Here is a 128683-nt window from a genome sequence, read left to right as displayed (position 1 = left end):
AATTTATCGATTGGCTGAATGATCTGTTGGCTGATTTTCAGCAAACTTACGTCAGGAAAAGCACATTAAATTGTATAATTTGTATTGGTGATTCTACAGAAGTGGTTCAAATTGCTGTCCCCAATCAAAGTACTATTTTAAAAAACAGATACATTTCAAAATAAATAAATCAACGTTTGAAGATGTATTTATATCATAATATATTCTAATTAATTCCAAGTCAATTACAAACATTGTTAAATGAATATAGTACAAAGTCATTGTTTAAATACCCATTCCTATTGAGAGGTGGCTGCCCCACACCCTCCTAAAATTCATGTTTGAAAATAAAGCAATTAAAGATTTTTGTAACACTTTTATCAAATCTTGAGTTAGTTAGTATTATTACATTGAAAGATACTGATCTAATTAGTACACTCTTAGAAAAAAGGGTTCCAAAGAGGTTATTTGCGGAGGGACATGGTTGTACCAAGAACCATTTACATCTGAAGAACTCTTTTTGGAAGACATGGGTTCTTTATAAGGCAAAAGGTTCTACCTAGAACCTTTTTCATCCTAAGAACCGCTTTTCGAAAGAAAGGGTTCTTTAATGATTTTTTGGTAGGAAAAGGATTCTTTGGAAGGCAAGAGGGTTCTACTGTACATAGAACCCTTCTGAACTGAATAAGCTTTTCACTAATGCTTAGGCACTATTTTTTACCTCAGTGTTTAAACTTTAACATCAGGAGTTTGAGTCATCCGATAGGGGTGGGAATGTTTTAAACTGTACCTACAGTATACTCCCATTCGGTATTAGATAGAATGTCGCGGCCCCACCTGCTTTGGGGGAAAATGACCCGTGGTTACCCCATTGTCTCACAACAAAAACACCACCTTTTTGCTACCGACCAGAACATTAAGCTAGCCAAGACCAACTAACCCAAACAAACTGACTATATGAAACAAGTTAAATGCTTTACCTGTGATTAAATGTTTTCCACACACATAGCTACGTGTAGACTACTTGGACACTGAGTTCTCACATTTTCCTACTCTCCCACACTGAATAGCCTGAAGCCACAGCGCTCTTCTCGCAGGATCTATTTCCCTACATGGGAGCATTACGAATTGTAGGTTGTGATTTTTGACAAGTTACATGTACAACAACACATCATCTTTTCGGCATGTTTTGTTATTTCTGTAGAACAGAAAATAAATGTTTTTACATGGGGGTCAACGGGAATGAATGTTTGTTTCCCCCAATTTGTGGGTGTGGTCGAGGGGAATGACTTCTTATGGCGTGAATATCGACCATCGTGTATATGGGAATATTTGTACATGTATCTGGTATTCCTGATGTGTCTGGGATTCCTGTGTGTCAGGTAGTTTTTAAACCAATTACACGCAGCGTGATCCAGGCCTATGACCAGGTCTAAAGCCAGATTGAAGAACATTTACAATACATTTCTTAGATAAGAAAGTTCTTAGTTGAGAGTTAGGCAGGTAACTCCAAGAGTTACCGGTCTAACAGAACACAGAGGGTGTTCTTTAATAGTAGCCTCTCCAACAAAATCCAAGTAGAATCAGACATTCCCCAGGGCAGCAGTCTAGGCCCCTTAATTTTTACTAATGCCCTGCCACTGGCTGAGTAAAGCCTGTGTCTTCATATATGCGGATGACTCAACACTATACACGTCGGCAAGTTAAAACACTGCAACACTTAAAGAGCTGCAGTCAGTTTCAGAATGGGTAGCAAGTAATAAGCTAGTCCTAAACATTTCAAAAACTAAAAGCATTGTATTTGGGACGAATCATTCACTAACCCTCAACTAAATCTTGCAATGAATAATGTGGAAATTGAGCAAGTCGAGGAGACTAAACTGCTTGGAGTGACCCTGAATTGTAATCTTGTGGTCAAAACATATTGATGCAGCAGTAGCTAAGATGGGGAGAGGTCTGTCAATAATAAAGCGCTGCTCTGCCTTCTTCACAACAATATCAACAGGGCAGGTCCTACAGGCCCTAGTTTTGTCACACCTGGACTACTGCCCAGTCGTGTGATCAGGTGCCACAAAGAGGGACTTGGCATAATTACAACTGGCCCAGAACAGGGCAGCACGGCTGGCCCTTAAATGTACACGTAGAGCTAACATTAATAATATGCATGTGAATCTCTCATGACTCAAAATAGAGGAGAGATTGACTTCATCACTACTTGTTTTATTTACTCAAGCAGTAAAATCAGATTTTAAAAACAGTGGGGACTGAAGAATCACATACAGGTACAAACACAAATACAAACACATAACATACACACTATACACACACGTAAACTTGGATTGTGTACTGTAGTAGAGTAGGGGCCAGAAGGCACACAATGTATTGCCAGCAGCAACTCATGCCACACGGTCCCCCTCAAAAAGTAAACATTTGGTTAGTAGAGACCCTACTGAGTATTTTCCATATACATTGTATTGCATTTGGGGCTATGGAGGGGTGGAGTGAAAGGCCAGCAGCAGGCCGTGCAACACAGTCCCCCTCAAAAACTAAGGGAATGCAGGCGACAAGTTTAGATCTGCATATTATGCCCATTGAAACGCATTGGGCTTATTCAGGACAGATTTTGGTGACAGTGTGCCCTCTCGCCTTGCCTCTCCCTCTTTGCTGAAACTAGTGAGCGAAACAGCGCTGCTCTGTGTTACTATATGTAGCCCTTGTATCTGAAGCTGTCTGACCAGAAACATTATGACATGCCATACTCCTTATGTCCAGACAGCATCAGATACATGGTCTACACATACGGAGACAGAGGGGGGATGTTTCGCTCACTCGGATGCTTTACCTGAGATCATAAATCCGGCCCTAGCTATTTGGTTGCACAAGTGGGGACACTTCAGGTTGAGGATAAGTTTCACACATCCCCATGTGCTACATTCATCCCTGAAATGTACCCAAAAGCGACCCCACTGCAATAGCAGAACGAAGTCACCTAAGCACCACAGACAGATGCTGGCACTAAGACCGCACTCAGTCAGCTGTATTAGGAAATAAGCAAACAGGAAACCACTCACCCAGAGGTGTCGCTCCTAGTGGCCGGAGACTTTAATGCAGGGAAACTTAAATCAGTTCTACCAAATTTCTATCAACATGTTAAATGTGCAACCAGAGGAAAAACAAATCTGGATCACCTGTACTCCACACACAGACACGCGTACAAAGCTCTCCATCGTCCTCCATTTGGTAAATCTGAATCAATTCTATCCTCCGGATTCCTGCTTACAAGCTAAAATTAAAGCAGGAGCACCAGTGACTCGGTCTATAAAAAAGTGGTCAGATGAAGCAGATGCTAAACTACAGGACTGTTTTACTATCACAGACTGGAACATGTTCCGGGATTCTTCCGATGGTATTGAGGAGTACACCACATCAGTCACTGGCTTTATCGATAAGTGCATCGAGGACGTCGTCCCCACAGTGACTGTACATACATACCCCAACCAGAAGCCATGGATTACAGGCAACATTCGCACAGAGCTAAAGGGTAGAGCTGCCGCTTTCAAGGTGAGGGACTCCAATCCGGAAGCTTACAAGAAATGCTATGCCCTGCGACGAACCATCAAACAGGCAAAGTGTCAATACAGGGCTAAGATTGAATCACACTACACCGGCTCCGACGCTCGTCTTATGTGGCAGGGCTTGCAAACTATTACAGACTACAATGGGAAGCACAGCCACGAGCTGCCCAGTGACACAAGCCTACCAGACGAGCTAAATCACTTCTATGCTCGCTTCGAGGCGAGCAACACTGAAGCATGCATGAGAGCTGTTCCGGACGACTGTGTGATCACGCTCTCCGTAGCTGACGCGGGTAAGACCTTTAAACAAGTCAACATACACAAGGCTGCAGGGCGAGACGGATTACCAGGACCTGTGCTCCGGGCATATGCTGATCAACAGGCAGGTGTCTTCACTGACATTTTCAACATGTCCCTGATTGAAAACAACGTTTTCATCTTTTGAGCTTCTAGTCATGAAATCTATGCAGCCTACTCAATCACTTTTTATAGCTACTGTTTACAGGCCTCCTGGGCCATATTCAGCGTTCATCGACTCAGTGGAGTTTGTCCAACATGTCTCTGGACCTACTCACTGCCACAGTCATACTCTGGACCTAGTTTTGTCCCATGGAATAAATGTTGTGGATCTTAATGTTTTTCCTCATAATCCTGGACTATCGGACCACCATTTTATTACTTTTGCAATCGCAACAAATAATCTGCTCAGACCCCAACCAAGGAGCATCAAAAGTCGTGCTATAAATTCTCAGACAACCCAAAGATTCCTTGATGCCCTTCCAGACTCCCTCTGCCTACCCAAGGATGTCAGAAGACAAAAATCAGTCAACCACCTAACTGAGGAACTCAATTGAACCTTTTGCAACCTTGCAGTTGCACCCCTAAAAACTAAAAACATTTGTCTTAAGAAACTAGCTCCCTGCTATACCGAAAATACCCGATCTCTGAAGCAAGCTTCCAGAAAATTGGAGCCCAAATGGCGTCACACCAAACTGGAAGTCTTCAGACTAGCTTGGAAAGACAGTACCATGCAGTATCGAAGAGCCCTCACTGCTGCTCAATCATTCGAGTATTCCAACTTAATTTAAGAAAATAAGAACAATCCAAAATGTATTTTTGATACTGTCGCAAAGCTAACTAAAAAGCAGCATTCACCAAGAGAGGATGGCTTTCACTTCAGCAGTAATAAATTCATGAACTTCTTTGAGGAAAAGATCATGATCATTAGAAAGCAAATTACGGACTCCTCTTTAAATCTGCGAATTCCTCCAAAGCTCAGTTGTCCTTAGTCTGCACAACTCTGCCAGGACCTAGGGTCAAGGGAGACACTCAAGTGTTTTAGTACTATATCTCTTGACACACTGATGAAAATAATCATGGCCTCTAAACCTTCAAGCTGCATACTGGACCCTATTCCAACTAAACTACTGAAAGAGCGGCTTCCTGTGCTTGACCCTCCAATGAACATAATAAACGGCTCTCTATCCACCAGATGTGTACCAAACTCACTTAAAGTGGCAGTAATAAAGCCTCTCTTGAAAAAGCCAAACCTTGTCCCAGAAAATATTAAAAACTATCGGCCTATATCGAATCTTCCATTCCTCTGAAAATGTTTAGAAAAAGCTGTTGCGCAGCAACTCACTGCCTTCCTGAAGACAAACAATGTATACGAAATGCTTCAGTCTAGTTTAGACCCCATCATAGCACTAAGACTGCACTTGTGAAGGTGGTAAATTACCTTTTAATGGCGTCAGACCGATGCTCTGCATCTGTCCTCGTGCTCCTAGACCTTAGTGCTGCTTTTGATACCATCGATCACCACATTCTTTTGGAGAGATTTGGAAACCCAAATTGGTCTACACGGACAAGTTTTGGCCTGGTTTAGATCTTATCTGTCGGAAGGATATCAGTTTGTCTCTGTGAATGGTTTGTCCTCTGACAAATCAACTGTAAATATCAGTGTTCCTCAAGGTTCCGTTTTAGGACCACTATTGTTTTCACTATATATTTTACCTCCTGGGGATGTCATTCGAAATAATAATGTTAACTTTCACTGCTATGCGGATGACACACAGCTGTACATTTCAATGAAACAGGGTGAAGCCCCACAATTGCCTTCGCTAGAAGCCTGTGTTTCAGAAATAAGGAAGTGGATGGCTGAAAACTTTCTACTTTTAAACGCGGACAAAACAGAGATGCTTGTTCTAGGTCCCTGTTGAATCTGACAATTAATCTTGATGGTTGTACAGTCATCTCAAATAAAACTGTGAAGGACCTCGGCGTTACTCTGGACTATGATCTCTCTTTTTTAATTTTTTAATTTTTATTTAATTTTACCCCCTTTTCTCCCCAATTTCGTGGTATCTAATTGTTAGTAATTACTATCTTGTCTCATCGCTACAGCTCCCGTACGAGCTCTGGAGAGACGAAGGTCGAAAGCCATGCGTCCTCCGAAACACAACCCAACCAAGCCGCACTGCTTCTTAACACAGCGCGCCTCCAACCCGGAAGCCAGCCGCACCAATGTGTCGGAGGAAACACCGTGCACCTGGCTACCTTGGTTAGCACGCACTGCGCCCAGCCCGCCACAGGAGTCGCTGGTGCGTGATGAGACAAGGATATCCCTACCGGCCAAACCCTCCCTAACCCGGACGACGCTAGCCCAATTGTACGTCGCCCCACGGACCTCTCGGTTGCGGCTGGCTGCGAAAGAGCCTGGGTGCGATCCCAGAGTCTCTGGTGGCACAGCACTGACATGGTCTTCCTGTCTGGGTTGGCACCCCCCTTGGATTGTGCCGTGGCGGAGATTTTTGTGGGCTATAGTCTGCCTTGTCTCAGGATGGTAAGTTGGTGGTTGAAGGTATCCCTCTAGTGCTTTGGAAAAGTGGATGGGGTTAGATCCTGCCTGTTTGGCCCTGTCTGGGGGTATCATCGGATGGGGCCACAGTGTCTCCTGACACCTCCTGTCTCAGCCTCCACTATTTATGCTGCAGTAGTTTATGTGTCGGGGGGCTAGGGTCAGTCTGTTGTATCTGGAGTATTTCTCCTGTCTTATCCAGGATAGGATAAGTATTCCCTCTCACCCCCCCCCCCTTTAAGATTTAGATGCACTATTGTAAAGTGACTGTTCCACTGGATGTCATAAGGTGAATGCACCAATTTGTAAGTCGCTCTGGATAAGAGCGTCTGCTAAATGACTTAAATGTAAATGTAATGTAAATGTTATCCGGTGTCCTGTGTGAATTTAGGTATGCTCTCTCGAATTCTATCTTGATCTCTTTCTTTCTCTTTCTCGGGGGACCTGAGCCCTAGGACCATGCCTCAGGACTACCTGGCATGATGAATTCTTGCTGTCCCCAGTCCACCTGGCCGTGCTGCTGCTCCAGTTTCAACTGTTCTGCCTGTGGCTATGGAACCCTGACCTGTTCACCGGACGTGCTACCTGTCCCAGACCTGCTGTTTTCAGCAGGAGTGGTAGAGATACTCTCAGTGGTCGGCAATGAAAAGCCAACTGACATTTACTCCTGAGGTGCTGACTCGACAACTACTGTGATTATTATTATTTGACCATGCTGGTCATTTATGAACATTTCTGTTCTGTTAGAATCTCCACCCGGCACAGCCAGAAGAGGACTGGCCACCCCTCATAGCCTGGTTCCTCTCTAGGTTTCTTCCTAGGGTTTGGCATTTCTAGGGAGTTTTTCCTAGCCACTGTGCTTCTACACCTGCATTGCTTGCTGTTTGGGGTTTTAGGCTGGGTTTCTGTACAGCACTTTGATATTTCAGCTGATGTAAGAAGGGCTATATAAATACATTTGATTGATGAGCCTACCAGATGAGCTAAATAACTTCTATGCTTGCTTCAAGGCAAGAAACACTGAAGCACGCATGAGAGCATCAGCTGTTCCGGATGACTGTGTGATCACGCTCTCCACAGCCGATGTGAGTAAGACCTTTAAACTGGTCAACAGATCTTTAAACCAGGACATGTACTCCGAGCATGCGCTGACCAACTGACAAGTGTCTTCACTGACATTTTCACTCTGTCCCTGGCCGAGTCTGTAATACCAACATGTTTCAAGCAGACCACCATAGTCCCTGTGCCCAAGAACACCAAGGTAACCTGCCTAAATGGCTAGTGACCCGTAGCACTCACGTCTCTAGCCATGAAGTTCTTTGAAAGGCTGGTCATGGCTCACATCAACACCATTATCCCAGAAACCCTAGACCCACTCTAATTTGCATACCTCCCCAACAGATTCACAGATGATGCTATCTCTACTGCACTCCACACGGCCCTTTCCCACCTGCTAAAAAGGAACACCTATGTGAGAATGCTATTCATTGACTACAGCTCAGCGTTCAACACCATAGTGCCCTCAAAGCTCATCACTAAGCAAAGGACCCTAGGACTAAACACCTCCCTCTGCAACTGGATCCTGGACTTCCTGTCGGGCCACCTCCAGGTGGTAAGGGTAGGTAACAACACATCTGCCACACTGATCCTCAACACGGGAGCTCATCAGGGGTGCATGCTCAGTCCTCTCCTGTACTCCCTGTTCACCCATGACTGCATGGCCAAGCAAGACTCCAACACCATCATTACGTTTGCAGACGACACAACAGTGATAGGCCTGATCACCGACAGCGATGAGACAACCTATAGGGAGGAGGTCAGAGACCTGGCAGTGTGGTGCCAGGATAACAACATGATCAAGACAAAGGAGATGAGTGTGGACTACAGGAAGAGGAGGACCGAGCACGTCCTCATTCTCATCAGCGGGACTGTAGTGGAGCAGGTTGAAAGCTTCAAGTTCCTTGGTGTCCACATCACCAACAAACTATCATGGTCCAAACACACTAAGATAACATCTATTCCCCCTCAGGAGACTGAAAAGAGCATCCTGACTGGCTGCATCACTGCCTGGTATGGCAACTGCTCGGCCTCCGACTGCAAGGCACCACAGAGGGTAGTGCGTATGGCCCAGTACATCACTGGGGCCAAGCTTCCTGCCATCCAGGACCTCTATACCAGGCGGTCAGTGGAAGTCCCTAAAAATTGCCAACGACTCCAGCCACCCTGGTCATAGACTGTTCTCTCTGCTACCACACGGCAAGCAGTACTGAAGCGCCAAGCCTAGGTCCAAAATGCTTCTTAACAGCTTCTACCCCCAAGCCATAAGACTCCTGAACAGCTAATCAAATGGTTACCCAGACTATTTGCATTGCCCCCCCTCTTTTACACTGCTGCTACTCTCTGTTTATTATCTATGCATAGTCACGTTAACTCTACCTACAGTACATGTACATATTATCTCAATTACCTCGACTAACCTGTGCCCCCGCACAATGACTCTGTTCCGGTACCAACTGTAATATAGCCTTGCTATTGTTATTTTACGGCTGCTGTTTAATTATTTGTTACTTTAATTTTTAATTTTTTACTTAACACTTTTTTTTCTTAAAACTGCATTGCTGGTGACTGGATTGGTAAGCATTTCACTGTAAGGTCTACACCCGCTTTTAACTAATACAATTTGATTTGATCACTCGGCTCTCAGCTGCTCAACATGCAGTAAGTCATTGTTTTGCAGGCCAGGAGTGTCTGTATAGTCCCTCCCCGCTAACTATTGGTTTAATTTAAACAACATTATTCCATAATGTTACAGTATTAGTTAAACCTGTTCAGTTTACTGGTAGTATGCAAATGTTTGGTGGCACCAACTGAAAGGAAAATGTGTGTCTGGTAAAATAATCTGTAGTATTGTGTAGGCTGTAGCAATATCTTATTAGTTAGCCATGATTTGAAGTAGGTGTATCTAGCTGTTTTATTTTGTATTTGTTCAATGCCTCAATTGATTTCAGAAGTTATATTGGATATACCGTTTGTCTGAGTAGAGCTGACAAATCAGAACTGAGTAGGATTGCTAGGGAGGAGCACCTGATACTGCACTGACTTCTCTGTTCTGGATGCTCTCCTGTTTCCCCACCTCTGAACCCCCTTACCCCAAATAGAGTTGCCCCTGATCCTAGATCTAAGATCATTGCCAATTTTAACTCCCTCTCTTTGTCGCTCTCTCCCCATTAAATTAGTGTTTCAATGATGTTCTTATTTGATTAACTGTTGTTACTTATATTGTCAATTCAGTTGTTTATTTTTTTTTTTACCACTTCGAATACATGCATTTTATCTACAAATGTATTGTTTTTCTAACATTTAGATTTCCGAGATAATTTCAGTGTACATTTACAGCATTATCCTGGCACCAGAATTGCAAGCTTAATACTGTAATTATGCTTTGCAGCAGAGATTATGTAAAATATTTCACAGTAATATTTTCCTTACTATAAAACATTACAGCATCCCTCTAAATTTACAGCAGGGATTCTGTAATATGTTTTACAATAAGGAAAATAGTACTGTAAAATATATTACAGCATCTCTGCTGTAAACAAAATTACAGTATTAAGCTTGCAACTCTGGTGGCAGTATAATGCTGTAAATTTACAAGGAAAAGTTTTACGGTGTAACTCACAAATAAACCATGACTTGTAAATATGTAAAAGATATTTCACAAATATTGACCATGTGTTACTTAAGCAATAAGGCACAAGGGGTTGTGGTATATGGCCAATATACCACGGCTAAGGGCTGTTCCTATGCATGACGCATCGCGGAGTGAGGTGCCTTACTGTTATTAATTATATACTGGTTACCAACGTAATTAGAGCAGTAAAAATACACGTTTTGTCATACCCGTGGTATACGGTCTGATATACCACGTCTGTCAGCCAATCAGCATTCAGGGCTGGAATCACCCAGTTTATAAAAATAAATATATGATCTGCAAATACACTGCTCAAAAAAATAAAGGGAACACTAAAATAACACATCCTAGATCTGAATGAATGAAATATTCTTATTAAATACTTTTTTCTTTACATAGTTGAATGTGCTGACAACAAAATCACACAAATTATTATTATTATTATTATTATTATTATTATTAATGTATATCAAATTTATCAACCCATGGAGGTCTGGATTTGGAGTCACACTCAAAATTAAAGTGGAAAATCACACTACAGGCTGAACCAACTTTGATGTAATGTCCAAAAAAAAAGTCTAAATGAGGCTCAGTAGTGTGTGTGGCCTCCACGTGCCTGTATGACCTCCCTACAACGCCTGGGCATGCTCCTGGTGAGGTGGCGGATGGTCTCCTGAGGGATCTCCTCCCAGACCTGGACGAAGGCATCCGCCAACTCCTGGACAGTCTGTGGTGCAACATGGCGTTGGTGGATGGAGCGAAACACGATGTCCCAGATGTGCTCAATTGGATTCAGGTCTGGGGAACAGGCGGGCCAGTCCATAGCATCAATGCCTTCCTCTTGCAGGAACTGCTGACACACTCCAGCCACATGAGGTCTAGCATTGTCTTGCATTAGGAGGAACCCAGGGCCAACCGCACCAGCATTTGGACTCACAAGGGGTCTGAGGATCTCATCTCGGTACCTAATGGCAGTCAGGCTACCTCTGGCGAGCACATGGAGGGCTGTGCGGCCCCGCAAAGAAATGCAACCCCACACCATGACTGACCCACCGCCAAACCGGTCATAGTGGAGGATGTTGCAGGCAGCAGAAGGTTCTCCACGGCGTCTCCAGACTCTATCACGTCTGTCACTTGCTCAGTGTGAACCTGCTTTCATCTGTGAAGAGCACAGGGCGCCAGTGGCGAATTTGCCAATCTTGGTGTTCTCTGGCAAATGCCAAACGTCCTACACGGTGTTGGGCTGTAAGCACAACCCCCACCTGTGGACGTCGGGCCCTCATACCACCCTCATGGAGTCTGTTTCTGACCGTTTGAGCAGACACTTGCACATTTGTGGCCTGCTGGAGGTCATTTTGCAGGGCTCTGGCAATGCTCCTCCTTGCACAAAGGCGGAGGTAGCGGTCCTGCTGCTGGGTTGTTGCCCTCCTACGTCCTCCTCCATGTCTCCTGATGTACTGGCTGTCTCCTGGTAGCGCCTCCATGCTCTGGACACTACGCTGACAGACACAGCAAACCTTCTTCCCACAGCTCCATTGATGTGCCATCCTGGATGATCTGCACTACCTGAGCCACTTGTGTGGGTTGTAGACTCCGTCTCATGCTACCACTAGAGTGAAAACACCGTCAACAGTCAAAAGTGACCAAAACATCAGCCAGGAAGCATAGGAACTGAGAAGTGGTCTGTGGTCACCGCCTGCAGAACCACTCCTTTATTGAGGGTGTCTTGCTAATTGCCTATAATTTCCACCTGTTGTCTATTCCATTTGCACAACAGCATGTGAAATGTATTGTCAATCAGTGTTGCTTCCTAAGTGGACAGTTTGATTTCACAGAAGTGTGATTGACTTGGAGTTACATTGTGTTGTTTAAGTGTTCCCTTTATTTTTTTTGAGCAGTATATATTCAACATAGATCACACATAAAACTACAATTTGAACAAATGTAGAACGATTTGTGAGCAGGGGTTCAGAAATCCCTAACATGTAAATATGTGGAATGCACATTTGCACATTGAAAAAGTGCTTGTGGATCTGTATTCTGTGTTTACAGAATTTTGAGATTTTCTCCCTCACCTGTCCATGTACTGCAATCCACAAATGTAGTTTCAGATGAGAGTCGGCTATCTCTATTCATTGGATAATCCTTGTCACGTGACGAGCAATGATGAATTTTCATCACGACTGTGCACTTCTTGTTCTTCGCTAGAAGAAAGAACAGCTTCATGAAATGTGAGTATAACGTTTATTTATTCAACAAATTATGTTAAAATGTTCAACAAAGGACTTTCGTATGAATATTACATTTGACCATTGGGTGCATGCAATGCCGAGTGTGTGTATCGACAGCTAGCAGGCGATCTCGTCACCTGTTCCGACAAACCACCTAAATTAGCAGTGGTTGAAAAAGCACCCAATTGTCATACTTGATTAAAAGTAAAGATACCTTAATAGAAAATGAGTCAAGTAAAAGTCATTCAGTAAAACACTACTTGAGTAAAAGTCTAAAATATTTGTTTTGAAATATACTTAAATATCCAAAGTAAATGTAATTGCTAAAATATACATATGTATCGAAAGTAAAACTAATTTTAAATTGCTTCTGTTAATAAACGGCACCATTTAAAAAAATGTATTTACGGAAAGCCAGAGGTATACTCAAACACTCAGACATAATTTAATGAAAATGAATTAAACATTTTTGTTGAATGAGTCCATCATATCAGATGCAGTAGCGATGACCAGGGATGTTCTCTTGGTAAGTGTGTGAATTGGACCATTTTTATGTTGCTAAGCATTCAAAATGTAACGAGTACTTTTAGGTTTCAGGGAAAATGTATGGAGTAAAAAGTATATTTTCTTTAGGAATGTAGTCAAGTAAAACTTGTCAAGTACAGAAACCCCAAAACACTACTTTAATAGTACTTTAAAGTATTTTTACTTAAGTACTTTACAACACTGCTTAATAGTTCATTGTTAATTCAGGAATGTGTCAATTATGAAGAACTACTCAGTAAAAAAAAATCTGAGTTGGTGATCTGGCTAGCAAGCTAAATTGAAATGTTGCAAATCATCTTTGTCAATCTGTCTTTCAGGGACTTAACAGGGCAATTGATGCTTTGGCAGGACAAATCACTCTTTCTCGACTGGTGTCGAAAGAGCTACTGTTGTTTTCTGCTCCGTTTAGGCTTGCTAGCCAAGTCATTTGTTGTGCATCCTTAGATAAATGTATTAATGTTGTTTCCTAGTCAATACATACATTCTGTGTCTGAGTACTGTAAATACATCTCTGTATTGTGTTGCATCGTTGAGGGGCTGGGCAATGTTGCCTGTTCAATAAAAGGCAAAGTTGTAAAAAATATTAACCTGACAATAACGCTTGACCAGCTGCTTTTGGACCCTACTGCAACTCCCTACTAGTCAATCTCCCATTTATTTCAAACCTTTCCTTAGTTGTTTGATCTGACAGCTGACTCGCCCAAAGACTCACAGCAGCGTTTCCCAAAAACTGTCCTGGGGACCTAAAGAGGTGGACTTTTTGAGGGCAGGGCAGGGCAGGCTTGCTTGCTATTGATGTGATTTGAGGATGTGCGCTTTGCTTGTTATGTAACTTTACTATTGCTATTTTTACAGATCCACATGCACTTTTTGAATACGCAAATACACTTTCCACAGTTGTAAATGTTAGGGATTTCTGAATATTTGCGCATAAATCTTTGTACATTTGTTCAAATTGTAGTTTTATTTGTGAGCTATGTTGAATATATTTACAGATCATATTTATTTATTGATTTATGGTTAATATTTGTGAAATATTTATACAGTTTCACAGATTATGGTTTAATTTGTAAAATGTATATACATATTTCTGGACTATAGTTTTATTTTAATATATTCACACATCAAAGTTGTATTTGTGAGTTATGTTGAATATACGCACGGATCGTGGTAGACACATTTACAGAATAAAGAAACAAATCTCACTCCGTACGCAAATGGAACGAAACTGAACAGTTCGCGCAGGCGCGTTTCATTGTTTTGACTGAAAATGCCGTCGGTTTCGAAAACGGCGGCGAACGCTTCTCCTCAAACCGAGAAACCAACCCACTATACGTAAGTAAAGCAAACGTTAAATGGACAGGCTTATTCCTTAAAATATCGTGCATCTTTTATGTACAGAATATTGTTTTATAGTTGGACTGCTTGATATTTCTTCACTCGTAGTGCAGTAAAACATGGTGCTTTTCCTTTTGTAAAATCTTCCCAATGCACGCAGTTAGCCTAGCGCTATCTTGCTAGATACATATTCAAATTGATACAGTAACTGCATTTTAACAACTACGTGTGTATAATTGTATTGTGTGACCGTGAAAATGTTCCACATAAAAAAGAGGCGTAACATTAAAAAGCGGAATTCGCAGGAACTTGGTTGGTGGTTAACGTTAGCTAGCCAGTCAACGTGCTAGCGTGGACTGGGTAACGTTAGCGAAGTTGAATGGTTTGCCAGCCAGCAGTGTTATCCTTTTCCTCTTTCCACCTCGGCCTTATTTGCTGTCTGTCTACGCATATGTTTTGACGTACGTTCTGGTTGTTTGATAGAATGCAACGTCGAAAATCTTGCGTGGATTGTATGTGAATGGTCAAGGTAGATAACTACTCTAGCTATCACTACCAAGTAGTTTTATCAGTTCGAGTGATTGTAAAATTCAGCTACATAACTAGCTAGTGTCAATCAAATATTCGTTGTAGATGGTGTAAACGTTTATCTCCTTACCTTTTAGTATATATATTGTTTACTTTAAATTTCAAATAGCGAAACTGTAATATTTATATCAAGGTTAATGTGATATTTCCCTTGAGCTTTGGACTCCGATACTTTTTTACACGATGTCAGGTGGTGTCTTTCATTAACACCGCCTTTGTCTTTCCATTTCGCAGATATTTGAAGGAGTTTAGGACCGAACAGTGCCCTCTCTTCTTGCAGCACAAGTGCACACAACATAGACCTTTTACATGTTTTCATTGGCATTTCCTAAACCAGAGGCGACGACGACCGATTAGAAGAAGAGATGGAACTTTTAACTACAGCCCTGACGTTTATTGCACAAAATATGACGAGACAACGGGCATTTGCCCAGATGGAGAGGAGTAAGTGTGAAGCTTCAATTTATTTTCTTCTGTGAATTATTGTTGTCTGGTTAGATTGTTGCTACTGTATCATGCTTACCAATGTTGTGGCTGTTGTTCATTCCGGTTGAGAATTAACTCAATTTGTGCAGGTTGCCAGTTTAGTGAGTATACTTATAACGGTGTTGCTAATATTTTATGGATGCTGCATTGTTTCAGTAGGAAGTCAGATTAATGCGAATTCCTGAAATGAATGATTCTCGTTGCACAGAATTCAGCTCTCACTACGAGCTTGGTGATGACCTAGCTTGAACATGGTGTTGTTGACTTGTCTATTGTTCGAGCTAATGTCGATCCGCATGGCCTCCTATGGCCCCGGAGTGGGACGACAGACGTTCTCAATCATGCGGAACCAATTTAATGATTCAACCACATTCATTGTCATTTCATGGATGTTTTTTTTGTAATTCTCGCTGGACACGTCTGTTTTGAGCTGCAGAGTGGGGTTGAGCTTCTTCCTCCAGTTTGCGAGGAAACGATGAACACACCCCCTGTTTTCTTGCTCATGATTGAACCGCCTTTGCACATAGCCTTCTCCCATTGGTCGAACAAGCAATGTTTATTGTTCACGAGTCCGTTGAAAATGAGGTCGCTTTGAACGAGTTTCTGCTTTGTATTTGTATCCTTAATGTTGTCAAAAGTACTTAATACATGGACGTGTCTGGTTTTTACCACCTGCACTTATGTCATTATGTTAATTGAATCCTAAGAAGCATGAATTGATACTTTTCTGTGTGGTTTCATGCAAGTACAATTCAAGTATCAGCTCAGCCTAAGCATAACTACTATTTTATGGTAATTAATAGAGATACTGAGGGGTAGAAATGGAGTATGCAAGTCTTATATATATATATATATATATATATATATATAATATTCTTGCTCTATTATTTTATGGCTACTGCAGCATTTTTAGGCCCAACCCTCAAAGCATCAGCTAATTTCACTTAATCAGAGGAACATATTTTGAATGTTTGGGGTATGCCACTTCAGCTCATTCTTAGAACTGTAGTTTTCGTTACTGGTGTGACATCAATCTACTGAAAATGAAAGTAACAAAGAATAGGCCTTATGAGCCTACATATTGTGTCTTTACCAATCATGATAAATAGCATAAACAAATGGTAATAGCCTAAAATATTTGTGACATGATATAGCGTGTCAGGTTGGGCAGATACACTTTGCCACTTGAGATTACATATGAGAAGGCGTGTGGTGGTGCGGATAGACACCAAAGGAAGCATGAATTAAATTAATAAATTAGCAGTTCATCTGCATCTACCTAAAATAAAAGCTACAGTATTCAGTTACCAGGTGTAACAAAGTCACAGGGTTATTGTAGAAAAAAACACACACAAAACAGAATGCTACCCTGTAGTGAAGGGGGAACCTACATATCAGGATATTATTTTTGACGATATATCCTATTCACAATATATTATTTATGCTATAGTTGCCAGTACCTACACCAAATCTCCAGTATTTTTCCTTCATAGAGAACAAGCTATCTTCTTTTTGAATAGGGAGCCAATTGCAATTCTTATTGTATCAGCACTTATGTATTGAAATAGAATTGTGAAGTCCCAGGCATTTCCCAGCTCTACTAACCTGTCCTGAGTAATATTACAAAATGCCCATGCTTGGCCTACTGGAGCATTGGTGCTTGTTACTATACTTACTGACAGCCCTATCAGTTAAAATGGAAATGTTAATATTTTTATTTTATTTAACTAGGCAAGTCAAATTCTTATTTTCAATGATGGCCTAGGAACAGTGGGTTAACTGCCTTGTTCAGGGTCAGAACGACAGATTTTTACCTTGTCAGCTCAGGGATTTGTTCTTGCAACCTTTCACTTACTAGTCCAATGCTCTAACCGCTAGGCTACCGGCCACCAGATGTGTTGATTGGGGATTTTACAAGTCTCCCTACAAAATTAACAGAATTAAAGGTTCACTGAAAGGAAGCAAGCTATACAGCTAATAACCGTAGCCTATTTAATAAGACAGGATAGATGTTCTAGATTATATCTTGAGAAAGATGCTGTTCAACATTAAGAAGAACAGCTCTGAAACGTGATATTCAAGCCACTTCTATAATTTGGGCCTATTTGTGTCGGAGCACCATAAAGAAATTGAGTAACTCGAGACGTCTCACTCACTAGTTAAATGACAATCATGAATGGCACAGGTCTGGTTAAAGTGTGTTGGTCAGATCCACATTTTAGTCATATCTAGAGGTAGAGACTAGCTGTGATAAAAGTATTTGTGGCAAATGTGTAGCATACTGAATACTTTATAGTGGTTTATCATTGAGAGGTTGAGTTCCAGTTTCCTATATCAGTGTATTTGGAATTTCACAGCAGAAAGTAAACGATGTTCCTCAATTCAACCTGGTGTTATATTGAAAGTTCTATACAATATACATATATATACAATATTTAAACTCTGCCTGAAAGCGAGCACTTGCACTCTCTATTCCTCATTCTACCAGTGGCTGCTCTCTTCTCGTGACATCACATCCGTTGCCATGGTTACTGCTGCGGAGTAAGAAGCTTTTTGCTGTATTTGAGGAAATTATTTGTTTTCAATGTGAATTTGAGCACATTCATAGCGATGTATTATTTCTGTTCAATTCCTCACCATACATCAAAGCCTGTGAGAGCGCTGTATCTATAAAAGGCGTTGCATTCCTCTGACTCCCACTGTGGGCATTGGCAACATTTTTGTTTGTCTGATGTGCATATTAAGCACCAAGAAGAACGGTTGCCACTAATACAGGGAGGAAGACTGATATCTCTCATTATGCTCTGTAACTCATTCCTTTAGCCTCGGTCTGTTTCCTTTCAATTAAAATCTGTGGAATGACTTCTTAGGATAAGCACAGCATAGAATTCTAGAAACATAGGATAGAGCAATTTTTTTACATTTTTTTTTTTTTTTTAATGCAGATTGTATCTCTGTCACATCCAATCCTGATAATTTTAACAAGGAAGTCTGCATTTGTCTAATCATCGCTTCTTTTCCTGTCTAGCTGTCCTTATTTGCACCGGACCACTGGTGACACAGAGCGCAAGTACCATCTTCGCTATTACAAGACTGGTACCTGTATCCATGAAACTGATGCCCGCGGACACTGCGTGAAGAACGGCCTACACTGCGCCTTTGCCCATGGCCCACATGATCTCCGCCCCCCCTGTCTACGATATCAGGTGATCTATCATGCCTTTAGTAACAACTCTGTTCTCAAGGTGTCATACCATCAACAAACATGTGAATAGGCTTGTTAAGCCAGTTAGCTGACTACACAACGATAAATCATGCAAGGTCTAACCATCCACTGACAAAATGTACCAACTGATTCCATTCGTACATCATAGTTTTAATGAAGTTCTTAAATTTACCCGTAGACTATATTTTTGAAGCTGTCAACCCCTTCTCTACCATTGTTAGTGTTACTTTGATTCAACTTCGTACGTCTAGCTGTGTCCGCTGAAGTGATAATAGTCTGTATCCACTCCAGTACATGCCTATACATGGCAGTGGGAGAATGAAGCGTGTTCATCTATTTTCTTAGCTCAATTAGTCTGCCTGATGCCTCTCAAATTGGCTGGGGCTAAGAGCAGATGAAACCACAATTTTATCTTCATTGACATCGGTCATAGTGTACTTATTGCCAGGGTTGATGTTGGTTTTGTTGAGTACCATATACTGTGCAAACAATTAGTGTTAAATTAAAGTGTTATTGTTATTTCTTTAATGGGATGAAAGATTCAGTGGTATGTTTGAAGTAATATCCCCCACATCTCAGAGATGGATACAAAAAGTAGGCCAATATCTGTATAATGCAAGCAATGGACTTAAGCATAACATACATTTGCTATTTTACTATGAATCATGTGTTCACATTTTAAATACCCGTCACTGGAAAATAGCAATACCCTGTCCGACATCACATTAAGGAATGGGAGCTTGAATTAATTCAACAAAAACGACACTAAATGTGGTATCAGAGGCACGCTCAAGCGTTGCCTAGCAACTGTTGAGCAGAACAAGTCTAAGAGCAAGGTATTACCTGAATATTCTACATTTGTCTCTTCCTCTTTTTTGTTTGTTTTGTGTAGTAGCTCTCTCACTGATCTTCTTCATGTGCACAGAGAGATCCAGGCACAGGAAGCCCTCCAGAATGGCCAGTTGGGATCTGGAGAGGGTATCCCTGATCTACAGCCTGGAGTACTGGCCAGCCAAGCCATGATAGAGAAGACTCTTACAGAGGACCCCCCGGTGGCAAGGTGAGCAGCAGACACATTGAATCTAGTGGCAGTGTCACCCAGTGCCACATTATTTTTCTATTGATTGGATTTCCTTGACCTGTTGTGTTATATTTTGGCATTAGGTCAATAACAGAATGTCTTACACTGAGTATATTTATATGCACATTAATAAATCAATATTAAACTGATTATTGCAGAGTATGGCATTAGTCATATTAACACCTTACTCTGCTTATCTTAATTGGTGTAAGATCATAATGGAAGTAAGCATACGCCGATTAAAACACCTTTATTTTGGTGCACTCGTTCTCATTATTAGGACATGTAAATGCTTTAATCAGATTTCAGAGGTGTGCACAAGCTTCCTACTTTTGTCGAGTGAAGTGAGTGAGTATGCATATTAAAAATAGTTTTCACATACAAACTTTGTCTGGACTAAGAATCGAAATGTTTTCGCTGGTAGAGCATTTACTTGTATATATATTTTTAAAAAAAAAAAAAATTCTGCATTCATCAAAGTCCCGTCAGGTAACCTGATTTCAGATGTCCATGTAAACAGGATTATTAGGGAACTCTTTCTTGAAAAGCATGTACATTTTTAAAATCGAGATTATATTAATCTGACTATCCACAATAATTGTTTGTTGTGTACATGCAACATACTCATTGTGTGCTTTCCTTCCAGACACCAATTTTGTTTTAGCGAACTACAAAACAGAGCAGTGCACCAAGCCTCCACGCCTATGCAGACAGGGCTATGCCTGCCCTCACTACCACAATAGTAGAGACAGAAGACGAAATCCACGCAAGTTCAAATACAGGTAGGAGATTAGGACTGTCTAACAACAAAGAGAATGCATTTGACAACTGTGTAATAATTCTGTAATATGTAGTTAACCTCTTGAATGATGTGTCAGGTCAACTCCGTGTCCCAATGTGAAACATGGGGATGAGTGGGGCGAGCCATCGAAGTGTGACAGCGGAGACGGCTGTCAATACTGTCACTCACGCACTGAACAGCAGTTCCACCCAGAGGTAAGTGGGACATTTGACACTTTTTTTATAAATGCTTAGCACATTTTGTCTCTTGCAATGGGGAATCTGTCAAACCTTGTTTTGGAAAAATGCCACAGTTATGAGCAGAGAACCTGTCTTTCTCACTTCAGATCTACAAATCCACCAAATGCAATGACATGAGGCAAACTGGTTATTGTCCTAGAGGGCCATTCTGTGCGTTTGCGCATGTAGAAAGTAAGTGAAGCTCCTCAAAATAAGGCAACGCTGTCTTGCTTTTTGGCAACTTCTCAAACTTAAAACCTCCTGTCTGTGATTGTGTATTTTTTCAGGAATTCCCTCCACGGAAGAGACCATGAACTTGTTGCTAACAGCGATGCAGTCGGGCTCCCAGGCCAAGCTGGGCTCTCAGCAGTATTCAGAGTGTCCGGTCAGCGAGTGGGGCAGCAGTGCACACTCCATCAGCAGCATCAACAACGGCCAAGTGGGGAATGTATGTGATCTGTTACTACTCCCTCTCTGCTTCTCTCCACTGTCTTTTACAAAGGCATCTCAGTTTGAATGAAAAACATGCCGTCTATAGATTAGACCCTGAAAAGACATTTAAGCTGTTAACTTTCCTTATTTGTTACACCTTTGTTTTGTATATTCTTGTCATTTTATGTTTCCGTTCTTCTGTTTTCTGTACTTGCCTTGTATTTCACTAGTCTGTAACATCATTTTGTTTCTGGTAGTACTAGTGCACCAAGAAATATACAGCGTAATTCAAATTAATATAGGATTCAACAGAAACCAAACTTTAACAATTTAGTGTCATTTTCTCTGAAGCCAATATTCCATCTAAACATCTTCAGTTATCATCTGCTCTCTGGCCTCGTTAGGAAAGCTGGGCTTGTTTGGCTGGCTCTAAAACCCTATTAAGATCATGTGTACTTCTCTCCCTCAGGTTTCATATTCTAATAGTCCGACTGTAACGCCAAGCTCAGGAAGCAACAGTTCATTGTCCCCAATCGGACCCATCGGCAGGTCCAAATGCTTAACTAATGGTAGCTTATGTTCAGAGTCCACCACGTCAAGTGTGTCATCTCTGACGTCTAACTATCCCAAAGCGCCGGGCTTTGAACGCGAGGATCAGGTACTACAATAAGACTGCTCTCTCTCTTTCCCCGTCCTTATGGGAAGACCCCTGTACTCCGCTTAGTGTAGGGCCTGACCCACTGCTATATACACTTTGGTCATAGTTTCCATTATTTTGATTTATTTCTATATTCAATTATTTGTCAGTCACTTTTTTTATGTTGTCATTTTCTATAAATTTGTGACGACTTGGTGAATACTGAAATTAACAACCAAGGCAAAAATAAATAATAGTCTACCCATTCCAGGTCAAATTCAGTGTTGTGCTTAACATTTTATGAACCTAGATTAGACATTGTTTGGATATGTGACTTGTATTCATGTTATATATTAGTTATAAAACAAATGTCTGCTTATTTAGTTTTAGACTGTCTTAATGGGTTGTGGTGATGACATTTTCTCTTTTTTGATAGGGCTGCAGATGACTGATTTATTAACTGAATTTTCTTCACTTTTAAGAAAGGTGTTGGCTTTCTAAGACCCAGCCAATTGCTGGGTTTAAGTGTTGGGTCATGTGAATGTGCTGTCTGTTTTCAGATAAAGAACTATAAGGGACATATCGATCAAAAGATGATGGACCAAGACAAGCAGGTGAATAACTTAAGCATTTGTCATTGCCTTTGTATTTCTAGAGGCTAGTGACCGTGTTTCCCCTATATTAATTTATCGCCAGTCCAAAAAATATGATTTATGGAGAATCATTTTCATTTTAAGTGTAAACTTAAATGACAAAACCAGATATAAAGCATGTAGAAAAGATAATGGAGCTATATATTTCTTTAAATAAGATCATCTTTGAGAACTAATAATCACCAAAAATAAAAACTATACAGTCAGGGAGAGTATAAAATTCCAAAAATGGCATGGGACCCCCATTGATATGTTCATGTTTGAGTCACTGATAGCATAAGCCATGGCAAAATGTGTAGAATTGCAGGAACTTTCCCCTGTTTATTTTCAGCATAGGTGGCAAACACTGTTTGTGATATGTAGAACATGTTCTATTTAAAGGTATTCCTGTGGAGGCAAAGGGGTTTTGCTGTTATAATTTCAAAGTCATTGGGATCCGTCCAATCGACTTGATAAAAAGGCCTATTCATGATCTCCCATCTAAAGCATATGACCAGGCACGGTATCTGTGGCTTGTCCTCTTAACCGAGCACCAATGTAGTAAAGCTAAGTATTGCTCAAAATGACACTATTAATGAAACAATGCCTTGCTATGTACGCCTCTTTTACAGACACACAATAGTGTATTCTCTGGGATGAACCCATTGGCATCCAGCATTACCTCCAGTATAGAATCTAGCCTGGCCTCTAGTATTGGATCAGATAGTTCCTCACCCACCACCTTATCAACAATGAATGCAAAAGCAACCCCATTCTATCCTGGGAGCAATACTGTGGAGTCAGTTATAGGTAAGTGTACTTGTATTGTACAAACTTGTTTGAGGGGTGAATGTACCTCTTTATACAAGGAATACTTATTTTCCTAATAAAAAAAAGTTACTTGCCTTTTCTTTCAGGTTCTGCACTTGACCTGAATTTTTGTGACATCAATGTTGCCTCTCTTGATAAAGAGTTTGAGGAGCAAGAAAACAACAGTCTTGGTTTAAGTAAGCAAACCTTTTTTGAAATATTGAACACAATTGACTGAAGTGTGTTCTATAATTTTAAATTGCGAAGTTGATTTATGCTTCCCATTGCCCTCTAGGTCAAAGGATGCTGGGAGGATCTGCTCCGGTCAACATTCCTGGCTCCTTTGCACGGTCTTCTTCATTGAATTCCAACTCATCGCTCTCTGCCTCCCCTCTGAGCTCTCTCTCCCAGTCCCTGTCCCAGTGCCTGTTGTCAGGAATGGCTCCACAGCAGACTCAACCTCAGGGCCTGCTAACCAAACCTGAGCATGGCCTTCTGGGAACACCTACCTCCTCTCAGAACTCTCTGGGTAAGTTAACAATATAATATTTACTAGCAATCTTGACAAACATGCAAGAGTAAGCATTATTCTTTTACTTATGAGGCATCATCAACAATTTTATAAATGCAACACTTTTTTGTTTTTGTGCTTTGACATGAAACAATTGTCCTGATCCACCTTATAGGTTTGAATGGGGGAGCTAGCAGCATATGGGACTTTGTGAGTGGCAACTTCTCTCCCAGCCCATCACCAGTGTTCAGCAGCCTGGGCTCCACCACTGTGAGCAGCAGCGCTGATCTGAACCGGCTCTTCAGGGAGCTGGACGAGGCCAAGAGGAAGATCAAGCAATGGGAAGACGCGTGGCACCAGGTCAAGCAGGTCAGTCACTAGACCCATGCAAGAACTATGACATGAACTAAAGGCACTGTCTCCGTAAGCAATACATCCCGACCCTTGTTAAACCAATTATATATTTGACATGTCTGTCTGTTCCAGGCATGTGAGGCCTGGCAGAAAGACTCCCATGATGCAAAAGAACAAGCAAAGTCAGCCGAGGCGGAGCGGCAGCTGGCAGAGCAGACGCGAGAGGACACGGAGCGCAAGCTGAAGGAGCTCCAGGGGGACTTTGACGTGCTGTGTCGCTCCCCTGGCACACCCCTGCTTAGAAGCTATGGAGACCTGGACCAGCTCCCTCTACCAAAGCTCCACTCCATCCAGAGCCAGCTGCGCACTGATCTAGACCTTATAGACGGGGTAAGACGGGCCAGATACTAAGCACATTGTTATTTATAGTGATCAGGATATACATTATGGCAGACTATTTAGCCTAGTGAAGCATAAAAAAAAATATATATATATTTTTTTAAAGATCTTTCTAGGAATCATTGTATTGAGTTATGTTGCGAGTAGTTTCTGATACAACCTCTTCTCTTCCCAACACAGGTATTATATCAGCTTCAGTCAAAGAAATGTATAGTTTGCCAAACGCATGATCGTTGCATAGTCCTGCAGCCTTGCCAACATTATGTACTTTGTAAGAACTGTGCACCTAGTAAATCAGAATGTCCATACTGTAAGACAAAAATATTGAAGTGGTGATGTACAATTATTCAAGGTACTACTTAAGGAATTTGCCCTTTGAAGAACTACTAATACATGCTTACATTTTATAAATAGCATTTTGTTTCACTTTCATATAGTAATTCAATTAATAGTTTAATTTGAACTACATAAATGGTGTTTGTTAAATCAAGTACTTAAATGTAATGTTATTTTGTATTGTAAAGGATCACTTACATTTTCCAAAAAGTTTGGGCATCCATTTTTCAAGTGGGCCTAATTTGACTTTATCACTGAAACACATCAGTCAAACATTATTATTAGTTTTGCGATCATCTTTGTGAAGATTGATTTCTTGTAAAGCACTTTGTTGACCTGGGAATTTGTTAAAGGGTATTTTAGAAATTAGCTTTGAGCTGTTTTTGTTAGATTTATATATATTTTTTCTTAATATGCTAATGTGTCTCGCTTTTGTGTGTACTGTGAAACATACTAGAATATTTCATGTTTCCTATTGTTAAATCATGGTATAGTTCTATATATCTTGTTAGTTTTCATAGAAAAGTGCTAAACAATAGTTTCTACTTTTCATTCTTTAATTTATACCTTTCTGTCAAAGTACACACTTTTGAATGCATTTTAGGCATAACCAGCAGCTGTAATCTCAGTAAGGCACATTTATGCTAAAGCAGTTAGGAAATCAATTACTGTGTCTTTGTGATTACTGAATTGTTCATTATGTAGTTGTTAGAGGAGCATGTCTTGATGTACATAAGTCTGACATGGTGAATTTGATAGGATTCCTACTAGCTCTCAAACATGTCTAGAACTTATCTGATACTTGGCTTCTACTCTAGTCTCAAGTGCCTTGCCTTAGATGATAACCATGACCATCGATTCTTAGAGGATTGTTGTAAAAGCAGACACAGGTAGTCAAAGCCTCTGCACATATATCTACTTAATTTTGTTACTTTGCATCATGTGTATTGCCCAATCCTATGTCAAAGTATTTCCTCAGATTATAGTTGTATGAAGATATACATCTTGTCAGTGCCTGTGTCCTGACTTCACGCATATAAAACAATATATTTTCCTTGTCTACACAGGCAATGGTGCTTTTTGATGCGGCTTCAGTATAATTTCAAATGACCATTTTTGATTTAGTGTTTGGGAGTATGCAAGCAAGGAAACAACTCTGGTCTTGTTTGTAAACAAGATAAACAGGCTCCGCTATACATTTTAGACTGGTGTTTGTTGTAAGGTGCATCATTGGTGTTGAACCTGTAAGTTGTGTTTTCAAATATGACAGTGTAATGTGCTTAGCTAGGTTAATCTAATTGAAATGACCTTCTACTGTGTTCAAAATGTATTTTTCCTCACTCTATATCTTGGTCCTTTTAATATTTGCAGCAATTAGTATGTTCAGTAGAAAGAACCTTATATATTCCCAGGTACACGATTTGTAACTTAGTTTGAAAAATTGAGAAATACAATTGATTACATTTACATGGATGGTAATTCAGAGAAAAACAAAACTTGTGTTTCTCCTAAAATAAAAAAGGTATTGTGATCCCTCATGTTTATCAAGTTAAAATGGCAGGTGCAACAATTTTATTGCATGTCTTATAATTGTCATACGTTAACCAGCTACAAATCTAGATCACTGCCAGATATATTTGTATTGTCAGTCTAGCATACTGTAGAGTCGATCACTTCACTTTTGCAAGCTTTGTTGCTGCTGAAAGATGTATACATGTAGTTGTAATGAATTTAGATTCTTGAATGTTATTGTGCATATACAGTTCAGACATCTGTACGTCATTTTACTTATATACACACACACACACACAGTGGGGAGAACAAGTATTTGATGCTCTCCTCATATTATTTTGATATACTGCTGATTTTGCAGGTTTTCCCACTTACAAAGCATGTAGAGGTCTAATTTCTATCATGGGTACACTTCAACTGTGAGAGACCGAATCTAAAACAAAAATACAGAAAATCACATTGTATGATTAAGTAATTAATTTGCATTTTATTGCATGACAAGTATTTGATACATCAGAAAAGCAGAACTTAATATTTGGTACAGAAACTTGTTTGCAATTAGAGATCACATGTTTCCTGTAGTTCTTGACCAGGTTTGCACACACTGCAGCAGGGATTTTGGCCCACTTCTCCATACAGACCTTCTCCAGATCCTTCAGGTTTCGGGGCAGTCGCTGGGCAATACGGACTTTCAGCTCCCTCCAAAGATTTTCTATTGAGTTCAGGTCTGGAGACTGGCTAGGCCACTCCAGGACCTTGAGATGCTTCTTACGGGGCCACTCCTTTTTGGAGTTGCCATGGCTGTGTGTTTTGGGTCGTTGTAATGCTGGAAGACCCAGTCACGATCCATCTTCAATGTTCTTACTGAGGGAAGGAGGTTGTTGGCCAAGATCTTGCAATACATGGCCCCATCCACCCTCCCCTCCAATACGGTGCAGTCGTCCTGTCCCCTTTGCAGAAAAGCATCCCCAAAGAATGCTTCCACCTCCATGCTTCACGGTTGGGATGGTGTTCTTGGGGTTGTACTCATCCTTCTACCTATAAACACAGCGAGTGGAGTTTAGACCAAAAAGCTCTATTTTTGTCTCATCAGACCACATGACCTTCTCCCATTCCTCCTCTGGATCATCCAGATGGTCATTGGCAAACTTGCGACGGGCCTGGACATGCACTGGCTTGAGCAGGGGGACCTTGCGTGCGCTGCAGGATTTTAATCCATGATGGCGTAGTGTGTTACTAATGATTTTCATTGAGACTGTGGTCCTAGCTCTCTTCAGGTCATTGACCAGGTCCTGCCGTGTGGTTCTGGGCTGATCCCTCATCTTCCTCATGATCATTGATGCCCCACGAGGTGAGATCTTGCATGGAGCCCCAGACTGAGGGTGATTGACCGTTATCTTGAATTTCTTCCATTTTCGAATAATTGTGCAAACAGTTGTTTCCTTCTCACCAAGCTGCTTGCCTATTGTCCTGTAGCCCATCCCAGCCTTGTGCAGGTCTACACTTTTTTATCCCTGATGTCCTTACACAGTTCTCTGGTCTTGGCCATTGTGGAGAGGTTGGAGTCTGAGTGTGTGGACCGGTGTCTTTTTTACAGGTAACGAGTTCAAATAGGTGCAGCTAATACAAGTAATGAGTGGAGAACAGGGGGGCCTCTTAAAGAAAAACTAACAGGTCTGTGAGAGCTGGAATTCTTACTGGTTGGTAGGTGATCAAATACTTATGCCATGCAATACAATGTGATTTTCATTTTAGATTCTGTCTCTCACAGTTGAAGTGTACCTATGATAAAAAAAAGTCCAGACCTCTACATGCTTTGTAAGTAGGAAACACTGATTTTGCAGGTTATCAAATACTTGTTATCCCCAATGTGTGTGTGTGTGTGTGTAGATATATCTCTATCAAAATGGCGTCCTAACAATGACTCTTGTTACCTAACATTCAGAGACGTGTTATGGCGTCTAACATTTGGTATACCAAGTTTATAACTTCTATAATGTTATAGTTCAAGTAAAGTACCACTTAAACAAAGACTCATTAGATTAAAATGTTTTGATTTTTGTTTTAGTCAGTCACAAGTTTGGGTACTTTTGTGAATCTTTGAAACATTGTTACAGGCCAATCAATGTACTGCTATAGAATGTCTCGATTCTTAAATTGGTTGGAGAATCCTAATAAAGCTACTGGGCTACAGTAAATGCTCTCCCCAATTTTTAATATCACAGGTTTTTTGTATTTTTCCTGTCATGCCAACTAAGTTAATGTGAACTTGACTCAAATGAACCAAAGTGGTGTGGTAGTTTGTTCTTGTAGTTACTTTAAAAATATGTATTGAAATGTACAATTAGTATAACATTCTCTTCAATGGTTCAATGACAAAGAACTATGCCAACTGCTTTTGCTGACAACAATAGTAATGGACTTTACCAAAGACCTTTATTGCTATTATGTTTCCTTTTAATTTAAAAAAAACTTCATTTTAGTAATCTAAGCAAATTGTTAACCTAATTTGAAACAAACCAAACCTAACACCTAATATAGATTTGGTGTGCATTTACAGAAACTAATGGCATCACTGCTTTTTTGTAAAACAAATGACTGTGGTCAGCAGCATACACATCATTCTAATTGGCAGTTGTCTACAGTGAAGGAATTTCAGAAGTTAGTGACATGTTAATCTTAAGTGGCCATATAGATGAGTACCAGTGGAGGCTGCTGAGGGGAGGATGGCTCATAATATTGTCTGGAACGGAGTGAATGTAATGGTATTTGATACCATTTCACCGATTCCGCTCCAGCCATTACCACGAGCCTGTCCTCCCCAATTAAGGTGCCACTGTGATGAGTACTATTTTGAAGTATGTTTGTCTTTTCACTTTACAGCTAAAATCTCAATCAGTTTTAAATATTGATGGTTGTGCACTACTTGTATGCTGTCGCTGTCAGGAGTACAGATTATACTTTGACTGTAATGTGCTTTTGTTTTCACTTGACTGGTGTTTTTCTTTGTTTTAATTCACAATTTACTGCAGTCATTGGAAAGATGGCGATAGTGTATCATTTTGTTTATTGGTTAGATATTTGAGTGAGTCATTGACGGGTGAAATGACAACTTGATTTATTTAAACCAGCATCAATGGCAGATACAGATGTGAGTAAGTTTAAGGAGCAACTCTTATCACTCATGTGTTCTTGGTCCTTAAGCCCTCTTCAAAGTGGCATACTAAGTATACATCTCCCTTTTACACTGAATAAGAAAAAATGTAAGCTCATATTTCATAAATATGGCTCTAAATCATTCAATGTTATGGCTATATTAAACTAATGTTCTTTTACTATGGACCAATTTCGTTTTAAATTTTTTTATAAATCTGTGCCTTTTGATGTTAATGTCATATTTTACCTGGCATTTGAAGAGTATTGCTCTTTTAATGAGGGTAAATTGTTATTACATTAAAACTAAAAAATAATCAAAATTCTAGTGCCTTTAGATAATTGTATGTACCATAATCTCCCCAATTAAAATCTGTGCTGGATACATACCACTCAGATGATTAGCTTTTTCGATATTATCACTTAGCTTTGTCGCTCTGAAAAGTAAAGAATTCTGTGTAAAGAGCTTGCATTCATAAGTGATCAGAGAAGGGCCGTTTTGAACCTTAACCTTTGGGCAACCATAGAATGATGAATACTGCTTCTTCATCTCAGTCTGTATTTGCCATATCATATCACTCATAACATGCCACTATACCTACCACCAATAAATATGATTCTTTCTGTACTCATCTTTATTGGCACAAGAAAAAAAGACTTACTGTTAAAGAAAAGCACCAAGTAGGACTCATTGTTTTGTAAATTTAAATGTAATTGAGATGTAACAATGCTCTGCAGTGGATTAGCAATCTATTTTGCATTTTTGTGAAGTGTTTGTTTCCTTGTTTTATTAAATATTGTGATCATGGAACCTGAAGATTTTATGCAATCTTGTACGTACATAAATGTATGAAGCTGTTCCAATTTTAGTATGAAAAAAATTGCATATTGCAGCAGAACTTCTGTAAAAACATTTTAATTGTTCCCAATAGTTAATTTCAAAATGTTCATTTAACATAGAAACCCTGAAATATTGAATGTACCGTTCTAAATGAGAGATTTAATAGGTCACTGGAATGAAATGGAGAGCAGTTCATCCGTTAGCTATGATGAAGCATCTAGTTTTGTGAATTGCGATACAATGAAATAAATGTAAGACACATGCAGTTTTCCGGTCTCTGTATTTATCAGTGTAGTGATTTAAGGGGAGGGGGGAATACATTTGATTTTCTCAGGGTTTCAGTCACGACTGTAGGATAAAAGGTTTTTAATTGTGAACTGTAGTTCATAGATGTATTTACGTTGATGTCGATGGAAGTAGACATTTGTATTACGAATGAGAAACATGTCCCTTATTTTGTTACAAAGTATGGACAAATAGGACATTGTATATTGAATTAGTATTCAACTACTCCATAGAAATTATCAATGGGAGTTCCCCTGTGTTAAAGTTCATCCTCTTTATTGAATCAAAGAATGGCCTGATTTGGCTTTTTACAAAAAATTAAGTAGAAGGTATTGAATCTTTTGCTTAACTTGTTCAATTGTACTGCAACATTATGCAATGGTTTACATAATTCACAATTTGTATCTTGGGAATTAAAACCATTTTTGATCTTAAACGTGTTGAGTATTTGTTTCATGGATTTAAAACCAAGGTAGTAATAAAGGTATGTACTTCTAGTTCACTAAACTCCAACGATTAATGCCCCATGACAAGTATAATCTTGCAATAACTGAAACATGAACCAGCATTTATTTTATTCACATGAAAATAGCCTTTTTTTCTTTTGGGGGGGGGGTTACATAAGGTTTCTTACTACAACCAATTAAATAAATATTTTATTTTTACAGTATTGGAATGTATCAAATGGATTATAATCAAAGATTGGCACAGAATTCCAGAAAATAGGTTGGCCCTCTTGGTAATGCACTATAGAATTAAGGTTCACTCAGATTACTGTGGTCCAATGGCATGATGACTATCAGGAGACAGGACATCAAATAGATGGCACAGCAGCTGCAATGCCTAGAGCCAAAACAGATGAGATGTTCTCAGAGGTGCTTGTTATCAATGGTGCTTTCTTCATAGACATTCACCATAATCTGTTTTTAATCGAGGTCACTTGATCCTGTTAACTAAACATAAGGGTCAATTTTGCCACTATTTGGTACTACAACACAATGTTTTCGCAGTTAGAACAAGCTTACTTTTTTTCAGTGCTGGGATAAATTAGCATTTTCCCCACTTTGGCAAGGTTAGACCTCTATAAATACACTGCTCAAAAAAAAAACACAATGTAACTCCAAGTCAATCACACTTCTGTGAAATCAAACTGTCCACTTAGGAAGCAACACTGATTGACAATTTCACATGCTGTTGTACAAATGGAATAGACAACAGGTGGAAATTATAGGCAATTAGCAAGACACCCCCAATTGGGGAGAGGTGGGGACCACAGACCACTTCTCAGTTCCTATGCTTCCTGGCTGATGTTTTGGTCACTTTTGAATGCTGACGGTGCTTTCACTCTAGTGGTAGCATGAGACGGAGTCTACAACCCAGACAAGTGGCTCAGGTAGTGCAGATCATCCAGGATGGCACATCAATGCGAGCTGTGGCAAGAAGGTTTGCTGTGTCTCTCAGCGTAGTGTCCAGAGCATGGAGGCACTACCAGGAGACAGGCCAGTACATCAGGAGACGTGGAGGAGGCCGTAGGAGGGCAACAACCCAGTAGCAGGACTGCTACCTCCGCCTTTGTGCAAGGAGGAGCACTGCCAGAACCCTGCAAAATGAACTCCAGCAGGCCACAAATGTGCATGTGTCTGCTCAAACGGTCAGAAACAGACTCCATGAGGGTGGTATGAGGGCCCGACGTCCACAGGTGGGGGTTGTGCTTACAGTCTAACACCGTGCGGGACGTTTGGTATTTGCCAGATAACACCAAGATTGGCAAATTCGCCACTGGCGCCCTGTGCTCTTCACAGATGAAAGCAGGTTCACACTGAGCACATGTGACAGACGTGACAGAGTCTGGAGACGCTGTGGAGAACGTTCTGCTTTCTGCGGTGGGTCAGTCATGGTGTGGGGTGGCATTTCTTTGGGGGGCCGCACAGCCCTCCATGTGCTCGCCAGAGGTAGCCTGACTGCCATTAGGTACCGAGATGAGATCCTCAGACCCCTTGTGAGTCCAAATGCTGGTGCGGTTGGCCCTGGATTCCTCCTAATGCAAGACAATGCTAGACCTCATGTGGCTGGAGTGTGTCAGCAGTTCCTGCAAGAGGAAGGCATTGATGCTCTGGACTGGCCCGCCCGTTCCCCAGACCTGAATCCAATTGAGCACATCTGGGACATCATGTCTCGCTCCATCCACCAACGCCACGTTGCACCACAGACTGTCCAGGAGTTGGCGGATACTTTAGTCCAGGTCTGGGAGGAGATCCCTCAAGAGACCATCCGCCACCTCATCAGGAGCATGGCCAGGCGTTGTAGGGAGGTCATACAGGCATGTGGAGGCCACACACACTACTGAGCCTCATTTTGACTTGTTTTAAGGACATTACATCAAAGTTGATTCAGCCTGTCGTGTGGTTTTCCACTTTAATTTTGAGTGTGACTCCAAATCAAGATCTCTATGGGTTGATATATTTGATTTCCATTGATCATTTTTGTGTGATTTTGTTGTCAGCACATTCAACTATGTAAAGAAAAAAGTATTTAATAAGAATATTTCATTCATTCAGATCTAGGATGTGTTATTTTAGTGTTATTTTTTTGAGCAGTGTACTATAGTGCAAAAATAAATAAACCATAGCATATTAATCTATGCATTCCATTATGATGCAAAGAAGAATAAATGCAAAACACTAACCGGTACATGTTTGAGTAGCCTATTTCTTTACCTTTCAAGCATGGAGTCAAAGCAGGTCAGTGTTATCTTTCTGTAGAACAAAGTTAAGACAAGGGCCCTCAGGCCCTAGAGAGGAGAGAGGAGATAGTCAATGCCACAGGCAGAGTGTTACAGTGAGTGACCACTGCATGCTGCTATTGCGCAACTATCAAACTCCTTCGACATAGCAGATACCCACTCCTCACCTTCCCATCCCTCAGAGGGTAGCATCAGTGTCTCAGCTATGTGACATCTCTGGTTCTCGTCCAGGGCACTCATCCTCCCGGCCATCAGGTGCAGCCTGTCTTCAGCAGATGCTCAAGCAGGTCCAGGTGGATGGGGGCTGGGCCCAGTACACTGGAGGGCAGCAGCAGGCAGGTGGTTTGGCAGAGAGCACTGCGGATCGAGGGCCCTGCTGCCACCCACACACAAACGGCCACGTTTACAAAGTTCAATTGCTGTTGATACCACATCAACTAAACACAACAACAATTGCCCCAGACCAATCATAGGCAACGTCCCAATAAAAAGTCAATGATTAAGGGACCCGTTTTGTATCCACATAAAACTAGTAAATAAGCGATTCAACAACAAAGATTCAGCTAGGCTAAAACATTCAAAACTAGACCTCACCTCCATTCAGTCCAGAAGCCATAAGGTGTGATAAAGATGGCTTGTCTGACCATTTGGCCAGACAAGCCAAATGGTCTGAGTGTACACTGGGTAACTGTGATACAGAACAGTGAGTGACAACAGACACAAAATCAAATCAAATCAAATTTATTTATATAGCCCTTCGTACATCAGCTGATATCTCAAAGTGCTGTACAGAAACCCAGCCTAAAACCCCAAACAGCAAACAATGCAGGTGTAAAAGCACAAAATGTGTTCCTTATTTAACACATGGCATATGAGATGGCTATACATCTAGGAATAGTAAATCATGTCTATTGTAGCACTGTGATGTATCTGCTCCTGTCTCATGGTGTTGGTCTCTGTGCAGCATAGGCCCTGAGGGAACAGCCTCTTCACATCCTGAACAGCTATCTGATAGCTCCTCGATCCTACAACATAATATTATATCATTCATCATGAGCTACTAACATTACATCTGAAACATTAAAGCCTTGTTCCAAAGCCAGTCTCAGCCACTCTGTAACTGATTGATCTATGTTGTCTGGCAGGGCCTGGAAGGTGGCCCAATATCGTGCGGGGTCGAGGGGCACTGACTGACCATAGATGCCGCTGTGTAGATGGTCTGAGCTGTAACAGGCCCTCCAGAGGAATTGGTCCATTCAGCGGTCCTGGGCAGGGTCCTCAGGTCCCAGCACGTCCAGTAGCCTCTTCACAGCATTCTCCCTCTGCAGGCACAAAGCCAGGGAAGGCCCAGAGCTCAAGAACTGGACATAGACTTCTACAGCAGAGGGGTCCTAGAGGAAAACACAAGAGGAAAACTGAGCTGAGCCAATGCATTAAAAACTATATAACAATCAAATCAAATCAAATCAAATTTATTTATATAGCCCTTCGTACATCAGCTGATATCTCAAAGTGCTGTACAGAAACCCAGCCTAAAACCCCAAACAGCAAACAATGCAGGTGTAAAAGCACGGTGGCTAGGAAAAACTCCCTAGAAAGGCCAAAACCTAGGAAGAAACCTAGAGAGGAACCGGGCTATGTGGGGTGGCCAGTCCTCTTCTGGCTGTGCCGGGTAGAGATTATAACAGAACATGACCAAGATGTTCAAATGTTCATAAATGACCAGCATGGTCAAATAATAATAAGGCAGAACAGTTGAAACTGGAGCAGCAGCACAGTCAGGTGGACTGGGGACAGCAAGGAGCCATCATGTCAGGTAGTCCTGGGGCACGGTCCTAGGGCTCAGGTCCTCCGAGAGAGAGAAAGAAAGAGAGAATTAGAGAGAGCATATGTGGGGTGGCCAGTCCTCTTCTGGCTGTGCCGGGTGGAGATTATAACAGAACGTGGCCAAGATGTTCAAATGTTCATAAATGACCAGCATGGTTGAATAATAGTAAGGCAGAACAGTTTAAACTGGAGCAGGAGCATGGCCAGGTGGACTGGGGACAGCAAGGAGTCCTCATGTCAGGTAGTCCTGGGACATGGTCCTAGGGCCCAGGCCAGTTGAAACTGGAGCAGCAGCATGGCCAGGTGGACTGGGGACAGCAAGGAGTCATCATGTCAGGTAGTCCTGGGGCATGGTTCTAGGGCTCAGGTCCTCTGAGAGAGAGAAAGAAAGAGAGAAGGAGAGAATTAGAGAACGCACACTTAGATTGACACAGGACACCGAATAGGACAGGAGAAGTACTCCAGATAAACAAACTGACCCTAGCCCCCCCGACACATAAACTACTGCAGCATAAATACTGGAGGCTGAGACAATCTGTCCACTGGCCTGGTTTAGGTAGGTAGGAATAAGTGAGTTGCCTGATTCTCTGCAGCAGATGCCAGTGACACAGCTGTGGTATTGTCCAGAACCAGCACATGCAGGCCCACCACAGTAAAGCCACTCCGCTGGACTTTGCTGAGGATTTTCCCCAGAGCATGGCTCCACACTCCAGGCTTCAACAGGAACAGTTTGACCAGAAGCCGGACACCTGATGGAAACAGACAAGAGTGGCAAATAAGGTGCTTAAATATTTTCAACTTTTGTACATTTTTGTAACCATTGTTGAAGTAATCGACTTTGCAAGTAACCAATGTTTAATAAAACGTCCTACATTACATCATGTTATTTAAAAGGTCAAAGTTCATCCAAATAAACCCATTTCTAAACTCACCCTGCACCATGCAGTTTAACAATGACTCACGCTGGGAACCTGTAAGGAACATTAAACACAAGTCAGAAGGGAAGTGGGTGAGAGAGTCGTTTGAATGTGCTGATGACCAGGTGACACATACCAGCTATGTGAGGTGGGGGTAGGAACTTCAGTAATGGGCGCACACTGTGATCTGAAGATGAGAGAAAATCCACATAAATCCAGATATCCTTGACATGATTGCCCCAGATATAGGGTAGTAGTGAAATAGTACCTAGCTTGCACTGACTAGTTTTTTTTTACCAGGGATCATGTCTCCCAGGAAGAAGAAGAGGGATGCTTGTCTGAAGGCCAGTTCAGGAGTGGGAGACAACAGTATGTTCAGGTTCCCGGGGTAGTCCAGTGGCAGGAGCGAAGGCGTCCACCCTCCTCAGAGCACACACCAGGGCAGGGGAGGAAGCCAGGCCCACCATGCTGCTCTGCCACAGCCGGTCACCTACCTCATAGGGGCTCACCTCCCGCGCCTGCTGCCGAGATGTGGGCAGCCACTTCATGGCCAGCAGCTCGAATCCCTCCTCCCCGACATCGCCTGATGGAGAAACAAGGTAGAAAGGAGAGAAATGCAGAGCATATTAGGTAGGTGAGGAGTTCAGTGCTACAGCTGAATTGCAAGTACAATATTGGAATTATGAATAATATTATGCATTTGAAATATATTTAATTACATGGGCTGTGTTGTGGGAATGGTTCATGTGGGGTAAAGTATATGTTGTGTCCCCTGTCCAGAGCCTGTGTAGCAGGCTCAGGCCCTAACTGATGTCCCTTCCAGCCAGCGTAAGCACCACCACCTGCTCCAGCTCTGGGTTGGATGGACACCTGTGATTGGACAGCACCACATTGCAGGGGTTGGGTACGGCCCACATACGCCCACCTGAGAACCAAGCATGAACATAAACTCAATTAGACCAGGAAGCCAGGGAGGGGGTCATCATTGACAGACTGTGTTAACTCTTCCCTTACCAAAGCTATGGAGCAGGCTCTCTCTGTAGGGCAACATGTGAAAGCAGCTGCTCGGGTCCAGCTTTCCTTCATCTGACAGTCTGATGTGGATGCATCCCAACATCCTCTGTGTCTCCAACTCTTTCACAAGGGCTGACAAAAAGAGGAATCAGTGTCAATAAACTGAACATTGATGTCACAAGCTCAAATACCTCTAAAGTGCCTATCAGCATCAAATGGGAAGATATGTTCTTTATACACTGAGTGGACAAAAGATAAGGAACACCTAAACATGGAATAATCACAAATAGATGGGCATACTTGTAGAGGAGAGGATAGACACTGAGTGGACAAATCATTATGAACACCTGCTCTTTCCATGACATAGACTGACCTGGTGAATCTAGGTGAAAGCTGTGATCCCTTATTGATGTCACTGGTTAAATCCACTTCAATTAGTGAAGATGAAGGGGAGGAGACAGGTTAAAGAAGGATTTTTAAATCTTGAGACAATTGAGACATGAATTGTGTATGTGTGCCGTTCAGAGGGTGAATGGGCAAGACAAAAGATTTAAGTTCCTTTGAATGGGGTATGGTAGTAGGTGCCAGGCTTGAGTATGTCAAGTACTGCAACGCTGCTGGGTTTTTCACGTTTAACAGTTTCCCGTGTGTATCAATGGTCCACCACCCAAAGGACGTCCAGCCAACTTGACAAAACTGTGGGAAGCATTGGCGTAAACATCGGCCAGCATCCCTGTGGAACGCTTTCAACACCTTGTAGTCCATGCCCCAACGAACTGAGGCTGTTCTGAGGGCGAAAGGGCATGCAACTCAATACTAGGAAGGTGTTCCTAATGTTTTGTACACTCAGTGTACTTTTGAGGTGATATTAGCAGAGATATTAGGTATTATAGGTTAAGTGCTATACCTGCAGGCAGGCTGGCACAGTGACGCAGGCCACTCTCTCTCCTCAGAAGTAAGACCAGGCAGTGGGAAGACAGCTCAACCTTCTTCTCATCCACAGTAACAGTGGGCGGACTGTAGAACACTGACACCTTGTCAAAGAGAAAGACAAACTTTTAAGGGCATAGTCAACATTGATCTCGCCAGCTCCTCTTAGGCACTTTACTGTCAATTCAGTGTGGTGTGACTGATCTGGAGACAGTGTGTTGGAGGTGGGGTCGTTACCTGCTGTCTGGTGAGTCCCAGTGCCTGGGTTTGTTTGGTGGGGAGCTGCAGCCTCTGGAACCCCTCAGACTGAACCCTCTGCCCTCACACACAGACAGAACCCGGCTGTAGCAGCATGGCGCCACCGCTGGGGACACTATCAAGAACACGTCCACTATGAGGTGGGAAGGGAACGGTCAGATCCACAGTAAGACATTTTGAAACTTCCAACTACTGTACTTGGGATCTAGACTAGAGTAAAGCATTAAGCCTGACATCTCAAGTGTGTACTTGTTTCTGAGTTACCTTTAACAGTAGCACACAGGGTGGTAGAGAACCTGGTTAAATACAAGGGGCTGCTTCCCTCTCCATCACCAGGGGCAGAGCTGAGAGTGTTGGAAGAAAATCATGTTTTGTGTGAAATACTTTGACTACTGTTAGTGTTGTGTTGTGTGTATATATATATATATATATATAGCCCAAATATATATATAGCCCAAAAAGATTAAAACAAATGTATCAATCCGTATTTACTGAGTAAACCTTCAGTCTCTTGACCTTCCATCTACTCATGATGATTAATGATGTTGTTTTTTAAATTGCTTGTTTTTTTGTTGTTGTTGCTTTACAACGCTTTGAGATTCTTTATGTAAGGTATAGCGCTATAAAAGTTAAATAAATTATCATTATTAGTAGTAATATGGACTACAAACACACCTGTCAGTTGGAGCCTGGTCGGGGTTCTGGGAATTATTTCCTGGAACTCTCCCTGCGAACCACGTGATCAGTTGCCTGTGCACAAGGAAGTTCTTGATGTATTTGATGTACAGTATTTGATACTATTCCACTCCAGCCTTTAGCACGAGCCCGTCCTCCCCAATTAAGGTGCCACCAACCTCCTGTGTGAGCCACTGTGACTAAGATTCAAGATACAGTATCTGAGACAAAGTCTCCTAAAATGAATATCGTATCTACCTTTGTTTCTTTGGCTGCCCGGTAGTAGCACACTGCTGAATAGCAGGTGTTCTCTCAACTGGCAGCCAGTTGTGGACACGCTTCATTGTGGGAGATGTGGTTTGGTTGTCCACCTCTGGAAGCAGAGATGTTATCTCATTGTTAGCCTCAGGCAGCTTGTCCTTCAAGGCCACTCTTCTGGGGGTTCTGCATGTAGAATCCGCTGCAACTAGATCTTTCCTGTCCGGCTCTCTCCTGTTTCTGTTCGCCTCGCGTAACATTCTGAGTAATAGCCTCTTTCCAGTTACTTCCCTGGGAGAAGAAAAAACAACATGAACTCAGGAAGGAGTTAAACTGAATTCATAGTTCACAGCCACAGAGCCATTATAGTATATTTACAACCCTATGTAATAATGTTTAGAGCTTTACAATGGGTCAGTTATTCAAGGCAATATTTACTCTTTTCCATTCAGTAAACCAGACTGTATATTTCTGTCTGTTTTCTCATCAGATTGGTTTTTGTCGTGTAGGTTGAGGTTGGTCCGTTTCATGGATTGTGATGAAGTGCTGTTACATGGTCTGGTTGTGTTCGCGGGAGGCTCAGGGTTACGTAAATCAATATAAATGGTGGGGCACTTCCTGGCGGCTTGGCTTTAACTCAAATGCCATCCTTTTGAAAGACTTTCTCCATCCACCATTTTGTCTGGACAGTAAACAAAGCGTTCATGTTAATTAATTACATTTTTCATAATCATGTGAAACCCACACAACTTGATGATATATTTTTCCTGAAATTGGTAGGATGTTGGACAGGTGCTTTCTGAGGCACACCAGAGGTTTTATCTGGCGCAGTTTCTCTTTTCTCTTCAGCATCTCCACATGACTGTGTCCTACAGAAAGCAGCCCGCCTCTCCAATATAGTATCCTGTGACCTTACATTGTCTCCATCTGTGATCAAATTGAGAATGAATTGATGACATCATTATGATAATAGCATTGAGTGTGAATGACAAGCTAGGTGCACACTGGTTACTCTACATCTAATAGTTGTTCAGCAGTAGCTATATCAGTGATAACTTAAGAGTTACCCTATTGTCTACCTGGTTGTACTTCCATAGGTTCATCAGACACACTGCCTTCTAAAAAGAGTCCATCTGTTTGAAGAGTCAGAAGAATCTAGTCCAGATCCCAGTGCGCCAGTGGCTGGTAAAAACACAAAGGTACTGATTTGTAGGACATAAAACTTCATCAGTATCTATCTAACTGCAGAATAAAAATGTCCAGAGGTCAACAAATACATGAGTTATTATGTAGTACCTTCTCAATTTATAACAGGAAACGTAAACTCACCTCAAAAGACAAAACAGTTTGATTATCTTGTAGTGGCTTTTTCATAGAGCCATTTGGATCTGTTCTTTGTGTCTTTCACAAAGCATTGAGTGACAATGTGTTTTCTTCACAAGCTGTGTTATGTGAAGTGTGTGGCGATGTGGACTCAGTTGTTTTTTGTCTGTTTAGTGTGCCATGGCCGTGGTGCGCTGGGGTGTCCCCTTTCATCTCCACAGGAACATTGCTGCATGGATGGCCTCCTGCCCAAGCTGCATTTCGAATAGAGTAATGGCTGCATATCTCATTCACCTTATTACCTATGGGACTGGGCTCCTGGTGGGTGCCCTACTGGGCTAATTCATTGGCTTGATAAACTCCATGGGGTTCAGTTGTAGGCTCTCTATGTGGGCAAACGGTCTCCTCTGTCCAACACAGTTGTGACTGTGCCACAGATATTTGAAGCTCCTGTTTTGGATACACACAGATACACACACAGTAACCTTGCCAGGGTCTCTTCAGCAATTGGTGTAAACTTGCTCAGCTACCTAGCTACTTAAAGTTACCTCTATTTCAGAGTCCTCCAATGACAAGACACCCTAGGCCCTCTGTGTGTTTAGGAAGAAGGGCTACTGGTCGGCGAAAGATGGATATGTCTTCTTAATTTTCAAACTGTAAGGTTAGCCAAATTTCAGCTAACTTTTGATACATTTATCTAGATTTACTCTGGCAAACACAATTCAAAAACAAATAAACAACTCTAGTAGAACAGCAAGTAAGTAGCAAAGTTCATACAAATTAAGGGCTTTTCATAGGGCTAGCTTGCTAACGTTGTCTTACTGCTGCACTTGTTGTTAGTTAACTAAGTGCAGTAATCAAACTCATCTGAATCAATGGACGGGTTTGAAGCTGTAAAAAAAGAGCATTCCAACGCGTTGAAGGATCCGTGTCCATATTGACATAAACTAATGCATCTATAATCATCAAGGTAGACCACTCTTATGTCAAAGCAGTAGCAGTCAGCTACACTAAGTTAGCTCAGGTTAAATAGCTGCTAACAACAACTAGCAAACTGTTGGTTACCATAAGAACTGAACTACGAGAGTGAGGAGCGCATATAAATGATGGAGGAGCACGTGTTGCAGTGCAGAAGGGACGGGACCTGGGGAAAGATGGTCAACATTAACATGTCAACATCTGTGATCGACTGCGAGTTAAGTAATGTATGAACCGTTCAAGTTCTGCGGTCTATGAATCCTGCAGGCAGAGCTGTGTTGGAAATGGGCTGCTGTAAAATTGCTCCTGCCCGCTTTTTCAAAATGAAAACGTTACAGTGTCGTTTAATGTAGGCCCTGAAAGTTTACTTCTCCCTCTGCTTAGAGTTCTGGCCCATTGTGGTACAGGAGGAAGTGTTTGCTTTGTGTACACATATGGCCCACCTCAATAGCTGGGCCTCTGCACCTTTAATTTGTAAAGGCGGATATTGTTTACCTCGGGCCTATATCTATATTTGGTTGTGTGACCAATTCCTTGTTGAGCAAATCTGTCTCTTAAATATTTATTCAGAGGACAAAAACAAACATGACTTGTGTTTATTCAACGAATGCGTTTAATAGTCACCCATTCAAAGGTGGACTGCTTTGAAACATGTCCTAAAAGAGTACTGTACTGTACACTGTGTATTCTAGTAGGCTTACTTGCATTTTTTTTGTGTGCACTGATTTAATTAACGTTTCATGAAATATGAAACTAACTAAAAGTGTATGATGCAAAAGCTACATACTTGAAACATGTAGGGCATAATTACCTCAGTAGCAAAAATAATTTGTTACATTACATATTTTGAGAAATTATTAATATAGCCTAAATCATTGAATGTACAGTGAAAATTGTAGGCTAATAACAATTATTTAGAAATGATTGTCTTCCAAATGTCTGGCGTCTTTGACCCCTTCAGCAGTTCTTGAAATGTTCGTTGCTGATATCCCTCAGGTCATGGCCAACCAAGCCTGGAGGGCTGTTGCATGTTATATTGTTGTAAATGGTGACAACAGTGTGGGGTTCCTCTCCCTCAGCTAGGGTTTTCACTTGCCGGGGCACCGTCTGCGGTCTCCTCAAGCTGTAGTCTCTAAGGGGAAGGACACTGCAGTCACACTTCCAACGGTTCCCTGTCAGCCACAGTTGGTTTAGGGTGTCTGGGATATCTGGTGGAATGCTGCTAAGAGCGTTATCTTTCAGGTTTAGATAGCGTAGCCTGGGCAGCAGCTGCATGGTACCATTGTGCAGGATCTCCAGCCTATTGGCTGAGAGGTCCAGCCACGAGAGATGCTTCAAGGGCATGAGGGCCTCAGAGGGAAGTTGACGGAACAGGTTGCTGGACAGCAGCAGATAGTCCAGGTTCTTCAGGCCGTAGAAGGTGTGGGAGGTTAAGACCTCGAGCTTGTTGAATCTCAGGTCTAGTTGTTGTAGGCCTAAGAGTTCCACGAAGCTCTGGCGCTCCACCACAGAGATGTTGTTGTTTTGAAGGAAGAGCCGTCGCAGACCCGATAGTCCTATGAAAGCTTGGGTCGTGACCCTGGTCAGACAGCCCTTATCCAGGTGAAGACTGTGGAGCTTGGCGAGACCTTTGAACACTTGGTCTGGAAGACTGCGGAAACAGCTGCCAGACAGGTTAATGACAGCCAGGTGAGAGAGGCCCATGAAGGTGCCCATCCGGGCCTCCTGCACCTGGTTGTGCTCCAGCTCCAGAACCTCCAGGTGCCCAAGCCCCTCAAAGATCCTGTCCCCCAAGGCCTGGATCCGGTTGTAGCTCAGACACAGTTCTTCAAGATACTGCAAGTCACGGAATGTTCTGGGCCTTAGTCCACTGATGGAATTGTTGGAGAGCCGCAGCACATGGAGGCTGTGAAGACCAAGGAAAGTCTCATCGTGGAGCGCTGAAAGTTTATTGTTTGTGAGATCCAGCCAACTGAGGGACTTCATACCCATAAAGGCTCTGGGTACCACCGTCACTATCTGATTCTGGGCCAGGTAAAGCTTTTGCAGTTTGGGGAGCTTCATAAACACATTACCCTTAATGACCTTCAGGTGATTTCCAGTGAGGTCCAACTCCTTCAGCTCAGTAAGACCTTGGAAGAGTTGTGGCTGTAAGTAAGCCAGCCTATTCCCAGCCAGCACCAGCTCCCTCAGGCCATGCAGGTCATGGAACCCTGTCTCAGGCAACACTGCTATTGAATTCCACCCCAAGTTGAGAAGCCACATATGTGAGAGGCCAGCAAACAACTTCTCCTCAATGCGGGACAGTTGGTTGTTATGGAGACTAAGCGAGGCGAGGTTAGGCGTGTTCTGGAAGATAGTGCCTGGCAACGAACGGATGCGGTTGCGCTCCAGGTGGATGTGAGCTAGCGACTTAAGCCCTCTGAACACCTGGGAGTCAAGGGACACCAGCTGACCGTTCTGTAGATTCAGAAAATCCAAGTTGCTGAGATCCTTGAAGGTGGTGGCAGGCAGAGTGGTGAACAGGTTTCCATCCAGCCAGAGGGAGCGAGTGGAGACAGGCACGTCAGAGGGGGCCTGGGTGTAGTTGCGTGCGCTGCAGTAGACAATGAGCTCTAGACTGTAGTCGTCATGTAGACAGGTACAGCCCTTGGAACAAGGAATGGACTCCTCAGTAGGTTTCTCTCCCCCTGTGTCAGGATCTGGCAACACCAGTGATGTCCCCAGTACCCACAACACCAGTAGCACAATGGTGTGCATAACAGCTGGGGGTAGAGAGCAGAGGAAGTAAGCTCAATGTTGGTTCTCCTTATCTAAAACTATTAATATGCTTATTATCTTTGTAATAAACATGTATTTTCTCACATATTAAGTCCTCCCTGAAAGCCAATCAATTAACTTCTGTACTCAGATTATTCAGATTTGACATGAACCAATTTAAGATCAATATTATAGACAATGCCTAGGCCTATTTTCAATACTACAAATACAAAAAAATATTTACTGCAAACATTCATGACTAAAATATGCAAATCTACTATAAAGTGTACATTCATTTCTATTATGTGCAATTTTAAAAGATGAACATTCAATGATTCAGAATAGTTTCCCCTACCTTATATTTCAGAAATTCTGACTGAGGTAGACCGACAGACAGCCACCCACTAAACGAAGGACGTGTGTATTTGTGTTTGGAAAGGGAAACCCTACCTAGTCTTTCTAGAAAAAGTCAGACCCACTGAACTCTCAGAATTAACCTGTTCATACTCTATGACCAGCATCATCATCAGTCTTTCAATGAGACTATGGTCTTATCTCTCTCAAATATACTTTTTTTATACCTATGCCAACCTATCAGTATCTTTATAAGTACATTTTGAGTGAACATTCTTTGAGTGAACTATTTGATGTTCAAGAATTTAATAAACAAAATGCATTTTTTCCCATGACCTCAGATTTGTCATAGTACATAACATCATTAATACCCCTAAAATTCATATTATAGGAATGTCTACTGTACATATGGTCTAGTGGTCTGACTTTCAAGTAGCCTTTTGCAGTTTACTAAAGCCAGGGTCCTGTCTCTGAGTACATTTACTGTAGATTCTGACTGATACAGACAGCATGGCTGAGAGATAAGACAAACCTGGTGCAATGAACCTGGCATTTTGAAATGTATTACAAAAAGAGATTCAAGTTTGTACTTGCATTGTGTGTAAAAGCTCAGTATTTTTTTCCAGTGCACTTTAGCCAATCATTATCCCAGGTAAACGGAAATGTAGCTGTTTCATATCTCACAGCACACACATTGACCAGCAAACAGACTCCGATGTTAAACGTGGGTTGACTTTCACTTTATTCTCTTTCTCTGTAGCTTGGTTTCGTGAACTTACTGGACTACCCAGAACCGGACTTGTGCCTAAGGACCTCCAAATTCAATCAAATCTAACAGAAAACGTGACCATTGGCTGGACAATCCTGGACTTTGACAGACTGGCGGTTAAGAAAAGACATGGGTATGTTGTGCAATGGCTTCTCTAACACTGGCAGACGTTAAATTACATTGTTTTGTCACACTGAACATTTTAGTTGCTAAATTATATCCTAAACCTAGACTTAAGTAGGTATATCAGGGTTTTAAGACACAAAGTCATAATTTTGAAACAGAACTGTCACCTTAGGCTTAGTTCTTTGTTTAGCTCAACAAGTTTCTCCTTTCACAATGTGATTGTTCCATGATAGTGAACAACATGAGACTTGCCCGAAGGTTGTTAGAAAGAGAAAGCATCCCTAATATTTAAGCAGTGTGTTTAATGTTTATAATTGGTGGTGCTATTCACTTCTTTCACCACTAGAGAACACTGCTGCTCTGTTACCTAGGCATATGAGACATGTGGAAGGAATCCAAAAGCTCACTTTCTCTGAAAGAAAAGACCCTTCAGCATACAATCCAGTTATCCCAATCTGTTTGCAGGTGTTTACATGTTTTGAGATATTGTTTTACTTTGAATTAGTCCAATAAGTTAGCCACCTTACCACATACACTCTGTCATGGCAATGTTTCATTCAAGTTTGATTCAGTGCTTCCATTTCTGCTCTAGCAGAGGAGGCCCTTGTTTGCTACAGCGTGGTGTCAAATTAGAATAACATGGAAAAACATTGTTGAGTTTTATGCTGTTAGAATGATTAATGAGCCGTCGCAAAAAGATTTAACAGCTTATTTAAGTATCCTATTTTTAAGAAACGAAGGGAATGGGTCTCATGAAGGAGTGTAAACTCCTGTACCGGAGGGAAATCTCCCATAGTGCGTCTTTAACCATTCCTGCTCCCCAGACAAACATCTCTAATTGGCTCACTCCCCTGCTCTCAACCAGCACACAGGTTCCCTTCCCAGGTCTGTCAGCACCGGGAGAACAGGAGGCTTCATAGTAAGTGACAAGAGCCCCAGCTGCAGTGGCAGTGAATGTAGAGCAATGTCTCGGGCTCTGCTGGGAGTCAGTGTTTATATACAGGAGGAATAGATAAACTCCTCAGTCACATAACTAGCAGTGGAAAAGTTGAGAACTTCCTCAGCAGTGGTGAACAGACCTGAAGGGCACCGTGTCAGTGTGTGTTGGAGAATCCGTGCTGATAGCTACAATACCGCATCTTCCTTATCTTTTTGTTATTCCTTCTGCTGCTCATGACTGTCTGTCAGAGAATGAATGCCCAGAGGGGCAAGTGCACTCTACTGCCTTCCAAATTCTATCCCAATAGTAGAGAATACTGCCTACCTCTGTTAGGCTAACTGTTGTGTAATCGTGCAGGCTGACACTGTTTTGATTGCTGGTTTTGGAGCAAAGCTATGTTATATTTTACGATAATAGGGAAAATAATATTTTTGCCAGTTGCACAGACTTATTTTTTTTATTTTACAGCTGCCTTCTTATACAGATTGTAGGCTAACTAAATACATTATATTTGAGGGTTTTGTATAGTGCAGGGCTGTTGAAGGTAGCCTAATGGCACAAGTCCCTTAAGATCACGTGACAGCCATATTGTATGAAATATAGCATGTCGTCTTCCTTGGGATTACATATGCTGCTGGCATATTGGATTCTCCAGATGTAGGGAGCAGATAATAGGTATAATTTCATAAAAGAACATTACCATTCCGCTGGGTACTTTTGATGATTATTGAAAGAGATGACATCAAACCCAATCCATTGACAAGTGACAGGGGAAGCTTACAGCAATTTCCTTTCTCTTTATACAGGCTACGTATGTAGAGGGGCTAAAGTCCAGGAATGTGTCGTAAAAAGTTGGTTTGCAGTAGATTGTAGCCTACAACTACACAGGTGAAGTGGAACAATGTTATTTCTATTTCACAGTGATAGAACAGTACTGAATAAAAGTTAGGCTAGCGGCTTTGTGTGGAGCCGTGGGAGACATAGGCTAAGAAGAGTTTACCTCAAGGTAATATGAAATAACCATGGAACTTTTTCATTATTTCAGGGATTAATTGTATTATCTTGTTACAAAAAAAAGTATTTTAATCGGCTCAGAACATTAAATAATCCCCTCGAGAGATTAATTATTACTCTCCAAAGACAAGATTCTTCTGCCCTCAAGATAAAACTAATCTTCCCTGAAGATGTAAGATTATTCACTTGAAAATGATGCCCCAACCCGTCTCAAAATGGAGAGAAACTGTCAGAAAGGGCCATGATCCCCATCTGAATCAAAGGTGAAGCATAATGAAGCTGTAGCACAGAAAATACTTTGTAGGAATGAACTAACCTGTGTGATTTTAAATGCTTGAATCAGTAAACATTACTTTGACCCACTGGTCTGCTGTTGAGATGAGTCCATATCACACGCCGTCTGTTGGGTACATCCCACTAGGCCTATAGGCATTAGATGAAACCTGCAGGCCTCAATCTCAAGCAAAAGGACTTATTGGCACCAATGTTCCCTCTAATGTTTAGGGGCACTGTGCAACTTTTAGGTCTTGTGAGCGGAAACTTGAACCTTGTGAGAATTTTATGCAAATTCTGGTGCGCATTTACAGTAAACACTGAGGCTGTACCCTTACAGTTTTAGACAGTAGCCAATAGGCTATTGTGGCTATTTGAGCATAATGTGCTCTTTTGCACACCAGTGTCTCTACCTGTACATGATCATCTGATCATTTATCACTCCAGTGTTAATCTGCAATATTGTAATTATTCGCCTACCTCCTCATGCCTTTTGCACACATTGTATGTGGACTCCCCTTTTTTCTGCTGTGTTGTTGACTTGTTAATTGTTTACTCCATGTGTAGCTCTGTGTTGTCTGTTCACACTGCTATGCTTTATCTTGGCCAGGTCGCAGTTGCAAATGAGAACCTGTTCTCAACTAGCCTTCCTGGTTAAATAAAGGTGAAATAAAAAAAATAAAAAATAAAAATGTAAGCCTACCAACAAAACCAATGGAGCAAATCACATAACATTTTTTTACATGGAAATAGCTTGTAATTTCTATAATGTAGGCTACAGTATCCTATATTTGGTGTTCAATGCAGGCCTACATTGTATGATACTTTTAAGAACGTTTTTACAATATGAAGGGCTTGGCATTGATTCATGATTTTTTACTAGGGTCTGTAACACCATGGGCCAAATCGGTGACTGTAAATTGCATTGTATTGTATGATGCAAGAAACCACTTTCCAAAATAACAGTCATTATTATTACCATGTAGCGAATTAGACAATGTAGGCTACCTCTCTGCCTATTGGCTTATTTGCACATTCAAGCCTGCGTCAAATACAACACTGCCCTTTAATTAAGACGTAAGCTTTTTACCTGACTGGCTTTTCAAAGATTACTTGAAATGTAGCCTACATGTTTTGTGCTCTTGTAGGAAGCAGTAGCTCCCCATGGCTGACCTATAATTATCTATAACTGGTCTAATAACTCGCTTACTAGCAAAGAATATCAACAAATGAGCACATGCGCTCTGATCTGAAAAGGGCATTCAATCGCGGATGATTGAAAGACCGCTCGTGGCCTACCCCCGCCAATAGAATTTTACTCCTTTGCGCTCGGCTCTCCCTCCAGAAAATCAAAGACTAAATCTTGCAAAGTTAGATTTGTTTTGCTGATATAATGTTTATTCGATCACAGAAAACACGTTGATCTATATAGTCTAAACAAATGGGGCGAACTCAAGTTCAATCTCTTGCGTCTCTGTGCGACCTGTCATTTCTTCTGCACAGCAGTCCTGTAAGAGGTGCGCGACACACGCGCAGTTTAAATGGAACATTGATTGGCACCAAATAATTCCATCTAACTGGATGGAGGCAAGTTTTCACAATTAATAAGAACAGAGGCCTTCGTTCCTAATACACAATCAAATTGACTCCTGGTTTTCAGTATGAAAACGTCTGACCGAGACATATCCATTCAAGAGCTCTGAAATATCCAGCTGTGTGAGCCAAAGCCATTTTAACCATTTGAAACAGTGACTGAAATCATGCCATTCAGCCTCATACTCGGCTTGGGAGGTAGATCATGGTGTGATGAAAATGATTGTGACTCTATGTATGCTCTCTCCTTCATGGTTTCCCTTTGTTGGTTAGAAAGGAGATCCACACAACCCTATTCAATTAGGAACCCAATTCATTTGGGAAATTAATAGATACATAATTGTGGACAAGCTGTGTTCTATGTAAAATGGACATATGTTATAGCACTGCTGGGTATGGTACATGGGTTTGTCAAATGAATTTGTCAAATGTAGCCCACTTTGAATCCATGTCAGCCTTAGCTAATACATTTCTCACATACACTTTCATATCCCTGGATGATTTTAACCCTTGTCACATGCTGTAGCCTGTGCCTCTAAACCATTAGGCAATCAACCAAGCGTTGATAGAGGCATGATTCAGAGAGCAACAAATAACCCAAATCTGAGGTGTGATCTTTTTACATTGACGCTGAATGGTGTGGGGTCTGTCTGATTGTTAGAGAAAGAAAATAAATCTGTCTTTTCTATAACGTTTTAAATCCTCTTAACTGTTTCCTAGGCATTCATTCACCCTTGACAAAAAACCTTTCCACACAATGCAAACTCAACTAATGCATGATGGGAGACAGCCCTATCTGTACAAAGCATTGAGGGTTGGTATTAAAATGTGTTTTTATAAGTAGGCTAGACTGATTGAAATGTTCATTAGCATATTAGCAGCTGAGTTGATCTTTAAGCCTCCTATCTGAATCCCCCCAGACCCACTAGTCAGGGTATGCCCATGATTACTCACACTGTACCTCCACTCTTCAATACCCAGAATGTCTGTTGAGTACAGGAGGCTTCGTTGCTCTCTGCTTGTTGGGTGCATAAAACACAAAATGTTATGCTTAGATATGCAGACCAATTCGACTGTAAAATTGCAAGACCAATTTATGTCCTTTTATTCAGTAGTGTTCTATGCTCATAGGCCTTAACATAAATCGTGGACAAGCTGTGTTCTATGTTAAATGGACATATGTTATAGCACTGCTGGGTATGGTACATGGGTTGGCAAGCAAGGTACGTGTCTCAGGGGTAGTTGGGATATGCAAAAAACACATTTCACACTCGTACAGGTTACCCACCTGTACATGTAGTGAAACAGGCCAAATATAAGCAACCTCTATTTGGCCTTTGATAATAGTCCATTAGAGAGTCATTCGTTTTGTGAGAATCTAGCCTCTAATAGCTCCTAATAACAGTGTTCTTATCTTACCTCTGTCATGGTGCTGCAGAGTTCATGGGAAAACCTTTTGCATTACAGCACATTTTTGTTTCATTGTCCACAATAGCCATCTCCCATTTAATATAATAATACTATATAGTATAATACTACTGTATATAATATACAGAATATCATAATATATGTTGTTTAGCTGGCACTTTTATCCAGTGACTTACAGTCATGTGTGCTTACATTTTACATATGGGTGGTCCGGGAATCGAACCCAAAGCGCCATGCTCTAACAACTGAGCTACAGTTGACCTGATACATCCCACTTCTTTACCTGATTAGTGTTAGAGTTGCATAAATTCGAATCTGGTATCAGGATAAATATGACAATGAGTCACCGATTGTATACTATATATTTTTTATTAACTAAGCAATAAATAGCAAATGCAACTTTCGTACATACGGGCTCACTGTAACACCACATAGGGCAGAACAGGGAACTGACAGGATGTACATAAACAGTGTTCTTATACTGTGATAGGCCAACAGACGGGTTGGAACTATCACAGTAGAGGCTGAGCGTGGTTTAGACTTGCTCAGCCTATCGCAGGCGCTCAGGCTGGTCCCTGCCTCTTGGCGCTTCTTGGAGTCCTCCCTCCGTCGATGTATAGATTCTTACTGTTCTGCTATCGCAGCCTAGTTATAACAGTTGCTCAGTTCCTGCTATTGTGTTGTTCAGTATTTTTCCATCTCAGTTAAACCTTGTGATGACCACCCCTTCCTATACCTGATTAACCAAAACTTTGTAAGATACAGCAAGTCACACCATGTGCTCGATATTGTTACATACAAACACAAGGACAAAGCATCTGCTGGGCTGTTATATACAGTTTTGCAACATGCAGGTCACACAATGTTACTCAGTTCTTGTCACACACACAAACAGGCAAGTAGATGTAGCAAGCAGTTGTTTAATCTCATGATGATGCTCAAGTGCACAAATGCAGATACTTCACACAACCAACATCAGATAATATTTAATCATATATTTACATGGTAATGGCTATAATGTAAAACACAGAATCCCACATTAGTATGCTGTACAGGACAATGGGAGATAATTATTAGGAAAATGTAATATTCTGAAGAATGAATTTGCAAAACTTCATATAGGAAGACATTTTCCCATTTTAGACTAATTTACATACTTTCACACATTATTAAGTAGGCATGCTTGAGGTGCACCCTCATAGATACAACCAGCCACCATTTGGTTGATTGGCATCCACCCTCTGCTTACAACATATGACTTCAGTGTTCTAAACACAAGCCCCTGGTGTTACAGATTGAACTGCAACATGGAGTGTTACATTTCCCTTTCAGTCTCTGTTTTCAGATCCTTTTTTATTACAGTATTTTGCTTCTTGATGAGATTAATTTGTCAATGTAATATTGAGTCCCCAGAAGGTTTTTCATAAGGCCATATGAGTGCACATAGTAGCCTACAGTATTAATTTGCATACTGCCTATATTGAAAAAGGAGGGGGCATTCACATTTCCAAACTACCAGCGGCCCCTTAAAGCTCAGAGTTTCTAAGAGACCGATGGAGCAGACAGAGCCCCACGGACACTGTTGCTGTTGGCAGGTCTAATGAAACCCTGGATTGTGTGTGTTACCATAAGTAATGAGCAACGATTCTTCTGTGGGACCCATGACAGCCACTTCCCCTTTTGTCAGTCATTAAATCACCATGTGATAAGCAGACAGTGCTTGGGGATCCATTAAGAGCATGTTGTCTACAGATTTGACTCAGTCTGATAACCCTAGTCAACCCATCCTCAGAACCAGATTCCAGAGCTGTACCACTGTCCCCTGTGAACACTAAGCATCCAAATAAAACCTAACATGTGTTTAACAGAACCTTGGAATTAAGTGTTTTATAGGCTGATAACAGCTTGGCAGAGCAAAACACTACAGACTATATAGCTTCCCACCTTCTCTAGTTGGTGCAGAGGGCTTTTGGGGCATAAATGCTGTCAGACCCTCCTGTTGGACTCATTTATTGCATGATGTCCTCTGAGCATGGGGGACACAGCACAGCAGTTGTGCCAAGCCCTGGGGACAGTCACAGCTAGGAGAGAGCCCGAGGGATGCTGTCTCTCTCTCTTCCACATCAGCAAAAGGATGCCCACCACATAGAAATCATCCCTCCCCCGAAGATACAAAGAGGACCTGTTTTTTTCCTTGACACTGTTATTTCCGCGGTTGGATTTAATTGAATTGTTTTCTTCTGTCCTTGCGCTGTCATAAAAGTGTGAAGGAAATGGTATCGTTTCACCAGTAGAATGAAGCCTTTGTGGAAGACACAGAAGAATCGGAGTCATGTCATGGCATTCAACAAGGAAGAGGCCTATATATGATACATTTTTTATTTGTTCTTTCTTTTGCACCCTTTTGAGTTTAGTTCTTGTCTGTTGCTGCTGCTTGTTGTGCAGCCACCATTGCGTCTAGGAAACCATACACAAAATGAATAATTTGAAAAAATATTTAGGATGAGGTCATCATTTAATGGAGTCTGTGAAGGAAGAAACCATATGGAAAAGTGTTAAGCTTGATTTTCTCCAAGCCAAATGAATTTATTGCTTGTGTCTAAATTAAAGTATATCATTTTAAGATGTTGAGCCAATGGGAATTTGAGCAATTTGAAACCTTTTCTTCCCAGGCATAATGCAAGGCGGGGTAAGTTTTGCCAAGAGACCACTTTTTCTTGGACAAGCTATGTTTTTAAACTGTAATGTTTACATGAATTCTGATAATTTCCTGGGATACACAACATCCTGAACCAATCTCCCCTATGTCAATTTTGCTATAATTAACTTCAAAGAACAAGTAATAGGAAATGTTGTCATGTTTTGTCATTTATTATCTTGTCTTGTCCCTGTGCTTCCCATTCTATTCGTTTCCCTCTTTCTATCCCTCTCTCTCCCCCTCCCTCTCTCACTCTCTCGCTCTCTCTTCTCTCTATCGTTCCGTTCCTGCTCCCAGCTGTTCCTATTCCCCTAATCAATCATTTAGTCTTCCCACACCTGTTCCCGATCCTTTCCCCTGATTAGAGTCCCTATTTCTTCCTTTGTGTTCCGTTCCTGTCCTGTCGGTTCCTTGTCTAGAATTCACCGTGCTGTGTTTGTGTATCGCCCTGTCGTGTCGTGTTTTCCTCAGATGCTGCGTGGTGAGCAGGTGTCTGAGTCTGTCTGGTTCAAGTGCCTTCCCGAGGCAACCTGCTGTTCACCTGCTGTTCAAGATCGAGTCTCCAGTTTGTCCTCGTCATTTCGAGTGAAAGTTGTGTTTTTTGTTTGTATTTGGGTTTTTTGGGTCCTCTTTCACCGGCATGACAAATGTAAAACAGTTACAGCCTACACAGGGCTCTGAGACACGAGGAGACAGCAAAACCAATGTCAAACCATGGGGGGAAACTTCTCCTGCTCTGAGTCCTCTCGTTCTGTCAGTGTTGACTTTGAATGCCCCCATAGCCCATTTACCCATTTCTCTTTCTTTTGTTATGCAACACCACCACCAGGTCAACAGTGCCATCCACTGTTAGGAGGTATTTTAGATTAGAATACCATCTAAGTGACTCTCGCTCCAATATCGTGTCAAGGATAACTGGTCTAAACCCTGGCATTCAGTACCACCTCAGTCCTGATGACAGTTAAAGACCCCCCCTCCTTTCCCTCCGGCCGCCCCTGCAGTGGTGTCACCCAGCTATAAATACCGTGTCTCAGCCCCCTTCCAGCCCTGGTGAGGATAGCTCCAGGAAATGAGAGATGTGTGTTGGCTTTGTCTTGACATCTGGAAGGCACCGGAACTCAGCCGTTCAGATCGTTGTAACCAAAGCAAATCAACGCAGCTGATGACCCAATTAGGCCCATTGAATCGGCCAATTAGCTGTGTGGGAGAGGATGCATCCCTGACATCTCTTCCTGCTCTCAGACCCCAGGAGATGGGCAGTACATGGATTTAATTTGCATCATTGGAAACTAGAAACGCCTCATTAAATCATTCTTACTTCTGTTTTATGTTTCAAAGCATATCCTACATAATGCAATTGACCAGGACAAAAAGTAAAGTATATGTTACACCTGCATTGTTTGCTGTTTGGGGTTTTAGGCTGGGTTTCTGTACAGCACTTTGAGATATCAGCTGATGTACGAAGGGCTATATAAATAAATTTGATTTGATTTGATGTTAATATTAATAATAAGCAGTTTGGGCACCACCTAGAATAGAGCATCTTATTTTATCTCCCTTTCTGATCTGGAAGTACCTTGGAATTATGTCAACACCTGTACATCCTAAAGAAATCTGTCAAGGAAGGCACAGACTCTGATCAGACTATTTCAGCGCTTGCTTACGCAGCAGGAAGATAAAAAGTTATGCCTGCCTAGAGGCTCCAAGCCTCATCATGGTCCTTTCAGTGGTGGAACTTTGTTACGCTCTCCACATCTGACTTGACAGACACTGGTTCACTGTTTCCTGTGGTGCTACTTTCTGGTGTAACACACTTGAGATGAGACTAATACATAGAGAGAGTAGCTCTCTTCCCCCTGTTCCACCCTCAGGCTGGTCTTGGTAGGGCTGTGATGTACTGTACTGTGCTTCTATCCCCAGTGGAGTATCTGCTTTGCAGGATGGGGCTTCCATACCTAACAGGGCCAGTAGTTTCATTCAATTTTACAGTAGAGGACTATTTCAGTGCAGTGGGCAGCTGTTAGCAGATAATAATCCATTATGCATTTACATTTACATTTAAGTCATTTAGCAGACGCTCTTATCCAGAGCGACTTACAAATTGGTGCATTCACCTTATGACATCCAGTGGAACAACCACTTTACAATAGTGCATCTAAATATTTTAAGGGGGGGGGGGGTGAGAAGGATTACTTTATCCTATCCTAGGTATTCCTTAAAGAGGTGGGGTTTCAGGTGTCTCCGGAAGGTGGTGATTGACTCCGCTGTCCTGGCGTCGTGAGGGAGTTTGTTCCACCATTGGGGAGCCAGAGCAGCGAACAGTTTTGACTGAGCTGAGCAGGAACTGTACTTCCTCAGTGGTAGGGAGGCGAGCAGGCCAGAGGTGGATGAACGCAGTGCCCTTATTTGGGTGTAGGGCCTGATCAGAGCCTGGAGGTACTGAGGTGCCGTTCCCCTCACAGCTCCGTAGGCAAGCACCATGGTCTTGTAGCGGATGCGAGCTTCAACTGGAAGCCAGTGGAGAGAGCGGAGGAGCGGGGTGACGTGAGAGAACTTGGGAAGGTTGAACACTAGACGGGCTGCGGCGTTCTGGATGAGTTGTAGGGGTTTAATGGCACAAGCAGGGAGCCCAGCCAACAGCGAGTTGCAGTAATCCAGACGGGAGATGACAAGTGCCTGGATTAGGACCTGCGCCGCTTCCTGTGTGAGGCAGGGTCGTACTCTGCGGATGTTGTAGAGCATGAACCTACAGGAACGGGCCACCGCCTTGATATTAGTTGAGAACGACAGTTTGTTGTCCAGGATCACGCCAAGGTTCTTAGCGCTCTGGGAGGAGGACACAATGGAGTTGTCAACCGTGATGGCGAGATCATGGAACGGGCAGTCCTTCCCCGGGAGGAAGAGCAGCTCCGTCTTGCCGAAGTTCAGCTTGAGGTGGTGATCCGTCATCCACACTGATATGTCTGCCAGACATGCAGAGATGCGATTCGCCACCTGGTCATCAGAAGGGGGAAAGGAGAAGATTAATTGTGTGTCGTCTGCATAGCAATGATAGGAGAGACCATGTGAGGTTATGACAGAGCCAAGTGACTTGGTGTAGATGTTGTAGATGCAGATGTTGCTATGGCCACAAGTGATATAAGGTTTACGTCACTAATGATTAGCCTATACCCTACATTTGTAAGTCAACGCAATACTGATTTAAGATTACAGTTGACTGAGGATTTGCAAAAATATTGATGCTTTACCATTTGCTATCGGTTTATGAACACTCAAGCATGGGCCTTATGACAATGTTTAGCTGAGATTACTGGTGTGTGATCTAGGCCTTTATTACTCATGAGCGGAGAAAAATACTGGTCAGCAGAGAGGACAAAATACTCCTCAGCTCCCCCAGGAGGATTATTTTACTTCTCTTTTTTTTTTTTGCTGTAGAAAACTGGCTCAAATTATGATCCTCCTATATAGTGTTTCTTTTAGTATCTAAAATGTGTCCTCCTGTCATCGAATATATGGAACACGTTTTCCCCCCCAAAATTGAAAGGCTATTCTGATGATAGTTACGGTACTAGGCTATAGTTTGAATGTTCAATGTGTGACTGTATTTTTTTGTGCACTTTATAGATGCTTGTCTCAGTTTGTACATCGCTTCACACATTTTTCTTATAAGAGTGAGTCTCTGAAAATATGTCATTTTTTTCACTTCAAGGAGGGAAATTAATTACCAGTAAAGATAAGAAGGTTTTTACTTTAGACTTTGAAATTACACAGGGTTCAGGGAACAACTTCCCTTCAAATATATTTTGAGTGTAGGGTGTGCAGGGCAATTTAGAAAAAGTGTTTAATGAAATTGAATTTGGTCACAGGCTGTTTTCAGATACCTATGGTTGAAGTACCCCTCTCATATTTACCGCTCTTGCTAAGTAATTCCAGGTTTCAGCTCTCTCTGAGTCTGTTATCACTACGAGTGACCTGAACGTCTTGGATTTCCAATCAACCCACACAGGCAAGGGGACTATTCTTATTCAAATCAGTCCTGAGAGAGGACCTGATTCACAAAACGTTGTCTGCACACTATTTTTAGATTGAAATAGAACAGAATAAAATAGGACAGGAATCAATTCCAGTTCAGTCATACATTTATTCAGACGAGTTATCTCCAAGAGTTCTGGAAGGACATTTGCATTATGGGTAGGGTAGGCCTATTTGAAGCATCCCAAGGTGTGTAGAGCAATTTCAGAAATCGCTCATCCTTCTTTATCTACCAAGTGAAGCGTGTCTGATGAGTGTACCCAGACGTATGGCCATTATTAAGCCAGCTGTTTATTAAATTAATGAGTAAATGAGTGTGCGTGCTTAAATGGTTGACATTATTTCCTCTCTTTTGTCAATAAAGAGTCACTCCTAGATGCCATTTGGAATATTCTCTATGGGGAAGATTGCTTACCATTCAGGATACATTTAAAAAGATGGGGAGACCGTGGGTGAATGTGAATTTCCGTCTATCTGGTGTGACACACGTCGCACAGTAATTTCATACCAGTCCTTGCATTCGCTTGTCTCCTTTCCTATAGCTTAACCCAGTGTCATATCTTACGTCAGAATCGATCTTGTTCATACATGCCGATAATAGGTTCTGACAGTTGGAGATATATTCCTGGAGTGAGTATCCCTCTGGCTTGCAACCTTGGCTGACTTGAGTTGTAAAATGACGAGGGTGTCTGTGTGACAGGGTTATCTGATTCATGTCACAAACACTTAGTTTACATGTGGCGTTCCTCTATGATTGGCACCCAGCCAAGCGAGGCAGCCAACCAAGTGAATATGTCATGTTCCTATGGCCAGTAAGGGTCGGACTGCTCTAAACCATTTCCAGTTCATTCAGGACATGAGGAAATGCAACAAATGAACACATTTTTATTTTGAACGCTAACAATTATTCACTCACGGCGAAAGATTGGCTGACTTACACAGAGAAATGGAAACTTGTTTAGCTCACCAGTAAGAGCATTTTATCCCCTTTTAGCCCCGTGTACTGAAGTTCATCTGATATGCATTTGCACCGAGCTGTCGAATCACTTAACACGCTTGTCCTGTCAGTGAGAAGGGGACCTCTGAGGTGTCACAGAGAGACACACTCACTAATGTGTTAGAGAACTAGGGACACTAGGGAGTCATGTCTGAATAGGTCAAATCACAGACAAGGAATACTTCAGAAATTGGCCTAATGCAAATGAGGATGTTAGAGGAAAGCCAGGGTCATTCCTTGTCCCAGACCCTCATTATGATGACGGACCTGCTAGAGAGAAAATATATACAATTGGAGTATGACATTTTGAGTCTCAATTCTTCAGTAATGAAACACTGCTTAGACCGACGTTACTTATGTCTACTAGCCTATACACAATCAGCCCTGCCCTCCAAAGGGGTGTGCTCTTTTCCACCCAAGTTTTTGGGCTGTATCAGAGTTACATCTTGCTACAGATTTTTCTGCATTCTTCGCTCCCTCACTAGTTAGCCTAATATTTGTTTTCATCATGTTCAGTGCTGACGTCAGTTCTATTTAGAGCCGGTCTTTTGTCTCGCTAACAGTCTGTTTTGAAAATGCTAAGTCATTTCCAAAGAGACAGATGGATGACCATGGAAAAGGGAAAGTTGCCATTGATGTTGCTGATAACAAAGTTCAAGTGAAATGCAACCAGCTGAACCTTTCTATCTTTAACCCCCATCAATATGCACACACACACGCGCGCGCACACATACACACACGCGTGCACACACGCACACACACACGCACACACACACACACAAACACACACACACGCACAGGCTTTTATATTACACCTTTCATGGCTAAGTCAGCAGAGCATTGATTTGTTTAAAGGCGCATTGATCTGACAAAGACTTATCCAAGGCCCACATCCCAGAAAATTGGTTCTGTCTCGCTTAAGTGCAGTAACTCAGTGGTTTTGATCCAGATTAAACTTTGAACAAATTTAATCTTACAATGTATTATTAAAGTTTATTTCCAGTTGAGTTCTGGCACTTTCCAGTCGTCTGTGTTCACTTTCTCATGCTATTTATATAAATGTTGTTTTGTTGTCAGAAAAAGTCTAATCCACTCACCAGAGGGTGCAAGTGCTTGATGAAAGCTTTGGTGGATAAAAATATGTTTGTAGGCTATCTGGGAATGTTTAGACCTCTTCCTGTCATTAGGCAGGTGCTGCAGCTCTTCAGAACACAAGTGTAAAAAAACTGAAGTGGCTCTAACTTCACAAATGGCCTTGGGTACACAAGGCACATTACAAGGTATTAAACATAGTACTTTATGGGTCAATATTCATCCCTCAAATGAGAGCTGAAACCACCTCAAATGCGCTATTAGTCATGTGGAAATGGGTTGTGTTTCCAGCGCAGGTTACCCTATTAACACAGGGAATTAGCGATTGGTTGTTGATGGGTGCCCATGGCATGGCTGTCTCTATCCTGGCTGGTAGCCTGGGTGTGTGTGGTGGGCTGGGGGGGATCAGGTGGAGGGAGAGGGAGAGAGGAGCAGGTGGGAGCCCAGAACAGAGCAGCAATATGGGCCACAGAGTTCTGCGGGAGCCGCTCTCACTGAGCATCCTCTCTTTGATCTCTTGGCTTATTAGCATCCCAGCAAGCGACTCCGAAACCTCCAACCATGATAATGAATATCCCTGCATCCCTTGTGGCTACGGCAGGGCCGTGTGGTACCGTGGCTCGGCTTGTCTGAACATATGCTCCCCCTACATACTCACTGTATTGCTCCTCTTGTCCTGGCAGCCCTATTGGGTTGCTTCAGGCAGACAGGCACATTAATGTGTAGTGGAAGAAGGTACAGTGCTCATGGAACTCTTCATCATTATATCTATCTGATGCTACACATGCTACACATGGAGATGTGCAATGGAATAAGGAAGGATCTTGTTTGTAATGTCATATTGGCAGATCCTCAGATGAAACATAGTCAAGGTGGGGTGTAAGTTAAGAGATAGCAGTAGTGAGAGTCGTAAGGCCTGCAGGCCCCTAGAAAGTGGCAGGGCCCAGTGCCTGCCCTGGCTGGAATGCATCCTAATATCCTACCATCAGACCTGATGTGGTGTGTTGTCTTTGGCAGGCCAACACATTGATCAGGCAGGCTGTTTTATGAACAGTATGAATATTCAGGGCCACCGCTGTGTATGGAGAGGGATGCACTTGAATGAGCTGGAAGGGTTATAATTAATGACATAGCGAGCTGGAAAATGATTTACTTTCTTAGCCTGTATATCAAACGCAACACCCCCCTCCATACACCCCCCGTCAACTCGTTGCCCAGGGTGATGAATAACATTACTGAGCCGACCCCCCCCCCCCTGGATGACATAAAACACAGACTGTTGTTATGATTCTGTAACCCATTTATATTGAGTCCAAAGCTTTTAAACATAGAAAGACCCAATCTTCTACCTGCGCCATTTCCTGGTTGCAAAAATTCAAGTAGTTTGCCTAATTTCAGTTTATGTGACAAAACAAACATTTATAGTGCAGAAAATCATTGTACCATCTAAACCACTGTGAAATATATTTTCCATAACCAAACACTTTGTATTTTCAGCTGTTTGAAGCTGGTGTACAAAACATAAGGTAAAGGACGCAAAAATGGAACTTAAGCACGGAAGCAAAGAAATAGCTCACACAGAACAGATCTAGACTTGTTTTCAATGAGAATGACAGATCTATAACTCATTTTTATGTGATTTTGGTTGGGTTTCCCAAAAAGTTTGCATATTGCAGATTTAACATATAAAGAAGACCTAATCATGCTAGAAATCACAGGGCTTGTGTAATGGATAATATTTATTTAGAAGTAAATACAGTATGTCACTTTGTCACTCATTCACACTATCCATTCAGATATGTTTATCCAAGAATCAATCGAATCCTCCTCGTCCCTTTCCTCCTACCTCACCTTTCCTCCTACCTCAATCCTTGAGTCATGATTATGTTAATGTAATTACAGTGTCAGTTATTTGGCTGGCATGCCCAAAACTAAAGCATGAGGTTATCACGGTGATGATGATCACACGTCAGCCCCATCATAGGGCCAATTAATAGAGAAACAACCCGCCCTCTGTGGTACTATTGTTGTTTTCTTCCTTCAAGGCCTCACAACAATAGTGTGACACTCTAGATTTTTTAATTTTTTAAAACCTTTATTTAAGGTAAAATTCTTATTTTCAATGACGGCCTAGGAACAGTGGGTTAACTGCCTGTTCTGGGGCAGAACGGCAGATTTGTACCTTGTCAGCTCAGGGGTTTGAACTTGCAACCTTCCAGTTACTAGTCCAACGCTCTAACCACTAGGCTACCCTGTCCGTCCTCACTCATTTCACTACAACCCCCCACTGCAATCCCATCCTTTGTTAGTCAATGTGTTTGAATTATGGGTATATGGTGTCAATTATGCAAAATGGTTACCCTATATTTTCAGTTTATTAGGTACACCCATCTAGTACGGGGTCGGACCCCCCTTTGCCTCCAGAACAACCCAAATTCTTTGATGCATGGAAACGTTGCTCAATTGGTATCACGGGACCTAACGTGTGCCAGGAAAACATTCCCCACACCATTACACCACCACCACTAGTCTGTACCGTTGACAACAGGCAGGATGGGGCCATGGATTCATGCTGCTTACACCATATCCTGACGCTGCCATCAGCATGACGCAACAGGAACCGGGATTCGAAGAACCATGCAATGTTTTTCCACTCCTCAATTGTTCAGTGTTTGTGATTGCATGCCCACTAGAGCCGCTTCTTCTTGTTTTTAGCTGATCGGAGTGAAACCTGGTGTGGTCGTCTGCTGCAATAGCCCGTCCGTGACAAGGACTGACGAGTTGTGCATTCCGTGATGCCTGTTGTGCTGCAATGTTATTTGCCTGTTTGTGGCCAGCCTGTTAGCTTGCACAATTCTTGACATTCTCCTTCGACCTCTCTCATCAACAAGCTGTTTTGCCCACAGGAATGCCGCTGACTGGATGTTTTTTGTGTGTTGCACCATTCTCTGTAAACCCTAGACACTGTTGTGTGTGAAAAGCCCAAGAGGCCGGCTTTTTCTGAAATACTGGAACCGGCGCGCCTGGCACTGACGACCATACTACGCTCAAAGTCGCTTAGGTCACTAGTTTTGACAATAATCCTTTAATTCATTGCCATTTACTCAGCTGGGCCAGAGGCACTTTAATTATGTCAGGTGGAAATGTCCGACAGATTCCAACTCCATAAAAGGAGGAAATTGCCATCGCCTGATCTCGCTGCTTTCTCTTCCTTAACTCCATCTGATCCAGAAGTTCTGTGCGTCCATGAAGACTACTCAGTAAATATACCACTTTATGGTTAAAGGAATTCCTGCCTCAGTCTCATCCATTCCTCTGTCACCTGACACGTGACCACCTGTTCACCTTCACTGTCAGTCATCCTACCTGTCCAGCTACCCACACAGATTCCACTAATCTTTCACTAACATTCAATCGAACAGTAACTGGATGCCTGTATGCCTGCTTTATATAGCAAGCCACGATGTTCCTAATAAACTGGCCACTAAGTGTATCCATGTATGTGTACAGATTTCTGACAATAACGAAAGTAACATTGAGAACAAAATGGCTCCTCTTTCTAGTCTAGTTGAATAGTTAACTTGCATTCACTTTAAACCGCTCAAGTACATCGTCCAGGAAGAGACTGCTTCTCAAAGGGTAAATCAGATCTAATCAGATCTAAGTTGCATCTCTAGGCAGGTTTTTTTTGTGTGTTGTGCATTGTGGTATATAATGATGAAATATTAAAGTGAAGTTATCTCTTCATGTAGTTCAGGGAGTGAAGTGTAAGGAATAATGCAAGAAACATAGCCAGTGGAAAGCTACTGTTATTTTTGTATATTTCTTTTTACGAGTGTTCCCTACTGCTGTGTGGGTCGGGAGGTTTAGCTAAGGGGGAGCTACATTAGAGAATGACAATAATTACAGCTTTCTTTATTTCCAAATGTAGCTCAGCTGTGTCTGCACAAGAGGAACATTACCACCCCCTGTTACTAAATGTAAGTGCCTTTTCTCTGTGTGAGGAACAGTAGCTACTGATGATATAGAAGGTTAAGTAACCTTCCCCTATATTTCTCTTTCAACCCTTTAACATCAGTCAGTAGTTAGACAGTATACAGTGCCTTGCGAAAGTATTCGGCCCCCTTGAACTTTGCGACCTTTTGCCACATTTCAGGCTTCAAACATAAAGATATAAAACTGTATTTTTTTGTGAAGAATCAACAACAAGTGGGACACAATCATGAAGTGGAATGACATTTATTGGATATTTCAAACTTTTTTAACAAATCAAAAACTGAAAAATTGGGTGTGCAAAATTATTCAGCCCCCTTAAGTTAATACTTTGTAGCGCCACCTTTTGCTGCGATTACAGCTGTAAGTCGCTTGGGTATGTCTCTATCAGTTTTGCACATTGAGAGACTGAATTTTTTCCCCATTCCTCCTTGCAAAACAGCTCGAGCTCAGTGAGGTTGGATGGAGAGCATTTGTGAACAGCAGTTTTCAGTTCTTTCCACAGATTCTCGATTGGATTCAGGTCTGGACTTTGACTTGGCCATTCTAACACCTGGATATGTTTATTTTTGAACCATTCCATTGTAGATTTTGCTTTATGTTTTGGATCATTGTCTTGTTGGAAGACAAATCTCCGTCCCAGTCTCAGGTCTTTTGCAGACTCCATCAGGTTTTCTTCCAGAATGGTCCTGTATTTGGCTCCATCCATCTTCCCATCAATTTTAACCATCTTCCCCGTCCCTGCTGAAGAAAAGCAGGCCCAAACCATGATGCTGCCACCACCATGTTTGACAGTGGGGATGGTGTGTTCAGGGTGATGAGCTGTGTTGCTTTTACGCCAAACATAACGTTTTGCATTGTTGCCAAAAAGTTCAATTTTGGTTTCATCTGACCAGAGCACCTTCTTCCACATGTTTGGTGTGTCTCCCAGGTGGCTTGTGGCAAACTTTAAACGACACTTTTTATGGATATCTTTAAGTGGCTTTAAATGGCTTTCTTCTTGCAACTCTTCCATAAACGCCAGATTTGTGCAATATAGTTGGGCATCTCCGGCGCGGCCCACGCTTGGATTGCGTCCTACCTGACAGGTCGCTCCTACCAGGTGGCGTGGCGAGAATCTGTCTCCTCACCACGCGCTCTCACCACTGGTGTCCCCCAGGGCTCTGTTCTTGGCCCTCTCCTATTCTCGCTATACACCAAGTCACTTGGCTCTGTCATAACCTCACATGGTCTCTCTTATCATTGCTATGCAGACGACACACAATTAATCTTCTCCTTTCCCCCTTCTGATGACCAGGTGGCGAATCGCATCTCTGCATGTCTGGCAGACATATCAGTGTGGATGACGGATCACCACCTCAAGCTGAACCTCGGCAAGACGGAGCTGCTCTTCCTCCCGGGGAAGGACTGCCCGTTCCATGATCTCGCCATCACGGTTGACAACTCCATTGTGTCCTCCTCCCAGAGCGCCAAGAACCTTGGCGTGATCCTGGACAACACCCTGTCGTTCTCAACCAACATCAAGGCGGTGGCCCGTTCCTGTAGGTTCATGCTCTACAACATCCGCAGAGTACGACCCTGCCTCACACAGGAAGCGGCGCAGGTCCTAATCCAGGCACTTGTCATCTCCCGTCTGGATTACTGCAACTCGCTGTTGGCTGGGCTCCCTGCCTGTGCCATTAAACCCCTTCAACTCATCCAGAACGCCGCAGCCCGTCTGGTGTTCAACCTTCCCAAGTTCTCTCACGTCACCCCGCTCCTCCGTTCTCTCCACTGGCTTCCAGTTGAAGCTCGCATCCGCTACAAGACCATGGTGCTTGCCTACGGAGCTGTGAGGGGAACGGCACCTCAGTACCTCCAGGCTCTGATCAGGCCCTACACCCAAACAAGGGCACTGCGTTCATCCACCTCTGGCCTGCTCGCCTCCCTACCACTGAGGAAGTACAGCTCCCGCTCAGCCCAGTCAAAACTGTTCGCTGCCCTGGCCCCTCAATGGTGGAACAAACTCCCTCACGACGCCAGGACAGCGGAGTCAATCACCACCTTCCGGAGACACCTGAAACCCCACCTCTTTAAGGAATACCTAGGATAGGATAAGTAATCCCTCTCACCCCCCCTTAAGTTTTAGATGCACTATTGTTAAGTGACTGTCCCACTGGATGTCATAAGGTGAATGCACCAATTTGTAAGTCGCTCTGGATAAGAGCGTCTGCTAAATGACTTAAATGTAAATGTAAATGTAAATATACGACTGATTGTTGTCCTATGGACAGAGCCTCCCACCTCAGCTGTAGATCTCTGCAGTTCATCCAGAGTGATCATGGGCCTCTTGGCTGCATCTCTGATCAGTCTTCTCCTTGTATGAGCTGAAAGTTTAGAGGGACGGCCAGGTCTTGGTAGATTTGCAGTAGTCTGATACTCCTTCCATTTCAATATTATCGCTTGCACAGTGCTCCTTGGGATGTTTAAAGCTTGGGAAATCTTTTTGTATCCAAATCCGGCTTTAAACTTCTTCACAGCAGTATCTCGGACCTGCCTGATGTGTTCCTTGTTCTTCATGATGCTCTCTGCGCTTTTAACGGACCTCTGAGACTATCACAGTGCAGGTGCATTTATACGGAGTCTTGATTACACACAGGTGGATTGTATTTATTATCATTAGTCATTTAGGTCAACATTGGATCATTCAGAGATCCTCACTGAACTTCTGGAGAGAGTTTGCTGCACTGAAAGTAAAGGGGCTGAATAATTTTGCACGCCCAATTTTTCAGTTTTTGATTTGTTAAAAAAGTTTGAAATATCCAATAAATGTCGTTCCACTTCATGATTGTGTCCCACTTGTTGTTGATTCTTCACAAAAAAATACAGTTTTATATCTTTATGTTTGAAGCCTGAAATGTGGCAAAAGTTCGCAAAGTTCAAGTGGGCCGAATACTTTCGTAAGGCACTGTACTTTTGAAATTACTGTATACTATGGGTTGTGTGTAAAAGAAGGTCACAAAAGTAACATTTGTTATGATAGAATAGTTCATTTTTAATTAATAGTATTGTAAATGTGATTCCTTACTCCCGTGCTACAAAATACCTAACATTACATCATTTCAAAAGGAAACAATAGACGGCATTTCGTGGGAAATCACCAATGTTGTTGCACTTTGTGGTTGCGAATGATAAGTACATGTTGCAGCAAGGCTAATTTGTTGAAAATAAATTGAGTAGATAAGGCACTATGAAGGAATTAGAATGGAGAGTGAATAAACACTGCCTTTTCCATTCTCAGAGACACAGAGTAGCCGTGTCTTGTGACTTAAACACTTCCTGTAGATACAACGCGTGCCAATAAATCAGACGGGAGTGGGAGTAACAAACTGATTAGCTCTCTCGTCCCCCATTTCATTAGCTCCGTTCATGCTTATAATGAATTCCCCATTTTTCGATAGTCTTGTTTCAAAGTCACACCATAAATAGACTCAATGGGTGACTGTGTTTAAAACGGTATTTTCATGTACTCTCAATGTCTCAGATACTGTATGAGATGTGCTGGGGATGGTCAACGTAGTAGACTCTGGTACAAGAGCCATACTATAGTACAGTTCAGTCTGAATATTGAATGGTGGTGTGTACCTGTCTTGTGTATTCGTCAGTGCGTGCTGCTGTTGCATGGTATCTGACCTCGGTGGTTGCAGCTTTTCAGAGGTGAATCACCTGTCCATGATTTTTTGAGTGAGGAGGCTAGATACGAGGCTGATAGAACAATTATATTTTGGGGGGTTAAGAGTTTGTTGAAGACAAATTGCTGGGAAATACGTTTGGGAGAACTGTGCCAAGTCGGAATTGCACATATTTGTAGATGTTTAAATTGGTGTGCTTTCAGAACTTTGCGAAAGAGTAAAACTCTCACTTCCATGTTATGCTGCATCCTTTTCCACTGGTTCTGCATCAAGTCACTCTTAGACAATTCTTGCCTTTTGTCCTTTTGTCTGTGTTTTACATCTGAAGACAATATGAAGTCTGATTGATCTTACTTTCTTTGCAATTATTTCCTGTCTCTTAGTACAAAGGAGCTTGGCTGAAGACTTCATCCTTTATTGTGTCTGATTCTATAAATATTCATGGTCGGCATTCATCAATGGCCAATCAGATCACAATCGGAACTGAGCAGGTAGTGGCTTCAGAATATTCATCAGCACCTGCTTTCTAAGGGACTCTTTAGTTACAAATCAAGTGATTTTCTCCCCTTCCTTGGTTATTACAATGTGCATGTGTTTGATGAAAGGGTAAATACAGAGAGTTTGTTCTTATTTCCTGTTTCCTCCCACATGTGGTTAGGGAAAGAGCTAAACACCTCAAAACCTTCACACAGATTGGCAATCCCCAGGAGCTTGTACCATATTGATAATTTCCCCAAACCGATCTATTCCAGATGATCTGTTGAGGAAGCTGAGCCAAGTGCCTCCCTTCCAGGTAAATCCCTGTAAACACTTCTTCTCACTGTTTCATTTCCAGGGCTAATGATGTTGCTTTTCTTTCTGGGTTTGTTTACTCTCCATCTCCTTCCTCTCTCAGGGTTTTCTTCATGGTCTAGTCCCGTGAAGAATCATCAAGGTGATTGTTGTGTACACTTATCTTCAGACGGCATCCTTCGCCTGTCAAGTCAGAAAGTGTGCATATGTATAGAGGTCACCGTCTGAATATGTAATAGAAGCAGACGTTCCTGGAGATACAGTTAGCAGGACTCAGCGGGGGTTGAGGGTGTTGCAGTAATCAGGTTTGAGATGGTGCTCGTTATATTTGTCAACTTGCTGGTGGTGGCACAAATGGAGTGAGTGTGCCTGCAATGTAATGTCTGCTAAATGAGAGTGGTGTTGAGGTGAGATGGCAGCGGGCTGTAAGTGATTCCTTGCAGGCTGATTTTAGTTACTGTGAACATTTGTATCCTGTTAGAATTTCAAATGAACCATTTATATATTCATCTTCCACCAACATCTTATCTAGCCGTCCCTGGTGACATGATGCCTGAGGTGTTGACGCCTGTGATTTGACCTCTTAGAGATCCCTTTTCCCCAAGGTGTTATTCACCCTGCTAATGTTAGGCTCCGTCTTTTTTTAACCTTTATTTAACTAGGCAAGTCAGTTAAGAACAAATTCTTATTTTCAATGACGGCCTAGGAACAGTGGGTTAACTGCCTGTTCAGGGGCAGAATGACAGATTTGTACCTTGTCAGCTCGGGGATTTGAATTTGCAACCTTCCGGTTACTAGTCCAACGCTCTAACCACTAGGCTACCCTGCCGTACCAGTACCAGTTAAAAGTTTGGACACACCTACTCATTCAAGGGCTTTTCTTTATAACTCTGTAAAGAGTTGATTTGGGCTGCAATTTCTGAGATCTAATGAACTTATCCTCTGCAGCAGAGGCTCTATGGCTTCCTTTTGTGTGGTGGTCCTCATGGTGCTTCAAAGTTCTTGAAATGTTCCGCACTGACTGACTTTCATGTCTTAAAGTAATGATGAACTGTCATTTCTCTTTGCTTATTTGAGCTGTTCTTGCCATATTATGGACTTGGTCTTTTACAAAATAGGGCTATCGTTTGTATACTACCCCTCCCTTGTCACAACACAGCTGATTGGCTCAAATGCATTAAGAAGGATAGAAATTCCACAAATGATCTACCTCATGAAGCTGGTTGAGAGAATGCCAAAAAGTGTGCAAAGCTCTCATCAAGGGAAAGGGTGGCTACTTTGAAGAATCTGTTTAACACTTTTTTGGTTACAACATGATTACATATGTGTTATTTCATAGTTTTGATGTCTTCACTATTATTCTACAATGTAGAAAACAGTTTAAAAAAAAAGAAACCCCCTTGAATGAGTAGCTGTGCCAAATTATTTTACTGGGACTGTACATGTATGGTTCAAGTTATTTTGTGAATGTTAAATCTATTAACAGGTTATTATTATACTATTACTCAACTGCGTTGTAACCTGATCTCGTTCTATCCTGACAGTCCGTAGGTATTTTGGAGCATCTCAGGGGATCTGGTTATTGTCTGGAACATTAGAGGAGAGAACAATATGAACCCTAAACATGAAAGCAGTCTTTGACTTTAACACGATCAAACAAATTCTTCTAATTATTCATTAGAGGAAACAGCTGCCTGCATTTTATTTTGTAAGATTGTCTAAAATGCTCATTTAAACTGCAGATATATTTGACAATGCTGTTTCCACTGCTGATGTTGTAAATCAGGAAAGCATACAGCAATATAAAAACATATCTAGGCCCAAATGTTCTCGTTTCGTCCCTCCAACTCTTCTCATCCCTTACCACCAGCAGTATCAGTATCAGTATCAGAGGAGTGACTCCATACAGTCCAGCTGCAGCTGTGGATCTGATCCTGACTCCTGACCCCCCCCCACACCCCCGTCACCTCCGTCCCCTTCATGACAGATGCAGCCATTGGACTTCTTAATGCTTTTCATTTGAATCATTAGTACAACTCTCCAAATGGATTCCATCTTTTTGCCTAATTTAGCAAATCTGGTGCCCTGATGTGACCTATTTAAATAAAATCGGGTCCAGTGCTGTGGTTATAAACAAACCATTTTGTTGAACTAGTAGGCTAGCTAGAAGTTGGATCTCTCCTCCCCAACATCGTCCCTCCTATGGAGATATAGTGTCTGTGGTTTGCCTGGGGGCAGAATGGCAGTATTGTCTCAGTGTTGTCTCAGTGTATGCGTCAGTGTATGAGTGTGAGGTAAGCAGATGTTGTCGTAGTGCCATTAAGGAGGGCGTGTGTAGGAGGAGCAGGAGACGTGATATGTCACCCACCGAGCAGCCAGCAACAGCAGATGTCCACTCACTGAGTTTGCTACTGATAATCAAAAAGCCCCATCAGTCGAGCTAGATGATAACACATGTCGGTTACCATGGTGGCATTGTCAGGAAAGCTGTGTTCTACTTGGGGGGAGATTACAGGTCATGAATACATCCCTTATTTCAAAAGGTTGCTCTTGACATTTGGTATTATTGGAGTCAACCACAGTGCCAGTGTATGAAAACACTTGTGAATTGAAGTATGTAATCACTGTGACTCACGATTGAACTTAATCCAACAATCATCAAAGTAGTGATTGAGAGGAACAGGTGGGGAAATGATTCAACAGCGATACTGTATAATTGTAGAGTGAAGAAATATTTTATCTCTGTGTTGTGTATCTCTCTCTGCTGAGACACGCACACACAGACACACATACACAATTCAGTGTCAAATGCAGGTTGGGGGCCTTGTTTAGACTACTTGCCAGGCTGAAGTCAAGGATTGTTTATCAGGCTCATTCTCTGGCACTAGGAGGCAAGAAAAAGAGAGAAATTGAGAGTGGCAGGCGATAGCTGCTACTCTGTCACTGTCTAGCTGTGAGTCTCATTAGTCACTCCATTTAATGAGCAGAGAGACTTTTCTTCCCAGGGCTGGCAGCTTGTGGTCTCCACTCTCCAATCAGAGTTCACCTGGGGATCTGCAGGCAGACTGGAGCCACTTGCACCCACTAAGCCCCCGTGGCTACAAGTGCTTATCAGGGGATATTAGCCAATCACACCCCTAAGGGGACCACTTGTCAGGGTCACCATCTTTCCCTCTACCTACTGGTGGATATCCCTGATGGATAGATATTGTGATGTTAAGCAAGAGTCAGTGGTTATGACTGGTTCGTATGCTGTGGGGAACAGATTCAGTCAGACAGTTTCATACGGTCCCCAACTCTCACTACCTTGATGAACATTGTAGGCTTGGGGCTTTCAAATGGTGTAGAGAACATTTCTAGGAACATATTTGCATATTTTCAAAATTGTGCACCAAGGCAGACATTTTTTTGCCAGCTGGCTTTGATCTTCATACAGATGTCGGATTTTAATTTGATCAGCGTGTTGCAGGAGAACTTTCCTGCAATGCAGTAGTGTATTTGAAGTTTAAAAAGGCTTCTGAAGTTTGTAATTTCCCCTTTGACATTTCAGACTTCGTTTCCCTTACGAAAAATGTATCAAACCCTACACCAATGTCCACATTTCCTGTTGTTGCAGGATTATTTTACTGCTGTAGAAAACTGGCTCAAATTAAGATCCTACAACTGTAAGATCAAAGGGTGATGTATGACATGGACAACAATTGTGAGAGAGACATGAGAAGAGTGGTCTTTGATGTTATCTAGTCATTTTAGACCAGATTAAATGTCAGTTTGGATCCCAAACTAATCTTAAAATTCTCTTAAGGCTCACACACATCGCACCGAATGTGGATCTAGTGTTCGTCTGCCGATCGTTCAGCACGCTGTGCTTTAAGGACCACCCACTGTAGATGTCTGACTGCCAACATTTTTGATGCGATTCTACATATAAAATCTGTGCACACTTGGATCGCAAATTACATTCAGATGTGTTAAGTACTCTCGGCCAGCAAACGATATTGGTGTGTGAGCCCTTAACCTGTAGGTCCTGGGTTGTGTCTTTTAGGTCGGAGTTCCAGAAAATTCAGGGAAAAGAGGGAGGTGTGGTCACAGAGATCCTATTCATGGGTTGCATGCATTGTCACAATATTTCATCAAAAGTGCATTACAGTGGCTTGGAAATACAATGCCATTCAAAAGGAGGCAAATAATTAGAAGGAAAACCTTTTGTCATCATTTTGATGTTGCCAGATTGACTTTAGATGCAGTATAGTGTTAGCTAAGTTTGAGGGGAGGACACCTGTCAATGTTGGTCAGGACGTGAGCTGGGTGGGCATTCTATGTTGTGTGTCTGGTTTGTCTATTTCTATGTTTGGCCTGATATGGTTCTCAATCAGAGGCAGGTGTTAGTCATTGTCTCTGATTGGGAACCATATTTAGGTAGCCTGTTTTGTGTTGGGTTTTGTGGGTGATTGTTCCTGTCTCTGTGTTTTGCACCAGATAGGGCTGTTTTTGGGTTTCCACGTTTATTGTTTTGTAGTGTTCATGGTTATCCGTTTTTATTAAACATGAGTCAATATAACCACGCTGCGTTTTGGTCCTCTACTTCACCACAGGAAAACCCTGACAACACCGGATTTTAGCTAGCTACCTTTAGCCTTGGTAGCTATTTTTGACAAACTTTGCTAGCTAATGACAACATTGCCATCTGTCTAAAGTAAATTTGACAACATGATAATGCTGGAAAAGTTTTTCGTACTAAACATTCGACTACTTTATCAATGTCATTGTATTTCCAAGCACTGTAGTGTAATTTAGACTAAACAGTAGTTAGCTTCTGTCCAGAATGATTGGTCTTTGTCACGACTTTAGGGCGGCTTGAGAACGTTCAGAACAATGGCATGACGTGACCGAGTGACGGAGGTGCAACCTATGAATAGGCCTAATTCTATATGTTCTGTATGTTATTATGGACATGGAGCCAGGAGAGTCATACTCCCAGCTAGGGTGGGAGACGCCCATGGTACAACGTATGGTGTCATCTGTGTGTATCAGGCAGGCGCCTCGTCGGGCGGCAGGTGGGATGAGTCAGTGTGGGAGCAAATCTCCTCATCCGCCTAGCGCCCATCTGCTGAGGGATAAGCTGAGAGGAACGGGGTGAAAATAAACACACAGAACGCAACGTGGGCCATGAGATCCACGATAGAGCTAGAAGCTTGCCATGTAGAGTCTGCACAGTACATTCAGATGGCATGGATGGTTGGGTTCAGATGGCATGGATTGATTGGATGCTTTCATTTAAAAAAAACAAAGATGGGGTAATAGTTAGTGTACGTTGCCAGTGGATGACCTGGAAGAATGTGTGTGCTCTGCTTCTGTGTTTGTTGTTACCAAAAAGAGAGAGGATTGTTTCTACTTTAATCATCAAGTTCTATGTTAGTGTTTTCTTTGATTTTGTCCCTCAATGTAGACAAATACCAATCTCAACTTTCCCTGCCCAGTTGAGTGTGTGGGAAAATGCATGTAAGGATTTTTTGCTCAAGGTAGGTGTGTGAAAGTGGTCGAGGTAAGAACTTCAGAGCTGTGAACGCATTGACTGAGTGAATGTAGCTCTTAAGAGGGTCAAATTTGCTATAAGCTGCATGAGTTTAGACTCTGCCCAACTTGACAAGCAAAATGGAAAATAAGACTGTCAACAGAGTGTCACAAGAGGCACCTGGCTGTCTCACTCATTTATAGGATGTACAAAATATTAAGCCTAAATTAGACTGCCTAATGCCAAATGACTCAACACACCTACCTACCTGTCCTTTGAGATTTTACAGCTCTCCGTTCATCTTTGTTGGAGAGGCTAAAGAAAAGGCGTCACCATTTTTAGCAGGGTAGGTCTACGCTTTTAGAGATCATTCAACTCAAAATGGTAAGAACGCCTAAAACCTAAATGATGACGAATGCACTGGCATTGTAACTAAAGAAGTTGTACTGCAGTGTTTCTGAGGGGGGAACAGAACAGATGCTGTGGGATTCAGTCTTGGAATCAGTCGTCTGTCCCCCAGAAAAAACTAATCTTCCTATGGACACATGGTAAGCTTTTCTCTGTTTAGACATAAAGCCTTTACCCCATCATCCAAGACATGCAACTGCCATAACTACTATTTACAGGGTACTTTTAATTGTGCGTGTGTCTGTGCATGCGTGTGTGTGTGAGTGAGTGGGTGGGTGGGTTCAAGCGTGTGCTGTAACCTTTAGTTGTGCATCTCAACAGAATATGTATATTATCTGCGAGAGCAAGAAAGATCACAGGTCAGGCTGGTATCACGTTTCCACAGAGGGATTCTCTGGGTTCGGTCTGCTCATTATCAATGAATAGGACTTTAATGTGCTTTCAGATTGTTACAGAACTCCGGGGACCCCACGTCCACCCCCTCTACCCATTTCATCTGGCTCTTTGATCAAGACCCATCCAGGCTAACTGGTCCAGGGCTTCAATGCTGCTGTTCTGCTGATGGAAACCTATTTGTTTCTCACTTTGAAAACTGGAATAATTACGAGACATTGTGATACAGTATTTTGTTCACCTTAGGCTGTGCAAAAAACGCATGCAGTTTGAGCCCCCCCCCTTCACTTAAAAGTGCATTCTAAAATGTAACAGTAGGCATTTCAGCCATAGGGCTTTTGCAAAGGAGTTAGTGAGTACTTTCTACGTTTTTGAGCGTGCCTAGAGCAACATGTAACAACATTAAATGAAGATTCCCTGGAATTTCAGAAGCACTAATGTGGCTCTTCAAAGAGTGGCTTGTGGTTGTTTTGGACTTGTGTTTGGGCTCAGGGACAGGAAATAAGAAAGATGATTACGCTGTCTGAAGTGGAATAGAAGCCTGACAACTCAAACAGAATTCTTCCACAGCTCTATGTTCGCTACATACTTCAGTCTGAGACTGCCATTGCTGAAGTCGTTTGTGTTGATGTCTGACCTAACCCTTTGGTTTCTGGGACCAATCAGAACGGTTAGAATGTGTTTGCGTTCTAGAAATCGTCAGGGAAGGACTCAGATCCAGACTCATTGCAGAGCAATGGAAACTGATTCACTAACACGTGGAGCTCTAATTCAGGGGTTTCTTACAGTCTGTCTCTCCACATTGTCTCACAACATGTAGGATGTGTGAAAGACACCTTACAGCATTTGCCAAGCAACCTGAGACACTGAGCGAGACTGACACTGTCACCAGTGTCATACTGGGTGTACATTTTAGTTGATGTTGATGGAATAAAACATTGCACATGATCATATAATCTCTCTTGCATACCCTCTTTATTCCAACGATTCTTAATAAATACATTTTCTGGATTATGCATTTGTAGCAGCTATATTATCGTTTATTCTGATCATGTCTGTTAGTCCATACTGTCACGATCGTTTAGAGAGAGATTGGACCAAGGTGCAGCGTGGTAGGCGTACATTTTACTTTTATTAAAATGACACCGAAAAACAACAAATTACAAAAACGAACGGAACTCTACATTCAGTGCAGAAAGCAACTACACAAAAACAAGATCCCACATTCTAAGGTGGGAAAAATGGCTGCCTAAGTATGATCCCCAATCAGAGACAACGATAAACAGCTGCCTCTGATTCGGAACCATACTAGGCCAACAAAGAAATAGAAACATAGATTTGACCACACAAGTCACACCCTGACTTAACCAAATAGAGAATAAAAAATGCTCTCTTAAGGTCAGGGCGTGACACATACACCTTAGAGACCCCCGAGCAACAAATGTGTCTCAGCAATGTTATTACAATGGAAGAATACTTCTGTGCTCCTTCCGTCTTTGAATTTCTACCTGCTCCCAGCTCTTCCTATTATAATTTGTCCAATGTTACCCAGGGTATTATTTAAGTCCAAGCCTGTATGCTGTGTGAATGTCTATACTGTCATTGGCTGAGGTTATTAAAGCAGTGTATAGCTGTGCAGCAAAGAGGCTTGGCTCCACGCTTTTGGGTTTTTGATCTGACCTCCCTTCAGGTGCACAGCAGGAGATCAGATAATGAGATAAAGGGGACCAGCTCTGCATGACTGCCGATGGGCTGCAAAACGGCCGGCCCAGCCAGCCGGAGCCCTTCAAAGGCTCCATGCCCTCTGATTCCTGCCCAAATTCACCCTGGGAGGCCTGGTGTCAGGCCTGCTGTCAGGCCTGGTGTCACAGAGACTCACACAGTGCTATTTGACATGCAGTGGGACACACACTGGGGGATGGGACAGCACAGGGATCTAAGAGTATAGCAGGAGGCCTTATCTTACACATTTGCTTCACATGACATCTGAAAAACAACTGTGGTGAAGGTTTTTATCTGCTGCTTGAGCTTCACAAGTCAGCTATTGGTAGATCCCTATAATTCCTGGATAATATTGCATTTTTGTATTTCCACATCAAGGTATCTGATTAAGTTTTTCAGTTTTGTCATGTTTATATGACACTCCTTTTGCAAAATAAATCCCAATCATCAAAACACCATTAAATTCGTCGGAGTAACGCTTATGTTTATGATGAATACTCTTGTGTACATCTTGAGTTACAAAGATGATTTTCATGGATGTCAAAATTAGCATGAGGCCCATGAGTTTTGACAGCTCAAGGTAAGGTGTTGAAATAGCATAGGCATACAGTACATGACCCGACCAGTATTCCAACAGCAGTATGATGTTTCTTATTGTGTAGATGGCTATACATTCACACAGTTCACAACAATTAAGGATGACACTGGGGTCTAGAAAAATACCTGTTATAGCTGGGCACATATGGCTCCAGAAATAGCTGTGCTATGAACTATGTCATTTTCTTTTGTGCCTTTGACACACTTGCATCTGGTTTTATTAACAAGCAACAGTTCTTCGCCATGGCTTTTTCCCAGTGCGCCTGTCGTTTTTTAACTTGTCAGGAGGAGACAGGCAGTAAAAAACTGAGTTTTAAAATAAAATGACTCCCCGAAGGAAGTGGCTGTATTTTTTTGTAGCAGCGTTTCGGGTAGCTGGGAGGAGGCTACTTTTTGCAACTGAGCACCTGCATTCTTTTTGTCTGAGCTAGGGAGTAGTGAAAAACCTGTTTTTTAAAAGCTTCAACTTCACAATCTGGACCTGAACTTAATAATATCAATGCCCGGGTGTCTCCTTTTGAATAGCTAGATTGATTCTCTCCTTTCATGCTCTTCTCCGTGCTCAGTTCAACTGGTTTCACATCAGGGGTCTCATGTGGTTAAAAAACAACAGGGTCATATTTTCACGGTCGTACCAATACCAAGAAAAGACGGGGTACAGAGAGGTGTGCAGCAGGTTACTGATCTTCTCCTTCCTATTGGCCTGAATATTTAATGACTTCCCCACACTTCATCCTTTCTTCTTTCAAGACTAATGTAATTTGCCCCGGGCCCTTTCTACTATCAGTGATATTGAAATGCATGAGGAGAAACCTATATAACGCCTCAACCTTCAAAGACAGCTTTTTAGAGCATGAAAGTGATATGGTGTGTGTCTGTCTGTCTCTCTGTCTGTCTGTCTGTGTGTGTACGAGTTACCATGTTTATGCATGTCCTAAATAGTCCATGAGTGGTAGCTACCACCTGATTTCAGTCCTGACTTTTCAAAAACAGGACAGTTGTTATGATATCCCATGATTCCAAGCTGTTGTCAGTTGGACTTGTCAAGAGCTATTCAGCCACTGACAGACATCCTTTTGAATGACCTTTGATTTGATGTTGTACTCCGTCCACTTTTTCATTCTCTTTCATGTGAAAATTACCCCCTGTACTCTTTCATGTGGAAGTTACCCGATTCACAGCTTCTACAGAGGGTTATCCTGAGCAGGTTGATTATGGAATGTCAGCCTTTTCTAAAAGGCCTGCTCTGTTCCTCTTGACAATAAACCTGAATGAAGCTTCACCTTGACCATACAAAACATCGCACACTCATTAACCTAATTGCTATTTCGATAGAAACCCAGAGAGCTAAATTAAGCAAACCTATTTACCATAAAATGTCCATGCATACTCTAGGGCTGCATTAGGCTAAACTGTTGTATAAATGCTTTTTTCTTCAGGTTCCATGATATTGTAAGACAAATAAGCTGGTAAATGTGATACAGCAGGAAATCCCTCTATATTAACAGAAAAGCTGAGATGTCACCTGGCGTGCTGAGCTCAGGAGAAACCATGGAGCATGTAGGATTGCGGTGGGCGTTGTGTGCGAGCTGTGTCCTATATAAAGCACTGGGCTTCACAGATTCAGACAGGGTGTTGTGTTGCAAACTAGCTCATGACTCAACTCTCTGATTCCCAGATGATGTAGCTTTGCAACACAGTCCAACACTTTTGTCTTTCATTCCAAATGTGACTTTGTTTGTGAACAGTAGATCCCCACTACTTATAAAAACAGTATATTGAATGACTAGAGGGCCTTCCTGTTGAATGACTAGAGGGCCTTCCTGATCCACAGCTTCCAAGCTGTGGATTACATTGCATACTTTCTTTGTTTTGGCATGAAGGTAGGCAATTACCAGTCATAGGGTTGATTCTCTTCCATTCCTTCAGAGAAACAATGTTACATTTGTAACAGGACTTGTTTTACCCATCAATTGGGATTAGTTTGATTTGGGGTTATTTAAGAACCACCTAGATAAACCTGGAGCCTAGTCATAATGTACAGGGCTCAGAAGTTGCAGAATGTAATGACTTTGACAATGCAAAATGGCTTCAAACACAAAAGTCCTGAGAGCAATGAAGAGACACGAGCACTGAGCACAGAAGAAAGTGTCTGTGAGCTCAAATGAGGAGGACTAGCTCTGTCTGTCTGAGTCTGGCTGTCGACAATGGGCCTTTTGCTGATAATCGCTCGGGCCTTTGAGACTAACTGTCATGTCGCTTTTAATTCTGGTCTTATCTTTCCCCTCCATTTTTGCTTTTTTTCAGAGGGTTGTGATTGCTATGTTATGGAGATGTATCTGACTTGTTTCTCTCTGTCTCTCTCAGGTGAAGTGTGATGTGCTGTTTCCTGTGTTTGTTCTGTCTTCTTCTCTACTCCTCTCCAGGGTTTGGTAATACTAGAGTCTCTTCATACACAGTGCCTTCAGAAAGTATTCATACCCCTTGACTAATTCCACATTTTGTTGTTTTACAGCCTGTATTAAAAATGGGTTAAATATGTGTTTTTTTCTCAACCATCTACACAGAATACCCCATAATGACAAAGTGAAAACATGTTTAGATTTTTTTTGAAAATGTATTGAAATTGTAATATGTCATTTAACCTCTTGGAACACTAGGGGCAGTATTTCATTTTTGGATGAAAAAACTTTCCCGTTTTTAACAAGATAATCTGTCACGAAAAGATGCTCGACTATGCATATAATTGACAGCTTTGGAAAGAAAACACTCTGACGTTTCCAAAACTGCAAAAGATATTTACAGAACTGATGCTACAGGCGAAACCAAGATGAAACTTCAAACATGAAGTGAGCCAAATGTTTTTGAGGCGCTGTTTTCCATTGTCTCCCTATATGGCTGTGAATACGCCCTGAACGAGCCTACACTTTCTGCCGTTTCCCCAAGGTGTCTGCAGCATTGTGACGTGTTTGTAGGCATATCATTGGAAGATTGGCCATAAGAGACTACATTTACCAGGTGTCCGCCCGGTGTCCTTTGTCGAAATTGGTGCGTAATCTTCAGCTGCAAGCATTCTTCCATGTGATTCAGAGGAGAGAGCAGACTTCCACGAACGATATATCATCGAAGAGATATGTGAAAAACACCTTGAGGATTGATTCTAAACAATGTTTACTATGTTTCAGTCAATATTATGGAGTTAATTTGGAAAAAAGTTTTTTTTTGGTAGCCAAATGTGACAAACAAAACGGAGCGATTTCTCCTACACAAAGAATCTTTCAGGAAAAACGGAACGTTTGCAATCTAACTGAGAGTCTCCTCATTGAAAACATCCGAAGTTCTTCAAAGGTAAATTATTTTATTCGATTGCTTTTCTTGTTTTTGTGAAAATGTTGCCCGCTGAATGCTACGCTAAACGCTACGCTAGCTATCAATAATCTTACACAAATGCTTGTTTTGCTATGGTTGAAAAGCATATTTTGAAAATCTGAGATGACAGTGTTGTTAACAAAAGGCTAAGCTTGAGAGCTAATATATTTATTTCATTTCATTTGCGATTTTCATGAATAGTTAACGTTGTGTTATGCTAATGAGCTTGCGGGGATAATTACACTCCTGGATACAGGTTTTTTTCGTAGCCAAACGTGATGAACAAAATGGAGCGATTTGTCCTAAACAAATAATATTTTTGGAAAAACTGAACATTTGCTATCTAACTGAGAGTCTCCTCATTGAAAACATCTGAAGTTCTTCAAAGGTAAATGATTTTATTTGAATGCTTTTCTTGTTTTTGTGAAAATGTTGCCCGCTGAATGCTATGCTAAATGCTACGCTAGCTATCAATAATCTTACACAAATGCTTGTTTTGCTATGGTTGAAAAGCATATTTTGAAAATCTGAGATGACAGTGTTGTTAACAAAAGGCTAAGCTTGAGAGCTAGCATATTTATTTCATTTAATTTATGATTTTCATGAATAGTTAACGTTGCGTTATGGTAGTGAGCTTGAGGCTGTATTCACGATCCCGGATCCGAGATGGCTAGAATCAAGAGGTTAAATAGGTATTCACACCCCTAAGTCAATACTATGTAGAAGCACCTTTGGCTTACAGCTTTGAGACATCCTGGGTATGTCTGTATCAGCTTTGCACATCGGGACATCGTGCTGTCATGTGCCTTTTTCTCAGGAGTGGCTTCCATCTGGCCACTCTTCCATAAAGCCCAGATTGGTAATATGCTGTAGAGACTGTTGTCCTTCTGGCAGGTTCTCCCATTTCAGCTAAGGAACTCTGTAGTTCAGTCAGTCATTGGGTTTTTGGTCACCTCCCTGACCAAGGTCCTTCTTGCCAGGTTGCTCAGTTTGGTCGGATGGTCATGTCTAGGTAGTTCCATATTTTTTCAATTTCCCAATGATGGAGACCATTGTGCTCCTAGAAACTTTCAACACTAGCAAAAAATGTATACCCTTCCTCAAATACAGTATATGCCTCATCACAATTCAATCTCGATCTATGGACAGTTCCTTGGACTTCATGGTATAGTTTCTGCTCTGACATGTACTCTCAACTGCAGGGCCTTATATAAACAGGTGTGTTTCTTTCTAAATCATATCCAAACAATTTAACTCTAGGCAAAGTTGCAAAGAAAAAGACATATCTCAGACTAGCTTATAAAAAGAAAAGATTAAGATGGGCAAAAGAACACAGACACTGGACAGAGGAACTCTCAGCATCACGGTGTCGCCTCTTCACTGTTGACGTTGAGACTGGTGTTTTGCAGGTACTATTTAATGAAACTGACAGCTGAGGACTTGTTTCTCAAACTATACACTCTAATGTACTTGTCCTCTTGCTCAGTTGTGTACCAGGGCCTCCCACTCCTCTTTCTATTCTAGTTAGAGCCAGTTTGCTCTGTTCTGTGAAGGGAGTAGTACACAGCGTTGTACGAGATCTTTAGTTTCTTGGCAATTTCTTGCATGGAATAGCCTTCATTTCTCAGAATAAGAATAGACAGACGAGTTTCAGAAGAAAGTTCTTTGTTTCTGGCTATTTTGAGCCTGTAATCGCACCCACAAATGCTGATGCTCCAGATACTCAACTAGTCTAAAGAAGACTTGTTTTATTGCTTCTTTAATCAGTACAACAGTTTTCAGCTGTGCTAACATAATTGCAAAGGGTTTTCTAATGATCATTTAACCTTTTAAAATTATAAACTTGGATTAGCTAACACAACGTGCCATTGGAACACAGGAGTGATGGTTGCTGATAATGGGCCTTTGTACTCCTATGTAAGCATTCCTTTAAAAATCAGCCGTTTCCAGCTACAATAGTCATTTACAACATTAACAATGTCTACACTGTATTTCTGATCAATTTCATGTTATTTTAATGGACAAAAAAACAAGGACATTTCTAAGTGACCCCAAACCTTTGAGCGGTAGTGTATGTAAATTTGATATTTTTGTATTTCATTTTCAATACATTTGCAAACATAAAACAAAAAATATAAATTGAATAAATTGGCATGATTAAGTATTGGTGGGTGTAACGGTTTTCTTCCTCTTCTGACGAGGAGTATGAAGGATCAGACCAATGCGCAGCGTGGTAAGTGTTCATGTTATTTTATTGGAACAGAAACACTAAACAAAATAACAAAGAGAGTGAAACGAAAACAAAACAGTCCTGTAAGGTGCAGCAACACAAAACAGAAAACGACTACCTACAACCCATAGTGGGAAAACAGGCTGCCTAAGTATGGTTCTCAATCAGAGACAACGATCGACAGCTGCCTCTGATTGGGAACCATACCAGGCCAAAATCAGGAATACAAAACATAGAATGCCCACCCCAACTCACACCCTGACAAAACTAATATAGAGACATAAAAAAAGGAACTAAGGTCAGGATGTGACAGTGGGTCTGTTTTATAGAACTGATAATGCCCTCAAGGCCATGCTATATTATAGATATTGTCATGGCTTATCCATGGGTTTCCGTGCCAATATTCAACTCCCTCAAGCCGAATATCCATAATATGCCACGACCTTGAGAGTGTTACCATTTTTGTTGTTATTGTAAATAAATGTGATTGTTGTAAATACCTAACCTGATGCTTGATGGTCAGTCGTTGGTATTTTAATAAGATACGTTAATAATTGATTAGATACAGTACAACAGATTGACAACCTTAAAACATGAATTATGCTAGATGTTTATCCTGTTACATCCTTCATTTTAGATTAATTATTTCAAATCAAAATAATCAAAATCAAATCAAATGTATTTATATAGCCCTTCGTACATCAGCTGATATCTCAAAGTGCTGTACAGAAACCCAGCCTAAAACCCCAAACAGCAAACAATGCAGGTGTAAAAGCACGGTGGCTAGGAAAAACTCCCTAGAAAGGCCAAAACCTAGGAAGAAACCTAGAGAGGAACCAGGTTATGTGGGGTGGCCAGTCCTCTTCTGGCTGTGCCGGGTAGAGATTATAACAGAACATGACCAAGATGTTCAAATGTTCATAAATGACCAGCATGGTTGAATAATAGTAAGGCAGAACAGTTGAAACTGGAGCAGCAGCACAGTCAGGTGGACTGGGGACAGCAAGGAGCCATCATGTCAGGTAGTCCTGGGGCACGGTCCTAGGGCTCAGGTCCTCCGAGAGAGAGAAAGAAAGAGAGAATTAGAGAGAGCATATGTGGGGTGGCCAGTCCTCTTCTGGCTGTGCCGGGTGGAGATTATAACAGAACGTGGCCAAGATGTTCAAATGTTCATAAATGACCAGCATGGTTGAATAATAGTAAGGCAGAACAGTTGAAACTGGAGCAGCAGAATGGCCAGGTGGACTGGGGACAGCAAGGAGTCATCATGTCAGGTAGTCCTGGGACATAGTCCTAGGGCCCAGGCCAGTTGAAACTGGAGCAGCAGCATGGCCAGGTGGACTGGGGACAGCAAGGAGTCATCATGTCAGGTAGTCCTGGGGCATGGTCCTAGGGCTCAGGTCCTCCGAGAGAGAGAAAGAAAGAGAGAAGGAGAGAATTAGAGAACGCACACTTAGATTCACACAGGACACCGAATAGGACAGGAGAAGTACTCCAGATATAACAAACTGACCCTAGCCCCCCGACACATAAACTACTGCAGCATAAATACTGGAGGCTGAGACAGGAGGGGTCAGGAGACACTGTGGCCCCATCCGAGGACACCCCCGGACAGGGCCAAACAGGAAGGATATAACCCCACCCACTTTGCCAAAGCACAGCCCCCACACCACTAGAGGGATATCTTCAACCACCAACTTACCATCCTGAGACAAGGCCGAGTATAGCCCACAAAGATCTCCGCCACGGCACAACCCAAGGGGGGGGGCGCCAACCCAGACAGGCTGACCACAGCAGTGAATCAACCCACCCAGGTGACGTACCCCCCCCCCCCCAGGGACGGCATGAGAGAGCCCCAGCAAGCCAGTGACTCAGCCCCCGTAACAGGGTTAGAGGCAGAGAATCCCAGTGGAAAGAGGGGAACCGGCCAGGCAGAGACAGCAAGGGCGGTTCGTTGCTCCAGAGCCTTTCCGTTCACCTTCCCACTCCTGGGCCAGACTACACTCAATCATATGACCCACTGAAGAGATGAGTCTTCAGTAAAGACTTAAAGGTTGAGACCGAGTTTGCGTCTCTGACATGAGTAGGCAGACCGTTCCATAAAAATGTAGCTCTATAGGAGAAAGCCCTGCCTCCAGCTGTTTGCTTAGAAATTCTAGGGACAATTAGGAGGCCTGCGTCTTGTGACCGTAGCGTACGTGTAGGTATGTACGGCAGGACCAAATCAGAGAGGTAGGTAGGAGCAAGCCCATGTAATGCTTTGTAGGTTAGCAGTAAAACCTTGAAATCAGCCCTTGCTTTGACAGGAAGCCAGTGTAGAGAGGCTAGCACTGGAGTAATATGATCAATTTTTTGGGTTCTAGTCAGGATTCTAGCAGCCGTATTTAGCACTAACTGAAGTTTATTTAGTGCTTTATCCGGGTAGCCGGAAAATAGAGCATTGCAGTAGTCTAACCTAGAAGTGACAAAAGCATGGATTAATTTTTCTGCATCATTTTTGGACAGAAAGTTTCTGATTTTTGCAATGTTACGTAGATGGAAAAAAGCTGTCCTCGAAATGGTCTTGATATGTTCTTCAAAAGAGAGATCAGGGTCCAGAGTAACGCCGAGGTCCTTCACAGTTTTATTTGAGACGACTGTACAACCATTAAGATTAATTGTCAGATTCAACAGAAGATCTCTTTGTTTCTTGGGACCTAGAACAAGCATCTCTGTTTTGTCCGAGTTTAATAGTAGAAAGTTTGCAGCCATCCACTTCCTTATGTCTGAAACACATGCTTCTAGCGAGGGCAATTTTGGGGCTTCACCATGTTTCATTGAAATGTACAGCTGTGTGTCACCCGCATAGCAGTGAAAGTTTACATTATGTTTTCGAATAACATCCCCAAGAGGTAAAATATATAGTGAAAACAATAGTGGTCCTAAAACAGAACCTTGAGGAACACCGAAATTTACAGTTGATTTGTCAGAGGACAAACCATTCACAGAGACAAACTGATATCTTTCCGACAGATAAGATCTAAACCAGGCCAGAACATATCCGTGGAGACCAATTTGGGTTTCCAATCTCTCCAAAAGCATGTGGTGATCGATGGTATCAAAAGCAGCACTAAGGTCTAGGAGCACGAGGACAGACGCAAGTGCCGTCTCAGTGCTATGATGGGGTCTAAAACCAGACTGAAGCATTTCGTATACATTGTTTGTCTTCAGGAAGGCAGTGAGTTGCTGCGCAACAGCCTTCTCTAACATTTTTGAGAGGAATGGAAGATTCGATATAGGCCGATAGTTTTTTATATTTTCTGGGTCAAGGTTTGGCTTTTTCAAGAGAGGCTTTATTACTGCCACTTTTAGTGAGTTTGGTACACATCCAGTGGATAGAGAGCCATTTATTATGTTCAACATAGGAGGGCCAAGCACAGGAAGCAGCTCTTTCAGTAGTTTAGTTGGAATAGGGTCCAGTATACAGCTTGAAGGTTTAGAGGCCATGATTATTTTCATCATTGTGTCAAGAGATATAGTACTAAAACACTTGAGCGTCTCTCTTGATCCTAGGTCCTGGCAGAGTTGTGCAGACTCAGGACAACTGAGGTTTGGAGGAATACGCAGGTTTAAAGAGGAGTCCGTAATTTGCTTTCTAATAATCATAATCTTTTCCTCAAAGAAGTTCATGAATTTATAACTGCTAAAGTGAAAGTCATCCTCTCTTGGGGAATGCTGCTTTTTAGTTAGCTTTGCCACAGTATCAAAAAGGAATTTCGGATTGTTCTTATTTTCCTCAATTAAGTTAGAAAAATAGGATGATCGAGCAGCAGTAAGGGCTCTTCGGTACTGCACGGTACCGTCCTTCCAAGCTAGTCGGAAGACTTCCAGTTTGGTGTGGCGCCATTTCCGTTCCAATTTTCTGGAAGCTTGCTTCAGAGCTCGGGTATTTTCTGTGTACCAGGGAGCTAGTTTCTTATGAGACATTTTTTTAGTTTTTAGGGGTGCAACTGCATCTAGGGTATTGTGCAAGGTTAAATTGAGATCCTCAGTTAGGTGGTTAACGGATTTTTGTCCTCTGGCGTCCTTGGGTAGGCAGAGGGAGTCTGGAAGGGCATCAAGGAATCTTTGTGTTGTCTGTGAATTTATAGCATGACTTTTGATGTTCCTTGGTTGGGGTCTGAGCAGATTATTTGTTGCAATTGCAAACGTAATAAAATGGTGGTCCGATAGTCCAGGATTATGAGGAAAAACATTAAGATCCACAACATTTATTCCATGGGACAAAACTAGGTCCAGCGTATGACTGTGACAGTGAGGGGGTCCAGAGACATGTTGGACAAAACCCACTGAGTCGATGATGGCTCCGAAAGCCTTTTGGAGTGGGTCTGTGGACTTTTCCATGTGAATATTAAAGTCACCAAAGATTAGAATATTATCTGCAATGACTACAAGGTCCGATAGGAATTCAGGGAACTCAGTGAGAAACGCTGTATATGGCCCAGGAGGCCTGTAAACAGTAGCTATAAAAAGTGATTGAGTAGGCTGCATAGATTTCATGACTAGAAGCTCAAAAGACGAAAACGTAATTTTAATTTTTGTAAATTGAAATTTGCTATCGTAAATGTTAGCAACATCTCCGCCTTTGCGGGATGCACGGGGGATATGGTCACTAGTGTAGCCAGGAGGTGAGGCCTCATTTAACACAGTAAATTCATCAGGCTTAAGCCATGTTTCAGTCAGGCCAATCACATCAAGATTATGATCAGTGATTAGTTCATTGACTATAATTGCCTTTGAAGTAAGGGATCTAACATTAAGTAGCCCTATTTTGAGATGTGAGGTATCATGATCTCTTTCAGTAATGACAGGAATGGAGGTGGTCTTTATCCTAGTGAGATTGCTAAGGCGAACACCGCCATGTTTAGTTTTGCCCAACCTAGGTCGAGGCACAGACACGGTCTCAATGGTGATAGCTGAGCTGACTACACTGACTATGCTAGTGGCAGACTCCACTATGCTGGCAGGCTGGCTAATAGCCTGCTGCCTGGCCTGCACCCTATTTCATTGTGGAGCTAGAGGAGTTAGAGCCCTGTCTATGTTGGTAGATAAGATGAGAGCACCCCTCCAGCTAGGATGGAGTCCGTCACTCCTCAGCAGGTCAGGCTTGGTCCTGTTTGTGGGTGAGTCCCAGAAAGAGGGCCAATTATCTACAAATTCTATCTTTTAGGAGGGGCAGAAAACAGTTTTCAACCAGCGATTGAGTTGTGAGACTGCTGTAGAGCTCATCACTCCCCCTAACTGGGAGGGGGCCTGTGCATAGCCCGGTGGTCTCACTGTTATTTGGATTCTATTTTGGGGTTAAAGCCTTTTTATGCCATTTGCTGTTCTACAAGGGGGTGTGGTTTATCACATCACCACTTATATCAATCACATAGTGTCCCAGCGGTTCCATGGCTAGCTGAGATGTCTCTTTACTGTAGTACATGTCTTTGCAGGCAGGAGGTTGAATATGTAGCACTTTGGGCTTTTTAGTGTTTGCCACCACTGGTCTGAGGGCCTCTGTGCACAAAATGTCCTGAAATGTCATCCTCCAGACAGCAGAGGATCCAAACTGCCCTCATCACTCACACCTTATGTTAGACCTTGTCTTTAAAAAAATGCATGGGATACTCTATTTACGGCTTGAAACAGGTGTTCAGGGACCTCTCTAAACAGATTTGCAAAAGGAGATAAAACCAAACGTACCAAGACTAACGAACTCCACTGCTGGCTAAGTAGTTTCCATAGTCATGTTTGGCCGTTTAAATATGCTTCGTGTGAAATTACAGTAATAGGGGTTAAACCATTGTGAACACAGATCATTGATTAAATGCCAGAGTTTCTGTAAAAATAATCTAGGATTAGACTGTCTGTATTGAGGGGGATTTCTGGTGTGTGAGACTGCAGTACAGTGGTATAAAGTACTAATTGAGTAGTTATTTGGGGTATCTGTGATTTACTTTACTATTAATATTTTTGACTACTTTTACTTCACTACATTCCTAAAGAAGATTATGTACATTTTATTCCATACATTTTCCCTGACACCCAAAAGTACTCATCACATTTTGAATGCTTAGCAGGACAGGAAAATTACCTAATGCCCACACTTATCAAGAGAACATCCCTGGTTATTCCTACTGGCCCTGATCCGACAGACTCACTAAACACATGGAGCATGTCCCTGGCTATCCACATGTACAGTGGGGCAAAAAAGTATTTAGTCGGCCACCAATTGTGCAAGTTCTCCCACTTAAAAAGATGAGAGAGGCCTGTAATGTTAATCATAGGTACACTTCAACTATGACAGACAAAATGAGAGAAGAAAATCCAGAAAATCACATTGTAGGATTTTTAATGAATTTATTTGCAAATTATGGTGGAAAATAAGTATTTGGTCATAACAAAGGTTTATCTCAATACTTTGTTATTTACCCTTTGTTGGCAATGACAGAGGTCAAACGTTTTCTGTAAGTCTTCACAAGGTTCTCACACACTGTTGCTGGTATTTTGGCCCATTCCTCCATGCAGATCTCCTCTAGAGCAGTGATGTTTTGGGGCTGTTGCTGGGCCACACGGACTTTCAACTCCCTCCAAAGATTTTCTATGGGGTTGAGATCTGGAGACTGGCTAGGCCACTCCAGGACCTTGAAATGCTTCTTACGAAGCCACTCCTTTGTTGCCCGGGCGGTGTGTTTGGGATCATTGTCATGCTGAAAGACCCAGCCACGTTTCATCTTCAATGCCCTTGCTGATAGAAGGAGGTTTTCACTCAAAATCTCACGATACATGGCCCCATTCATTCTTTCCTTTACATGGATCAGTCGTCCTGGTCCCTTTGCAGAAAAACAGCCCCAAAGCATGATGTTTCCACCCCCATGCTTCACAGTAGGTATGGTGTTCTTTGGATGCAACTCAGCATTCTTTGTCCTCCAAACACGACGAGTTGAGTTTTTACCAAAAAGTTATATTTTGGTTTCACCTGATCATATGACATTCTCCCAATCTTCTTCTAGATCATCCAAATGCTCTCTAGCAAACTTCAGATAGGCCTGGACATGTACTGGCTTAAGCAGGGGGACACGTCTGGCACTGCAGGATTTGAGTCCCTGGTGGCGTAGTGTGTTACTGAGGGTAGGCTTTGTTACTTTGGTCCCAGCTCTCTGCAGGTCATTCACTAGGTGTGGTTCTGGGATTTTTGCTCACCGTTCTTATGATCATTTTGACCCCACGGGGTGAGATCTTGCATGGAGCCCCAGATCGAGGGAGATTATCAGTGGTCTTGTATGTCTTCCATTTCCTAATAATTGCTCCCACAGTTGATTTCTTCAAACCAAGCTGCTTACCTATTGCAGATTCAGTCTTCCCAGCCTGGTGCATGTCCAAATACTTATTATCCACCATAATTTGCAAATAAATTCATTAAAAATCCTACAATTTGATTTTCTGGATTTCTTTTCCTAATTTTGTCTGTCATAGTTGAAGTGTACCAATGATGAAAATTACAGTGGGAGAACTGGCACAATTGGTGGCTGACTAAATACTTTTTTGCCCCACTGTAAATAAAAAAATACAAGAAAATTATGCCGTCTGGATTGCTTTATACACAGAATTTCAAATTATTTATACTTTTACTTTTACTTTTACTGATATTTAAGGATATTTTTGCAATTACATTTACTTTTGATACTTAAGTATATTTAAAACAATCATACTTTTAGACTTTTACTCAAGTAGTATTTTACTGAGTGTCTTAAACTTAAGTCATTTTCTATGAAGGTATCTTTACTATGGCAGCAGTTGATCACTCTGCCCTGGTCTGATACCAGTCATTGTGGGCCTAGGATAGCACCAACAGGATGACATGGTTGATGACAGCATGGTGTCGGCATTTGTCTTTTATATTCTGATGAAAGAACTGTGTTAATGCAGTGACATTCAAATCATAACAATTAGGTTATTGTTTGGTTAATCTCGGCAACCTGAACCAAATGTTTTCGTCAGTCACAGGAGACTAGTATTGAGTTAGAGGGCTTGGTTCAAAATGTTATTTTGAACCAAGTAATTGAAAGTACCACTCAGTAATTGGAAGTAGCACTCATGTATGGAAATGAGTCCTCCTTCGCCCACCAAAGGAAGTGAATAATACTGTTGCTTACAGAATGCATTATGAGATTGATACTAATCACTACATTACTGTAGTTCTTTTCACATTGCAGTCTAATTAGCACAGTCACCCACGGCTGGATTCTTTGAAGTCTGTCAGATTCCTGCTCAACTTGATCCAGGTCAGTCCTATCCCCTATCCATTTCATCCAGAGGGCACCGTGAGCTCTCTATCTGTCTGATGAAAAAGACAGACCTATCCCCTATCCATTTCATCCAGAGGGCACCGTGAGCTCTCTATCTGTCTGATGAGAAAAGACAGGCCTATCTCCTATCCATTTCATCCAGAGGGCACCGTGAGCTCTCCATCTGTCTGATGAAAAAAGACAGGCCTATCCCCTATCCATTTCATCCAGAGGGCACCGTGAGCTCTCTATCTGTCTGATGAGAAAAGACAGGCCTATCTCCTATCCATTTCATCCAGAGGGCACCGTGAGCTCTCTATCTGTCTGATGAGAAAAGACAGGCCTATCCCCTATCCATTTCATCCAGAGGGCACCGTGAGCTCTCTATCTGTCTGATGAGAAAAGACAGGCCTATCCCCTATCCATTTCATCCAGAGGGCACCGTGAGCTCTCTATCTGTCTGATGAGAAAAGACAGGCCTATCCCCTATCCATTTCATCCAGAGGGCACCGTGAGCTCTCTATCTGTCTGATGAAAAAGACAGGCCTATCCCCTATCCATTTCATCCAGAGGGCACCGTGAGCTCTCTATCTGTCTGATGAGAAAAGACTGGCCTATCTCCTATCCATTTCATCCAGAGGGCACCGTGAGCTCTCTATCTGTCTGATGAAAAAGACAGGCCTATCCCCTATCCATTTCATCCAGAGGGCACCGTGAGCTCTCTATCTGTCTGATGAGAAAAGACAGGCCTATCCCCTATCCATTTCATCCAGAGGGCACCGTGAGCTCTCTATCTGTCTGATGAAAAAAGACAGGCCTATCTCCTATCCATTTCATCCAGAGGGCACCATGAGCTCTCTGTCTGTCTGATGAAAAAAGACAGGCCTATCCCCTATCCATTTCATCCAGAGGGCACCGTGAGCTCTCTATCTGATGAAAAAAGACAGGCCTATCTAGTTCAGTAGCTGCAGGGCGGTTTAGTTTTGCAATGTAGCAATGATCCAGCATTTAATTTACAGTAGCTATTCTTCAGCAGAGCTATCATCTTCAGCGGGCTGAGATGATTTGTTTCTCTTATTCCTCCTCGTAGATATCTCAACTGTTGTCATTATAATGAATGTATTCATAATTAATCATAATTTAGTCCACAAGGATTTCCGGCAGAGTGAAGAACAACAGCACAATAGTTTATTTTTTCCTCCTCAATTTTGAGGGCTAAATTCTCCAACAGAAATGGAATTTCAGGCAGCGCAAAGTATATTACAGAGTCTGCGAGTGAATTGAAAAGGACTCACTTTTCCTTTTTTTCCACACAAATGATTTGTAATAACTATTCATGATTCATTTTGCTGACCTACAAAAGTTGAAAAGCGAGAAATGCCTTCTCTTTCTCTCACCCCTCCCCCAACCATACATTCGTGAGGAAATAACAAACTGGCTTTTAAGTGCATTTTAGCAGTGATTAAAAATCTAAAAGTGTGTAGTAAGCGAGATAATGGAAGTGGGTTTGTTATTACTCTATCGGCCAGAACTTGATCTGCTCCAGACTTCTCATACTCCAGGGGTAATGTACGCCAGGGGTAATGTACTCCAGGGGTTTAGCCTGTAATGTACTCCAGGGGAGTATGAGACACAGAATAAATGTGAGTAGAAGCCTATGTTAATAAGAAAATAACATTCTGCCTCAGGGATGAACAGAGAACTTCGTTTATAGTTTTATTTTCCTGTACAGAGTTATTTGCACATGCACAAACTGGGCTTTGACAAGGTTAGAGTATCAATCAGAAAAGGGCCCTACATGGAACCGAAAAGGGTTCTTCAAATGGTTCTTCTACGGACACAGCCGAATAAACATTTTAGTTTCTGGATAGAAGAAAAGGTGCTAACAGTGTACCCTTACCCAGTGCTCTTGTTTGGTGTCCCAGGCTTATTTCTCTCCTCTCAGGGCTATTTGTATGGACATGTTGAAGGACTCTACATTTGAGTTTTACCCTCTATTTATCCGGAGGCTGCATTCATTGTAGCTGGGGATTTTAACAAAGCCAATCTGAAAACAAGACTCCCTAAATTTTATCAGCATATCGATTGCGCAACCAGGGGTGGTAAAATCTTGGATCATTGTTACTCTAACTTCCGCGACGCATATAAGGCCCTGCCCCGCCCCCCTTTCGGAAAAGCTGACCACGACTCCATTTTGCTGATCCCTGCCTACAGGCAGAAATTAAAACAAGAGGCTCCCACGCTGAGGTCTGTCCAACGCTGGTCAGACCAAGCTGACTCTACACTCCAAGACTGCTTCCATCACGTGGACTGGGACATGTTTCGTATTGCGTCAGATGGGAATATTGACGAATACGCTGATTCGGTGTGCGAGTTCATTAGAACGTGCGTCGAAGATGTCATTCCCATAGCAACGATAAAAACATTCCCTAACCAGAAACCGTGGATTGATGGCAGCATTCGCGTGAAACTGAAAGCGCGAACCACTGCTTTTAATCAGGGCAAGGTGTCTGGCAACATGACTGAATACAAACAGTGCAGCTATTCCTCCGTAAGGCTATTAAACAAGCTAAGCGTCAGTACAGAGACAAAGTGGAATCTCAATTCAATGGCTCAGACATAAGAGGCATGTGGCAGGGTCTACAGTCAATCACGGACTACAAGATGAAATCCAGCCCAGTCACAGACCAGGATGTCTTGCTCCCAGGCAGACTAAATAACTTTTTTTGCCCGCTTTGAGGACAATACAGTGCCACTGACACGGCCTGCAACGGAAACATGCGGTCTCTCCTTCACTGCAGCCGAGGTGAGCAAGACATTTAAACGTGTTAACCCTCGCAAGGCTGCAGGCCCAGACGGCATCCCCAGCCGCGCCCTCAGAGCATGCGCAGACCAGCTGGCCGGTGTGTTTACGGACATATTCAATCAATCCCTATACCAGTCTGCTGTTCCCACATGCTTCAAGAGGGCCACCATTGTTCCTGTTCCCAAGAAAGCTAAGGTAACTGAGCTAAACGACTACCGCCCCGTAGCACTCACTTCCGTCATCATGAAGTGCTTTGAGAGACTAGTCAAGCACCATATCACCTCCACCCTACCTGACACCCTAGACCCACTCCAATTTGCTTACCGCCCAAATAGGTCCACAGACGATGCAATCTCAACCACACTGCACACTGCCCTAACCCACCTGGACAAGAGGAATACCTATGTGAGAATGCTGTTCATCGACTACAGCTCGGCATTCAACACCATAGTACCCTCCAAGCTCGTCATCAAGCTCGAGACCCTGGGTCTCGACCCCGCCCTGTGCAACTGGGTACTGGACTTCCTGACGGGCCGCCCCCAGGTGGTGATGGTAGGCAACAACATCTCCTCCCCGCTGATCCTCAACACGGGGCCCCACAAGGGTGCGTTCTGAGCCCTCTCCTGTACTCCCTGTTCACCCACGACTGCGTGGCCACGCACGCCTCCAACTCAATCATCAAGTTTGCGGACGACACAACAGTGGTAGGCTTGATTACCAACAACGACGAGACGGCCTACAGGGAGGAGGTGAGGGCCCTCGGAGTGTGGTGTCAGGAAAATAACCTCACACTCAACGTCAACAAAACTAAGGAGATGATTGTGGACTTCAGGAAACAGCAGAGGGAACACCCCTATCCACATCGATGGAACAGTAGTGGAGAGGGTAGCTAGTTTTAAGTTCCTCGGCATACACATCACAGACAAACTGAATTGGTCCACTCACACTGACAGCGTCGTGAAGAAGGCGCAGCAGCGCCTATTCAACCTCAGGAGGCTGAAGAAATTCGGCTTGTCACCAAAAGCACTCACAAACTTCTACAGATGCACAATCGAGAGCATCCTGGCGGGCTGTATCACCGCCTGGTACGGCAACTGCTCCGCCCTCAACCGTAAGGCTCTCCAGAGGGTAGTGAGGACTGCACAACGCATCACCGGGGCAAACTACCTGCCCTCCAGGACACCTACACCACCCGTTGTTACAGGAAGGCCATAAAGATCATCAAGGACACCAACCACCCGAACCACTGCCTGTTCACCCCGCTATCATCCAGAAGGCGAGGTCAGTACAGGTGCATCAAAGCTGGGACCGAGAGACTGAAAAACAGCTTCTATCTCAAGGCCATCAGACTGTTAAACAGCCACCACTAACACTGAGTGGCTGCTGCCAACACACTGTCATTGACACTGACCCAACTCCAGCCATTTTAATAATGGGAATTGATGGGAAATTATGTAAATATATCACTAGCCACTTTAAACAATGCTACCTTATATAATGTTACTTACCCTACATTATTCATCTCATATGCATATGTATATACTGTACTCTACATCATCGACTGCATCCTTATGTAACACATGTATCACTAGCCACTTTAACTATGCCACTTTGTTTACTTTGTCTACACACTCATCTCATATGTATATACTGTACTCGATACCATCTACTGTATGCTGCTCTGTACCATCACTCATTCATATATCCTTATGTACATGTTCCTTATCCCCTTACACTGTGTATAAGACAGTAGTTTTGGAATTGTTAGTTAGATTACTTGTTGGTTATCACTGCATTGTCGGAACTAGAAGCACAAGCATTTCGCTACACTCGCATTAACATCTGCTAACCATGTGTATGTGACAAATAAAATTTGATTTGATTTTGATTTGATTTGATTTATAATTTCACTATGCGTCGTTAATCGCAACTTTTACATGCTCATCCAAAAGTTTTCCTGTCAAAGGCATTTAATCGATTTACTCTCTCATCTTGTACTTGGAACTGGGAGCTGGGAGCTGAAAACGGGCACCCCTGCCGGGCTCCCGCCTGGGCCTCTGCCATTCCACAACATGCTTTCTTTTTCAGAGTACAAAGCAGTGGCCCTGTGAAAAAGATAAATCCTGACATTTACCAGTCGTTTTCTAATGTTTGCCTTCAACAGAAGAGCAGAAATGAGAGGTTCTAGGCTGTAATGTACAAGCAGATATATTCCACTGTGAGTGAGCAGTATTCTGTGCTTTAGCCACAGACATTAAACATGGCGGGTTCCCCTGGGTCTTTCATCCCAGCTCTGTTTCAACTAAACTGCCGTCCCAATCCACACCTTTGGAACATTATGCACACAATGAATAATGCAGATTTTCCTGCATGTTGTACCGCACAGTACATTGCATACACAATGTGTTCTATATCCAACATATGGGCACCAAACAGATGACATAACTGTTGATAAGTAAGTGATTTTCCCAATCTGTTGTGGGCCACAAAGAGGCACATGGGCCCGTCACATAATTCTATTGGCTTGTAATATTTTATTTTATTTAACAGTACACGGTAGCACTTGTTGTTGTTGTTGTGTGTGTGTGTGTGTGTGTGTGTGTGTGTGTGTGTGTGTGTGTGTGTGTGTGTGTGTGTGTGTGTGTGTGTGTGTGTGTGTGTGTGTGTGTGTGTGTGTGTGTGTGTGTGTGTGTGTGTGTGTGTGTGTGTGTGTGTGTGTGTGTGTGTGTGTGTGTGTGTGGTCTAACTTTACTAGTCCTCACAAGGATAGTAAAACAAGAAAGAAAAATGGTGAGGTCAATTCGTCGGTCCCCAAAAGGAAAAACGCTATTTTAAGCTTCGAGGTTAGGTTTAGGGTTAGAATTTGGGTTAGGTTTAGGTTTAGTTCTAGGGTTAGGGTTTTGGGGTAAGGTTAATGTTAGGGAAAATAGGATTGTGAATGGGAATACATGTTTAGGTCCCCACTTGTTTTTTATTTTTTTATTTCACCTTTATTTAACCAGGTAGGCTAGTTGAGAACAAGTTCTCATTTTCAACTGCGACCTGGCCAAGATAAAGCAAAGCAGTGTGACACAGACAACAACACAGAGTTACACATGGAATAAACAATAAACAAGCCAATAACACAATAAACAAGTCAATGACACAGTAGAAAAGAGAAAGTCTATATACTGTGTGTGTGTGTGTGTGTGTGTGTGTGTGTGTGTGTGTGTGTGTGTGTGTGTGTGTGTGTGTGTGTGTGTGTGTGTGTGTGTGTGTGTGTGTGTGTGTGTGTGTGTGTGTGTGTGTGTGTGTGGGGGGGTCTCTGGCTATATGCTCCTGCATGTGTGCAGTCTGGTTATAGTGGGGATTAGATTGCTCCGCTGTGCCAGAGAGGTTAATAAGCTTGGCAGTAGCAGAGCCTGGGCTGCAGCCTGTGAAATAGACTTGTTACTAGCAATGAGGAAGGTAAGGGAAGGTAATTCAATCTCACACAGAGTTTAAAAGCAACCCTATTACACCAGACCTAGCTGCTGGCACTGTGGAAATGACTACTACCTATGCTCGCTCCATACCAGATGAGATATCGCTGGAGGGAGACCACATTCTAGCTCTGCTTCAGCTCATATTTTTTGGGGTGTATTTTTGACTGTGTGCCATGAAGCATTTGCAGAGGAACATTACCAAAGACAGGACTTAAAGTAATACTCTTCTAATATGCTAAATGCTCTATCTCAGAACACCAGGCTCTATGCGAAGTTGAAAGAAGAGAAGAGAGTGTCATTTTCTGTTTTTGTGGGATATCACACAGTCACATCAGACTCATTTTGATTCATACATATTTTTGGGGGTTTCCATGTCTTTGACCTAGTTCTACCTCTGATGTATATTTAACTACATTTACATTACATTTAAGTCATTTAGCAGACGCTCTTATCCAGAGCGACTTACAAATTGGTGCATTCACCTTATGACATCCAGTGGAACAGTCACTTTACAATAGTGCATCTAAATCTTAAAGGGGGGGGGGGGGGATACTTATCCTATCCTAGGTATTCCTTAAAGAGGTGGGGTTTCAGGTGTCTCCGGAAGGTGGTGATTGACTCCGCTGTCCTGGCGTCGTGAGGGAGTTTGTTCCACCATTGGGGGGGCCAGAGCAGCGAACAGTTTTGACTGGGCTGAGCGGGAGCTGTACTTCCTCAGTGGTAGGGAGGCGAGCAGGCCAGAGGTGGATGAACGCAGTGCCCTTGTTTGGGTGTAGGGCCTGATCAGAGCCTGGAGGTACTGAGGTGCCGTTCCCCTCACAGCTCCGTAGGCAAGCACCATGGTCTTGTAGCGGATGCGAGCTTCAACTGGAAGCCAGTGGAGAGAACGGAGGAGCGGGGTGACGTGAGAGAACTTGGGAAGGTTGAACACCAGACGGGCTGCGGCGTTCTGGATGAGTTGAAGGGGTTTAATGGCACAGGCAGGGAGCCCAGCCAACAGCGAGTTGCAGTAATCCAGACGGGAGATGACAAGTGCTTGGATTAGGACCTGCGCCGCTTCCTGTGTGAGGCAGGGTCGTACTCTGCGGATGTTGTAGAGCATGAACCTGCAGGAACGGGCCACCGCCTTGATGTTGGTTGAGAACGACAGGGTGTTGTCCAGGATCACACCAAGGTTCTTAGCACTCTGGGAGGAGGACACAATGGAGTTGTCAACCGTGATGGCGAGATCATGGAACGGGCAGTCCTTCCCCGGGAGGAAGAGCAGCTCTGTCTTGCCGAGGTTCAGCTTGAGGTGGTGATCCGTCATCCACACTGATATGTCTGCCAGACATGCAGAGATGCGATTCGCCACCTGGTCATCAGAAGGGGGAAAGGAGAAGATTAGTTGTGTGTCGTCTGCATAGCAATGATAGGAGAGACCATGTGAGGTTATGACAGAGCCAAGTGACTTGGTGTATAGCGAGAATAGGAGAGGGCCTAGAACAGAGCCCTGGGGGACACCAGTGGTGAGAGCGCGTGGTGAGGAGACAGATTCTCGCCACGCCACCTGGTAGGAGCGACCTGTCAGGTAGGACGCAATCCAAGCGTGGGCCGCGCCGGAGATGCCCAACTCGGAGAGGGTGGAGAGGAGGATCTGATGGTTCACAGTATCGAAGGCAGCCGATAGATCTAGAAGGATGAGAGCAGAGGAGAGAGAGTTAGCTTTAGCAGTGCGGAGCGCCTCCGTGATACAGAGGAGAGCAGTCTCAGTTGAATGACTAGTCTTGAAACCTGACTGATTTGGATCAAGAAGGTCATTCAGAGAGAGATAGCGGGAGAGCTGGCCAAGGACGGCACGTTCAAGAGTTTTGGAAAGAAAAGAAAGAAGGGATACTGGTCTGTAATTGTTGACATCGGAGGGATCTAGTGTAGGTTTTTTCAGAAGCGGTGCAACTCTCGCTCTCTTGAAGACGGAAGGGACGTAGCCAGCGGTCAGTGATGAGTTGATGAGCGAGGTGAGGTAAGGGAGAAGGTCTCCGGAAATGGTCTGGAGAAGAGGGGAGGGGATAGGGTCAAGCGGGCAGGTTGTTGGGCGGCCGGCCGTCACAAGACGCGAGATTTCATCTGGAGAGAGAGGGGAGAAAGAGGTCAGAGCACAGGGTAGGGCAGTGTGAGCAGAACCAGCTGTGTGTTTGACTTAGCAAACGAGGATCGGATGTCGTCGACCTTCTTTTCAAAATGGTTGACGAAGTCGTCTGCAGAGAGGGAGGAGGGGGGGAGGGGGAGGAGGATTCAGGAGGGAGGAGAAGGTGGCAAAGAGCTTCCTAGGGTTAGAGGCAGATGCTTGGAATTTAGCGTGGTAGAAAGTGGCTTTAGCAGCAGAGACAGAGGAGGAAAATGTAGAGAGGAGGGAGTGAAAGGATGCCAGGTCCGCAGGGAGGCGAGTTTTCCTCCATTTCCGCTCGGCTGCCCGGAGCCCTGTTCTGTGAGCTCGCAATGAGTCATCGAGCCATGGAGCGGGAGGGGAGGACCGAGCCGGCCTGGAGGATAGGGGACATAGAGAGTCAAAGGATGCAGAGAGGGAGGAGAGGAGGGTTGAGGAGGCAGAATCAGGAGATAGGTTGGAGAAGGTTTGAGCGGAGGGAAGAGATGATAGGATGGAAGAGGAGAGAGTAGCGGGGGAGAGAGAGCGAAGGTTGGGACGGCGCGATACCATCCGAGTAGGGGCAGTGTGGGAGGTGTTGGATGAGAGCGAGAGGGAAAAGGATACAAGGTAGTGGTCGGAGACTTGGAGGGGAGTTGCAATGAGGTTAGTGGAAGAACAGCATCTAGTAAAGATGAGGTCGAGCGTATTGCCTGCCTTGTGAGTAGGGGGAAGGTGAGAGGGTGAGGTCAAAAGAGGAGAGGAGTGGAAAGAAGGAGGCAGAGAGGAATGAGTCAAAGGTAGACGTGGGGAGGTTAAAGTCGCCCAGAACTGTGAGAGGTGAGCCGTCCTCAGGAAAGGAGCTTATCAAGGCATCAAGCTCATTGATGAACTCTCCGAGGGAACCTGGAGGGCGATAAATGATAAGGATGTTAAGCTTGAAAGGGCTGGTAACTGTGACAGCATGGAATTCAAAGGAGGCGATAGACAGATGGGTAAGGGGAGAAAGAGAGAATGACCACTTGGGAGAGATGAGGATCCCGGTGCCACCACCCCGCTGACCAGAAGCTCTCGGGGTGTGCGAGAACACGTGGGCGGACGAAGAGAGAGCAGTAGGAGTAGCAGTGTTGTCTGTGGTGATCCATGTTTCCGTTAGTGCCAAGAAGTCGAGGGACTGGAGGGAGGCATAGGCTGAGGTACTCTCTGAATTATACATGGTTTTCTAGGTGTTCCATTCCTAGAATGCTAGGCACAGATGGATACTTGTTTCTGATTACTATTGAGCCATGCTGCTTATTGTAGGTTTCAGAGGAAATGCCTGGATAGCCTAACACTCACTCTAGTTTCTCTTTCTCTCTCTTTGTCTTTTTGTCCTTTTTGGTTCTTACCCATATGCTTTCTTTTAATCAAAAGTTTTTCTCTACATGTAAGAACACTCTAAATGGATTCAAATAATGACAACACACAACATCAAACTACTATAATAAGATATCCAGTATTGGACAACTTCGTTTTTCTTGTTATTGCATTTAGGAGTGAGGTGGAGTGCAGTGTTAATTGGGGAGGCATAGGGGACAAGGCTGGTGATTTGAGACAGCTTGGCGGGTCTGGTTGCAGGCCAGGAGATTATGGAGGTGTCATGGGGAGAGGGTTGTGAATCCTTGTGCCTCTCTGGTGGATTGAAGATCAAAGCCCTCAGAGTCACGTCTGATCAACTAGAGTGGAGTAACTGAGTGTCACCCTCTGTCACTCTCCATGTCAGCTGCATCGGCCACCTTGGTGAAGAATGTAGTCAGGTGCCATTTTCAATGGACAATGGCCATTGTCATTTCTACACAATATGTATAACTGTATGTATGAGGAATAGAATTGGAATTAGATTAGGCCTATCATTAGTTCTCAAAATGTATCACAATAACCAGTGTAATATACTGCGTAGAAACGTCTCAAGTGGCTTGTCAGACCAGTTTTACATGGGAGATCTGCATGTGCCATGACAAATTTAATGGCTGTGGCAACTGTGTACATCTGCTTTGAGGCCATGACAAAAGGATTTCTTAATACAGTAGTCAATATACTGTATATGGAGAGCTGGTGTTATAATGAGGGATGAATCCTGATGGAAACTACAACTACAACACTGCTTCTAAACAGTGTCTATGGTACGTGAAATCATTCTGCACGTATACCTTCAATGTTCCACCCGGAGTTCTGATCCAATTATTTCAGTTTCCTCTACTACGATATTTCTCCAGCAGTAGTGGAGTGGTGATGATAGGAGCGAGGGAAGAGGGAGAGAGATGAAGAAGGTTGAGACACTTATGCTTCCGCTCGCTTCTCTGCCTAGCCTATGGATTAAAAAAGTAAGGAAAGACCAAAGCACAAATGGGAGGAGGATCTCTCTCTGTCTCTCTCTCTCTCTGTCTCTTGCTGTCTCTCGCTGTTAAATACAAGGGGCTTTATTGGCATGGGAAACACGTGTTAACATTGCCAAAGCAAGTGAGGTAGATAATATACAAAAGTGAAATAAACAATTAAAATTAACAGTAAATATTACACATACAGAAGTTTCAAAACAATAAAGACATTACAAATGCCATATTATATATATATATATACAGTGTTGTAACAATGTACAAATGATTAAAGTACACAAGGGAAAATAAATAAGCATAAATATGGGTTGTATTTACAATGGTGTTTGTTCTTCACTGGTTCCTCTTTTCTCGTGGCAACAGGTCACAAATCTTGCTGCTGTGATGGCACACTGTAGAATTTCACCCAGTAGATATGGGAGTTTATCAAAATTGGATTTGTTTTTAAATTCTTTGTGGATCTGTGTAATCTGAGGGAAATATGTATCTCTAATACATTGGGCAGGAGGTTAGGATGTGCAGCTCAGTTTCCACCTCATTTTGTGGGCAGTGAGCACATAGACTGTCTTCTCTTGAGAGTCATGTTTGCCTACGGCGGCCTTTCTCAATAGCAAGGCTATGCTCACTGAGTCTGTACATAGCAAAAGCTTTCGTTAATTTTGGGTCAGTCACAGTGGTCAGGTATTCTGCCGCTGTGTACTCTCTGTTTAGGGCCAAATAGCACTCTAGTTTGCTCAGTTTTTTTGTTAATTCTTTCCGATGTGTCAAGTAATTATCTTTTTGTTTTCTCGTGATTTGGTTGGGTCTAATTGTGCTGCTGTCCTGGAGCTCTGTAGCGTGTGTTTGTGTTTGTGAACAGAGCCCCAGGACCAGCTTGCTTAGGGGACTCTTCTCCAGGTTAATCTCTCTGTAGGTGATGGCTTTGTTATGGAAGGTTTGGGGATCGCTTCCTTTTAGGTGGTTATAGAATTTAACGGCTCTTTTCTGGATTTTGATAATTAGTGGGTATCAGCCTAATTCTGCTCAGCATGCATTACTCTCTCTCTCTCGCTCTCTCTCTCGCTCTCTCTCGCTCTCTCTCGCTCTCTCTCGCTCTCTCTATCTCTCTCTGAGATGAATATATTAAGCCATGTGTAATGATCCTTTCTTTGAGGACAATAGGATGTTATAAGAGTAGGCTACATGCTGGTGCAGTATAAAAGGGATTAGAATAGAAAACATGAAGATTATCCTTAATCCAGAGACTGCATTCCTTTTCATTTTGTGCTGAGCAAAGAAAATGCACATCTTTCACAAATATATTGTGGTAATCCTTAACAAATCCCTGGATACTTGTGCTCTTCCCTGACAATACCCTTTTTTCTCTCAACTCTTCATAAAACTTTCTTACCTTTTCTGTATTTCTAATCTGTTTGCTATTTACCACTGCTCTCCTTGTGAGCCGTCAGCAGAAAGTGAGCTGAGAAATATCCCTTCATATAGTACATCTGGGAGGGAGAATAAGTGCAATGCTTGGAACAGAGCAACAATTCTGATGTGTTCCCAAGAATATCCACTCTAGCTCTTGGTGGAAGAGAGAATTTTGACCAGCATATCAATATACAGGTAAGGACAGAGTGGAGAAACTGGCCACCTTTTATTTTTCCAGTTTGAGTCATGGTAGAGCATGAAATACAATATTTTAAGCAATCTTCTTTGTAAGAGAATGATTATTAGTAAGTAATTCAGCATATAGTTTGCCAATCCCATCACCAACATGCAGGTAAACTGATTGGGATATTTTATTTATTTAACTAGGTAAGTCAGTTTAAAACATTTTCTTATTTTCAATGACAGCCTAGGAATAGTGTTTTATCTGCCTTGTTCAGGGGTAGAACAACAGATTATTACCTTATCAGCTCGGGGATTCGATCTTGCAACCTTTCAGTTGCTAGTCCATCGCTCCAACCACTAGGCTACCTGCCGATATGTAGGTACTGGGTAAAAGGAACTGGGTAAAATGATATTTTAGTGCCTGTGGGAGGAAAATAGCTTTTTTCAAATCCAGAAGGAACTGGACTATTTCAAATATGAATCACCTGGACCTTTTCTAATGATTTAACTCCTATTCACACTAGAATAGAACTCTTCCTTCAGTAAATGACTGTGACTCTACACTCTGAATTTGCTGGACAATATGGAATGTGTGCAACCTGCATACAGTATAGCCTTATGTCAATAGGAGGGTGACTGATAAAGGGATCATGTAGCGATGACACCTTTACAGTTGTCTAACAATGTATCAATTATCTATGATACCTCTTTAACTTTCAATTGAGTTAAAAGCATTTTGATGGCCAAAACCTTTGGCATCCAACGCAAACGAATCGTGTACACTTCGATGACTATTCAATGTGCCCAACTGTGTAATGGTTTTAGATTGAGACAGACCGCGTTAGGGACAATTTCCACCTCCCGATCCGCTCAGTCATGATCATATCAATATGAACACAGCTAGCTTTGAGGTTAGAGCATTGGGCCAGTAACCCAAATCAAAATTTCTTAACAGTCAATATACGAAAGGTCGCTGGGTAGTGCGTACAGCCCAGTACATCACTGTGGCCAAGCTTCCTGCCATCCAGGACCTCTATACCAGGCGGTGTCAGAGGAAGGCCCTAAAAATTGTCAAAGACTCCAGCCACCCTAGTCATAGACCGCACAGCAAGCGGTACCAGAGTGCCAAGTCTAGGTCCAAGAAGCTTCTAAGCAGCTTCTACCCCCAAGCCATAAGACTCCTGAACATCTAATCAAATGGCTACCCAGATTATTTGCCTTGCCCTCCACCCTTACGCTGCTGCTACTCTCTGTTTTTAATCGATGCATAAGTCACTTTAATAACTCTACCCACATATATTACCTTGCCTAACCTGTGACCCCGCACATTTGACTCTGTACCCCGGTACCCTCTGTGTATAGCCTCGCTATTGTTATTTTACTGCTGCTCTTTTATTTCTTATTTGTGAGGGTATTTTTTTAAACTGCATTGTTGGTTAAGGGCTTGGAAGTAATCATTTCACTGTAAGGTCTACACCTGTTGCATTCGGCGCATGTTACTGTTAAGGTTTTCTTCCGATGAAAGAGAGGAGGATCAAAATGCAGCGTGGTTATTATTAAACATCTTTAATAAAGATGATAACAAACAATCCAAAAACCTAAACAGCCTTATCTGGAGCAAAACAAACACAGAGACAGGAACAATCACCCACGAAACACTCAAAGAATATGGCTGCCTAAATATGGTTCCCAATCAGAGACAACGATAAACACCTGCCTCTGATTGAGAACCACTGCAGGCAACCATAGACCTTTCTAGACAAAACACACCGCATAAATAACCCATGTCACACCCTGGCCTAACCAAAATAATAAAGAAAACACAAAATACTAAGACCAGGGTGTGACAGTTACATATACAATTGGATTTGGTTTGATTTGACAATGGTAACCCTGGCTGTGAACCCACTCCCTGCAGGTGTCTCAGGGGGAGTTGTGACATGGAAATGTGTTTCTTGCATATCCCAAGTGTGTAACAGGGAAAATAGATTCAGGCCCATACGGAGGTAAGTGAGCTCTTCCTTCATCTGAAGTACCAGGATGCAGCAGGAAGGAGGAAGGAAAGGCTCACAAAGTGGACCCTTGCTGGGATGAAATGGAACATTGGATCCAGCCTATCCTTACAAACTCAAGTTTTAGATCTGTGTTACTTCAAGCGGATCTGACTAAATGTGTTCTCCAGCACTCCAACCAAAGGAGACGTTTGAGGAGGTCCCTCAGTTGCACGCATCAGTTCCTTCCACCCACATGACAAACACGCACCGTTTCTGTTCCCTCTGGCTGGGCCTGTTTGTTGCAGTACACGACAGAGGAAAGACTTGTTAAAGCCAAAACAAACAATGTTTGCATTGTGAGATGGACAAATGAAGTGCACAGTAGTCATTTACAGAGAATCTCGCCTCATTACTAGATCTCAGTTTTAGGTCTGCCCTAGTCTGACTCTGGGAAAATCCAGGAGAAATCATTACTAGTGTAGATTCAGGCAGGAGGCGTTTGGAGGACTTGCTTCGTGATTTTTCACTCACACACACACTCAGTAGAAATTGAGGTATGAATTATGTAATAGGCCCACAGTACTTCTGCTGCCACAATACTCATCATCCTCCTCATCATCATGGCAGATCAGGCTGCATGGGCCCTACAGTATCTCTCTCTCTCTCTCTCTCTCTCTCTCTCTCTCTCCCTCTCTCCCTCTCTCTCTCTAACAGTGGGCAACAACTCTGCTTGTCCCCTGGAGAGTTGCAGGCCCCTTTCATTACATCTGATTTCTCTGGGCAGAATTCCCCCACAGCTTAGGGTCGACCCTGTGCTCTGTCTCTCATTGGAACTCTAATAAGGGTGGTTTACTGTAGCTCACTGTGGTGAGACTTGGGTTGCTGCTGACAGGGGCTCATTGTGCAGCAGGCCTGCCTGGTAACATCCTCTCACAGCCCATTTGCTGAACCACTGATAAACAGTAGCTAGAAACTACTGGCATTCTCTTGGGCTTCTCTGAGAATGATACATTTCAAGATGTATTTTGATGCTCTTAGAATGTCTATGAATATTAGGTACATTAACGTACATTATTCAGCTGGAAACAACTACTCAGCAGTGTCATGAGAGAGATCACTTTACTGGCACTGAAGGATTGGATGGTAAGAGCACTCATTATGGTTTTCTCAATCCTGCATGATGACTACCCCCCCTTCTCTCTTTCCCTCCAGCCCCTGGCCATGTTAAACATAATGACATCACTTGAGACTTCACCACACAGAATGTATGGGCAACTTCACCGTGCAAACACACTGTATTGACAGTAATTAGGCTTACAAATCATCCAATTAGTCCTACTGTCACGTTCTGACCTTTTACATTTACATTTAAGTCATTTAGCAGACGCTCTTATCCAGAGCGACTTACAAATTGGTGCATTCACCTTATGACATCCAGTGGAACAGCCACTTTACAATAGTGCATCTAAATCTTTTAAGGGGGGGGGGGGTGAGAAGGATTACTTTATCCTATCCTAGATATTCCTTAAAGAGGTGGGGTTTGTTATGTCTTTGTGTTAGTTTGCTATGAAGCCGGCTCAGCGCATCTGGTCTCCAGTGCGTCTCGTCGGCCCGGGGTATATGGCACCAGCCCTACGCACTGTGTCCCTGGTTCGCCAGCACAGCCCAGTGAGATATGTCCCAGCCCGCCGCACTGGCCTGGCTACGGGGAGTATCCAGCCAGGACAGGTTGTGCAGGCTCGGTGCTCGAGACCTCCAGTGCGCCTCCACGGTCCGGTCTATCCGGTGCCTCCTCCACGCACCAGGCCTCCGGTGTCAGCCCCACGCAACAGGCTGTCTCTCTGTCTCCTTCCTCCAGGTGCTCCCTACTGTCCAGCGCTTCCAGAGTCTCCCTCCTGTCCAGCACTGGCAGAGTCTCCCTCCTGTCCAGTGCTGCCAGAGCCGCCCGTCAGTCAGGAGCTGCCGGAGCCGCCCGTCAGTCAGGAGCTGCCGGAGCCGCCCGTCAGTCAGGAGCTGCCGGAGCCGCCCGTCAGTCAGGAGCTGCCGGAGCCGCCCGTCAGTCAGGAGCTGCCGGAGCCGCCCGTCAGTCAGGAGCTGCCGGAGCCGCCCGTCAGTCAGGAGTTGCCGGAGCCGCCCGTCAGTCAGGAGCTGCCGGAGCCGCCCGTCAGTCAGGAGCTGCCGGAATCGCCCGTCTATTCGGGGCCCGCTGTAAGGGTCCCCAGTCCGAGGTCGTCGGTGAGGGTCGCCGCTCCAAAGGCGCCACTTAAGTGGGCCGAGATTATGGTGGAGTGGGGTCCACGTCCCGCGCCAGAGCCCCCACCGTGGACAGACGCCCACCCAGACCCTCCCCTATAGGTTCTGGTTTTGCGGCCGCACCTTTGGGGGGGGGGGGTACTGTCACGTTCTGACCTTAGTTCCTTTGTTATGTCTTTGTTAGTTTGGTTAGTGCGTGAGTTGGGGTGAGTAGTCTATGTTATTTTTTCTATGTAGTATTTATGTGTTTGGCCTGGTATGGTTCTCAATCAGAGGCAGGTGTCGTTCGTTGTCTCTGATTCAGAATCATACTTAGGTAGCCTGTTTTCCCCATTTTAGTTGTGGGTGATTGTTTTCTGTCTCTGTGTCTTCACCAGACAGACCTGTTTCGTTTTCGTTCGTTCTCCTTGTTATTTTGTTTTTTGCGTTCAGTGTTAATAAATTTCAACATGGACACATACCACCCTGCATATTGGTCCGATCCTTCATACTCCTCATCAGAGGAAGACAAATCTCGTTACACCTACTTCCTACTCACAATCCGTGAGTCATTTCATTTTCTATTGGAGGGAATACATTGGTTGGGATGGCAGTGGGAAAGCACCATGTCTCAGTGAAATTCCCATTTAATGAATTACACGGTTATCCAGCTGATATTATGTTTCTGTAGATGTCAGACTAATGTCTCCCCATGTTGATGTCCTTCTGAATGCTCTAGTTTGGTAGTGTTTTACTGGGCCAGAGGTGAGCCTGTGGAGCTCTGTTCTAAAAAACTATATTTACTTGTCTAATATAGGTCAGCGTCTAGTGATGTGACTTTGGTGTGGAGTGTGTGTGTGCGTGCGTGCGCAAGCGTGTGTGTCCCTGATCCAGGAACAGGGCTGATTGTTAAGGAGCCCCATTCTGGTCCTCTCTAAGAGTCTGGCAAAGCAAAGGTGAGGGGCCACTGATGCAGAGGGAGTGAAAGAAACTGTGAAAGAAGGATTTCCGCACCATGTGTGAAGGCTTGGGCACAGAGAGAAAGACCGGTCTGTTTCCCTCTTGAATCATTATGCCCAGTCATTCTGCAGGCACCCCCCCCCTAGACATGAACATGGAAATAACCGTAATAAAGCAGGATGAATAGATGTGGTGCTGCTCTTAAGCCAGCAAAATATTCGCTGAGAAGTCTCATATTTCTATTGGTTTATTTTGTAAGGAGAGCTGTTTTGCCCTCTGGGACGGCTGTGGTTTACACAACCATGATTAGAAAATCATATTTCCCTCATTTTAAGACAAGATAAATACGTGTTGGCGTGTTGATAAATACGTGTTGTGTTGGCAATGCTGATCATGCTTTTCTAACGGACTCAATAGAACATAAACAAAAGCCAATTACTGTAAAAATGAAAAATTGAGAGGCGTTGGAACATAGACAGGGTGATGCTGTCTGATGGTGGTTCTAATCTACAGACAGCTGTAGTGCTTAGAAGTGGGAATCAGTCCTAATTAAAAAGATGTATCATGTTATTCCAAGCCAAGCAATCTAATCTTCACTGGTTATTTACATGTAGCTGTTGATTTGGGGGGGATTACTTTGGCACTGGGCAAAGGATGGCGGTTCTTGTCAATGTTAAATGCAATCGCTTTACTATCTTATAGAAATCCTGCAATTTTACATTTACATTTACATTTAAGTCATTTAGCAGACGCTCTTATCCAGAGCGACTTACAAATTGGTGCATTCACCTTATGACATCCAGTGGAACAGCCACTTTACAATAGTGCATCTAAATATTTTAAGGGGGGGGGGTGAGAAGGATTACTTTATCCTATCCTAGGTATTCCTTAAAGAGGTGGGGTTTATAGATGTCTCCGGAAGGTGGTGATTGACTCCGCTGTCCTGGCGTCGTGAGGGAGTTTGTTCCACCATTGGGGAGCCAGAGCAGCGAACAGTTTTGACTGGGCTGAGCGGGAACTGTACTTCCTCAGTGGTAGGGAGGCGAGCAGGCCAGAGGTGGATGAACGCAGTGCCCTTATTTGGGTGTAGGACCTGATCAGAGCCTGGAGGTACTGAGGTGCCGTTCCCCTCACAGCTCCGTAGGCAAGCACCATGGTCTTGTAGCGGATGCGAGCTTCAACTGGAAGCCAGTGGAGAGAGCGGAGGAGCGGGGTGACGTGAGAGAACTTGGGAAGGTTGAACACTAGACGGGCTGCGGCGTTCTGGATGAGTTGTAGGGGTTTAATGGCACAGGCAGGGAGCCCAGCCAACAGCGAGTTGCAGTAATCCAGACGGGAGATGACAAGTGCCTGGATTAGGACCTGCGCCGCTTCCTGTGTGAGGCAGGGTCGTACTCTGCGGATGTTGTAGAGCATGAACCTACAGGAACGGGCCACCGCCTTGATGTTAGTTGAGAACGACAGGGTGTTGTCCAGGATCACGCCAAGGTTCTTAGCGCTCTGGGAGGAGGACACAATGGAATTGTCAACCGTGATGGCGAGATCATGGAACGGGCAGTCCTTCCCCGGGAGGAAGAGCAGCTCTGTCTTGCCGAGGTTCAGCTTGAGGTAGTGATCCGTCATCCACACTGATATGTCTGCCAGACATACAGAGATGCGATTCGCCACCTGGTCATCAGAAGGGGGAAATTTTATGAGGCATATTGTAAATCCACTTTATTTTTCCTCTTCATTCATTTGAAATGGCCTAAAACATGATGATTGGAGCGAGTGGTCGCATCTGCACTTCGCTCCCGCGGGTAGTATAACTTTTTCATTATATTTTTATATTTCATTATATCACAACGGTTTGATTTGTCTAATCTTAGCAATTTCTTCTCAGCTAGCTACATAGCCGTCTTTGTATCAAAGATAATGGCGTAATTATCGTATTTCGCCGTCCTAACGTAGTCTTCACTAGCCAGCTAGCTAATGTCCACTGATTAGCTGCACTGGAGAAACTATTACACTCAACTGAACGACTTGATTAGTGTAGTGTTAGCTAGCTACATAGCTGTCTTTGCTGTCTTCGTATCATCGTATCCAAGATAATTGTGTTGTTTAGGTTTAGAGTGTGTAGTCTTAGAGTGATTATCTTAATTTACCGAGGTTAGCTAGCCAGCTATTTGTCGTCCTTAACGTAGGTGACTCTGCTAGCTAGCCAACGCTAGCCAACGTCTTCTGTATAGAACTCAACTACCCGGTCGCATTCACAGGTAGTATCACATTTTCATTTCATTTCATTACAGTACAACGGTTTGATTTGTTTGATCGTAGCTAGCTACTTAGCTAGCTACATAGCCGTCTTTGTATCAAAGATAATTGTGTAGTCTAGAGCGATTTTCTAGGTTCGCTAGCCAGCTAATGTAGTTCTTTTAACGCAACGTAACGTAAACAACACTGCTAGCTAGCCAGCTAGCCCCCGAATAGCAACACTGCAGAAACTATTACACTCAACGGAACGACTTGATTAGTGTAGTGTCAACAACGCACCCACTGCCAGCTGGCCTACTTCAGCAGTACTGTATCATTTTAATCATTTTAGTCAATAAGATTCTTGCTACGTAGCTTAACTTTCTGAACATTCGAGACGTGTAGTCCACTTGTCATTCCAATCTCCTTTGCATTAGCGTAGCCTCTTCTGTAGCCTGTCAACTATGTGTCTGTTTATCCCTGTTCTCTCCTCTCTGCACAGACCATACAAACGCTCCTCACCGCGTGGCCGCGGCCACCCTACTCTGGTGGTCCCAGCGCGCACGACCCACGTGGAGTTCCAGGTCTCCGGTAGCCTCTGGAACTGCCAATCTGCGGTCAACAAGGCAGAGTTCATCTCAGCCTATGCCTCCCTCCAGTCCCTCGACTTCTTGGCACTGACGGAAACATGGATCACCACAGACAACACTGCTACTCCTACTGCTCTCTCTTCGTCCGCCCACGTGTTCTCGCACACCCCGAGAGCGTCTGGTCAGCGGGGTGGTGGCACCGGGATCCTCATCTCTCCCAAGTGGTCATTCTCTCTTTCTCCCCTTACCCATCTGTCTATCGCCTCCTTTGAATTCCATGCTGTCACAGTTACTAGCCCTTTCAAGCTTAACATCCTTATCATTTATCGCCCTCCAGGTTCCCTCGGAGAGTTCATCAATGAGCTTGATGCCTTGATAAGCTCCTTTCCTGAGGACGGCTCACCTCTCACAGTTCTGGGCGACTTTAACCTCCCCACGTCTACCTTTGACTCTTTCCTCTCTGCCTCCTTCTTTCCACTCCTCTCCTCTTTTGACCTCACCCTCTCACCTTCCCCCTACTCACAAGGCAGGCAATACGCTCGACCTCATCTTTACTAGATGCTGTTCTTCCACTAACCTCATTGCAACTCCCCTCCAAGTCTCCGACCACTGCCTTGTATCCTTTTCCCTCTCGCTCTCATCCAACACCTCCCACACTGCCCCTACTCGGATGGTATCGCGCCGTCCCAACCTTCGCTCTCTCTCCCCGCTACTCTCTCCTCTTCCATCCTATCATCTCTTCCCTCCGCTCAAACCTTCTCCCACCTATCTCCTGATTCTGCCTCCTCAACCCTCCTCTCCTCCCTCTCTGCATCCCTTGACTCTCTATGTCCCCTATCCTCCAGGCCGGCTCGGTCCTCCCCTCCCGCTCCGTGGCTCGATGACTCATTGCGAGCTCACAGAACAGGGCTCCGGGCAGCCGAGCGGAAATGGAGGAAAACTCGCCTCCCTGCGGACCTGGCATCCTTTCACTCCCTCCTCTCTACATTTTCCTCCTCTGTCTCTGCTGCTAAAGCCACTTTCTACCACGCTAAATTCCAAGCATCTGCCTCTAACCCTAGGAAGCTCTTTGCCACCTTCTCCTCCCTCCTGAATCCTCCTCCCCCTCCCCCCTCCTCCCTCTCTGCAGATGACTTCGTCAACCATTTTGAAAAGAAGGTCGACGACATCCGATCCTCGTTTGCTAAGTCAAACGACACCGCTGGTTCTGCTCACACTGCCCTACCCTGTGCTCTGACCTCTTTCTCCCCTCTCTCTCCAGATGAAATCTCGCGTCTTGTGACGGCCGGCCGCCCAACAACCTGCCCGCTTGACCCTATCCCCTCCTCTCTTCTCCAGACCATTTCCGGAGACCTTCTCCCTTACCTCACCTCGCTCATCAACTCATCCCTGACCGCTGGCTACGTCCCTTCCGTCTTCAAGAGAGCGAGAGTTGCACCCCTTCTGAAAAAACCTACACTCGATCCCTCCGATGTCAACAATTACAGACCAGTATCCCTTCTTTCTTTTCTCTCCAAAACTCTTGAACGTGCCGTCCTTGGCCAGCTCTCCCGCTATCTCTCTCTGAATGACCTTCTTGATCCAAATCAGTCAGGTTTCAAGACTAGTCATTCAACTGAGACTGCTCTCCTCTGTATCACGGAGGCGCTCCGCACTGCTAAAGCTAACTCTCTCTCCTCTGCTCTCATCCTTCTAGATCTATCGGCTGCCTTCGATACTGTGAACCATCAGATCCTCCTCTCCACCCTCTCCGAGTTGGGCATATCCGGCGCGGCCCACGCTTGGATTGCGTCCTACCTGACAGGTCGCTCCTACCAGGTGGCGTGGCGAGAATCTGTCTCCTCACCACGCGCTCTCACCACTGGTGTCCCCCAGGGCTCTGTTCTTGGCCCTCTCCTATTCTCGCTATACACCAAGTCACTTGGCTCTGTCATAACCTCACATGGTCTCTCTTATCATTGCTATGCAGACGACACACAATTAATCTTCTCCTTTCCCCCTTCTGATGACCAGGTGGCGAATCGCATCTCTGCATGTCTGGCAGACATATCAGTGTGGATGACGGATCACCACCTCAAGCTGAACCTCGGCAAGACGGAGCTGCTCTTCCTCCCGGGGAAGGACTGCCCGTTCCATGATCTCGCCATCACGGTTGACAACTCCATTGTGTCCTCCTCCCAGAGCGCCAAGAACCTTGGCGTGATCCTGGACAACACCCTGTCGTTCTCAACCAACATCAAGGCGGTGGCCCGTTCCTGTAGGTTCATGCTCTACAACATCCGCAGAGTACGACCCTGCCTCACACAGGAAGCGGCGCAGGTCCTAATCCAGGCACTTGTCATCTCCCGTCTGGATTACTGCAACTCGCTGTTGGCTGGGCTCCCTGCCTGTGCCATTAAACCCCTTCAACTCATCCAGAACGCCGCAGCCCGTCTGGTGTTCAACCTTCCCAAGTTCTCTCACGTCACCCCGCTCCTCCGTTCTCTCCACTGGCTTCCAGTTGAAGCTCGCATCCTCTACAAGACCATGGTGCTTGCCTACGGAGCTGTGAGGGGAACGGCACCTCAGTACCTCCAGGCTCTGATCAGGCCCTACACCCAAACAAGGGCACTGCGTTCATCCACCTCTGGCCTGCTCGCCTCCCTACCACTGAGGAAGTACAGCTCCCGCTCAGCCCAGTCAAAACTGTTCGCTGCCCTGGCCCCCCAATGGTGGAACAAACTCCCTCACGACGCCAGGACAGCGGAGTCAATCACCACCTTCCGGAGACACCTGAAACCCCACCTCTTTAAGGAATACCTAGGATAGGATAAGTAATTCCTCTCACCCCCCCTTAAGTTTTAGATGCACTATTGTTAAGTGACTGTCCCACTGGATGTCATAAGGTGAATGCACCAATTTGTAAGTCGCTCTGGATAAGAGCGTCTGCTAAATGACTTAAATGTAAATGTAAATGTAATGATAGAGACTCACAATTTACTCAACTGCCTTTGAAAGCTTCTGTTTGCCATTGTTGATATTAGCATTCTGTATCTCTTTGTTGCATTCTAAGAAAATCCTTATGGCTGTAAAGGGTCTCAGCTGCTCTCTAAGCCACATTCATTAGAATGATGATGTTTTTTGTCAGCCTGACTATTGGTTGTCATTCCACCAGGTTCCTGTTGTTGCCATGGAAGGTGACTTTCCAGTCTACTTTGATTTAAGTTAGCGACTCATTAACCCCCAGTTGATGTCATATTTCACCAGCTGGCCACCTCCCCTTGTACTGTTACGTTCCTTGATTAGAGTGTGCATACCATATGCCTAACACAGTTCAGAGTCTGCTTCATACACCTGTTCCACATTTCTCAATCTTACCCTGATCATAGCACAAAGTATTCCGTGCCATCATGAAAGAGGCTTGGTGGAGAAAATGGCTTTTTCTAACTCATAGCCATTTTGATTGAAATTACCTCTGTAGCTTTGACAATTACAGTATTTCAATATCCGCACATTACTGTAATAGCTTGAAGCTTGAGCATTCACACTGCATTATGTATTATTAATATTCACTTTTGTGAATATATTCTAGTCTATGTTATGTGATAGGGCTGGGAATTGCCAGTGATCACACGATACGAGTTCATCACGATACTTAGCCTACGTACCGATACGATGTCTCGATTCTATATGTATTGCGATTCAATACTGCGATTTGAGGTTCCAAACATATTGCCATGTCTGCTCTAGAGGTACAAGATTATTATTCACATTTTCATGTAAAAAAATAAAATAAAAATACATGTATTTTTTCCCCACCATCAACATTATGTAATGAAACCAGAAATATTCTATCATATCTCCATCAGCATATGCACACTTGAATGCACACACATATCACAGTTTAGCACAGCCTAACTGCAGCTGGTCGGAATGGATGTCTTACCAGTTGAACAGCCCTAGAGAGTGACTCCTCTGTGGAAATGGTCCAATCAGGTAACTTAACAGTCATACTGATCCCTCCTCTTTGTCAAGATTCCTCACTGTTCAGATTCCCAGCATGGCGTCTATGTCCCCAGCCTGCAGCCTCTGATGGACTGAGGGACCTGTTCCATTGTAGCTGTGCTGAAGTCAGACAGTCAGGCATACAACCTAATTGGAAACTTAATCACGTCTGCTGATGGCTGCTGGTGGTGGGAACTAAAGCCCCATAGGAGGAGAGAGTCAAGAAATATCATTGGTACAGTAGGCTAGTCTGCTGGCCTAGATACGTACGTACCAGATGCATTCAAACTAGTGCTTTGTGACGTTTATCATAAGGCTTCATTCGATGCCAGATTTCTGATTCACAATTCTAGGTCACTCATCAGATACCACATAAATAATATTCAAACTAACAACAGACACATTTAATAATCAGCCTTCGTATCCCAACGACACTACATTTTTATTTAAATTAAGGAAAGAAAGCTCATAACTGAAAACATCAAGAGAGGTATTTCAAATGAGTCTCATTCTTTCAAGGGCATATGAAGATTGGCGGGACTGGTCCAGGTTGGCTTTCTTTGCCACTGTTCTGTGAGTGCTACGTGCTCTACAAACCAGGCTGTCTGTGCCAGCAGCCGCTGAGAGGGAGCCATCCGCCGTCACGCTGTGAGGAGCTATGACCTAAAGAGTAAGACCACCTCATACAGCATGCTGAACAGCAGGAAACTTTTAGACAGTGACATTGAATCCATTACACACACCCCCATCACTCTCTCCCTCCCTCCTTCTCTCTCTCAATCTCTCCCTCCCTGTCATTCTTTTTTTTCACTTACACACACACACAGATTGAGAAGATATTATTTTATGTAACCTTTCCGGCAACCAGAGAACCTTCAAGCTAGGGGAGGGGAGTCCTTGTGGAACTCTAACATTTACTTCCCTCTATTCCAGAAATGTGTCATTTGGTTTGTCCATTCTCAGAAAACGTGGGCTAGAATTAAACATTAAGTCAAATGTATTACAAATGGAGAAATTTGGACAGAATAAAAATCTGCATGGGAAAATGGGGACACAATGTGTGGCTGTTAGATTGGTAGGGCAATTAAATGCCTTGATTTATTGTGAAGTCAGTATTCCCATAATGGGAGAGCTACAGAGGGGGAGAAATGAACTCTACTGGACAGTGAAGGGCATTTTCAAGAAGCCACATGGGTAAAGAGAAAATAGCACAGACAGAGCTAAAGTCTTCATTTACTCTGCATCACAATGACCTTTCTGTGCCATGACTGTGAAGGTCATTCATGACCCAAAGAAACAAATTCCACTGAAATAGTCCAAGTATCATTGATACCAGACCAAATAGATATGGTGGAGGTCACAGAGGAGCTAACAAGCTTACACAGCAGCTGTCTGTGCATCCCACACTATCTAGTTCAATGGTATTGACACCAAAACCAAGGCATGTTTGTAAATATAATACTCAGGGTTTATCAGTACAGTTAAATCCATAACAAGGACTTGTGCTAACCACTCTCACAGAGCAGAAGCAGAACTAGTCTGGTGATAGTCTGACTACACCTGTGGGAATTTGACCCCTTTGAGAAAGCGACTTTACATTGATTATACCGCTGTGAAGATCATCGCAGCCGCACAGATCGCAGATGTACATATCCAAAAGCCAGAGCGAGACCCTCTTTTCTCTGCCTCAAGCCTCTTTGATTTCCCCAGCCTTTGTCTGTGTGAGGCGATAGGAGGGTTCTCTCTCTCTATAGAGCTCTGCATCAGCAGTAATCCCTATGTGGCTGTATGTGTTCAGATCGCCACAGATTAACAGAGTAACAATGGGGAAATGGCTACCTAAATATGATCCCCAATCAGAAACAATGATAAACAGCTGCCTCTGTTTGGGAACCATATCAGGCCACCATAGAAATACATTTCACCTAGATGACCCACACAAGTCACGATCACGCCCCAACCAACACAGAGAATAAACAGCTTACTATGGTCAGGGCGTGACAGGATTCAAGGTCTTACATTTGCTATTTTGTATGCATGAATTTTGTATTCATTTGTTGTGTAAGCATATACATTGTTGGGGATATACAATGGGTAGGCTATGGTATATTTTGATAATGTAGAATTAGGTATTTTACTAATATTTGACCAAATACTACATATTTGCCGCAAGTATTTAAATCAATAGTTTTTTAAATTATCAAATAAACATAGATTTAATTCACTAACAAGTTGCGCTTCCTCTTTTAATATGCACTTCTTTAAAAATGTATCTTAAAGAATCTTAACTGCCTTCAGCGCTGGTGTTACCACGGCAACCCTAAATCCATAAACTCCCCTGCACAGTTTTCTTTTGGCAGAGTGGTGCCATTTTCCCTTCTCCCCTCCTCTCCAAGACATTCACAATGCAACATTACTACTGTTTCTTTAATAGGCAGCAGCACATGACGGGGGGCTTGCCTTCTTCGTAACCACTGCTTTCGAAAAATGCATATTTAAATCTAATCAAAGACAACCTGTTGTTGGAAAGTTTCTACTGTGAAAACACGTTTCCTTTCTTTCTCTGAATCTTATCAACAATGCTTTTATGAAGTTATATGAATACTGAATGTGAAGGTAGAATATAAAAAACAAACAGTTGATCAGTTTAAGATTGCTGAGTTTAATTTTTTTTTAAGAAGGTAATATCAGACTGAGGTGCAAGAGAAAAGTGACCATGCATTCCTCTTACATTAATGTTTAATGCAGTACAGACATAAAACTGAAAAATCCTAAGCCTCAAAATTACCACTACTGAACAAACACCCCATGGAAATCCCTGGTCTGCACGATCTCAGGACCCTGGACAGCAGCCACTCTGAAACTATACCTGGCATCGTACTTCACTGCAAGTCTTGCAGAGCCCTACAGGGTGTGAAGCCGTCTGTAGTTTGACTCTTAAGATGTTCAGACTTAAAAAGTGTGGAAAAACTGACATTTTCATCCCCTCCCTGATCTGTATTGAGGAATACTACAAACAAATAAACCATACACTTCACTGTGCTACGTGATCTGACTGCATTGGGCAGAGTGATTAGACACATAGTGCTGAACTCAATCAACCAGGGACTCAGCTCAACACCATACCACCACTTTAGGGTGTTCTGATGTGTATAGAATGGAAGAAACACTTAATCTGCCTCTCCACAGCACATTGACATGTATCACCCCCCAGACCAGAGGGACCAGGGACTTGGCAGGCTGTGGAGATTGATATCAGTGTAACCTAACCTCTCTAGTTCCATTAAAGGAACATTCTGGGATGCTTAACAGACAAATCCTTCCAAGGAGCTGGGATGTGGCGATGGGATGGGACCTGTATCTAGAATCAGTCTGCCATGTCCATCTCCTCTGTGGGATAATAACCCCCTCTAACTCTTCTCCATCTGATTTCTACTTTATTTTGGCCTCCCCAACAGATATTGGCCCAGCCAAACATAAGAGTAGCTACACTAGTCTGTACCTGTGAAATCCTCTAAGAGAAGACACTGTGGATGGATGATGGGTTGTGGACTGGGAGTGGGGATAAAGAAAGGGTTTGACCTGACAGAAGGTCACGACTCACTCAATAAGCCAAGCTTGACATGAAGTGGTCCTCGACTACGCTCTCGTGGTAGAGATGGGATGTGAGATGTGGACATCAGAAGTGTCAAAGGAGCGCAAATGTCCTTTGAAAATGTTACAAGTGTCCTTTGAAAAAAGTACTTATAAGCTGGTTCAGTTGGAATCTTTGTAACAAATGCAACAAATAGGACAGCTTTCTTATGTAGATTTATTGGCAGAGGTGTGCTATGTTTACAGATTCATTTCTGATCTAGGAGGAATCATAACCCAGATGCTGTATCACTCCCTATACGCCATCTCATCAAAGTGTGCCTCTATAACAGTTCCCAGACCTAGGTCATGTATGCAGTAAGAGGTTTGCATTACAGTGCAAGTGATTTCCTCATGAGCCCTCTCTTGGGAAATCAATGTCATTAAAAGGTTCTCCCTTCTTCACAGCTGTAATTAGTGCGACAAGTTCTGGAGAGTGAGACTCTCATCCGGTGACAGAGAACCAGACCATTTCCCGACACAGTATCAATGACTGACGCTGCATTATCATTTCAAACACAAAACGCTTTTAGCACGTTTTAAAATTTGATTAAGCTGTTCTCTCATTTAGCAAGTGTTGTTTTGCCTATTAATTAGCACTTTATCTATTAATCAACCGATTGACACATTGAAGATCTAGGTCTATAGCAAGTACATTCCAAATGTATATGTGTGCAGTTCAATTAATACATATTAATATGCATGTAAACCATCTACTGTTGCTAGCCCCAATTCTGATTTGTGCTCTGATATCTGGTTCACTCATTTCTGCTCTTGTAAAAGCATGGGTTTTCTGCATGTTAACACTAAAAATGTATTACCTACAGTTGATCAATTTAATGTGTGGGTTCACAGCTCCAATCCAGATGTTGGTCATTAATGAGACGTGGTTAAGAAAGAGTGTTTTGAACACTTTTGTTAGCCTATCTGGTTATAACCTTTTCCAGCAAGACATACAGTATCTTCCAAAGGTGGTAGAATGGAAATCCTTACCAAGGAACACCTTCAGTGCTCGGTTGTCTCCACCAAGTCTGTCCCCAAACAATGTGATTTGCTGGTTTTACGCATTACATTTCAAAGAACTCTTTGTTGACTGTTGCTGGGTGTTATCGCCCACCATCAACACCAGCCAGTACCCTACCTGCCCTCTCATGACCCCTTACACGAAGTGTGGTGTCCTAGGTGACCTAAATTGGGATGTGCTTAAACCACCTGACCAAGTCCTAAAGCTATGTGTCTCCCTAAATCCTTCTCAGATTATTACCAATCCCATAAGGCATGACTCCAAACACCCAGAAAAGTCTACTCTCCTTGATGTTATCGTTACAAATAATCCTGATAGGTATCAGTCTGGTGTTTTCTGTAATGATCACTGTTTTACAGCCTGTGTTGTTAATGGCTCCTATGTGAAACGACCCATCCTGATTTCTCATAGACGCTTACTTAAAAACTTTAATAAGCAAGCCTCCCTTCATGATCTGGCCTCTGTAAATTGGTCTAGAATCAGCTTGATCCCCTCTGTCGAATATACTTGGACCTTCTGTTTTGATATTTTCAGTGGTATTGTTAGCAAATAAGCACCCATTAAAAAAAAGATAATTAAAAACAGGTTCAGCCGCTGGTTCGACCGTGATCTGGCAGAGTTATTTCACCTCAAGAATTCCATTTGGCAAATCGCTCGGCACACGCATACTCAGGCTGACTGGCTCTCGTTCAGGCAAATTAGAAATAGGTGCACTCAGGCTATCCATAAGGCCAAAGTTAGTTACTTTAAGTTCTCTCTCTGTGAGTCTATCCCCAATAAGTTCTGGTAAAAGACCTGGAGAATAAACCCTCCTCTTCACAGCTGCCCATGTCTTTTAATGTTGATGATGTGGTTGATGATGTGGTTGTTACTGACAAGGAGCACAAGGCTGAGCTCTTTAATCACCACTTCATTAAGCCAGGACTCCTTTTTGACTCTGCCCTCTTGCCCATCCAACATTTCCTCATCTCCCACCCCTTCTAATGCAACTATCCCTGATGCTCCTTCTTCTTTTTCCCTGCCCAGCTACAAAGTTTCCCCCTGCAGGCTGTCACTGAGTCTGAGGTGCTAAAGGAGATCCTTAAACTTGACCATAAAAAAACATCTGGTTCAGATGGTTAAGACCCTTACTTCTTTAAGGTTGCTGCCCCTTTCATCGCCAAGCCTATATCTGACATTTGTAACGTGTCTCTCCTCTCTGAGGAGATTCCCATTGCTTGGAAGACAGCCACGGTGGGTCCTTTATTTAAAGGGAAAGATCAAGCTGATCCTAACTGTTATAGGCACATTTCTATTTTGCCCTGTTTATCTAAAGTGTTGGAAAAACTTGTCAATAATCAACTGACTGGCTTTCTTGATGTCTATACTATTCTGCCGGGTATGCAATCTGGTTTCCACTCAGTTTATGGATGTGTCACTGCAACCTTAAAGGTCCTAAATGATGTCACCATTGCCCTTGATTCTAAGAAATGTTGTGCTGCTATTGTTATTGACTTGGCCAAAGCTTTTGATACGGTAGACCATTCCATTCGTGTTGGCCGGCTAAGGAGTATTGGTGTCTCTGAGGGGTCTTTGGCCTGGTTTGGTAACGACCTCTCACAAAGAGTGCAGTGTATAAAGTCAGAACATCTGCTGTCTCAGCCACTGTCTGTCACCAAGGGAGTACTCTAAGGCTCAACCCTAGGCCCCATGCTCTTCTCAATTTACATCAACAACAAAGCTCAAGCAGTAGGAATCTCTCTCACCCATTTATATGCAGATGATACAATCTTATATTCAACTGGCCCCTCCACAGAGTTTGTGTTAAATGCTCTACAACAAAGCTTTCTTAGTGTTCAACAAGCTTTCTCTGCCCTTAACCTTGTTCTGAACACATCCAAAACAAAGGTAATGTGGTTAGGTAAGAAGAATGCCTCTCACCCCACTGGTGTGATTACTACCTCTGAGGGTTTAGAAGTTGAGGTAATACCTCATACAAGTACTTGGGAGTATGGCTAGATGGTACACTGTCCTTCTCTCTTTACATGTCAAAGCTGCAGGCTAAGGTTAAATCTAGACTTGGTTTCCTCTATCGTAATCGCTCCATTTTCACCACAGCTGCCAAACTAACCCTGATTGAAATTACCATCCAACCCATGCTAGATTACGGAGACGTAATCTATAGATTTCTATATAATTTATAGGTCTTTACCATTCGGCCATCAGATTTGCCACCAATGCTTCTTAGTGGAAACTGGTCATCTCTGTATACCTGTCGCAAGACCCACTAGTTGATGATGCTTATTTATAAAACCCTCTTAGGCCTCACTCCCCCCTACCTGAGATTTCTACTGCAGCCCTCATCCTCCACATACAACACCCGTTCTGCCAGTCACGTTCTGTTAAAGGTCCCCAAAGCACACACATCCCTGGGTCGCTCCTCTTTTCAGTTCACTGCAGCTAGCGACTGGAACGAGCTGCAACAAACACTCAAACTGGACAGTTTTATCTCCATCACTTCATTCAAAGACTCAATCATGGACACTCTTACTGACAGTTGTGGTTGCTTCACGTGATGTATTGTTGTCTCTACTTTCTTGCCCTTTGTGCTGTTGTCTGTGCCTAATAATGTTTGTACCATGTTTTGTGCTGCTACCATGTTGTGTTGCTACCATGTTGTTGTCATGTGTTGCTACCATGCTGTGTTTTCATGTGTTGCTGCCATGATATGTTGTTGTCTTCGGTCTCTATTTATGTAGTGTTGTGTTGTCTCTCTTGTCATGATGTGTGTTTTGTCCTATATTTGTATTTTATTTAAACATTTTAATCCCAGCCCCTGTCCCCGCAGGAGGCTTTTTACCTTTTGGGAGGCCATCATTGTAAACAAGAATTTGTTCCTAACTGACTTGCCTAGTTAAATAAAGGTTAAATATAAATATTTTTTATGTATGGGGTGGAGGTGGGCGTTGCAGTAGGAGGCATATTCTTTTACCAATGATACATGATTAATTTCTCTTTGCGGAGCATTTTTCTATATGTGCATTATCATGTTTTCCACATCCATTTCCATTCCATTGCATCAATTGTTATTAAATGTCCACAGCAGGGCTTTCATGGGTGAAGAGACCCAAGTCCACCTTTTAATCCACTCCCAATATCTCCTTTTCAGAGACGTAAAGAAGACTTATGCTGATTTAAAGCTCCCGACACAGGGGAATGCTGTCCCTGGAAGGCATTCATTCTAGGTTTGGGCGATATACCATTTATACCGTATACCGGGGGGGTATTTCGACATAGCGACGGTGTGATTTAATACCATTTTAAAAAATGGGGTTGGGGCACCCCCGCCTCACGGGCGTTGCGTGCCACGCCAATGCTTAAGTTAAGTATAATTATAATAAATCTATAATGTGTTTAATACATTATATCCAGCTAAGGGCTCCAGCTATTTATTTGGTTTGCTAACTTGCTAGCTCAGTGGCTACATGTCAAGATCAAGCTTCCGGTTACTGCAGAGACATTCAATCCCCTCCAGGGGTTTTTTGTGCGTCCCCTAAAAGTAACGCCCTTGTGTGCACTTCCAGTAATACCATATACCCCAGTATGTTACAAATCAAACTCTATTTGTCACATGCGCCGAATATAACAAGTGTAGACCTTACCGTAAAATGATTACTTACAAGCCCTTAACCATCAGTTCAGTACAAGAAGACTTAAGGAAATATTTACCAAACAAACTAAGGTAAAAAATATATAAAAAGTAACACAATAAAATAACAATTATGAGGCTATATACAGGGTACCGAGTCAGTGTGCGGGGGTACAGGATAGTTGAGGTCATTTGTACATGTAGATAAGGGTGAAGTGACTATGCATAGATAATAAACAGCGAGTAGCAGCAGTGTGCAAAACAAATGGAGGGGGCAGGGGTCAATGTAAATATTCCAATGGCCATTTCATTAGTTGCTCAGCAGTCTTATGGCTTGGGAGTAGAAGCTGTTTAAGGAGCCTTTTGGTCCTAGACTTGCCGCTCCGGTACCTCTTGCTGTGCGGTAGCAAAGAAAACAGTCTATGTCTTGGGTGACTAGAGTCTCTGACAATTTAATGGGCTCCACTATAGCCCCATTCGATGTTAATGGGGGCCTGTTCGGCCCACCTTTTCCTGTAGTCCACGATCAGCTCATTTGTCTTGCTCACAGAAACTATATGAAAATCTGCATACCCCCCAACTCTAATTAATTCAAAAAGAAGCTTGACAAAACCTCTTTGGGCTGAGATCCCGCTAACGGGATCGATATGACAACAGCCAGTGAAAGTGCAGGGCGCCAAATTCAAAACAACAGAAATGCCATAATTAAAATTCCTCAAACATACAAGTATTTTACACCATTTTAAAGATAGACTTCTTGTTAATCCCACCACAGTGTCCGATTTCAAAAAGGCTTTACGACGAAAGCAAACCAAACGATTATGTTAGGTGAGTGCCAAGTCACTTAAAAACACAGCCATATTTCCAGCCAAAGAGAGGGGTCACAAAAAGCAGAAATAGAGATAAATTAATCACTAAACTTTGATGACCTCCATAACAAGTTAACTGAAATTCAATAAAAGGTCTTATTTGTTACAACTGAATGGCAATGCATTGATTTATGATAATATTACCTGGCCATTAAATGGTACGCGCAATGCCGTCAGGGGTCACATGTGATTCACATTTTTATATACCGTGTATATATATATATATATATATATATATATATAAGTGTGAATCACATTTCTTTTGGAGTATATATATATATATATATATACACACACATATATACACACATATATATGTATGTATGTATGTATGTATGTATGTATGTATGTATGTATGTATGTATGTATGTATGTATGTATGTATGTATGTATGTATGTATGTATGTATGTATGTATGTATGTATGTATGTATGTATGTATGTATGTATGTATGTATGTATGTATGTATGTATGTATGTATGTATGTATGTATGTATGTATGTATGTATGTATGTTAAAAAATTACAATTAAATTAAAAACATTTTTTTTTTAATCTTCACATTTTCAAACAGTACATTTGTATTTTCCAACGGGGCATTTGGATGAAGAATGAAATTAAACCATCTAGTGTTCAGTGAAATAACAACACATTGTCAAATACAGGTAGCCTTGTCAAATAATGAACATCCAATCACATTAACCGTTACTCTCTCGCAGGAAACCTTCACTCTTGCACAGACATTTAAAAACGAAACATGACCATTTGAAAAATATGCCACCGGTGTTTTTTGAGCAAGAATAAAGATGTCTTTAGAGTAATAACACATTTATAAAAGCAACAGATACCATTAATAAGAAGGGACGAGATGTGTCTTCTATGGTGACCTACCGAGTGGCTAGGACAGGCAAGCCCCATACAATTGTGAAGGACTTAACTATTCCTGCTGCCGCAGATATGTCTGGGACAATGCTGGGGGGAAAGGTATAAAAAACTATAATGTCTTAATCAAACAACACTGTTTCACAACGCATTAGTGACATAGCAGGAGATGTTTTGAATCAATTACTGCCTCGCATACAAGCAAGTGAATTATATGCTTTACAGCTGGATGAGTCAACAGACGTGGCGGGCCTGGTACAGCTCCTGGTATATGTCCATTACGTTTATGGGGGGTCAATTAAGGAAGATATCCTCTTCTGCAAACCTTCTGGAACCCAGGACAGCACGAGAGGATATTTTTAAAGTACTGGACATCAAATGTGTGACATCAAATGGATATGACACACAGGTGTACATTTCAAGGAAACATGGTGAAGCCCCAAAATTGCAGACATAAGGAAGTGGATGGCTGCAAACTTTCTACTTTTAAACTCGGACAAAACAGAGATGCTTGTTCTAGGTCCCAAGAAACAAAGAGATCTTCTGTTGAATCTGACAATTAATCTTCATGGTTGTACAGTCGTCTCAAATAAAACTGTGAAGGACCTCAGCATTACTCTGGATCCTGATCTCTCTTTTGAAGAACATATCAAGACTGTTTCTAGGACAGCTTTTTTCCATCTAAGTAACATTGCAAAAATCAGAAACATTCTGTCCAAAAATGATGCAGTAAAATGAATCCATGCTTTTGTCACTTCTAGATTAGACTAATGCAATGCGGCTTTACGGCTACCCGGATAAAGCACGAAATAAACTTCAGTTAGTGCTAAATACGGCTGCTAGAATCCTGACTATAACCCCAAAATTTGATCATATTACTCCAGTGCTAGCCTCCCTACACTGGCTTCCTGTCAAGGCAAGGGCTGATTTCAAGGTTTTACTGCTAACCTACAAAGCATTACATGGGCTTGCTCCTACCTATCTCTCTGATTTGGTCCTGCCGTACATACCTACACGTACGCTACGGTCACAAGACGCAGGCCTCCTAATTGTCCCTAGAATTTCTAAGCAAACAGCTGGAGGCAGGTCTTTCTCCTATAGAGCTCCATTTTTATGGAATGGTCTGCCTACCCATGTGAGAGAAGCAAACTCGGTCTCAACCTTTAAGTCTTTACTGAAGACTCATCTCTTCAGTGGGTAATATGATTGAGTGAGGTCTGGCCCAGGAGTGTGAAGGTGAACAAAAATGCTCTGGAGCAACGAACCGCCCTTGCTGTCTCTGCCTGGCAGGTTCCCGTCTTTCCACGGGGATTTTCTGCCTCTAACCCTATTACAGGGGCTGAGTCACTGGCTTACTAGGGCTCTTTCATACCGTCCCTAGGAGGGGTGCGTCACTTGAGTGGGTTGAGTCACTGATGTGATCTTCCTGTCTGGGTTGGCGCCCCCCTTTGTTTTGTGCTGTGGCGGAGAACTTTGTGGGCTATACTCGGCCTTGTCTCAGGATGGTAAGTTGGTGGTTGAAGATATCCCTCTAGTGATGTGGGGGCTGTGCATTGGCAAAGTGGGTGGGCTTATATCCTTCCTGTTTGGCCCTGTCCGGGGGTGTCCTCGGATGGAGCCACAGTGTCTCCTGACCCCTCCTGTCTCAGACTCCAGTATTTATGCTGCAGTAGTTTATGTGTCGGGGGGCTAGGGTCAGTTTGTTATATCTGGAGTACTTCTCCTGTCATATCCGGTGTCCTGTGTGAATTTTAGTATGCTCTCTCTAATTCTCTCTTTCTCTCTTTCTTTCTTTCTCTCTCTCGGAGGACCTGAGCCCTAGGACCATGCCTCAGGACTACCTGACATGATGACTCCTTGCTGTCCCCAGTCCACCTGGCTGTGCTGCAGCTCCAGTTTCAACTGTTCTGCCTGTGATTTTTATTATTTGACCATGCTGGTCATTTATGAACATTTGAACATCTTGGCCATGTTCTGTTACAATCTCCACCCGGCACAGCCAGAAGAGGACCGGCCACCCCACATAGCCTGGTTCCTCTCTAGGTTTCTTCCGACGTTTGGGCCTTTCTAGGGAGTTTTTCCTAGCCACCGTGCTTCTACACCTGCATTGCTTGCTGTTTGGGGTTTTAGGCTGGATTTCTGTACAGCACTTTGAGATATCAGCTGATGTAAGAAGGGCTATATAAATACATTTGATTTGATTGGTGGTGAAGATGTGTTGGTATCTTGACAGGGAGACATAGTGGAGTGGCTACGTGCGTGCAAGCAGTTGCTCCCGACGCCACTTGGGTACACTGCAGCATCCACCGAGAGGCTCTTGCTGCCAAGGGGAATGTCTGACAGCTTGAAAGACATGTTGGACACTACAGTGAACATGGTTAACTTTGTTAAAACAAGGGCCCTGAACTCTTGTGTATTTTCTGCATTAAATGGGCAGCAATGATATGGGCAGCGACAATGTAACGCTTTTACACCATACGCTGGTTATCAAGGGGTAAAGTATGGACACTTTTTTAAAATGATTTACTGACCATCATTTTCACTTGTCTGACCGCTTGCATGATGACGAGTTTCTCACACGACTGTCCTATGTTTTTTCTTGCCTGAATGATCTGAATCTAGGATTACAGGGACTCTTCACAACTATATTCAATGTGCGGGACAAAATGTATATGATTAAGAAGTTGGAAGTTGGACAACACACAGGTCTTTCCATCATTGTATGATTTTTTGTGTGCAAATGAACTCAAGCTTACGGTCAATGTCAAGTGTGGTATAGCGAAGCAGCTGCGTGAGCTGGGTGCGTAATTACAGAGGTACTTTCCCAAAACGGACGACACTAACAACTGGATTCATTATCCCTTTCATGCCCTGCCTCCAGGGCAATTGTAACAAGTGGTTCCGTGAAAATGTAATTTAACCAGAAGCCACTGCCAGATTTCTGGATAGGGCTGCGCTCAGAGTTTCTTGCCTTGGCAAATCGCGCTGTTAAGACACTGATGCCCTTTGCAACAACGTACCTATGTGAGAGTGGATTCTCGGCCCTCGCTAGCATGAAAACTAAATATAGACATAGCCTGTGTGTGGAAAATTATTTAATACTGAGACTCTCTCCAATACAACCCAACATTGCAGAGTTATGAGAATACTTTCAAGCACACCCTTCTCATGAACCTGTTGTGAGTTATTCACCATTTTTGATGAACAAATAAGGTATTATATGTAAGATGGCTAAGTAAAGAGGAAAATGATTGGTTATTATTATATTATTATTTATGCCCTGGTCCTATAAGAGCTCTTTGTCACTTCCCACGAGCCAGGTTGTGACAAAATCTCACACTCATACTTATGTTGTTATGCAGGCTTACAATGAGAGTGCGCTGACCCTGGTGCTAGAGGGGATACACAGCGGGAGGTTGAATTCTTGAAGGGGTATGGAACTATAAAAAGTTTGGGAACCACTGGCCTAAACCATTCACCTTTCATTGCCACTTTACTCCACATTTTTACATACAGAAAACACATTGGTAATTCATCCATATGCATTCCCAGACTCAGTCTATAGTTGTGTATTTACAAAACTTTGCATTGGTTCCACAAACCAAATCTTACATAGTGAGATTTTAAGTTGCCAATGCAAAAACAGTTGTCCGTGTTTGAGTACATCTTTAGGCTTAAGTTCCTTGAGGGTTGTAGACAGCAGAAAGTGTGGGAGCTTTAGATGGGATGATAGATGTCAGTCAGGAATGCCAATTACAGGAGTGTGGATCCT

General features: G+C 43.0%; 2 protein-coding genes and 4 long non-coding RNA genes across 10 annotated transcripts; 2 read left to right on the top strand and 4 right to left on the bottom strand.

Moving 5' to 3' along the window:
- Positions 1-14102: 14102 nt before the first annotated feature.
- Positions 14103-27164, top strand: LOC124000431 (putative E3 ubiquitin-protein ligase UNKL). The gene is given in 18 exon segments (XM_046306780.1): positions 14103-14214; positions 15040-15249; positions 18320-18476; positions 18478-18497; positions 19443-19563; positions 19565-19577; positions 20245-20380; positions 20477-20594; positions 20726-20810; positions 20906-21066; positions 21520-21708; positions 22248-22301; positions 22952-23129; positions 23237-23326; positions 23425-23658; positions 23816-24009; positions 24127-24384; positions 24574-27164. Coding segments are annotated over 18 exon segments (2439 nt in total). The 5' UTR covers positions 14103-14149; the 3' UTR covers positions 24730-27164.
- Positions 27165-31213: 4049 nt separating this feature from the next.
- On the bottom strand, positions 31214-33756 carry LOC123998835. Its single transcript, XR_006832346.1, has 3 exons — positions 33431-33756; positions 33238-33311; positions 31214-31363 (listed from the first exon to the last, which is right to left on the bottom strand). It is a non-coding gene; the product is annotated as an uncharacterized LOC123998835 (long non-coding RNA).
- A 232-nt stretch (positions 33757-33988) lies between these two features.
- On the bottom strand, positions 33989-34808 carry LOC123998831. The gene is made up of 2 exons (XR_006832345.1): positions 34459-34808; positions 33989-34288 (listed from the first exon to the last, which is right to left on the bottom strand). It is a non-coding gene; the product is annotated as an uncharacterized LOC123998831 (long non-coding RNA).
- Positions 34809-35624: 816 nt separating this feature from the next.
- On the bottom strand, positions 35625-41687 carry LOC123999958. Its single transcript, XR_006832521.1, has 16 exons — positions 41014-41687; positions 40472-40915; positions 40222-40324; positions 39953-40069; positions 39581-39824; positions 39143-39433; positions 38885-38959; positions 38474-38553; positions 38189-38342; positions 37929-38055; positions 37022-37153; positions 36727-36932; positions 36305-36590; positions 36144-36194; positions 36023-36061; positions 35625-35839 (listed from the first exon to the last, which is right to left on the bottom strand). It is a non-coding gene; the product is annotated as an uncharacterized LOC123999958 (long non-coding RNA).
- On the top strand, positions 41573-126779 carry LOC123999959. 4 transcript variants are annotated; one of them, XR_006832525.1, is made up of 10 exons: positions 41573-41670; positions 44571-44620; positions 45318-45459; positions 63451-63499; positions 67567-67674; positions 67936-67976; positions 68079-68117; positions 114907-115064; positions 115396-115546; positions 126720-126779. It is a non-coding gene; the product is annotated as an uncharacterized LOC123999959 (long non-coding RNA). The 4 variants fall into 4 exon arrangements; XR_006832522.1 differs by lacking the exons at positions 41573-41670; positions 44571-44620 and having other exon boundaries at positions 45221-45459; XR_006832523.1 differs by lacking the exons at positions 41573-41670; positions 44571-44620 and having other exon boundaries at positions 45221-45459; positions 114907-115111.
- On the bottom strand, positions 42013-47209 carry LOC123999957 (insulin-like growth factor-binding protein complex acid labile subunit). Of its 2 annotated transcripts, none has more exons than XM_046306012.1 (2): positions 47093-47209; positions 42013-44208 (listed from the first exon to the last, which is right to left on the bottom strand). In XM_046306012.1, exons 1-2 carry the CDS (start codon positions 47133-47135, stop codon positions 42401-42403), a joined length of 1851 nt encoding a protein of 616 aa, XP_046161968.1. In that variant the 5' UTR covers positions 47136-47209; the 3' UTR covers positions 42013-42400. The 2 variants fall into 2 exon arrangements, with proteins under 2 accessions (XP_046161968.1, XP_046161969.1); XM_046306013.1 differs by lacking the exon at positions 47093-47209 and adding an exon at positions 44559-44683 and having other exon boundaries at positions 42014-44208.
- Positions 126780-128683: the final 1904 nt, after the last annotated feature.

Source organism: Oncorhynchus gorbuscha, linkage group LG16 (genome assembly GCF_021184085.1).
Source record: "Oncorhynchus gorbuscha isolate QuinsamMale2020 ecotype Even-year linkage group LG16, OgorEven_v1.0, whole genome shotgun sequence".
Lineage (NCBI taxonomy): Eukaryota > Metazoa > Chordata > Actinopteri > Salmoniformes > Salmonidae > Oncorhynchus > Oncorhynchus gorbuscha.
Note: the sequence above shows the minus strand (reverse complement) of the source record. Positions and strands in the feature narration are given on the sequence as shown.

Bases quoted from the DNA above. Each gene is read 5' to 3' on its own strand.
- LOC123999957 (XM_046306012.1), bottom strand. From the start codon at position 47,135: ATGTCATCTCTTTCAATAATCATCAAAAGTACCCAGCGGAATG. The intron at 44,209-47,092 runs GTAATGTTCTTT...CTCTACCCCCAG, and splicing joins CAAAAGTACCCAGCGGAATG to CTGTTATGCACACCATTGTG.